Source organism: Triturus cristatus, chromosome 7 (genome assembly GCF_964204655.1).
Source record: "Triturus cristatus chromosome 7, aTriCri1.1, whole genome shotgun sequence".
Lineage (NCBI taxonomy): Eukaryota > Metazoa > Chordata > Amphibia > Caudata > Salamandridae > Triturus > Triturus cristatus.
Window position 1 is genome coordinate 157446633 of NC_140590.1, and position 144179 is coordinate 157590811.

Genomic DNA, 144179 nt, shown 5'->3' on the forward strand with positions numbered 1-144179 from the left:
GCAACACCCTCTGCATGATGCACATGATCCACAGATAGATCCACTCCAGGGAAAGACAGACCATGCCCCAGGACCACGACACCAGCCGTGTCAACTACTGCCCCGCCCTCTATGGAGCAAGTACATCCTAACACCCGGCAAACCAGTCCACATCCAGGCTGCATGTGCATACCTCAGCTTCAACATCCTGCGCCCCAGCCACATCACCGTCCACCAGAGATTGATTGATTGATTGATTGATAAGGGATTTGTATTGCGCTACTTTGCCCAAGGGCGTCAAGGCGCAGATGATGGAAACAATCAGCCAAGTAGCAGGAAAGAGACATTAGGGATAGGCCTCAGAGAAGAGCAGAGTTTTAAGTGCTCAACGAAACAAAATAAGAGATTCCTGATTCCTAAGGGCAGGGGGAAGCTCATTCCAAAGTCTGGGGGCAAGGGCGAAAAAGGCCCTGCCTCCCCACCTTGCTTTCGCAACGCGGGGGACGGTTAACAACTTCAGACTAGTGGATCGCAGGGCCCTGCCTGGGGTGTAGTAGGACAAGAGAGACCTAATGCCCTCGGCCCCTGCGTCATGAAGAGCCCAATGAATAAGGATCAGAGTTTTGAATTTTATCCTGGCATACACCGGTAGCCAGTGAAGATGTTTCCTGATCGTGGTTCCAGAGGAGCGCCTAGGGGCATTAGCAACGAACCTTGCTGCCGCGTTCTGAACCACTTGCAACCGATGGACCAATTTGTTGTTCATCCCGAGGTAGAGGGCATTACAATAGTCCAGACGCGAAGATGAAAGGGAAACCGAGACTAGTTTCCGGGCGTCGGGCGTGAGGTAATGGGTGAGCTTTCTCAACACCCTAAGAACCCCACAGCAGGTGGAAACAGTCCTATTAATCTGCTTGTCAAAGGTAAGAGAGGTGTTGAATAGGACTCCCAGGTTACGGGCAATCGGGGATGGCTGGGGACAGACTCCCAGAGTCGATGGCCACCAGTCGGCTGACCACACCTCGTTGTTGCTCCCGAACACCAGATCTCCGTCTTTTCCCCATTTAATTTTAGGAAGCTAGATGTCATCCAGCCTGCCACGGCCTCCATACAGTTCCTAAAATTTAGGGCTGTAGATCCAATAGATTGTGATTGTGACAGGGAGACCATAATTTGGGTGTCATCGGCGTACGAGAGTACTTCCAGACCAAAAGATCTAACAAGCCTAGCAAGTGGGGCCACATAAACGTTGAAAAGAGTCGGGCTCAGAGAGGAGCCCTGCGGGACCCCACAATGCAAAGGCTTGGCAGTGGAGAGGAAGTCACCCAATTTGACCCTTTTCTCCCTGTTATTGAGGAAGGAGGTAAGCAGACTGAGGGCCAACCCCTCCACCCCCATCTCACTGAGACGGGAGGCCAAGATGGTGGGGGACAGGGTGTCAAAAGCCGCGGTGAGGTCGAGCAGGATCAGCAGCGTAGTCTGACCCCTGTCGACCTTGGCGCGGATGTTGTTAACCACCACCGTAAGGGCTGACTCAGTGCTGTGCTCCTTTCTAAAACCATGCTGGGATGGATCAAGCAGGCGGGTTTTATCAAGAAAGGAGCTAAGATGGAAATTCAGATGAGCCTCCAACATCTTGGCCGGGGCAGGAAGGAGGGAGATGGGGCTAAAGTTTTTTAAGGCCTCAGGGTCCAGGGTGGTTTTCTTCAGAAGGGGCTTCACAATGGCTGTTTTCCAGGAGGATGGGAAAATCCCACTGGATATGGCCCTATTCATAACTGCCAACATGGGGGGCATTAAGGTAGCCTTACAATTTTTTAAGATTTTAAGCGGGCAGGGGTCAAGAGGCGAACCTGATTTAAGGGAGTCCAAAAGTCTCTCTAAGTCCAAGGCCGTAAGGAGAGGAAAACTGGAATAGGTGTCCGCAGGGAGAACAGTATTCCCCAAGTCCGAGGAGAAAGGCCGTGTAAGATTATCTGCCTGGAGGGCTGTGTGAATATTTAGAATTTTAGTGTGAAAAAAGGAGGAGATCTGATCACAGAGTTCTTGTGAAGGAACTATAGGGCCTGGGTGATGAATAACAGATAAGGTGTCCACAATTTTAAACAAGTCTCCAGGGGAGGTAAGAGAGGAGGTGAGGTTGGAGAAATAGGATTGCTTTTCATCCAGCACCGCCGCTTTATAGATCTTAAGAAGCTTTCTATGTTTATTCCGGCCTTCGGCATCGGGCTGGGATCTCCAAAGCCTTTCTTGCCTCCTGCATGCCTGCCTCTGAGTTCTAAGGGAGTCAGAATACCAAGGGGCCGTAGGGCGTTTCCTGGCGCAGTATACTGATTTAAGGGGGGCCAGAGAGTCCACTGCCTTTGTGATAGTGTTCGCGAGTTCCCGTGCTGATGAGTCGATATCCTGTAAGGGAAGAGACTCTAAATTAGCAATGAGGGGGCCCAGGGATTGATCAGTCAGGCTCCGGAAATTTCTCTTCTGCACCCAGCAGTTTGTGTCTTTTCTGAGAGCGAGAGAGGTACAGTAAGAGAATTCCATGGAGACTGCATGGTGATCAGTCCAGGAGAGAGGAAGAAGTAGACCCACCTCCAACCTAGAGTCATTCGTAAACACCCCATCTAATGTGTGACCGGCAATGTGAGTGGGAAAAGATACCTTTTGAAGTAGATTGAATGAGGCCAATGGATCCACAAGAGATAACGTATCACTGGAATTACTGTTTTCCAGATGGAAATTAAAATCCCCGAGAATAGTAAGGGAGGGCCTGTTAAGAAAAGGCTCTATAACTTCCAAAAGATCAGGACAAAACGAAGATCTGGGGCCTGGGGGTCTATAGATAAGAATCCCTGAAAAATGTTCTAAGGGAGAGGAACTGAGGGAGAAAAACATAGCCTAGATAGCTGCATAACATAGATAGCTGCAATGTATCACTGTGTGCTGCAGGATGACCTTCAGACTCCTCACCCACACTCAGGAGGCAGGCCACAAACCCAGACCCCACACCAACCTTGGCCGTCTGTCATCTGAGACCCCGTTGTGCCAACTCCGTGCATCCAACCTTGCCCTGGCCACCATTCTTCACATCCACCGTACTCCAGCATGCAGGACATAGTTCTCCCACCTGGCAAGACATACCTGCTACTCCCTGCCCGGCACCATCCACATGAGCCATGACCTGTACGCCTTCAGGATACTCTTCCCAATTGGTCTGTACGCACAGTAATGCATGCCCCCCATCAGCAGTTTGAGGCCATCACGGGTGAGTATTGTGCTCAATGTCTGTATAGTATGATACATTGTGACCCATGTGTGTCCTGTCCCAGACTCAGATTCCAGGGTATGGATGGCTGGAGTTAGTTCAACACTCATGCATAGTTTGACATTTCCCCACACGTAGGTTGTGTACTCATGCAAAATGAATGCAACATGTAATTGGAGAAAGAGAGATTTAATCTCGGTGGGGGGCCTGTTTAGTGTGGACAAATAGGTGCTATACAGTGTGCATGGAATCCAAAGTTCACAGGGGGAGATGGCATCCTTGTCAGTTGGAGTCATCAGAGTCCAGACCACAGTGTTGGTCATCATTGGTCAGACTGTGACCAGCAAGTCCATGTGGCAGAGAATGTCATTGGATGAGGTGCTGCTGTTGCGCCAGAGGGCCAGGTGCCAGGCCAGGTGACCTGGGAGATGTGGATGGTCCGCTGCCTCTCACGGTCTTTTCCGTGGACGACCCACCTTCCTGGCTGGACCCTCAGATGCAGGCCTTGACGATGCTTGGGATGCTCCGTCGGACGAATTTTCCTCCTCCTCCCTCCCTGTGGCTGGTGCTGGTCTTTGCCTGGTGGCACAGGGAGGGTTGCCCATGTTGTCGGCGATCCGACGGAGTGAACGGCTTATGTCCGTTTGCGCCTCCAGGAGCTCAGCCAGTCTTGCCTCCATCCGTCCTTGGTGTTGTTGTTGACTGGCGTGTTGCTCGGCCTGCTGGTTCTTAATCTCGTTGAGGGTCCCCACTACCTGGCTGATGCCCCTGGTGTCACGCCGGTATGTCTCCAAGATGTGGCGTATGTGTGACATACCGGTTCCCTCAGCTGGCTGGTCAGGTTCGCGCCTCCGCCTGCCTCCACTCCCACCACCCCTGCCAACATGAGCCTGGCCTGCCGTTGTGGGCACATCTGGTCTACCGGACCCCTGAGGGATGGCATTTGCAGGGTTGTCTGCCTCCTCCTGGGTGGCCGGAGAACCTTGTCCCTCCAGGTCAGACTGGCTCAGTTGTTCTGTGCGGGCAGGGCTCCTGGGTGTCTCCTGGGATGTGGCAAGAATGGGGGTGGTGGTTGGCACAGATGTACCTGACGCAGGTGCTGCAGGGGCTGGGGCACCAGAGGGTCCAGGTTGGTTGGGGTCATCCACAGAGTGCTCAGAGTCGTCGCTGCCGGTGGGATCATCTTCCTGCCGAGCCTGGGCCTGTGATTGTTCCCCCCCAGTGTTGGGGGGAGATCCATGACGTTGCCCTGTGTGTGAGAGAGAGACAATGTTAATGCTGTTTCATGCGACATCCATGTTTCATACAGGTTCTGGTTGCCACAGTTACTCCAGGTAGTTGTATGTGCCTAGCATTCACATCAATGTTTACTTGTGGATGGGTATGTTGCAGGGGACTGATTGAAAGGTTATCCAGGGTCTTTGACATGTCGCATTTGGCCTTGGATGCTTTTTTGGCTGTGGCTTGATCTTGTTGTGTCACATGTCCATTGTGTGAGCGTGTGACTCCCTTGGCTGCCCCGGGGGTGTGTGCTTGTGTGAGGGGTGAGTGATCATCACTCAGGCTGACGCTGTTCAACATCCACATGGCCCCCTCACACAAGTGGCCCGCCACCACAACCTCTAAGACATCTCCTACGCCGACGACACCCAGCTCATCCTCTCCCTCACCAAGGACCCTCACACCACCAAGACAAACATCCACGAGGGTCTGAGGGCCATAGACGACTGGATGCGGAGTGGCCATCAGAAACTGAACTCGGACAAGACGGAGGTCCTCATCCTGGGACCCACACCCGCACCCTGGGACGACTCCTGGTGGCCAATCGCTCTGGGGACATCACCGACACCCACCAAACATGCACGCAACCTAGGATTGATCCTCGCATCCTCCCTCTCCATGTCCAAGCAGGTCAACGGCGTCTCCTCCTCCTGCTACGATACCCTACACATGCTCCGCCGGATCTACTGGTGGATCCCGACTTAAACAAGTAGAACAGTGACACAGGCCCTCGTCAGCAGCTGACTGGACTACGCCACTGCACTCTACGCAGGACTCCCATCCACACACCAACGGCGGCTATTACGCTTCTGCAACGCCTCGGCACAAGTGATCGTCAACGCCCCCGCCACAGCCACATCACCCCCCTCCTGAGAGACCTGCACTGGGTCCACATCGACAAGAGGATCACCTGTAGGCTCCTCAGCCACGCACACAAGGCACTCCACACCGCTGGACAAGCCTACCTGCACATCAGACTCAGCTTCTACACCCCCACCCGCAAGCTCCGCTCCGGCATCCTTGCCCTCGCAGCTGTCCCCCACATCCAACTTACGCCCACCTGCAGCAGATCCTTCTCCTACCTCGCCGCCAAGAGCTGGAACACCCTCCCAACCCACCTACGACTGACCCAAGACCTACTTGCCTTCTGATGACTCCTCAAGACCTGTCTCTTTGAGCAGTATTGGAACCCCCCCCCCCTCAGCGCCTTGAGACCCTCACAGGTAAGTAGCGCGCCTTACAAGTACCCTGATCGATTGTTGATTGATTGACGGTGCCTGCTGGTGGGTGTAGTGTGATTTGGCAGTTGGCCTCCCAGGTGATGTATCTGTCCCCCCATGGAGCATGCTGCCATGTCAGTGAGTGTGAGTTCCTGTCCTAGATATCTGAGCTGGTTGTGTTTGTGTTAGATTTTGCAGTTGTCACAGGAGGGCCCTGTGCTGCCTACAGCAGGGCCAAGTGTCAGCTACCTTGTCAGTACTTTGCCAGTCCCTGTGCATTGCGCATGGTGCATGTGTATGTACCTGGGCCATATAGGCTGAGGGCAATGGTGTCTGGTTCTGAGTTGTACAATATGTTTAGTGATCCCCACCCTCGCAGTATCCCGGACATCCTGTCTTGGGTTTGTGGTTGTGTAGGCTGGGACATGGCATGGCCTTGCTTTGTAAATGGGGCATACTCATGTTAGTGGCCTGAGTGTTGTTTAGAGTGTGGTTGTGTCAGGTGAGGGCTTGGGGGTAGGTGAGTGCATTTGTTGTAGTTGGGGTGTGGATGCCATTCCCCCCATGTTACGTGAGTTGTTTGTGTACTCACCAGGTTCTCGAACTCCTTCGACTCCGTGTACTCCCACCAGCGGAAGCAGGGCCATCACCTTCTCCTCCCAGGGCTGGTAATGTACCGGTCTGCGGGGCAGCCCACCTCCTGTGATGTTACTCTGGGCGTAGTCCTCGTTCATTTTGCGCTTGACTGCCCTGCGCAGATCGTACCACCTGGCTTGACATTCATTCCTGGTCCTTATGATGGGCGCAACAGAATTCACCCGATCGACGATCCTCTGCCACAGGCTAGTTTTTTGGGATATGCTGGTCTGTCTGACCAATGTTCCAAACAGCTGTGGCTCGACTCTGATGATTTCGTTGACAAGGATGTCCAGCTCCTCTGTTGTGAACTTTGGATTCTTGTCTGTGGGCATGGTGTGGGTGTGGATGGCTGTGGGTGTGTGGGTGTGAATGTGTAGGTGTGTGTGTATGTGTAGAGGGGGTCTGTGTGAAGGAGGTTGTGTGAAGGTGTGTGAGTTAAGGTGTATGGGTGCAGTTGTTTGTGTGTGATGTCTGTCAGCAGTGGGTCTGTTGCAAAGGCTCATGGTTTGTGTTTGTGGGCCCTTTTTATTGGTCCATTTGTGGGTGTGGCTGTGTTTGAACTTTTGGTGGGTGTGTTATAAGAGGTGGTTGTGATTTTGGGCCTCTGTTTGACTGTTTGGATGTGCCAGGTCAGTCTTTTAGTTGTTTTTTGTCCTGAAGACGTGTTTTGTGGTGTTGTGCGAGTCGAATTGACGGTCCTTGTGCTGTTTTACAGTGTCCTGGTTCAGTACGAGTCTTTTTCGCATAGGTAAGGTCCGTCCATGGCTATGTTGTTGTACAGTGTTCACATGTACAATGGTGTTGTACGACTCGTACATACGCGATGCTGGGGTATGGTTTTGGGGTACGGTGCATCCAAGTACGGGGCTGGGGTGGGGGGTACGGGGTGTACATACGCGGGTGCTGTGGTGGGGGGTACTGCGCTTACATACGCGTGTGCTGGGGTACGGCGCGTACATGGGGGTTGCTGGAGTATGGTGTTGGGGTACGGTGTGTCCAAGTACGGGGCTGGGGTGGGGGGTACGGCGCTTACATACGCGTGTGCTGGGGTGTGGGGATACGGTGCAGACATACGCGGGTGCTGGGGTACGGCGCGTACATGCGCGGGTGCTGGGGTGGGGGTACGGCGCGTACATGCGCGGGTGCTGGGGTGGGGGGGTACGGCGCGTACATACGCGGGTGCTGTGGTGGGGGGTATGGCGCTTACATACGCGGGTGCTGGGGTACGGCACGTACAGGCGCGGGTGCTGAGGTGGGGGGGTCCGGCGCGTACATACGCGGGTGCTGGGGTACGGCGCGTACATGCGCGGGTGCTGGGGTGGGGGGGGTATGGCGCGTACATACGCGGGTGCTGTGGTGGGGGGTATGGCGCTTACATACGCGGGTGCTGGGGTACGGCACATACAGGCGCGGGTGCTGAGGTGGGGGGGTCCGGCGCGTACATACACAGGTGCTGGGGTACGGCGCGTACATGCGCGGGTGGGGTGGGGGGTCCGTACAACTCGTACCCCAGGCCCAAGTGTACCCGGGGTAGTGGTCGTACAAAGTTCGCTCCGTACGGGACGTTTTCCATACGCTTGGGTATTCGGGACGCCGGTACGGATCGGACTTGTGCGCTCGGACTTCAGTTTTACGACTCGTACGTAAATCTGTCCGGGGACGTCTCGTAGACTCTTCCCGAAGCAATTCGTATGTAATTTAACGGTACGAATCGTACTTCGACGTTTGTACGGGACTTGTACGACTCATACGTAAAAGAATACGGATACGAGTCGTACGGGAAATTTTTTTACCGGATCGGAATCGGCACCTTTATAATTAAAAATATAAATTATTTTTTAATATTATTAAGTTAATATATTAAGTTATTTTACATTTCATTTATTATTCATTAATTTTAAATTTTTTTAAATATTTTTAGGTATGCTTTACTTAATTATATTTATTATTTAATAAATTTTATATTACTTTTAAAATATTTAAAAAATTCGATACTTTAGCAAACTATGGGTCATATCAGCAAGGGCCTGCGATAATTATCGCTCAGCACTTGTAGTGCGAGGATAATTATCGCAGGCTAACGCTGGATTCCATCGCGGAGATAGCGTGCTATCAGCAACGCTTATCTCCCATGCGATCGGAATCCATGCGTTAGCTGGAAAACAGTGTGATTATCGCTGGAAATCCAGCGATAATCGCACTGCGACCAGCGATACCTTGCTGATAGGGCTGGGTGGTCTTAGCCATGTAATCCACCTCCCACTGGATTACATAGCTAAATCAGATTACAAGCAGGCGTAAGGAAAGTAGAGCTACTTTTCTTATCGCTCTGCTTGTTTGCATGTAGCTTGATAATTGGAGAAATGTCGCTTAGCGACATCTCTCCAGTTATTTTCGGCACGGAACGCCCTCTTTGATTCATTAGAGATGCAAAGCTGGGCGTTGTTGGAAGGGGCACTAAATCAGCAAAAAACGAGATAGCGTGTCTTTGCTGATAAGGCAATGAAATTATTGCCGCTTTTCGGCCGAAATTTTTTATCGCCGCCTTGTAAATGTGCCCCTATATTATTAACAATGATATTTAGGATTCAATATTTTTGTACTTACCTGTTTGTAGATAGGAAGTCGATATTCTGTCACTCCTGTTGCTTATCTCTTATCACCCTCTTGTGGCTAAAGTACTGCTCTAATCCGCCTTTGGGAACTTTTATTTATGTTTAAAACCACACAGCACATGTGCTGTGCTTGTGAAATCTATTGTATTTAATATATATCTTAAAAGGGCCTTACATCCCACCCTTACTTTTAATTCGTTTGAGTGTTCGCCATTTACTTTTCCTCCATTTCTATTGGCTGCAGCATATTGTTTCCTGTTGCTTCTCTCTTATCCACCTCCTGTGGCCCAAGAACTGTTCTAATCTGGCTTTGGGAAACTCTTTTTTATGTTTATACCACACAGCGCATTTGCTGTGCTTCTTCTCCCTGCACAGCACAGCACAGCACTTGCGCTGTGCTTATTTTTATATTTAGCTCTCCAGCTTAGGTGCCACCGCAGTGCCGGTCAGTGTGCCTTAAAGACGCGTTGACTGGACATCGCGACACAGCCGACATTAAAGCTTGCTCCGCCGAACACTTTTGGGGGATTTTTTTTATGTTTAAACCACACACTGAATGCACTGTGCTTAATTTCCCTGCACCGCACTTGCGCCGTGCTTATTTTAATGTTTACTCTGCACAGCACTTGCACTGTGCTTATTTCAATATTTACTCTGCAGAGCTCTTATTTTTATGTTTACTCTGCACAGCGCGTGCACTGTGCTTATATTAATGTTTACTCTGCACAGTGCTTGCGCTGTACTTATTTTTATGTTTACTCTAAGCAGCACTTGCGTTGTGCTTATTTTTATATTTGCTCTGAGGAGCCACCACAGTGCCGTTGGGAGTGGCTTTAAAGATGCGCTGCCTGGACACTCTGACACTGCCGGCATTAAAGCTCTCGCCGCCGGCCTGACGCTTTCTTGGATAAAGAAGCGCCGCTTGCGAAATGTAGGGCTCCTCAAATTATTTATGATGTTCTCAAAACGGATTATGGGGTATGTTCCTAAAAATAGACCTGTCACTTGATGATCTATTAACCAGACCCGGTTGCTGCAGAAGTTGATGTTTGTTGGTGGTCTTGGGCTGGCCATTAATACCCCGGGTAAGAGGAATGCTCCTGTCCGAGGATGAGTAGTAAGTGCTGCAAAATGGATGAGAATGGGTTTCGGAGCCTACCGCCCGAGAGGAGGACCGGCCTAAAGGCTTGTCACTGAGCCCCTTGAGCCGCTCTCGTTAACCGGTTACTGGGCTGTGGTGTCCTCTGCTTGGCAGCCAGCCACACCCTTCTGGAGAGTCCTCTTTGTGGTGCCACTCGTTGACTGTTGTGTCCTTTGCTTAAGCTCTACCTTTCCCCACTAACACCTAGGGGCTGATTAGCATGGCAGGCGGACATAGTTCTGGGAAATGGGACCGCCCGCTATGCATGCGGCGGTCCCGCATGTGCAATTTGGATGCGCCCGCCACACAAGCGGGCACATCCCGCATTTCTAACATTGCGGCGGGCGGTGCTGCCAGCAGCACCCGCAGCAAGGTTAGAAATGCAAGTTGTGCATTTGAATGCACAACGTGACAGGCACCGCGCGGTGCCTGCCACATTGTTCATGCAAATGCAGGGGGGAACCATAGGTACCCCCCATGTCCACCCCCAACACCCTGGGGGCCCGCTATGGGCCGCCAACAGCAAGGACCGCTTGCCTTTCCATGGCGGCAATGCCGCCATGGAAAGGCGATTCACCGCCTGCTACATAATATGGACAGCGGTGTCTTCCGACGAGTCGACCGGCGGAAAACCGGTGGACGGTCTTTCCGTTTGCTGGGGTCCCCACGGTCATAGTAATATGGCGGGGGAAACGGGTGGCGGGCGGTGGATTATGGCGGGCGGATCGCCACCGCCATGTGGGCGGTGGCGATCCGCCCGCCATTGTAATCGACCCCCAAGTGTTGGCCCCTTGACCGTACCTTTACCTCACACCTCACAGTCAGCCCTCGACTATTATTTTCTGGTTACTTTCAAAACCGTTCCCTTATGCTAGGGGCCCTAGAGTTCCCTAGACAGTCTTGGATTTCATTGTCTGTCCCGAAACTCCCAATTATAATAAATACGTCTCAGTTTCAGTTGCATTTTAATTAGTGACTTTCAGAGGACACGCTCTGGGCATTGGTGCAGCCAGCTGCAGATGGTAATTAAGAGTACATGTGTGCGTGTGTATGTGTGTTTAAATCTGACTTTGGGTGTGTGTATAAGTGTAAATAGGTACACATATGTACATACTTAGAAAGTCAGTTTTACACATTTTAAACAAACATGCGTGCTCGTGCAAGGCCTCAAACAAACATTGCTTTGCAGTGAAAGGCAGATGGACAAGTAAATGTGCATGTCACAGTGCCTTGTCTGTTCCATATTGTTTCTTGGCACATTCAACAACTTCGGTGGTGGGGCCAGGACAAATAGAGCTGGGGCCTGGACTTCAGATGGTCCCCATCCAGTGACTCCACTGCTCTATTTTGGTGGAGGGTCCCGAGAGCGTGCATTAGTTAAATGTGCATGCTCACAGTTCTCTCCGTTTCATGAGTAGCTAGCTACTTTAATTGTTTTAAGGCATTCCCTACCTCACTTTGTTAATGTAGTAAGCAGGTATTAGAGAACTGTGATCGACGTTTATCAGGCAAGAACCAGTCTTACCGTACTTAATCTATACCCAATCACAGCAGGGTGGAGGGGGGGTTATCCAGTGCTTAATTTGAGCCAGTGGTTTCTGGTGCTCAGCACCAGCACTTAATCATCAATGCCAGCACTTTTCACGAGCATTAGTAAAGGACAAATTCACATTCCTTTATGGTAGGCACAGGAGATTAAGTGATTTGCCCAGAATCACAGAATGTTGAGCTGATGCGGAGACTCAAACCTGGTTCCCCAACTCTGGCCCTGGCCATTGCCCCACATACTTTCCCCACTTTCATGGCTAGTAGTTGGTTCTGTTTTAGGTGGCACTAACAGGAGAAATGGACTGATGCCAGCTGTTTCCTGACGAGAGCCCCAGCACGTTTTATTTTAATTTTTACAAATTAACCTCTGGGGTTATCTAATTAAACACTGCTTTGCAGTATTTTCATCAACCATCTTTTAACATAGGGTGGGAAAATGTTAATGCTGCACCAAGTTTATTAAAGGGGTCGTGGTTACTCACTTTAGTTCAGCTCAAATAATTCTCATTACGATTCCATGGTGTGTGTCTTTGCCTCCCCCTTGCAGGCTTCATAATGTACTTTCTGGTGTTTGAATCTTGGTTTTAATAATAGCAAAGCAGGACTACATGTCCAGAATACAAACAAAAACACACCGAATGAGTGCATGATGAGACACCCACACAATATTGTTTCATTGGGTCTCTAAAACATTCTGAAATGTAAAAATGTGCACTGCGTCTAAAATAGTGAATTTTTACTGACTTATGTTTAGTGTGCCTTACAAGGCTCTCATTATATGTTGGTCGGAATATGGTGAGGTATGTACCATGTGTGGTAAATACTGCACATTCTGACTTTTTAAAAAGAAAATGGAGCATAACATGCAGAATCAGTTCTAAACACACTGAATTCCACGTGTTTGTCCTCTTTTTTTTTATTTCAAATTCTCTTTATTAACGTGTTTGTCCTCTTTGTGTGACCCTTTTCCCAGATAAATTTCAGCAGATTTGACCTGACCTAATTTTTTGTGGGAAAACTGTGAGGGTTTGCCAATTATTACACAACTCCTGAATCTGATCGCTGTGCAAACACAATAACACAGGGAGAAGAAATTTGCCCCGAATTCATAATGATGGCCCATGTCTTTGTAAACGCTGTGCAATATGTCGGTGTTTTCTGCTACTGGAGACCTTCTGTGTCGTACATGAGTGTGAATCAACTTATGTCGCACCAGAAGGGAGCAGTCTTTTCTCCCTGTTTGTCAAGCCTCCTGACGTCGCGGCCAATCAGATATCGTGGGCGGCTGTTACGTCAGGGGGCGGGGAGAGTATCGGGAGAAGAGCGCGGTGAGCTCCCCGCCTGCTCCTCGTGGGCCTTTGCATTTATATGTCTAATAAAGATATTAGTAGTCAGTACATCTGCCTCGACTCCCTCTGTCCCTGCCACTACAAATGGCGACGAGGGTTAAAACTTGATTACCGGCCCACAAGTGAGTTCCGACGCCCCGTGCGCTCCTGATTCGTGCGGATGCGTCCCCTCCTGAGTTCCTGCGGAGACTCCCTGATTGACGCCGTCTCCTTCCTGCTGGTGCCTGCCGTGTGCTGCCTGTCCGGCCGGCGAGTTCCGCACCTGATGTCTGCTGCCTGCGGTCCGCGCTGGAGTGCTTCATCCCTGCCTGACCACGTGCGTCTCTCCCGGTGAGCTGCCGGTGGGGCGCTGCGGTCCCCTGTGTGTCGCTGTTGCTCCGGTCGACACGTGGAGCCCGGGAGGTGTGCTGCGAGGCCCGGGATAACCCCGCGACGCTGGTGTGTCCCGGTGGGTGAAGAGCCTGTGCCTGCTGCCTGCATCGGTGTGGCCCTTTTCCTCCGTGCTGAGGCGTTCGCTTGCGCAGGCCGTAGCAAGTACAGCGTTGCAGCTGATTCCGGCCTCGGTGGCCCCGCTCCAGCTTGTGGTGCCTGCTCCTCCGGTGATGGCGCAGCCTGTCAATATCTGTGTGCCTCCTCTCTTCCTCGAGTCCCCTGGTAAGCCGTGCATGAAGTGGAAGGGGTGGTTGCGCGCATTTGAGAACTATATAGTTTCCATTGACGGCAAGGGGTATGCCGCCGAGCGCAAGAAGGCGCTCTTATTCGGACTGCTGGGGGCCTTCGACAAGAGGTTTTCGACAGCCTACCGGTATATGTGAACCCCCCGGGGGTCCTCACTCCTCTGGATGAGTACCAGGAGGCGGTTAAGCGGCTTGAACTGCAATATTCTGAGGAAGGTAACATCATGGTGGGGCGCCACAAGTTTGCGTTGCGGAAACAGGATGAAGGAGAGACTATCGACGAGTACATTGCATGTTTGCGTGTCCTGGCCCAAGACTGTGAATTTGCTGAGCTGACTGATACCTACATCAGGGACCAGGTGGTGTTCTACTGCCATTCTAAGAAGGTGCAGGAACGGTTGCTGGCTTGTAGGAACCCTTCCCTGAAGGATGTGGTGGCCATTGCGAAGGCCATAGAACGTTCATTGGTGTCCACTAGGGAGCTTTCAAGCACGAGCCAGGCTTCGAATGTGCTCTACGTCCAGGACAGTCATAAAAAGGCGCCTAAGACTCCAGACAAAGCGGCGAGCGATAGAGGGGGAGGCAAGAGACCGCTCGCTTGCTTTAGGTGTGGGGCACGGGATCACTTGGCGGACAGCAGGGCTTGCCCGGCTCTAACCAAACGTTGCACTAAATGCAAGAAAGTAGGCCATTTTGCAGCGGTATGTAAAACAAGGAAAGCCGGAGGGAGTGTGAGAGTGAGCTCGGTGAGCGATAGCGATTTGGATACGAATGCGGACATTGTGCTGTCCATTGATGCGGAGGATGGCAGAGTGAAGGGGCCCATCGGCTCCGTCCTGATTGGTGCCATGGAGTTGCCGTTTACGGCTGATTCTGGTTCCCCCATTACCTTGATTTCTGACACGACATTTGATGTGAAGTGGCAGGGTGTGCGATTGTGTGAGACGGATGTGAATCCGAAAGCCTTTGGGGAACAAGACATAGTGATGAAAAGGTACTTCTGTGATACTCTCACCTTTAGGGGGCGGACTGTGAGAACGAAGATCTATGTGGCGGAGAAAGGGAGGAGCCTTGTGGGGTGGAAGGACCTGGCGAAGTTGGGTGTGATGCTAGTCCCCGGGGCTGACGATCCCATAGTTCTGCGTGACGACTGGGTCAACTATGTCTAGCTAGATGATGTGCATGGTGGGTTGGCTGAGGTCACTGGCAAATTTGATGCCGTTTTTAAAAATGAGGTAGGGTGTGTAAGAGGATTTGTGCACGCCATACAGTTGAAAGAGGGTGCGGTGCCGATGAAGCATAAGGTCAGAGCAGTTCCCCTCACCGCCAGGGGGGAGCTGAAGGCTGTCCTAGATAAGTTGAAGCAAGAAGGAGTGATAGAAGAAGCAGGCGCATCAGAATGGGTGTACGCGATCGTGGTGTCCAAAAAGAAGAGGACAGGAGACATTCGGCTGTGTGTGGACCTGCGATCCTTAAACAAAAATATCCTGGTGAACTGCCATCCGCTACCCAACATTCAAGAGATTTTGTCATCCACATCAGGGTCGAGGTTCTTCACTCTGATAGATTTGAAGTCAGCGTACCACCAGGTGTGCCTCACGGAGGATTCCAAGAAACTGACCACCTTCATCACCCCGTTCGGAGCGTACAGGTACGTCCGTCTCCCATTCGGCCTTGCATAGGCGTCAGGCGTCTTCCAGAAGCTGATGGATCTGCTCTTCTGCGATATGGAGGGTGTAGAAGCATTCCAGGACGACATCCTAGTCCACACGGAAGATGAGAAGGGGCACCTGGAGCTGCTGTGCAAGGTATTGGAGGTCTTGCGGGAGAAAGGGATGACGGTCTCTAAAGACAAGTGCAAGTTCATGGAGAGCAAGGTCGAATACTTGGGGCACGTTCTGACCCCGGATGGTATTGCGCCCAAGGATGATCTGGTGAAGGCCATACGAGATGCTCCATGTCCCGGAGATAAGGACGCCTTACGATCGTTCCTGGGGCTCAGCGAGTATTACTCGAAGTTCATGCAGGGATACGCGACCACGGTGGAACCTCTGAGGAAATTTCTGCGGAAGAACGAGAAGTACGTGTGGGCACCGGAACAGCGCGCAGCCTTCGAATCCGTCAAGCAGGCCATTGTCGCGGCTCCAGTGTTGCAACCGTACAACAAGGACCTACGGAATGTGATCACGGTCGACGCCAGCGCTAAGGGTATCGGCGATGTGTTTTGCCAATACCAAGGGAAGAAGGAGAACACCATTGCGTTTATATCCCGGTCTTTGAGCGACGCCGAGAAACATTACAGCACCATCGAGCGTGAGACGCTCGCGTGCGTCTGGGCGGTGGAAAAGCTGAAGAACTATCTGTGGGGCAAGGTGTTCGAACTTGTCACGGATCACAAACCCCTGATATATATGATGGATGGTGAGGGCCGCGGCAATGGGAAAGCCAGCTCGAGGCTCCTGCGCTTACTGTCCAAGTTGCAAGAGTATCACTTTGTCATCAGACACATCAAAGGTGGCCTCAACAGCAGGGCGGATTGCCTATCGCGCATGCCAGTGAACGGAGAGGAGGACTGTTCCCTGGACGACACGGAGTGTGTGGTGGCGATGGTGGACGCAACGGCCATTTGCGTTGGATCAATCTCTGAGGAAGAGTGGCTGGCAACCCAGGAAAAAGACGTGACCATTCGCAGAGTGATGGACCACATGACGACTCATTGGCCTCCGGTCCGGAACTTGCACGGAGCACTCAGATGTTTCCAGCAGATAAGCGCTGAACTTACTCTTGAAAACGGCTTCTTGAAGAGGCATGAGCTGTTTGTGCCTCAAGAAGGCCTGAGGGACAAGCTAATCAGGATTGCCCACAGGGGTCACCCAGGTAGCACTGCTACCAAAAATCTTCTTAAACAATACTACTGGCGGCCAGGGATGTGCAGCGACGTCTGCAGCTTCATAGATCAATGCGAGCAGTGCTTGAGAGCCGACAAGCATTGGAAGATGGCCAAAGGGGAGCTGCAACTGGTGGACATCCCGGTCGGCCCATGGAGCAAGATTGCCATCGATTTCGCGGGTCCGTTCACCCTGCTACCGGACGACTGCAGACACCTCATTGTTCTCACTGATTACTTCTCCAAGTGGATTCACTACAAGTTTGTTCGGGAGGTTACCACGGAGCGGGTGATCAAGGTGCTTAAGAAGGTCTTTGCGATGGAGGGGCAGCCGAAGGTTATGGTTTCAGACAATGGCACTCAGCTGGTGTCCAGGCAGATGACAGAGTTCCTGGCCAAGTTGGGGATCAAGCAAGAGAAGACTCCATTGGACAGTCCGAAGAGTAATGGGCAGGTGGAGCGGATGAATAGATTCCTCAAAGAGGGCGTTCAACAGGCAGTTGCGTCCCACATGGATGTGAAGGCGTTTCTAGCAGATAAAGTTCACATCTTTCATAATACGCCTCATGAAGTCACAGGTCACACACCGTTCTATTTGATGAGAGGGAGAAGGTGCATGAGCGAGCTTACCCCCACATTCAACAAATGGTATGACGTGAGGGATGAAACTGGGGCTATACAGGATGAGATGTTGAGAGTCAAGGAGCGAATTGTGGCTAAGCAGGAGAGCAACAAAAGGTATGCTGATGTGGTGAACAGAGCCAAAGCTAAAGAAATAGAGCAGGGAGATTGGGGACTGGTGAAGAAGCCACACAAAGTGATGAAGGGAGAATCTGTATTTCAAACCCCTGTACGTGTACAAGAAGCGACAAGAGGGGCAGTATGTTTGGAAGGAGGTGGATGGCGTAGTAAGGACGACATAGTCAAGCTCAAACCTGGGCAAGAGGAAATCATTATGAGGGGCGCTCAGGTGCGTGAGACCGAGGGCGATGACAGTGTGCTGGAATGGCAGGATAATGAGGTCGCTTGCGGAAGTGCGTGCGATGATGGGAATGGAGATAATTCCCTCGTCCAAGGGTGGACCGGACGTGGTTGTGCAGATAAGAGTGGGAGTATGCGATGGGGCACGGGTGGTGCCGAGGGGCGGAATGGAACTAACCCCAAACAGTTGAGGGGTGACAGTCAAAATGTGTGGAGCTCGGGCCAAGGTGATACTGGCACTGGTTGGGTGGAACACCCTCAATATGTTACCCCAAGTAGGCCAGCAAGGCATATTAGAGCACCTAAGAGATTCGACGATTTTGTCATGAGATGAAACTTTGTTAATTCTTTATATTGTTAAGGGGGGAGATGTCGTACATGAGTGTGAATCAACTTATGTCGCACCAGAAGGGAGCAGTCTTTTCTCCCTGTTTGTCAAGCATCCTGACGTCGCGGCCAATCAGATATCGTGGGCGGCGGTGACGTCAGGGGGCGGGGAGAGTATCGGGAGAAGAGTGCGGAGAGCTTAACGGGCGGTTGTCTCCCCGCCTGCTCCTCGTGGGCCTTTGCATTTATATGTCTAATAAAGATATTAGTAGTCAGTACATCTGCCTCGACTCCCTCTGTCCCTGCCACTACATTCTGTGTCCAGGGTTAGAGCCAACGTTTAGTTTCTACTTCTGTTTCTGTGGTCTATCCGGGTTTGTTTTGATGCCTGCCGCCTCCGTCCTCCTGAAGACCGCCACCCTAACAGTGACCCCTTTGCTGGCCGCTGCCTCCCGCTGTGTCCTTGGCTGATTGCTCTCTCTCTCTCTCCTCCCGTGTCCCTTACCTCTCTATTGGGGCCCTTTGTTTGGACTCCCTCTTACATCTGAGCTCTGAGAAATCCCTGAAGGATGGGCCTCCCCCACATTCTCTACACTGTTGTCTTTTTGTGGGAAGAGCTCCACATTGCCGGCCCCCCTCTATATTGCACAACTGCTCACCAAGCTACAACTTGCAAGAAAAAACTGCTTTTAATTATTCACATATGCGAAACCTAATGCATTTACCAATGCTTGTTTCCTTCTTACCGTGAAACCTAGAGGAACTGGCCTCATTCAACAATGAAACAAACTTTCAAGCTTAAACCAGAGTACAAGAAGGTTTTTGGTTAGAACATGAAATGTGCTCCTCGTTTCGAGTTTTGTTTGCTTTACAGAGAGAAATTAAAAGGTAAATATGTGTTTCTATTTGGAAGCGTTGAAAGGATAAATTAATACATTTTGAATCATGATAGACATTTTGCCATGATTTAGAAAAGACCGTTTTGATGTATGTGTGTTTCCAAGAGCCTTTGCATGGTCTGCATTCTGCATTCTGCTTTGACTAAGAAATGCTGTTTTATGGCTGTGCTTGGAGAGGCTTGTGTGTCCTTGCAGGGACATATCTGCATTTTATGTTTTTTGTGTTTGAAAAGCTTTATTGAATAACATGAAATAGATACTAAGGCCAGCCAGTACAAAATAGGAATATTAAGCAGTGAGATACAAAGTCCAGCCAACAATAAAAGACAAAGAGGAAAGCTATTTATATTTATAACGGCAATAAGGGCAAGGAAATAAGGGGAGTGTAGGGAGGGAGGAGGGAATAGTCTTACAACTGAGGAACATGTTATATTGCATAATTTTAATGTGCCAATAAGAAATCAGAGAAAAAAGAACAGAGAACATAGAATAATTACGGGGGGGGGGGGTTTAACATTTTCAGCACATATACGAGAATTGTTTACAGACTTAACTAAATATGATGTAAGTGGCAACCAGAAGAGATCTCTGTTGACAAATGGCTTACAGGAGGAGGCAAAAGCATATCTAGTCGATGGTAGTGTCATATATTATTCCACCAGTGTTGAATGGAAAGTTTTAGTGAGTTTTTCCAATTAAGCGCAATTTGTTGGAAGGTAAGAGCCAGCACAAGTTCAAATAAACCATGCTTATGAGTAGGGAGGTCCAGAGGGTCTAATAAACTCCCAGAAAAAAGAGTGACATTGGAAAAGGGAAGGTGTATATTAAATATAAGAGAAATATAGTGCCAAATTTTTCTCCAAAAAGAAATAACATTAGGGCAGAGGAAGAAAAGGTGCATAAGATCAGCTGAGGAGAATCGACATGTCCAACAGTTTGTGTTAGTAGAGTGGGAAAAAGTAGCAAAAGATATAGGAGTAAAATATAGTCTATGATATAGAAAGATTGAGTGACAGAGGCAGATCTAGAGATTTTGAGAGATTGGCTCCACAATTTGTCCCAGAAGGTGATGCTCCATTCACAACCCAGATCAGATTCCTAGGCAAGTTCTACTTTACTTTTAGGTCAAGCAGGATCCGGAGACAAGGCGTGCCTATATATTAGAGAAGCTTTAGGAAGGGTAACAAGAATCTTAAGAAGAGAATTCTCCTCAGAAGATAGAGGTATTCAGGGAAGAGAATAGAATATATCAAGAATGATTGCCATGAAAATTGAGAATCTATGCCAAAAAGAACGAGAACAGTTAAAAGAGGATTTGAACTGAAGGAATGAACAGGGGGTCGTACTGTCAAATAGGTCATTGACCCAAGCTATTCCTTTCAGTCTCCAGGATTTCCATAAAAGGGTCCTGTTATTAATGATAATAAGGAGATTGTGCCATAATGGTGAACTTAAAAAGGATTCCAGCGAGTTAATTATTGGTTGGGTCAGTGGTTTCAGTAAGGAACACGTATGTTCACGTATGAAGAGAAGTTTGAGGATTTTTGGCAGAAAAGGCCAGCACCTCCTTTATTGAAAAGGGTAGAAGCAAAGAACGTTCAATAGTAAGCCACAGAGGCGTAAAGGGGGATAGATCTGAGAGGAGCCATTTAGAGGCTTGCTGGAGACAAAAGGATGTATGATAGTTTCGAAAATCAGGAAAATTAACACCTCCATTGGATTTAGTCCTCCGAAGAAGTGATAAAGATATTTTAGATTTTTTGGTCTTCCAAACAAATGTGGAGAGAAGAGAATCTATCTTCTTAAAATAATAAGACGGAATAAGAATAGGAAGCATAGAAAAAATATAAAGCAAGATAGGAGTAATCATCATTTTAATGGAATCAAATCGACCCCACCACGAGACAAATAGGGGATTCCAGGAGGAGAGTAGTTTGTCAATGCGGTACAGACCTTCTGTCATATTTAGTTTGACCGAGGAATTGATGGAGTTGGAAAACCATACTCCTAGATACTTCATTTTCTATTCCATGAGAAGCCACGTAGAAGAAAAAGAATGTTGAGTGCGGAATTTCATAACAGGAAGAATTTCTGTTTTATCAGAGTTAATCTTATAGCCAGAGACCAGGAAGAATGAAGACATTTCTTGTAATAGAGAAGGAATAGATACTTCTGGGTTGGAGACAAAAAGTAAGATGTCATCTGCATAAGCAGAAAGTTTCAAATGATGATCACCATAGGGAAATCTGAAAATAGAATCATTATTATGGATAGAAGATAAAAAGGGTTCAAGAGCTAGAATGAAAAGAAGAGGGGAAAGAGGGCAACCTTGGCAGACTCGTTGTAAATGAAAGTAGGAGAAAGTACAAGTATTAACTAGCACAGAAGCTCTAGGGACAGAATATAACATGGAGATAAGAGAAATTATTTTGGGACCGAAGCCATGCCAAGTAAGAGTTTCAAATAAAAAGGACCAATCTACCCTATCGAACGCTTTTTCAGCATTAACGGAAATTGCTGCTACCTATCTGCAGTTTAAACATGTGGGTGGATAGAAGCAAGTGCAAATACAATTGAACCTACACTTGTGAGGTTCTGGGATGGACATATATTGAACATGATGGGCTTCTTTTGTGAATGAATGAATTAAGCACTCAGAGAAACTAACAGTTTTTAGGAGTTTCTTGTTACTCAGACATGTCATTAAAATCTGTGGTTAAAATGGGTTAAAATGACTGAACTTTATTAAGTTATTGTGCACACTGACTAGTTATATATGGTTGAGCCTTGCTATAAGTAAGTTTCCCTTACTGAGCTCAAATGCCTGACTCATATACATCAATGAACCAACCAAATTTCCCTTCCTGTCACTGTACTACAAAGCTCTTATCTATAGTTTACTTATGTCTTACCCTATGTCTTCATGCGTGGAGCCGTTTTACAAAAACGTTGGTGCAAAAAAAAAAACAGCTATTTTATTGGATCCTATTTACTGTGTGAAAAGGAATGAAGGAAATAGTTTTTGGGTCAAAGGAAAATGGCACAAACTCATTCTATCTTTTGCTATATTTACAAAAAAACAAGTGGGGAAAATATATTATTAGCACTATTTAGATGTGACAGACAGGCTATGTTAGAGGCGTATTTTATTTTATAAGTAAAATTAGTTTGGTTGCTGGGTAGAAGGTGTGCACACAAACTAAGTAATAACAATAAACAAAGCAGTACAGTACATTTTATTATACTATAAAAACAGAATTTTGGTGCTCCAGGGTGAAGAAAGGCCACAACATTTTCTTCAAAGAGGGCAAAGTCCATACAAAATAAATTAATTTCCGAGCACACCACCAAAAAGAGTTGTTGTTTTGTATGAAGAGTCTTCTGTATACTTTATTTACAAAACACAACTATTCTATCCTTGATGTGAAACGTCTTCAAAACACCTGTTTTGTCGTTGGATAATTAGTTTCAAACCGGCCTGTTTTTATTTTGATATTGTCCTGATTTTAACTCTAGACTTCTTTGAGAATATCATCTTATTTTTTCCTAAAACAGTTCTAGCAGATTGTCTGTCGTCTCATCCTTGTAATTAAAAAACTGCAAATAATTCAGTATCAAAATGATGTTTATTTTTTGTTTTACATTTTGTAAAATTAGTTACACATTAAACAATTCACAGAAAAAAAATCTATATACATGAAATGTCATAAGCAAAGAACTGTTTTTTCCGTTTTATATTCAGTATGCAATTGAACAGAAAAGGTTATATGGTCCAATAATTCCTGATTCCTTGTACCGTACCGAGACAAAAACAGGCCTCGGTACTGAATGTGCTCAAACCTCTTAGGAATGAAAGGAAAGCACTTTACCACCTCTGAACTCACAAATCAAATGTTTAGTTGACAGAAATATAACAAACATTAATATAAAATATTTATATAGCTTTATCAAATGAATAAGAAGAAGCAGGCGAGTTGGGCTGGCTGAATCCAAACCTGTATCCTTAAGCTTACTCACACATCTCTGTTGTAGGTGAATTAATTTTACCAGCACAATAACATATAAAAAGATTGAAAATAATGCTGGAACTATTTACAATACAATGTGGGTTGTATAATACCAGTAAGAGCGGTCTTTTTTAGAGTAAAACATGAAAAGTTTTGATGAAGTGAAGGGAGGGGTCCCAGAGGGTGATGTGGGCAGAAATGAACTCTGGGCCTGTGGGTTTTCTGAGAAAGTGATTCCTGACCAGGCCCTGGAATAGATGTGTTATAAGACAGGCCTTGTAGTGGAAGTCCCAACAATAAGAGTAGACCTCAGGTCCACTATGGTTTCCCAGCGCCTAGGCTAAAGCAGGAGCAGCCATGGAGAAGTTTGTTTCTGAGTGGACATGTTTATGTCACAAAGTTCTATATCATTCTATACCTATGGCCACATTATGATCGTGCTGTTTAGAAGAATTGCATTGCGCCAGGGTTATGTTTTGTTCTTTGATAGATTTAGAAATGTGGCCAGACCCTAGGGCATATTTATAGAGATTAGAAAGCATTAAGTAAAATACATACATACATTAACCAGAAAATAGGTGTTAACAACAAAACAATGGCAAGGTACAGCAGCCTATGCATGCTATGAAATAATTCATAGAAGTGGCCAAATATTTAGGGATATTTGTAGTGATTTGACAATAATAGACAAAAGAATTAGACACATTAGCCTGTTCGTCAATGTTGAACTCAAGACAAGAGGAAGGGATTGAAACATAGTAGCTTTTCCAAGCAAATTACATGACGGATAATAATTGGTGGTCACAGTTTTGATGCACTCCTCATCTGACACCCCAAGGTGCATGTAACTACGATTAACCCTCCCCCTAATGGTCCCTTGTGGGCCTGAGCTTCATGTACAGACTGAATTCACTTCAGTTCTAGGCTTCATTGGAACACGTGTCCTGTGGGTGGTCTAAGATATGTTTGCAACCTGGTCTCCAAACCTGGAAAGGGGATAAGGTTGCCAAATACAGTGCGCATTTATGCTTTTATTCAGCATGTACAATATTAAGGAAATATATTATGGTTAGTAATTATTTTAAAAGAATTCTCATTCCCTCTCTCTTCCAGTCACCAGGCTGAATGAAGCCAGAGTAAACTGGGAGATAAACTTCTTCTCATCTGTGGTTTTTGTGGAATATTGCAGGCCTAGCCGTCCTGTGGCGGACAATGGCCTTAACTAGAATATGGGCGACTCTGATAGCCAGGACCTTGTCTAGAGTGTGGTTCATGCTAAAGGCCGACACTCTTGAATGTCATATCTCAAGCGTCAATGGTTAGGACTCTTGTATAGAAAATGGATGACTCAGATGTCCAGAAACCTTGTATATCATATTGAAAGATTCTTTGAGTAGGCCTTTTTTACATAGAAAGACGGGCACTGATGCCACGAGCCTTGTATACCATATTGTGGACTACAGTGTACCTTGTATACCATATTGTGGACTACAGTGATAAGGGCCCATATATACAGGATGACTGCCTTGTATAGAATATGGCAGACTCTGATGGTCGGAAGACTTGCATACAGCCTTGCCATCTCTAACGGCAAGTGGTCCTGTCCTTTTGCGCAGATTAGGGTAGACTTGCATTGAATATAAATATGGCTGACAACAATGGCAGGCTCCATGTATACAAGACTTCCAACTTCAATTATAAAAAACAGACGAGGCTCAGATAGCTAACAGGCTTGTGCAGAGTATTGCTGACATCTTTGGCAATGGTCATGGACACATGAAGGTCAGCATCAGTAGCATCAATCAATCAATCAATCAGTAGATTTGAAGAGCGCTACTTGTCACCCGTGAGGGTATCCAGGTGCTGGCATGGCATTCAGTCCACAGTCATCTTGTCACTTTGAAGTTGCAGATTCCTAGGCAGCAGTGAAGAAACAAAGACCGATGTAGGCACTTTAATCCAAGAAGCACAACTTGAGTCTCTGAGGAACATCTGTCCTTCTTAAGGCAGGAGGCTGATGGTTCTTTTAAACTCCAGAAGCGATATCAGGCTTCGATGCCAGAGACATTGACCACCGTGCATTTCGCTGACTTTTCATTCTTTTTCCTAGAAAGAAAAGAGAAGCATACGTGTGAATCACTCTATTTTTTAAATCTAGTTTTACCTATGGGTCAGCATAATTTTGTGCCATGCGGAATTACCCAAAACCTCAGTGAGGTTACTCAGAATTACTCGAGTAATTCTGCATTTAGTACTATTTTCTTATGGAAATAAATGTCCCATTATGTCCAAAATGGACGCGAGGATTCATTTTGTACTAATAAATAGTGCTAAATGCAACAGAATGTTCACGCTCTCTTAAAGTGCACTTGGTGTAGGTTTTTCTCCCAACCTACTTCCAGCATTTAGCACTTTTTTCTTAGCGCAAAATGCACACTTATTTCCAAAATGGACGTAAGGATGTATTTTGTGTTAAATAAAGCACCAATTGCAACAGAACACAAATAGTGTGAGAAGTTGGCCTGGATTATGCTGTCCACTAGTTATAGTGGGCACCTTGCACCAGTCCAAACAACCCCTTATTGATGATAGGTTAAAGACAACCTTGATTGAAAGCTATCCTAGTCATAGCTATGGAGAGCAAATTACCAAGAAGGAGTTATCCTGCTGTTCCTCAATATATAAACAAGAGGAAGAGGAAGAGTCAAAGGAAAGGCTGGATCCAACTATATGCACTGTGTGTTTAGAGTTGGTAATCCATTTGTTGGATAATAATGCCCTCACACACCCTTGCAGGTGTCATGCTTCATCATATGGGCTGCTCCTCGTCGGGCCAGCGGTGCAATGCCTAACGGGCTCCCTTTGTAAGGGGCACTTTATCGGAGATCTTCAATCCAACTGCCGTATGGTGAAGTGCGGCTGTGGGGGCCTGGGTGGTGTAGATGTGAAAAAAGTGATATAAAACAGGGTTGAGAGTGCCAGCTGGGAATTAATTTTATTCTGGGGGCCTCCTTCCCTGGTTAAAAACGTGAAGGTGTAACACTCAACAGAGTATAATGTCTCATGTAAGAGTGGCTTATGTTAGTATTTGATAGTCGATGCTATGGAGAGCAGCCTTCAGGCTAAGTCTTGAAGGAATGTAAAGCAGCTTGTTTTACCAGTCTATAATCTCTTGAATGGCTAAATCAAAGGCAACCACACCAGGTATATATATAAAATATATGTATGTATTTCTAAACACACCCTACTAGTCTCTTTATGAGGCTAGAGGTCAAAACACATAAGTTACACTTCAAATATTACAGTAAAATAGCACAAAAACACGTTAGGCCCTAGGGGCGAGCCAAACCATGTACTAAAAATAGTGGTATAAGAACCACATCTTAACTAGACACAAGGCCTAGAGCCTGTAGAATCGCTAGGACCCCAAGGAACCACCCAAGGTAGTGACACTGGGGACCCACGGGGGCTGTGTGCAGTGTGAGAACACAGCCGCGAGCTCCCGTTAGCTTCTATGGGGAAAGTCGCGGTTAGATTTTTAAAGATTAGGGATACTTAGAGATGAACTAGGACCAAACTAGCCAGTGACCAGGGTCACGAGAGATGAATGCCCACCGATGATCGGGTGATTTCAGGTGAAGAAGGTGAAGCTTTACTCTTCAGCCACGAGGACCAGGAGGCGTTGAGGATGACCAGGAGCTGAATTCGAGCTGTCCCATGAAGGTTGTCGAGTGCTGCAGTGTTGGTGCCCGGATTGGACATAACAAGCCTTGGCAACAGCAACCCACGCAGAAAGGAGAAAGATGCTTCGGTGCAGACCAGCAAGGTCTGGGGGACTCACGACACGGTGGGGAGTCAGGGCACATCTGGAGCAACCAGGGAAGCCCAAGGAAAATCAGAGTTGCCTTCACAGGGACCCACCAGTTGACGGACCAGGGATCGCGAAGGATCCTCGAGCGAAAATGCAAGAAGCGGGCTCATGGAACACTCGTGGAGTGTAGGCCCACAATCTTCGGTGCAGAAGGTACTCGGGGCTTGGGCTATACGTAACCAAAAGCACGACTTCAAAAGACGTCGAGAAGTCAATGCACTTGCAAATGTGCATGGTGACCAGGAGTTCCAGTTCCACGTTACTCACAAGGGCTGCGGGTCTCAGCTTTGCTGAGGACTCGGGTCGGCCTCTGAGAAGTCTGGAAATCCTCTTCCTGGGCTACAGATACTTCGGAGTCCGTCTGGAGCTTTGGAGATGCAGACCGGCAATTGCTTCGTTGGTGCCTGCCAAGCAGGGAAGTCACTCCTTGACCCCAAGGGAGATTTCTTCAGCCCTCTAATCTTGAGTAGAGCTTCGAAGTTCCAGGATTCAGTTGCAGAGTTTCATCCAGGGATATCTAAAGTCCTGTTGCCAGGGGTTCCTTACTTATACCTAAGAAAGGGGTTGGACTAACTCAGGGGGCCCACCTATGGGAGGGTTTGGAAAGAGGGGTGGCTACACCCATTTCCTTTGTCCAGTTTCGCACCAGAGCAGGGGCTGGTAGCCCCTGAGCCGGTTTTAGCTGGACTATGCACAGAGACATCAAATGTGCCCCCAGTGCAGGACTTCAAAGAACTCTGAGAGTGCTCTCACCCAGCCCCAATACACATTAGCCTGTCTGGGAGGTGGTTACACCTCCCTGTGATAGGAAACCTATTGTCCAGGCCTCCCCTGCCGGAGTTTCAGTCAACAGCAGGAGGCCAGACCCGTGTCTGTGGCTGCAGCATCCATTTTGTGATGTCAGGGCTCTTTTAAGTTGGTACCGGTATGACGATGCTGTCATTTCTCTCCCTCTAGAAGGGTGGATCATACTCCCACACCAGTTACTGATGTGGGGGTACGATTCCAAGGTGTTTGACACCAAACACGACATGTTTCCGTGCAGCCAGTCCAAAGTTAGCATTTACCCTTTGGTCATAATGCACTTAAGAGTATATAGTCAGGCTGCACTACTGACAACTCCGGAGGATGGATTCCGAAGGCTGCAGAGGGGCTCAGGTCATGCCTGGGCCCCCTCTTACATATAACCAAGCACCCTGCCTTCAGGATTGATAAGTGCTGCCATAGGGGTGACTGATAGGTTTCTATGTGCAGTGATAGCTGAGATATAGTGAACTTATATCTCAGTGAGGGGTGCATGCACCACCTTACCCAGGCTGCAGTAGCAGACCTGTGGTGTCATTTTGGAGGGCTTCCCAGGGGTGGCATAATACATGCTTCAGCCCCTGGTAGGCCTCTGGGGTACCTATGCCCTGGGTACATAGTATACCATATACTAGGGACTCACAAGGGTACCCCAGAATCCAATCTGGAGTGTACCTAAAGTACATGGAATCAATTTATAAGAGAAAGCAGATAGGCTGGGGACCTGAATAGCAGGTTCCCAGCCAAACTAAGTCAAAAACCACCAAAACACCAGAAAAAAACTGGGGACAACCATGTAGTCAGATTCAACCATCCTACGGTGAGGGCGAGCAGTCGCTTGCTATATGTGTCCTCATGGCCACAATTGCATTATTTTTGGTACCTCTGCGTCAAAGAGTGATGTAGAATTACTGAAACTATTCTGATTTCTCTGGTGGAATTCAAATTCCACCCAGGCCTAGGTTACCCTTTCTGAAGGCTGACACCAGATGGGGATTAAGATATAAATCCTTCTAATAAGACCTCCAGACGTTTGGGCATCCACACTAGATGATTTGGCAATTAAATACCTTATTCCAGAGCCACCAGGAGAGCATGAGGCAGTGAATACATGGGTTAGACGCGAGTATTTAAGTGAATATGTAGTATCACATTCTGGAAAGGGACATTTACAAAGCAGAAAACAAAATCATGGGCAGCTGACATGCTTCCAGTCCTAACTTTTATGGCAAAGGCCAGGGGGAAGGGCAAAATATTACACGATGATGAGAATTTGCAGAAAGAGGCTCTGGTTATATCACACTTTATTACAGAGATTTATGAAACATTGTTTTTACTTTGGTATGGCCTCCCAGTGGGATGGGAATGTATTTCCACCCATAAAATGTATGTTAAGGGCGGTTTAGCTGGTCTGCATTATTCATGAAAGTGAGTGCTCCCTGTCCATTTGGCAGTCTAACAGTGTCATGAAGATTGTGCAGGATAAGTGAGGGATGGAACAGGACAGCCTTGGAAGTGGTAGCTGCCTTAGGCCACTTCATGAAGAACCAGAGGTGATGTTGTGAGACTCCACCTCAGAATTGTGAACTGCCTCTAGAAGGATAAGATGCCCACTGTTATTTATTTATTTATTTAATGTGATTTTATATAGCGCAAACATTACCCGAAGGTGTCAGAGCACTCTACAAAAGAACCAGTTACGTGACATAAGGACTTTGGATTACATGAGTTACATAAGAGATACAAACAGAAAAAAATTGCAAATGTACAAGTTGTAAAGTCACTCAAGGAGAAGATATAAACAGAAAAAGTTTTGCAAATGTACAAGTTGTAAAGTCACTCAAGGAAGAGATACAAAAGGATAAACTCTAAAATCACATAGCAATGGTAGTAAGTACAAAGGTCTAATACATATACTAGTAGTTAGAGTTCTATATATACAAATAGTAAATTCACTCAGGATTACATTTAACAGCGATTAGGCTTGGACAATTATATATTACATATATATATATTTATGAGTTACAGAAGCATGGCTCAGGCATAGGGAAAAAGCAGGCAAGGGTAGAGAAATTCAGGGGAGAGAGGAAAGGAATAGGGGAGGTAGAAAAAGAGTGAGGGGGGAAGAGTTAGGGGAGGGGGTGATTAGTGATAGGAGTGATGTTACTACAATGGTCCAATTTGCTGAAGTGAGGACATCCATACTCTGTGTATGATTGGTAGGGAATTATAGCAAATACACATGCATAACATTTCTAAGGTCTGAATGGGCAAGGGAGGTTTCTGTGCAAGCTGTAATATGAGAAGAGTTGGTCCGAAGACCCATTCTGAGTCTATGAAGGTTGTTTCCAGGTGGTCTAAAAGAGTATGAGGTACAATGAGCTGGGTGCTGGCCAAAGACGAAACAGTTTGCCAGTTCCCCAGGCAGATCAGCACACTACTGCTGAATTCCCAGCCAACGGATGCCATCTTGAACATGAACAAACTAGTGGTCACATTAAGGTGCCTCTGGAAAGTTCCTTCCTTGTCCTTTTCCCAGTGGATTTTTGGACCAGGATTTGTTTTGTAGAGAACAGCTGTATGTAGATTCCTAGTAATTCTTAGAAAGAGCAAGTGAGTGTTTGCTGTGCTTTGAAAGGATTAGCTTCAGGGAGGGTAAATGGCCCAAAGGGGGGAACTAGGGGCCATAGGGAATGATCTCTGGGGGTAGTGGCTGCCCAGTTAACTGGTGTCTCATAGGAGGTTGGAGAGGGTGGTAACAGTTTGTCACCTGGTGGAAAGTAGTTAAAGTGACCCCGCCTGACGGAGGACTATTCTTCATGTTAACAGCGCCTTTTATGCAGCATAGGGTGTGAGAAGTTAAATAGTATTACATTTAGGCTAACACTCCCTCTGCCCTTTGGGGCTGAGGTTGTAGCAGCCTTCTAGAATTTAATGAGCTGGTTATGGCTTCTAGGAAACTTCACTCCTCCTGCTGTTGTAATAATTGTAATTATAACTGGTGGTGTCATTCATCCTTTGACAGTGTAATAATGATGTGAACATTAAAAAAGGTTGTGGTCTTCTAATCATGTGTATTTGGCCTGCTTATGTACAGTATGATAATTGTCATTCATTTTCTCTGTCCCATCATAGACCAATTTGTTAGTCTCCCTGGATGTTATTTTTCAACGTACAGCACTCCCCTGCCCTTCAGGGTCTGGATGCATTTTAGTAAATGTATAAATAAATATACATAGTACTTAATGTCATAGGGTATCAGCCTTCACGCTACTGGAATAGCTTATGTTAATGCTATTATATGAACTCTTTGGGTCTTCATTGTTCAACCTCAGAAGGCCGAAAGGATGAGGTGACTCGCGATAGCACAGAGATGAGCATGTCTCATGAGCATCACTAGAGCTAATGACAGCAGCACGCCACTTGATAAGAAGTTCATTGGTGTAACAATAACACAGTGTAACAATAACTAAGTGGGAATCACAGTAATATTTAGTATTACTCCTAGAGGACTAGCTTTAAGCAACTATGTACAGCTTTACATTCTCAATTTGCAACTGGTTGCCCTACCTGTCTTCGAGGATATGTCCTTTTCCTCCATGAGGGTGCTTCCCCAAAAAGTTCACTGCAAGGCACATCAGGACACCGCAGTTATTGGTGTAGTAGCAGGAGACGTCGACCACCAGCAGCACCACGAGGAAGATGACCATCACGATGCCCACAATGCCACCTGCGCCAACACCCTTGGACTGGACACTCCGCTGGAGCTCTGTAAAGACAGATAATAGAGGTAAGGAGGTTCGGCTCACTTTTAAAATCCCTGGCAAATGCAAGGGGTTCTACCTGCTGGTGTATGGAGAACTCGTGCTGATAAGGGGATAAAATCAATGAATTTAGGGGATAGAATTATTGAACCCTAAATCCTTCTGGTCTATATGTAATGCTATGCACCACATGTGGAAGTCCCTTCCTTCTCACTGTCAGTGTGGTTCAGGAAACCTGTTGACAGAAAGTTATTTTCCTTCTGTGTCACATGCAAGGTTGGAGGAATAAACCTGCTAGACCATAATGCTCTTCTGCTTCTATGGTATGAAGTGAGGGACAAACTCAATGTGATAAATGAAATATTGAACCAGCAAGGAGGGATTTCTCTCACTAGGTAACAGCATGTGAGGAGGGGTAAAGTCAATGTCAAAGTCAAAGTGAGCCTTACGTCTATATGTTACTCTATGTGATACAGGACAATGTCAGCCAAGAAGGAGGGTCTGTGTCTTATCTCACTATATTACACCATGTTAGGACGGGTGAAGTAAATTGACCATTCCTTCTTTATGTCGCTATATATGTTATCTGACAAGTAAACTCATTTTGAGCCTGTAGGTAACTGAAAATCCCACAGCTCTGGAGGAAACGCTAAATATGAAGCAAAACCCACCGGCTCAATTTCCTCAACAAAAATATTCATATTGTGGAAGAAATTTAGCCAGTGGATTGTACTCTACATTCAGAGTTTCCTCCACAAGTTGTAGGATATTGGTTCGCCCCAAACTTTAAATGTGGCCTGAGTCAGGATGCATGAAAGGTGTCCTTCTTCCGGATTGTCATGTGATATCGGTATCTTCCTCATGCTGATGTTCTATATGGACGGTGTTTAGTCAAAATAGTGAGTCCGAAATATTGCATGGACAAAATATTGTGTGAAACGTATCAAGGACAAAAATATTGTGAAGGGAGATTTCTATGGGTGAACAAAATTTTACTCCACATATATGTACCTAGACGATTTAGATATCTTAAAGGTACACAGATGTGGAGTTAAGAACAGTAAATCTATATGTACCTATTTCCACTTACCTTCTCGATATTTTGGTGCTCGATATTTTGGACATGATATTTTGTCCACACAATATTTTTGTCATCGATATTCTATCAGACAACCATATGGACTAGCTTCCCCTCACTCATGGATTCGCAGGTGGATTGCTGCAGACATATCCTCGGTTATGCCAGGAATAAGGGGCAGGGCAGTCAATAAACAGTGGTGTCCTAAATCTATATCACAGTATGTGGAGAGAGATAAAAGGGGTTATATAAAGCTTGGCGGATGTGGTAAATGCTCCAAGATATGGCATGTTTCTTGTCCGCCTTATTTAGACTGTATACCCGTGTATATTCATTTTTGACAGATGTCCCACATCCAACAAACTTTAAATAACCCCTAGAGTCAATCAACAATCACAAACTTCTGTATTCCTAATAATACACCATGGTTTGGGGCAGACCCCTTAGACTATGAGATACTTCCATCAGCAGATTACACAGGGAGGTGATGGGCGATCAATAAACCAGGAGAACTCTTTGGGCCTGATTCACAGAACTAACTTACGACAAAATCCTAAACTTACTACTTTTGGTATTCACAGAAGGCATTTAGTAGTCTTAAATTAGTATTTTGTCTTAAATTAGGATTTTGTCTTAAATTAGGATTTTGTCCTAAATTAGGATTGCGTCTTAAATTAGGATTTAGAACTAAATTAGGATTTTGTCTTAAGTTAGGGTTTTGTCTTAAATTAGGATTTTGTCTTAAATTAGGATTTTGTCCTAAGTGTGGATTTTGTCTTAAATTAGGATTTTGTATTAAATTAGGATTTTGTCTTAAGTGAAACTTAAGTTTAACTTAAGTTTGTCTTAAATTTAACTTAAAACAAAATCCTACCTTAAGACAAAATCCTAACTTAGGACAAAATCCTAATTTAGGACAAAATCCTAATTTAGGACAAAATTCTAATTTAAGACAAAATCCTAATTTAGGACTAAATCCTAACTTAAGACAAAATCCTAACTTAAAACAAATAAAAGCCTTCTGTGAATACCAAAAGTAGTAAGTCTAGTATACCTTGTCATGCAGGCTATCTTGGTGGATAATGAAACACAACTCTCTGTATTCAGCCATGCTGTGGGACAGATTCCAAAGACAATGAGACTCAACTATATCCAAGCTACCTCACGTTATTGGGGACAACTTCAATGGATCATTTCTACTCATGTTAAAACATGGGGATGTGCAGAATGAATTGCCTCGTGGCCCCTTCAATAAAAGTGTTACCTCACGTGGTGAAGACCAGACTTCAAGAACCAGAAGTTACCTCTATCTCATGCTGAACAAGGCATGAAGGAAATTGACTAGATAGATATAAAGCTGCAATGCTGACATTTAATGCTAGATTAAAGCTATTCACAGAGTGGACTATGGGGTTGCAGCCAACCCCCTCTTCGTATGGCATCAAAGACTGCAGATGTAGTTATTTTTCCACCTGTGCTTGCACAGTCCTTCTTACCCAGAACCTCAAGAGTGATGGTGGCCACGTCCTGGCGTAAATTGTTATGCGCTGTGCAGGTGTAGTTTCCTTCATCAGCTTTCTCCACATTCTGGACCTGCAGTTCACTTGCATCTGTATTAAAGGCATACTTCCCATCGACAGCACTCACAGGTTTGCCAGCCCTGAAACAAACAGGAAAGCCTTCATTTTCTCTCCAAAATGTTCTAGGAATTTTACTTATGATCTGGATCTCTTATTACAGGTTTCATGTCACAGAATGCACATGATACTGATGTCTTCCTGATTTGTTTGTTCACAGGCCCTTCTTCTCTAATGGTCACATGAGATATGTTTCTACTTCGTGCCAAATTTCTATATGAGGCATCAAAGCCCAGAAGACTTATCCCCTGATTTATAGAATGCCAGTTTGAATAATCTTTCTAAAAAAGAAGTTATCATGTCTGTCTGCCCGTCTTGTAGCTCCCCATCTGTGTATTATGGCGTTAATTGGGAGACACTCACTGGCAAAGCCTCCACTAGGCATGTCATTGGGTCTCTCATGGAGTGGTGGCAAAGCCAGCGCTGGTTTCCTATTAACAGAATCCACGAATCAAATATCTCTAAATCCTTTCCTGTTAGTCCCAATATGAATGGCACATTGTGATTTAAAATGCACCCTTCCCACAAACGGTATTTAAAAGAGTTTAAACATGAACTGAACAAGTACCAATCATGAAACGTAGAACTAACACATTTATGAGTGGCAGAGGGATTCATTGAATGAGGGTTGAAGGGTGGAAAGGTGCTGGTGAATTAACTTGCTTGAATTTGGGTCCATGGCAGTCTTGCAATGCCCCCGAAAGGGTTAACCCAGCTAGAAAGCAGCATAGCGCTCTACAGAGCGTAGTGAACAATGCCGAACCTAAGCACTTTGGGGGAGTGAATGGTTCAGAAGCTGATGTGAATTCATGCCTTAGTAAATGAAACTTTGCTCACCTGCTCCATGTGATTTGGGGCTTAGGGTGTCCAGCAACCAGGCAGACCAGGGATGCGGTGCTGTTGGTTCCACCCATGGCTGTTGTTGAGTTGGTTTTGAAGTGGGCACTTGCGGGAACTGAGGACATATACAAAATAACCAAAGACATCATTTTTACATAGACTGTTAAAAACACAACTTCTTATATACATGTGTTGGTGGGATTCTGTGAGTTTAACAGAAGATGTAAGAAAGTATACCCACCCATTTAATTGCGAACCATAATCGTTCTCAGCCATGTTCTTTTCTGCAGATTCCAGTCTTTTAATTTCCCAGCCTTGTGTAATTTCATAGACCAAGGTCTAAAAGTTTCCTGGTGCTATGAAATTCTGCATACATTTATGGTTTTCTCTGTCCCATACAATGTTCCATGCTATTCTAAAGACCCTAGAAAGACTGCTCCTCTACCTTGTACAGTAGAAGCTGGGTCCCCTGGTTTCCGGTTCCATGTAGTGCTGCGGACCTCTGTCTTTCTAGTTTCCTCACCCTGTGTAATTGTTATGATCCGAGTCTAGCAGTTTAAGTTTCCTTGTCCCATATAATTCAGCGTTCATTGGTTTACCAGTTTCTCTGTCATAGGTAATACTAAAGACCCCAAACTATCAGGGTTTAAGTCCTATGTAATTCTGCAGTCACTACACTAATTATTTCTCTGTCACTTCAAATTCTGCAGAAACTGCATTACAATTTCTCTGATCCTTCTAATTCTTCAGACACTGGTTCCTATGTTTGTCGGTTCCTTTTAATGTTACAGAAACAGTAGTTTCTAGGTCTAGCCCTGCCCCAAACAGTCCTTTGGACACTGGTTCATACAGTTTGTCAGTCCCTTATAGTTCTTCAGACATTTGAGTATCAGTTTCTGTGTCTTTTATAATTCTGCAAACACTGGAGCATCAGTCTCTCTATCCATTATAATTCTAATGATATCGTTCATCTGTTTGTCAGTCCCTGATCATTTTTTAGCTACTGTAGTATTGGTTTCTTTCTCTCTTATAATGTTTCAGACAGTGGTTAATCTGTTTTTTAGTCCCTTATAATTCTTCAGGCACTGGAGCATAGGTCTCTCTAACTATAATATTTCTAAAGACACAGCTCATCTGTTTGTCAGTCCCTAATGATTCTTTAGTCACTCAAGTATCACTTTCTCTGCCTCTTATAATTCTTCAGACACTGTTTTTTTTGTTTGTCAGTTCCTTATAATTCTTCAGACACTGAACAATCAGTTTCTCTGTCTCTTATAGTTCTTCAATGACTGGAGTATTGGTCTCTCTTATATTTCTAAAGACGTTATTCATATTTTTGTCGGTCTCCTATATTTCTTCAGACACTGGAGTATCAGTTTTTCACTCCAGTATAATGTTTCAGATGCTGATTAAACTGTTTGTTGGCTTTTATAATTCTTCAGGCACTGGATTATCAGTTTCTCTGTCTCTTATAATTCTTCAGACACTGGAGTATCAGTTTCTCTTTCTCTTATAATTCTTCAATCACTAGAGTATCAGTTTCTCTGTCTCTTATAATTCTTCAATCACTGGAGTATCAGTTTCTCTGTCTCTTATAAATCTTCAATCACTGGAGTATCAGTTTCTGTGTCTCTTACAATTCATCAGACACTGGAGAATTGGTCTCTCTTATAATTCTAAAGGCACTATTCACCTTTTTGTCGATCTCTCATATTTCTTCAGACTATGGAGTATCAGTTTCTCTCTCCTTTATAATGTTTCAGACACTGGTAATCTGTTTATTTGTCCCGTATAATTCTTCAGGCACTGGAGTTTCAGTTTCTCTGTCTCTTATAATGTTTCAGACACTAGAGTATCAGTTTCCCTGATTCTAATAATGTTTCAGACACTTGCACTGGGCCGGAAGAGACGAACGTATACACGGCGGAACCGCCGAAATCAGGGGCACGACGCTCCCTTTGCGCATTACGAAGGGCCTACTTCTAGCCTATCAATTCTATATACTGAGTTAGAAGTTTACAATTACCTACTCTGTATGAAACTATATGTCCCTGATCAATGTCCCTCACCGGCTGACCTGAAAAGGGGACGTGACATATACGAGGACACTTGCCCAATACTGGAGGCTGGATATATCGTCTCTTGGGTTTGTTTTGATTGAATGTGGATGTTCTGAAACCGAATTAAATAGTTTTCAGCAACCGTGCCTACCAGCCTTCTCACACCAACTAAGAAGGTTCAAGAATTAGACCTCTACGTGTTGATTTATAAACAGTAACACAAGATACAAAATGATTTCTGTCATTGGTCTATGTGTACGCTGTATACTTGAATACTACGTATAGTGTGAAACTCTGTCAATGAGAAATAAATAGGAGTTATTCTTTTTCATATTTGATTTTCTCAAATTATCTTTTTCCTCTGAGTTGTTATACTGAATTTTGGATCAGGAGCTATATTTTACCATAGATGAATGGAAATATGTAATTTAATGAGTGCCGAGGTACAACTATTGTGTAATGTTTCAGACACTAGAGTATCAGTTTCTCTGATTCTTATATTGTTTCAGACACTGGAGTATCGGTTTCTCTATCTCTTATAATGTTCCAGACACTAGAGTATCAGTTTCTCTATCTCTTATAATGTTCCAGACACTGGAGTACCAGTTTCTCTGGCTCTCATAATTCTTCAGACACTGGAGTATCAGTTTCTCTAGCTTGTATAATGTACCAGACACTGGCGTATCAGTTTCTCTGTCTCTTATAATGTTCCAGACACTGGAGTATCAGTTTCTCTATCTCTCATAATGTTCCAGACACTGAAGTATCAGTTTCTCTGACTCTTATAATGTTTCAGACACTGGAGTATCAGTTTATCTATCTCTTATAATGTTCCAGACACTGGAGTATCAGTTTATCTATCTCTTATAATGTTCCAGACACTGGAGTATCAGTTCCAGACACTGTAGTATCAGTTTCTCTATCTCTTATAATGTTCCAGACACTGGAGTACCCATTTCTCTGTTTCTCATAATTCTTCAGACACTGGAGTATCAGTTTCTCTGTCTCTTATAACGTTCCAGATGGTGAAGTATAAGTTTCTCTGACTCGTATTATGTTTCAGACACTGGAGTATCAGTTTCTCTATTACTTATAATTTTCCAGACACTGGAGTATCAGTTTCTCTGTCTCTTATAATGTTTCAGACACTGGAGTATCAGTTTCTCCATCTCTTATAATGTTTCAGACACTGGAGTATCAGTTTCTCTATCTCTTATAATGTTTCAGACACTGGAGTATCAATTTCTCTATCTCTTATAATGTTACAGACACTGGAGTATCAATTTCTCTATCTCTCATAATGTTACAGACACTGGAGTATCAATTTCTCTATCTCTTATAATGTTACAGACACTGGAGTATCCATTTCTCTATCTCTTATAATGTTAGAGACACTGGAGTATCGGTTTCTCGATCTCTCATAATGTTCCAGACACTGGACTATCAGTTTCTCTATCTCTTATAATGTTTCAGACACTGGAGTATCAGTGTCAAAGCCCACTTGCCGGGAACCCATGGAACCCTGCCAAATCGCGCCCGAGTGCGTGGTACAGGGAAGAACTACTGATCCCATGAGCCTTGTCGACCCCTGACGGCGATGACGTCAGGACGCTCGTGCGCGGCGAGCTCAAAGAGGTTCCGGGGCACAGAGAGAGTGCCGCTTACTCTTCTACGAGAGCTGCGCTGGACGTCGCGAAGGCTGGTAAGGGTGCCTTGAGCACCACGCTAAGTTCGCTGCTGTGTTAGCTAAGCTTGATTCTGGTGGCCATTGAGGACGGAGACTCGGAACGGGAGTCTCACTGTGGCGGATCCGTTGGATTCGTATCTGGTCCCTTCCCGAGTGAAACAACCGAAGGACAGTGCAAGGCTGCTCTCGGAATTGTTTATCTGACTCTAGGTTTTAGGTGCTTTCTTCCCGCGTTGGAGAACTCGGGGAACGAAGTTCATGCGGGGAAGAAGGCACTATTGTGACATTTGTCTTAACGCTTTGAGTACCGTTTATGGGAGAATTCTATCCCATGTTCCTGGAGGTGCTCACTTGTTCGGATATTCTCTGAGTGAACTCTCGGATGTTGTGAGAGGGTTGAAGCTGCCGTTTCTGACAAGGCAGAGGGCCCTGTGATGGACCTATTACGTGTGGCATGAAGTAATGCTGATGTGTATTCCAAGTCACCAATACCACTTATTTTGATTATGGAGTGATCTAAACCTACAGGATTATATGTTGTGTTTTCCTTTTCTTACGATTATACTGCAGGGGTTCAGAGAGTGAGCAAGAGGCTTTTCCGCTCCCCTGTCTGCCTCAAGGTCCTAATCTCCAGGGTAAGGTCTTACGAGAACAACAAGAGGTGGGGGCGGGAGCAACTCCATACCAGGGCACTAGCTCATGTTACGTTCTCTTTGCTTTAGATATTGGAGAGTACATCCTTCAAGGGTCGTGGGTTCCCTAAAACAACGCTGAGAGTCTTTTCTTTCTTTACAGGTACCTGTCTCCTCCGTAGGGTGGGGAGGGGGGTGGAATCGGGAAAGGTGGGAAGGAAGCCAGGCAGGGAGTTACTGATCGCTGTCTCCTTCTGTCTTCACAGGTCTCCCTCCCTGCAGTCCCCATCCTTTCATTCCCCCGCTGGACCACTCCATGGAGTCTGTAATGTTAATTCAGACCGTGGTGGTGTCGAGAGAGGGACCCCATTAGAGCAACGTACGATCCTGAGGATTCCGGCCACAACAGAGTAAGCGGCCCACGGTTTATATCCTCCCGGTCGTACGTTGTCCCTCGGGCAGCCATGGCTTCTTTAGAAGGAGTTTTGGCGGCATTACAGATGGTCCAAACCGAACTAGCCGCTTCTAGGGCTGAAACGGCGGCCTTACAGGCTACGGTTGAAAGGATGCAGAGGAATCCCTTCAACGAAGGGAGCTCCGCCTCAGCACATTCCGCTCCCTTGGTAGTGGAGATCCCCACCCCTGTTCCCTTGGCCACCCCAGAGAGATATCACGGGGAAAGCAGTAAGGTCCAGGTATTCCTCACCCAGATTATGTTACACTTTTCCTGCAAACCAAAGGCGTTTACCACGAACCATGCCCGAGTAGCCTTCTTCATTTCCTATCTAGCTGGAGATGCAGCTCAATGGGCAGTGCCGTTAGTGAAGAGAGATGATCCCTTGCTCTATGATTGGGACGCATTTATCAAAGACTTTGAAAAAACCTTCAACCGTCGAGCAGCAACGCTTACGGCTGATAAGGATCTTATGGAGCTAAAACAGGGGAATCGAGACCTGATCACATATCTTAATGACTTTCGGCGCCTGGTGACAGAGACTGAATGGCCAGAAGCGAAACAGCTAGCCGTCTTTCATAAGGGGTTGAAGGAAGATATGAAGGACGTGTTGGCTCAGATTGATCCTCAACCGGAGACCTGTGAGGATCTGATAAATCTCGTTCTGCGGTTGGATCACCGACTCAGCGAACGAAAAGGAGAAAACCGCAGAAAGGACAGGGGACCCTGGCGGGCGGAACCAGTCCGGCATCCAGAGAGCACCCCGATAGCCCGAGCCGAACCCATGGAAGTGGGAACGGTGCGTTCCGCTCTCACGAGTGAAGAGAGAGATTATCGGAGGAAGAAAGGCCTCTGCATTTACTGCGGAAAGAAGGGGCACTTTATAAGGGAATGCGTATTGAGAAACAAAACCCCAAGAGTAGAACCGCGGCGACAAATCGCAGCCACAGCAGAGAGTCCTTCGGGAAACGAAGAAGCTTGAAGGACGGAGAAGGGGTCTCTTCAAGCCATATCCACATTCCTTCATTGAGCGGTGCCCCGCCGACTACCAAACAACACTTTCTTATTGAGCTCTCTCTGTTAGTGGAGGGGGAGCGTTGTGCTATCACGGCCATGTTGGACTCCGGAGCGACGGGGTGTTTTGTAGACCACAACCTTGCCGCTCGGATCGGTTTGTCTCTCTGTGAAAAAGAAATCCCTGAAGTAGTGTATGCGGTGGATGGGAAACAACTGGAGGCCGGGCCTATTCGTTTCCACACCAAGGCGGTAGAAGTGAGCCATGGGTTGGATCATTTGGAAAGACTCGTGTTCAACGTCATACACGCACCACAATATGGGATAATACTGGGACTGCCATGGTTACGGTTACACAACCCCCAAGTGAATTGGATGGATGAAGTTGTACACTACACTTCCGATTATTGCCAAAAGAATTGTATTCCTCCCCCCCTGAGCCCAGCGCGTTTGTTGGCCGTGGTACATCATGTGGCCACCGCGGCAGAACAGGTAGTGAGCTTGCCAGAAGAATATCAGGATTACGCCGCAGTATTCAACGAAGAAGAAGCTGAGAAACTACCACCGCACCGGCAATATGACTGCCAGATTGACCTAATTCCCGGGGCAGTGGTACCCACAGGAAGAGTATACGCCCTCACGGAACCAGAAAACACCTACCTAAAGGAATATTTGGACAAATATTTGGCGTTGGGATTCATTCGTAACTCTAAATCCCCTGCGGCTTCGCCACTGTTTTTTATCCCCAAGGCCAACGGCGAGTTGAGAGCTTGTATTGACTTTAGGGCTTTGAATGCCATAACGGTTAAAAACCGATATCCACTACCATTAATTCCCGTGATGTTGGAACAGGTACAGAAAGCGGTCATCTACACACGTCTGGATCTTAGAGGGGCGTACCATTTGGTACGCATAAGACAGGGGGACGAATGGAAGACTGCCTTTAAGACGCGTTACGGCTTATATGAATATCTGGTTATGCCATTTGGATTGTGTAACGCGCCTGCTGCCTTCCAGTTTTTCCTGAATGACGTTCTCCGTGAATACCTGGATCGTATAGTAGTGGTGTATATCGATGACCTGCTCATCTATTCCCCCACGGTGGAGAGCCATATCCATCATGTCCGAACCATTCTACAAACCTTACAAACACACCATCTTTACTGTAAGATAAGTAAATGTGAATTCGGAGTTTCCACCGTGGAGTTCCTGGGAGTGATCTTAACACCCCGTGGCCAGGAGATGTCGGAAAGGAAGATCACGGCAGTAAGAAACTGGCCAGTCCCTATGAACATCAGAGACATCCAATGTTTCCTCGGTTTTGCCAATTTTTACCGACGATTTATCAACAACTTCTCAGGTTTGGCAGCCCCTTTGACTAAATTACTGCGCAAGAAAGTCCCCTTTCATTGGACGGAAGAAACGCAAAAGGGGTTTGAGGCTTTGAAAGAGGCTTTTGTAACGGCCCCGATATTGGTACACGCTGACCCTGCCAGACCTTACCTGGTGGAGGCAGATGCGTCGGATTATGCCGTAGGAGCGGTTCTATCGCAACGACACCCTGAGACGGGGCAGTTACATCCAGTGGCCTTTCGTTCCCGCAAATTAAATCCAGCGGAACAGAACTACAATATAGCAGAAAAAGAGCTACTCGCGATTAAAGACGCCTTCGAGGAGTGGCGCCATTATCTCAAAGGGGCCCGCCATGTCGTCACTGTATACACTGATCACCGCAATCTCCAGTTTATGAAGGCAGCCCGGCACCTATCACCACGACAGTTGCGTTGGACATTGTTCTTCGCAGAGTATGACTTTATTGTCACCTATCGCCCAGGTAAAGACAATAAAAAGGCCGACGCCTTGACCCGCCAGTCCACCTCCCTGAATTCCACCGCTCCGAGCGAACAAAACATGATCAACCCAAGCAAGATTCTGGGTACCACGATCACTGAACCATTTCTGAGGAGTGTAACCCAGGGCATCAACACGGACCAATGGAAAAGGTGGCTGTCCCAACATCCAGAGTGGAAGGTGAAAGATGGAGTGCCGTTGCGCAAGAAACAGCTATTGGTCCCAGTCCCGGCTCTCCAACGCCGTGTGTTCCGTTGGTGTCATACGCTGCCCAGCGCCGGTCACAATGGGATAGAGAAAACCACAGAGAGAGTACTCCGACAATTCTGGTGGCCTTCCGTCCGAAAGGATCTTAGACAATGGGTCCAGGAGTGTTCAGTATGCGAACAAATGAAGTCATCTCATGCTCGACCCGCTGGGTTGTTGCAAGTTATGCCAACCCCTGACCATCCTTGGCAAAACATATCCTTGGATTTCGTTGTGGGAATGCCTATCGACCAAGGGCATACAGTGATTTTGGTTGTGGTGGACTCCCTAACAAAAATGGCTCATTTTATTGCATGTAAGAAGGTACCAACCGCAGGCCAACTAGCTCAGATATTACTCGTAAATGTTGTAGGGTTGCATGGGTTACCCCAACGGGTGGTTTCGGACAGAGGGTCCCAATTCACCGCCAAGTTTTGGAAGGAGTGGTGTACTTCCTTAAAAATCTCCTCCGATCTATCCACCAGTTTTCATCCGCAAACGGATGGGCAGACGGAGAGGGTGAATCAGAGTCTGAAACAGTACCTGAGGTGTTACGTGGATAACACTACAGAAAACTGGGTTGACACCTTGTGGCTGGCGGAAATAGCATATAATAGTGCAACACATAGCTCCACCCGACACTCACCTTTTTACTGTTCGTACGGGTTTCATCCCAGGTTTATTCCTTTTTTGCACCCCAAGGGAACAGAACACATACCAGAGGTCACGCAGAGAATTAGACAGATCCAAAAACTCCTGTCCCAGGCTCAACAAACGTTAAGGAAGGCCAAAGAGAGGTATAAGAACTATGCTGATAAAACCAGAAGACAGGGACCGGTATATAAGATAGGAGATTATGTGTGGCTATCAACCAGAAACATCAGGTTAAAAAAATATAGCATGTTCAACCCCAAATACATTGGCCCGTATAGAGTAGTTAAACTCATCAACCCTGTTAGATTAGACCTCCCCTCTTCTCTTCGCATCCATCCTACCTTTCATGTCTCTTTGCTAAAGCCTGCAAGGAAAGGGAAAGTTGCTCCCCCGGTACAGGTGCAGGAAGATGCAGAATATGAGATCAGGGGGATCCTGGATTCAAAGATTCACCGCACAAAGCTGTGGTATCTGATTGCCTGGAAAGGGTATGGAGAGGAGGAGAACTCCCGGGAACCTGCTGAAGGGGTCCATGCCCCTAGATTTGTCAGACTTTTTCACCAGCGTTTCCCAAACAAGCCATGTCCTTGTCAGGGTTCTTCGGGAAGGGGATGTACTGTCAAAGCCCACTTGCCGGGAACCCATGGAACCCTGCCAAATCGCGCCCGAGTGCGTGGTACAGGGAAGAACTACTGATCCCATGAGCCTTGTCGACCCCTGACGGCGATGACGTCAGGACGCTCGTGCGCGGCGAGCTCAAAGAGGTTCCGGGGCACAGAGAGAGTGCCGCTTACTCTTCTACGAGAGCTGCGCTGGACGTCGCGAAGGCTGGTAAGGGTGCCTTGAGCACCACGCTGAGTTCGCTGCTGTGTTAGCTAAGCTTGATTCTGGTGGCCATTGAGGACGGAGACTCGGAACGGGAGTCTCACTGTGGCGGATCCGTTGGATTCGTATCTGGTCCCTTCCCGAGTGAAACAACCGAAGGACAGTGCAAGGCTGCTCTCGGAATTGTTTATCTGACTCTAGGTTTTAGGTGCTTTCTTCCCGCGTTGGAGAACTCGGGGAACGAAGTTCATGCGGGGAAGAAGGCACTATTGTGACATTTGTCTTAACGCTTTGAGTACCGTTTATGGGAGAATTCTATCCCATGTTCCTGGAGGTGCTCACTTGTTCGGATATTCTCTGAGTGAACTCTTGGATGTTGTGAGAGGGTTGAAGCTGCCGTTTCCGACAAGGCAGAGGGCCCTGTGATGGACCTATTACGTGTGGCATGAAGTAATGCTGATGTGTATTCCAAGTCACCAATACCACTTATTTTGATTATGGAGTGATCTAAACCTACAGGATTATATGTTGTGTTTTCCTTTTCTTACGATTATACTGCAGGGGTTCAGAGAGTGAGCAAGAGGCTTTTCCGCTCCCCTGTCTGCCTCAAGGTCCTAATCTCCAGGGTAAGGTCTTACGAGAACAACAAGAGGTGGGGGCGGGAGCAACTCCATACCAGGGCACTAGCTCATGTTACGTTCTCTTTGCTTTAGATATTGGAGAGTACATCCTTCAAGGGTCGTGGGTTCCCTAAAACAACGCTGAGAGTCTTTTCTTTCTTTACAGGTACCTGTCTCCTCCGTAGGGTGGGGAGGGGGGTGGAATCGGGAAAGGTAGGAAGGAAGCCAGGCAGGGAGTTACTGATCGCTGTCTCCTTCTGTCTTCACAGGACTCCCTCCCTGCAGTCCCCATCCTTTCCTTCCCCCGCTGGACCACTCCATGGAGTCTGTAATGTTAATTCAGACCGTGGTGGTGTCGAGAGAGGGACCCCATTAGAGCAACGTACGATCCTGAGGATTCCGGCCACAACAATCAGTTTCTCCATCTCTTATAATGTTTCAGACACTGGAGTATCAGTTTCTCTATCTCTTATAATGTTTCAGACACTGGAGTATCAATTTCTCTATCTCTTATAATGTTACAGACACTGGAGTATCAGTTTCTCTATCTCTCATAATGTTCCAGACACTGGAGTATCAATTTCTCTATCTCTTATAATGTTACAGACACTGGAGTATCAGTTTCTCTATCTCTTATAATGTTTCAGACAATGGAGTATCAGTTTCTCTAGCCCTTATAATGTTCCAGACACTGGAGTATCAGTTTCTCTATCTCTTATAAAGTCCAGACACTGGAGTATCAGTTTCTCTCTCCCTTATAATGTTTCAGACAATGAAGTATCAGTTTCTCTATCCCTTATAATGTTCCAGACACTGGAGTATCAGTTTCTCTATCTCTGATAATGTTCCAGACACTGGAGTATCAGTTTCTCTATCTCTTATAATGTTCCAGACACTGTAGTATCAGTTTCTCTCTCCCTTATAATGTTTCAGACACTGGTAATCCGTTTGTTTGTCCCTTATAATTCTTAAGGGAATGGAGTTTCAGTTTATCTGTCTCTTATAATGTTCCAGACACTGTAGTATCAGTTTCTCAGTCTCTTATTATTCTCCAGATACCGATTCTTCAGTGTCTTTGTCCTTTATAGTTCTTCAGGTACTAGTTCATTAGTTTGTCAGGATCTTGCATGCCTTTAGTTTGCTAGGGCTTATTTCTCCTTCCTTTTTAGGTCTCGCTGGCGTTGCACCGCGAAGCGCTGCCGCCAACGAGACTATTGTTGCCGTGTTTACTCCCAAGGGAGACAGACCTGGGAACTAGCCGATTCTGGTCTGGGCACGAGCCGATTCTGGTCTGTAAACGCGCTACACAGTGGAACAGCTTGTGCGCGTTAATTCCAGTTGAGTGCTCGTCTCCGGAAGATGTGCTGCGCCGATTCTGGTCTGGGCACGAGCCAATTCTGGTCTGTGAACGCGCTTCACAGTGGAACAGCTTCTGCGCGTTAATTCCAGTTGAGTGCTCGTCTCCGGAAGACGTGCTGCGCATTAATTATAGTTGAGTGCTCCAGCAGCTTGGGGCGCCTGTCGACATGCTGTGCTAATGATTACTGTGGGGTCTCATGCTGTGATAATTCTCACTTTCTGTGTTGTGATCGGGAGCAGGCGTATTACTGGCGCCACCGCCACGCCTTCATTAGTCATAAAAGCTGCATGGCAAGCGATAATTAGGGCGGCATGTTTTAGGACATTTTTAGCAATTACTTTGTTTACTTAGTGCTATTAGTGATATATTTTGTGCATCCAATGCTCTATTTAAACGTGCACCACTGAACATTTTCAAAGAAGGCGAATCAGCGACATTCATTGGAGACACGACCTATTTGAAGACGCTTGTTTTTCTGGGGTAAGTTCTGTGAACTGTTTAGTTTGTTTACTTTATTATAGTATAACTGGCAGGGTTGGCTAAATTATGCGAGAAAAGGAAAAATATGCAGGAGATGATGGTATGAGGCAAGTGTGGCAAATGTATAATTATGCGTACACCATATAAAAGCAAGTTGCAAAATGTCCGGTGTTGGGCGGATGGGTTCACTGTGCTGTTGCGTCGCCTGTAGGTGTGGTTATGAGTGCATGTGACTAGCTGGCGACATGTCCTTGTACTGTTACTTGCCTTTGCACTTGTTTTTTTTTGCATATATATATAGCACGAACTCGACCCGAAGTTTATTGGAGCGCTTTACACGAGCATCGTATTTACATTACACATTCAGGCACGGGGAAATTAAGTGATTTGCCCAGAATCACAGGATGTTGATGCGACCTCGGGGCTCAAACTCTGGTTTCCAGCACCAAAGTCGGCAGTTTAGCCGACAGACCACATCCTCGCCCTTGCCCTGCTGATTTTCAGGGACAGCTGCTCTGTCTTCACAAGGGTCGGGCGAACTATGACTCCGCTGCCTGACCTGGAACAGATCTGTTAGGTGTTTGTATTTGTTTTTTAGTTTTTTTTTTATTTAGCGCAAACTCAATCCGTAGGTATTGGAGCACTTTACATGTATACCACATCCATTATAGAAGGACACATTCATGTTTGGTAGGTACGTGGATATTAAGTTATTCATAACCGGCGGAGCCAAGGCTGGTCTCTCTACCTCTGTGACTCTGGTTGCTGCTCGCGCCTCGTGTATAGCTGGTTTTCCTAGTTATCTGGCGAATACAAAAGCGGGCTTTGCTGTGTTTCTGTTTGAAGGCTACACATAAGGGACTCAACTGATCGAATTGTAAGCAGCTGTCCAACACAATACTGGCAGAAGGGCTCAGTGAGACGTACACTTGTAAGGGGCAGAGGTTACACTCCCGGCAAGTCTGCCTCAGCCTTCATTCTTCCGAGGTGGATCAATTGAATACCATTGATTGGGTAGTAGTTATATCTGTTAACCGAGCGTAGAAATGGAGCAAATTTAATACGAAGGGCTATTTGAAAAGTATAATTTTTTTCCAATGTGCCAGATGAATTTGTCTTTATGTTCTTGGGACTTATAAGAATCTTGTAGTGTGTACATCAGGCGGGTCATGTGTCTTTGGAAAACTAGCACCTTTTTGTGATATTGTAGTTGCATGATAGTTTCACATTATAATAGTGGGGGCTCGGATGTCAAACCTCCTTTCTGGGTGTTGGTCCTTGCCAGCAGTCATCACCTACTGCCAAAGACCTGTTTTTTAAAATGTACATCACCTGTCCACCTCCTTCCCCTTCCGGTACCCCCCTCACTAGTGCCCTCTCTCCCTTTCGTTTTCACCCTTCCAGTCTCTCTTCCCCCGTTCTCTCTCGGTCCGCCATTTCTCTCCATGCCCCCATTTCTCTCTCCCAGTGCCCCCTTTCTCTCTCTCCCTGTACCCCCCTTACTCTCCATCCCATTTTCCCGTGACCCATAGCTTTGGCTGCAGGTGAGTTGGCACAACTCCTGTGAGAGAAGTGTCTCTAGATTAGGTGGCACTTGCCCCTGCTGGGACCATGGTCAGGCGTTTGTCTGTTACACAGAAAACCACGTCTCCGTTAAACTGCAGTTTGAGAGTATTTTTGGTTATTGTGTTTATTTACTGTACCAAATGAATCATGGTGGAACCGGGAATCTTATGCCAGAGCACCCCAGGAATCCAAAAAGTAAAACTGAATAAACACATTTTGGAGCACAATCATGTGATGTTGCAGAAATCGCTTCATCTCTTAGTGGTGTTTAATGTAGGTTCATTTACAAACCCCAGCCATCATATAAGGTCTCTGGAATGCCTTAGACCTGGCAGTCTCTTGATGCCCATGAGCAACAGTAAAGAGTATGTTCACCGCTGAAGAGAGTCACCACTTCACCATTCATCCCTTTGTGCCTGCAAACAGAGCTGAATACTTCACCTTTCACCACTTTGCATCTGTAAACAGAGCTGACCACTTCATCAGCTGAACAACATTTGCACAAGCGTCGCTGACACCCCGTACTACCGATTTTTTTATTGCATATGATGCCCCAATCACTTCAAGTACATTTGTTGTGATTGGTAGTCCCTGTCCCCTGCTATATATTCCATCGTAAATTTTTAGATCCTGTTTTTTGTATTTTTATTCATCCATTCACACTCCTTTACGTTAAAATAGCCATAGCTTTACTATACAGTTGCTAGAATAGCTTATAATATGGTATAGTGTGTAATTTTTAAATAATCACTCCACTGCAAACAAAAACATTGATACAAAACACTGCCATTTACAATGCCAGTAGCTCCAACTACAACAAATGCGAGACCTATTGCATTGCAAATGCTTGTTCGTGCAGACATTCACCCACGTGTCATATAAGTGTAACCCATAATTCTTGTGAATATTATGCATGTTGTATATGGAATACATTAACTCAATTTCACTCCCCCTAAATACTGAGTAAAAACATTCAAGAATTGCAGGGGCCGGACATACCATTTACTGAGAGGGTGAAGGTTTTCTGCTCCACCTCATTCCTGGTCTCTATGCTGGCTCTGCAGCTGTACAGCCCGGCGTCAGAGGTCTGCACCTTCGTAATCCGCAAGTTCCCATTCTTGACGGAGACGCGAGCTGCGAGAGATGGGTGCAGAAGGGACAGCGACACTCGTTACCAGAGGATGATAACTATGAGTTAGCCACTGTAACAGCCTAAACACTCACTGTCTACAGGTACCCTGTGAAGAGGTCACAGGCAGAAAATTCAATATAAACAGATCATGGGTTAAAGAGTCAACTGAAATGGGGCACATGGTGCAAATACAGTATGAACAGGCCATAACGAAGCAGTATAATCGAGCCACTCCAGGGAGATGCATTATAATAAACCAGGATGTTGAGATACAGTAAAGCAAGAGCATCTACTGCTGATATTCAATAAACAGGATACAGCCTATGGGTGCATTGCAAACTGGACACAGGTTAACCAAACTAGGTCCACGGGCTGGAGTTGCATTGAACAACAAGAGCTGAAGATACATTTTAAACAGGCCATAGAGTATAAAAAGGCCCAAGCATGACTATATCACATTTAAAAAACAAAAGCTGAAGGTGTAAAGTCTGTCACAGGCCGGTGATAGTGTATAACAGACCACAGGTTGAAGTTTACAGTATTTGCAGACCACAGACGGCAAATAGTTTATCAACAGATCATAGGATCATAGGAGCCAGACAGGGACGTGCACATTTCAGAAATCAGCCAAGGGTCAGAGATTCAATACAAATAGAGTTTAGGCTGAAAATGTGATTCCGCAACCTACTAGATACATCCTCATGCGAATAGCGAAGCTACTGTTAGTTCAGGAAAGACGTAAAGACCCATATCTCAAGCACACCAATGATTGACTGGGACACGCTCCCCTTTCACAGGGGCCAAACCCCCCCATGACCAGAAAGGACATGCTGCTCCAAGACCCAAAATGTCTACGAATTCTGGTTGCAACCCAATGATACTTAGCCGACGGAAGTGCAATTTGGAAGGGACTCCCTCAACACTTCCAAATTGTGATTCAATATCAATTTCAAAACCTATGTTAGGAGTCGGTAAAACTTTTCTGAGTCCTAGAATGGGTTTGGAACATACAAAATAACCTTTTAGATGTCGCAAAAACCTCCTGAGTTTGCGAATCGATTGTTTCAGACTGCTTGAAAAGGATTGGATCTGGCCCTTTGTCCTTAGCTTTGCACAAACACACAGAACAATTGATTTCTATCTACTTCCACCATTTTGTTTTAAATTTATGGAACTGAATATATCAAAAGAGAAATCGTTTTCAGATTGCAGTATCATCCAAAGAAAGGCAGCACTGGCCAGAGGCGTCTCCAGCAGCTCATAGCACAGCACACACTTGCAAGGGCGGGAGTGCGAGCGTGTGCACGGCCACCTCGGTGCACTGGCAAGAGGCGTCTCAAGCAGCTCATAGCACAACACACACTTGCAAGGGCGGGAGTGCGAGCGTGTGCACGGCCACCTCGGTGCACTGGCAAGAGGCGCCTCAAGCAGCTCATAGCACAGCACACACTTGCAAGGGCGGGAGTGCGAGCGTGTGCACGGCCACCTCGGTGCACTGGCAAAAGGCGTCTCCAGCAGCTCATAGCACAGCACACACTTGCAAGGGCGGGAGTGCGAGCGTGTGCACGGCCACCTCGGTGCACTGGCAAGAGGCGTCTCCAGCAGCTCATAGCACAGCACACACTTGCAAGGGCGGGAGTGCGAGCGTGTGCACGGCCACCTCGGTGCACTGGCAAGAGGAGTCTCAAGCAGCTCATAGCACAGCACACACTTGCAAGGGCGGGAGTGCGAGCGTGTGCACGGCCACCAGGGACATTTTAAGGAATTTGGGGGCCCTGGGCCAAACATATTTTGGGGGCCCCTGTTCAGAACAGCTTTGAATTTATGATCCAATTTGAGCCCCTGTTTCCCACGCAGTTTCCGCTTCCTCAGCTGCGTTAGCGATCCAGTTTGCATCATAGGCATTAGCCTATATATTCCTGATGCAAATGGACGCATCCAGCTGACAGTGGTAGGATTCAGTGTTTCCTGCCCTGCTACCAGGTTTTTAATACTTTTAAAATTGTATATGTGTGGCTGAATTACTCTGCGCCTTTTAACAATTTCTCCTACCTACACGCACTTGCACTTTACTTGATTCTGCATGCCTAGATCTCCTTAGCTGCTCCGATTCGCATCTCGCTTTTTCTCCAGTCCTGGTCCGCCGCGGCTGATACGCCGATTGTGCAAAGGGCTGGGGCTACTATCTGGCTCCTCGCTTCCGCCCACTCAGTTTCCACTTCCTCAGCTGCGTTAGCGATCCAATTTGCATTATGGGCATTAGCCTATATATTCCAGATGCAAACGGACGTGCGCAGCAGACGTGCGCAAAGGGCGTGCCGCTGGCGTGCCAAAGGCAAACCCGTCTGTGCCTTGAGCCGTCCGGCGCCGGCCATGCTGCCCAGTTCCCCACCGGTGAGTTTCTTCCACTATATTACAATAGGGTAAAACTGCTTAGCCTTAGGCGGCTACCATTATGTCAGTGCTCAGTGGCTGATCCGAGCTTGACGGTAGACTTTCAATGCAATAAGTGCAACTGGTCTCTCCTCCAGCCCAGGAAACTCACACCTAAGATCCTCCCACGCAACAATAAGTGTAAAAACAATAAGAAAATAGAGGACTTAAAGGCCACCCTTTTAAATTGTCGCACTATGCAAACGCATTAACCACACATTTATGGCCTACTTTCTGACGAACAGCCTGATCTTTTATTTCTCACTGAGACCTGGCTGTCTGAAGCCTCCACTCTACTATCACCTCGGCCATCCCTACAGGTTGTAAAATCCTTAGGAGGGACCAACCGAGCATAGCTGTTTTTCTGATTTACAGACCTCCCAGTGCATTTGGAAATGTTATTACTACGCTTAATACAGCCACCACCCCCCTGGCCTTAAAATACAACAACTGTCTAATTCTGGGAGATTTCAATATACATATGGACAATGGAAAAGACCCTCAAACAATTTCCTGTTGGAGACGCTGCAGGCCTGCAACATGTTTCCATCTATATATTTGGCCACCCCTGAGAAGGGCCATACCCTAGATCAAATCTTTCACAACTTTGACATATCAGTAAGCCTACCTCTTCCCATTAACTGATCTGGCCACCTCCTATTAAAATTTGTCATTCCCAACTCTGCCACAGCCCCTTGGGCTAACGCAGGGCAGAGGGTCCCTAATTACAGGAGGTTCCATAAAATATCCATCCCGATGTTAGGAGACGCCCTTGGTCATTCCTCACCGGAGCTGTCTGGCTGCCCGACTCGGACGCCCCCTCAATAGATTCATCGCTCTGAACCAACATTGATGCAGCGGTACTGGTTGTTTCCCGCTCCTCAAAGAGGTCGGCCCCACAAGCTCCATGGTTTCACGATTCCCTCAGATCTAGCAAAAGAAATTGTAGAAAAATGGGATGGAAATGGCGTAAATCCTATCTACCTGAGGACAGGAAGGTGTATAAAGACCCCTCAAAACCTCATTACATTCTCATGAAGGCAGCCAAAAAAAGCTTCTTTCAAACCAAGATAGAAAATGCCCAAAATAAGAGTAAGGAAATCTTTAGCATAGTTAAATCCTTTACCGCCCGAAAGCCGGCACAAAGGAAGGGCCATGCACGTAATAATGGTCTAAGCAGATAGCGCAATTTTTCTCTGTGATCCAACATGCCTTCACTAACATCTCAGAGGAAGAACTGACCTTCTACCTTAGTTCTAATAGCAAATTTCACCTCTTGGATCCTCCATCTCACTAGCTTTCCCTGAGTTTCAGCTTGAAGAGTCACTGACCCTTCTCCAAAGCATTAAGTCTGGTTCTCATACCGACCCATGTCCAGCGAATATCCAGAACCATTTGGCTCCCACCTTAAACCCCAGAGTAAACCAGCTCTTTAATGCTTCCCTCTCCTCAGGTAACATGCCGAAATTATGGAAGAATGCTAAGATTCTTACACTGATAAAAATGCTAACGCCAAACCGGTGGACCCTGCCAACTACAAGCCAATCTCTCTTCTTCCGGCTCTCTCCAAAGTATTAGAGAAGCATGTAAACAAGGCCATCCAAAAACACATTGAAGATGGGAAGCTCCTTCATGAGTCCCAATCCGGTTTAGGGCTAATTACAGTACGGAGTCCGCTCGTATGGAAGAGACTGAATTTCTCAAGAGTAAGCTGGACCATGGAGGCAAGGCTGTTCTGATGCTGCTCGATCTGTCGGCGGCCTTCGATACGGCCCCACATGAGAGGCTCCTGGAGAGACTTGCCAACATCGGCCTGGGGGACACCGCCTTAACATGGATGTCATCCTTCTTGGCAAATAGATCTCAGGACATCTGGCTCCCCCCTTTCTCATCCCCGGTTCCGGCCATGAATGTAGGTGTCCCTCAGGGCTCCATTCTCAGTCCTACCCTTTTTAAAATATATCTATCCCCCCTTGCATTTCTGGTAGAGGAAGAGGGCGCCAAAATTGTTTCCTATGCAGATGACACTCAGCTGATTTTTATGTGTGAGAAAAGAACCAGCTTTGACAGGGCAATGATTAGGTCTTGCCTAAGAAAGGTTTTTAACTGGCTAAGATCAATCAGCTGAGGTACAATCCTGACAAAACTGAAGTTGTTTTCTTTGATAATCCAGAAACGCCTAACTGGAGCTTTTGGTGGCCAAAAGATCTGCCGCCCCTGCCCGCGGAAAAGATGAAAGTCAAAAACTTAGGAATTGTCATAGACAAGACACTCTTCATGAGCTTTCAAATCCAAAATCTAACTGGCGTTTGCTTTGGCATACTCTGGCTGCTAAAAAAAGTCCTGCCACTGTTACCGCTTGAGAGCAGAAAGATCATGGTACAGGCTCTGGTGACATCAAAGCTTGACTGTACCTCGGTGTTCCCAAATCCCCGGTGTTCCCAAATCCCTTATCCAGCACCTACAAGTGGTACAAAACGTGGTGGGCAGAGCCATCCTGAGACCTAAACCCAGATCTAGTATGACCCCTATTCTTAAGTCTCTATACTGGCTCAGGATAAAATATTGGATCGATTTTAAAGCGATGACCATCTTCTTTAAAGCTTTTCAGGGCTTAGGAGCCGGCTACCTAAATAAGCGCGTTAATCGCTACACAACATCTAGACCCCTAAGATCTTCCAATTCAGCCTGGCCATCGTGCCTAAAATATGCTGTGCCCGCACTGGAGGCAGATCCCTTGGCTTTCTAGGCACAAATTTGTGGAATAGCCTCCCTGAGTCTCTGAGACTAACCACAGACGTATTCACTTTCAGGAAGAACTTAAAAACCAGTCTTTTTAATAACTGATGGGTCTTTTACGCACGTTTTCCTCGCGCTGTCACGTGCCAGGAAACTCTAGTCTGAGTAGCTGCGTGCTTTATTAAATACACTATTTAATTTTATTAGGCCCCTGACAGTGCAAAGGAACACTTGTCCAAATTCTAAGGGCCTTATTTATGAGGCCTTGCTTCACTTTTATGCCGCTGGTGCGTCACTTTTTGTGACGCACTGGAAGCGTAAAAAATGTGCCATATTGCGCCCTATTATCAAAGTGACGCATTTAGGCAGATGCGTCACTTTGTAAACCCATACCTACCCAAACCCATTATACCTGCGCCAGGTATAATGTATGCGGGGTGGGTGTTGCCCCGCAAAAAGCCTCGTAGAAGTGGCGCATTGAAATCTATGAGAACTCAGTGCGCCACTTCTAGGAAGCCATTGCTTCAATATCTTACACCTGCCTCACAGCAGGCATAAGACTGATGCTGGCCCTTTCACATGGGGCATGTGAAAGGACACACTGCTGGAATTGCATCGATTTTCAGACACACTCCAGCAATGCATCACTTTTGCACCTACAGATACATCAGAAAAACTGATGTATCTGTAACTCCTTGCGAGATGATGCGTCATACAGTCAATATGACGCATCCATCATGTCGCAAGGAGGGCGCACTAAGAAGTGATGCATCCCTGTTTTCACACAGCGATGCATCACTTCTCATAAATAAGGCCCTAAATGTGTTTACATCTAATATTCAGGGATAGTTATTTTGTTTTCAATATTGTAACACAGCAGCAGCTCACCAATATTACTGTAAATAATCTCTGTGACGCCCTCCCATTTCTTATGTGTTAGGCCTCGTTTTGATCAAAAAGAAACTTTTTTTATGTATATTGCATGAAACATAAACACAACATATCTCAGCAAAATGGTTGTACTAGACTCTCACACATCAGGTACTTAAAAAATAAATTAAAGGAAAACAGTATTTAAAACAATCTGTTTAAGAAATGTTCAAGGTCATTAGGGCAAAACTCTGGTGAATGGAGCTGACTCTGTCAGGGGGCCCCCTCAAAGGCTGGGGCCCTGGGCCAGAGCCCACTTTGCCCATGCATTAAAACGTCTCTGACGGCCACCTCGGTGCACTGGCAAGAGGCGTCTCAAGCAGCTCATAGCACAGCACACACTTGCAAGGGCAGGAGTGCGAGCGTGTGCACGGCCACCTCGGTGCACTGGCAAGAGGTGTCTCCAGCAGCTCATAGCACAGCACACACTTGCAAGGGCGGGAGTGCGAGCGTGTGCACGGCCACCTCGGTGCACTGGCAAGAGGCGTCTCCAGCAGCTCATAGCACAGCACACACTTGCAAGGGCGGGAGTGCGAGCGTGTGCACGGCCACCTCGGTGCACCGGCCGCGAGGATAACCATTAGGTCTTAAATTAAAGCAGAATCCAACAACACGGGGCATTCAAAAACAAAATGAAAGGGGTCAGACTGCAGGCAGATGGAATTCCACCGAATGGTGGTCACACAGTGGCCTGGAAAACTCAGGAGCAGGAAAGATAAAAGCTGGTGCAAGAGGACTTTGTGAGTAGAAAATACATGTTGTCCATCTACCTTACCCGAGGAACCAGTAACTCCATCACAGAGAATCAGCCAGCAATAACGATAGCAGATGCAGAGCAAGAGAATACAGCCAGCGCCTTGAGACCCCAGCGGGAAGATTAGACGCACTTTATAAGAACCTTGATTGATTGATTTATTGATTGAGTATTACTTACAGGTGCAAAAGGCAGTAATGAAGAAGTGAGGGCGTTTCAGAAGGGTGCAGTAAACAGGATAAACCTTTAGATGAAGAAGTATAAAGCAATGAAGAGATCGGTATGATGTGTGGGCGGAGAGAATTGCCCTCGCACCACCTGCATGTCACCCTACAAGGCGCACAATCGCATTGAAGCCTTCCACGTCAAAATGCAACACTGCAATGCACACTATCAATGTCACCCTGCAATGCACGCTTTCAATGTCACCCTGCAATGCACGCCTTCCATGCCAATGTCACCCTGCAATGCACGCCTTCCATGCCATGCAATGCACGCCTTCCATGCCATGCAATGCACGCCTTCCATGCCATGCAATGCACGCCTGCACGCCTTCCATGCCAATGTCACCCTGCAATGCACACTATCAATGTCACCCTGCAATGCACGCCTTCCATGCCAATGTCACCCTGCAATGCACACTATCAATGTCACCCTGCAATGCACGCCTTCCATGCCAATGTCACCCTGCAATGCACGCTTTCAATGTCACCCTGCAATGCACGCCTTCCATGCCAATGTCACCCTGCAATGCACGCCTTCCATGCCAATGTCACCCTGCAATGCCAATGTCACCCTGCAATGCACGCCTTCCATGCCAATGTCACCCTGCAATGCACGCCTTCCATGCCAATGTCGGAATGTCACCCTGCAATGCACGCCTTCCATGCCAATGTCACCCTGCAATGCACGCCTTCCATGCCAATGTCACCCTGCAATGCACGCCTTCCAAGCCAATGTCACCCTGCAATGCACTCCTTCCATGCTATTGCGATTTCACTTCTCAATTCACACCTTCAATGACTCTCATCTCCCTACAATGCACCCAGTCCATGTCACTCTGTAGAGTCCCTTCCATGCCACCAGGTGACACACCCCACCATTGCATTCTGTAATGCAACAATTCCATGATCTTAGCTTGCAACGCACCACTTCCTCATGGGTCTCAACCGCACTCCTTCAACGTCACACACCCGTGCACCACTGTCTCCAATGTAAAGTACGCATCTCTGCCGCCACATTCATCGCCAATCACGGATTAATGTAACCTTTCTATTGCCAATGGCCTAACATAGGGGCCGAATCACAGAACTAACTTAACACAAAATCCTAAACTTACTACTTTTGGTATTCACAGAAGTTAGGATTTTGTCTTAAGTTTGTCTTAAGACAAACTTAAGACAGACTTGAGACAGACTTAAGACAGACTTAAGACAAACTTAAGACAGGCTTAAGACAGACTTAAGACAGACTTAAGACAGACTTAAGACAAAATCCTAACTTAAGTCTGTCTTAAGTCTGTCTTGAGTCTGTCTTAAGTTTGTCTTAAGTCTGTCTTAAGTCTGTCTTAAGTTTGTCTTAACCTCTTCAATGCCCGTGACGAGCTGGTCTCGTCATGGGCCGCGGTTGCGCTGTGCCCATGACGAGACCAGCTCGTCATAAACCCCGCCCGCTAATACAACGGCCGGCACAGGGCGGGGAAAGGGGCGGGCACTGAAGGGGTTAAGACAAACTTAAGACAAAATCCTAACTTCTGTGAATACCAAAAGTAGTAAGTTTAGGATTTTGTCTTAAGTTAGTTCTGTGAATCGGGCCCATAGTGCTTTTTTACTTTGCACAGTATTTCAGGTAGAAATGCTTGTTGATAAACACGAATGATCATCATAGCGCTGGGCGTGGACCACTCACCGTCTCTGAGCTGTGCGACGTCCTCGCCGTTGCGGATCCAGGTGATGGTGGGCATGGGGATCCCAGTCGCACTGCAGCGGATCTCAGCCTCAGAGCCCTGCTCGATCTCTCGGTAGGTGTTCTCATTCGAAGTGAAGGTGGGCCGCTCTGTGGGGGTCACCAGAGGAGACAGTTCAGGTGAGGGGTGCATAGTCAGAGGTAGGCATATAGCTATGGTATGGTAGGCGACAGGTCAAGCAGAACATGGAGCCAAGGGCGACGTACAGAGGTAGGAGGCTCTTTTAGTGATTGTCTTCCATCTGATAGGTAGTAACATCAACACACTCATTTTAATGTCCTCGGAGGCATGCAGCTGTCAATCGCCACCCACCCTTTGACACTATTTCCTCTCTCCTTTCTTTCATATTATTTTCTCTTTCTTTTTTCTCTTATTTATCTCTCTCTTTCTCCCATTCTACTAAAAGGCCTTTTCCTGACTCACTTGTTTATATAAACGTTTGCTGAAGCTTCTCGCAAGGCCAGAGATTTGTAGGGCTATTTAATAAAATAATCATAAAGATCACAGCCGAGAGATGCGTAAGGGCGTGAGGTATTACAGAATAATATGAAACTAAACAGAAGACAAAATCCAAAGCTTAAAAATCACCAGAGGGAATTTATTAAGATCACACCTCTGAAGATCACACTTGTATGGATCCCAGGGTAATTTGGAAATTTACGAACAGGTGGGCACCTTTGTACGAGTCACATGGCAGGTGCAACTGACATTTAAATAACTCTGTATCACTGCCCTCTGCCTTACTGGGATTTATTGAGTTTTCCCTATAGACGAGTCTGGCCCTGTCAACCGTGTCTAGGAGATGTCTTGTCATGGTTAAATTTCAAGGGGTGTTCTTACGGATCACGCGGATGTGGATACTCTGCTCGGCGCTCTCACTCTCACTGTCGGATTCAGCACGGCACCGGACCTCACCGCTCTGATCCGCTCGCGACACAGTGATGTTGATCCCAACCGAACTCTCATCAATAGGCTTCAGGCGATAATCCTCTTCATCCTCCTCAACTTGTTCTCCATCTGGCTTGAACCATTGGAAGGTGGCCTCGCCAGTTCCAGCAGCTGCAGAGGAAAAAAGGTTACTTAAGCAAAGGAAGGCCATTAAAAACAAAGAAGGAGGAGATGGGGCAAAGAAAGGTCACAAAAAAACAAAGAAGAGAGAGGGGATAAGATAAAGACCATTGAACACAAAGAAGAGAGACGGGGTAGGACAAAGAAAGATCATTAAAGACTAAGATGATGGGGTGAAGAAACATCTCTAAAGACAAAGACAAGAGCAGGTATAGGACAAAGAAAGGCCATTGGAGACAAAGATAACAGAGGCAATAAGGATGGAAAGAAGAACAGTGCCAAACACAGGAAGACAGAAGGGATTGGAAAGAGGATGGAAAGCTACCAAGACAAACAAGGCAGAGGTGAGAAGAGTAAATGTAAAAGAGCAAATGCAAAGAACACATATGGAATACCTACAAAGATCATTATTTCAAAGAAGAGAGACAAACCAGAAAGGGGACCAATAAAAGTAAAAACAAAGAGAGGGGATAAGAATAAAGGAGTAAAAGAACATAATTAGCAAAGCAAACGAGAGAGGGCTGGGGTGGAATTAGAAGATTGCCAACCTAAATTGTGGATAGAAGGCAAAAAAAGAAAGTGGAGCAGAGGAGACAGGAAAAGATCACCATGACATTTACAAATAAAGGCAGAACATAGCATAGTAAAACATTGCCAACATATAAAGTAGAGAGAAGGAAGAATTTTTTTGTATGTTAAATTTTAAAATTAAATTAAAATTAAACACAAAAGAGAAAGAGAGAAGAGAAAATTAAGCAGAAGAGTAGAAAGGATGAAGAACCAACACAAGGGATGGTGGGTGATTGATCGCAGAGAGAGAAAATGGGCAAACGGCGGTTCATCGTGTGAAAGGAGTCAGAAAGAGTGGGATAGAAACATGAGGAATACGAACAAGAGGGAAAGCGAGAAAGCGTGAAGCAAGGATGGCAGCTCTCCCAAAGCCTCAGGTGAAGCGCGTGTTCCCCCTGCGTTGGTGGGAAGCTAAGGGGGGCAACAGAAGGCGACAAAAGGAGGGGTTTTAAAAAAGGCTAAGTCTCTTTTGTCCCTGCCATGAAGTTTATCCCTTACTCTAGCCTCTGAGTGCAGCAACGTCTGGGGTGCACTTTCAGTGTGTTACATGATTATTATACAGCCCCTGCCCACAGATTACTTGGTCCTCTATTTGTGTAGATAGGCCTACTCCTCAACCCTTCAACCTTTGTTGCATGTGTGACCTTGGTGCTTGATCCAACTATTTAAATTGATTTTACTTTTCATGTTGATGAGAGCTACTTGTCTGGAGGTGGTCAGTGCCTCCACTTTGCCCACAAAAGGGAATAGTGTTTTCCCCTTATAGTCACCACCCGCATCCATTCTAGGATTCCGAAGGTGGAAAGCTGTATCTAAGATGGGGGCGTATTACCATGGACTCCAGGACGCTGAGGAATAGAAAGGAGAGAAGGGGGAATTGAAATGGTTGGAGGAGAAGGTGGAAAAGTCGGTGAAGGACCCAGGGACACTTACTTTTACAGAGAAAGAATGCAGACTCGCCCAGGTGAATGTCTCCATTGGCCGGGATGATGCTGATGGCGAATTTCTTGCCATGGACACCTGTAGATAGAAACGAAATCAGAAGATTAGGACTTGGTGGTAATAACAAGCCCAGTTGGCCGCCCCGGACAAGAGTCCAACACCAAAGAGTAAAAATAAAAAAAACACACCGCTTGTCAGCACAGTCCACACGAGACCAGAGTCTAAGCAACACTCACTCAACCCACAGAGACTGACTATGGGGGTGCAATTCCACTGCTGCCCGGGGGCGTATATTCCGTCACATCGACAAAACACACAAGACCAGGGCCACTGCAATATGTCACTATTGCAAGAGTTTGCCACAGTGGAGGTACGTGGGTAAAACTACCGTCTGGGGCATTTTTATCATTTCAGTCTTTATGGGGTTAACTCCTCACCAAGGCATAGCCTACCCTGCTCCTGATCCCACAAACCCTCACTTTAGCAGAAACAAAAATGTCTTCTCTGGCCACGCCCCTTACCCATAAATCTCTTCTTCAGCCGAGGATCCTCCTACTCTAACACCAAGTGAAAATACCGAACCCTGACCTAGCACTGTCGTGGAGTGTGGTGAGAGTGACGGTGATGGAGACGAGGAAGACTAGGGCTTGGAGTAATGAAGATTACCAGTACCCACTTGTCCCATTCTCATCTATAAATAATTATATAATTGGGGTACATTATATTTATATTCCATTGAAAGTTTTCTTTTCAATAAAAATGTCAAAAAATATTTCCTTTCGTACTATTAACCACTAAAATGTTTTTGAGAAAAAAATTAATTTAATAGCTTATTGCCTGCCAAAGGAAGAATGTGTCATTTATTGTGAAAAAAACGTACCTCCATATTTTAATTTGCTCTATTTTTATTCAAAACATATTTTCGCATGTTTTTACGCTCATCATTGTTTTGTATTAACAACAAAAAATTCACAAAATTTACAAGTTTTGTACATTTTTACGCAATCTGATGAATGCTGCAGAACTGAAGTCCAATCTGTCGCACATCTCTACTAAATATTGAAAACAGTGGCTGAGGAAAGTTACAGTTTCTACAGCACTCGTATTGAGTACTGAGTAATGTGTACACAGGAAAATGGATATGGAAGCTTTAGGAGCTGTCCATACGTGGAAATAGATCTTGATTTTCCAAAGCTATATTAATCATATTGGATACATTCATACCATAGAACATTTGAACTATTTAAAATACCGAATTACAACTTTATTATATTAACGCAGACCACTATGAACATCCCTCATCATCAGAGATCTGATAATGACCTATAGGTATCTCAACCCATAGCTCATGCAGTGTGTGACCTTTGGCACATTAATCACCCATGAGTTTCTTCTTCGAGGCTAAAGCTTTGGTCATTTTTGGAGTTGTTATGCTTCCTGATTTCTCGTCAGTCTCTCCTGTGACGTTTCATTCCTTTCTCGATATTTGTTGTGTTATGGCCCCTGCTTGTATTTATTATATAATGGGATGTAGGAGAATTGTCTGTCCTCTTCTCTATGTTTTCATTTCTGTACTTCATTTTGTTTGCTCGGCCTATATAAAATATTTCATCCAGTCCTGGTTAGCAGTCTGGAAAAGTATTTTCGTATGCCAGCCTGTGTTTATGGGAACATTTTTAATATCAATCAATCAAGGATTTCTAAAGCGCAACAAATCACCCGTGAGGGTCTCAAGGCGCTGGGGTTGCTAGCTGTTTTGTAGTGATCTGTTCATTCGAACAGCCAGGTATTGATACCCTTCCGGAATTGCTGAAGCGATGGGGTGGTCCTGAGGTGCAGGAGAAGGTTGTTCCAAGCTTTGGCCGCCAGGTGGGAGAAGGAGCGACCTCCGCTGTTTCCTCTGTAGATCTGGGGGGTGTTTGTAAGGAAGAGGGAGGCGGATCGTAGGTGTCTGGTCGTTTGGTGGCAGGTCATGAGTTTGTTGATGTACGCTGGTCTTTCATTGCACAGGGCTTTGTATGCCCCAGTCAACATCTTGAACTGGCATCTCTTCTGAATCTGGAGCCAATGTAGCTTCTTGAGGTGTGGTGGGATGTGGGTCTGTCTGGGGAGGTCGAGGATGAGTCTGGCCCCTGAGTTTTGTATTTAATAAGGACAGTTCTTTGTTTTTGCTGAGGAAGGGTGTGGGTGTGCAACAGTAATATACCATCAGCTTGGAGTTCCTCTCTCCTTTCCTATCACTCAATTTTCAGGACCATCTTATCTAAGAATACAACACCCTTACAAAAGGCCAAGCAGTTCAACAAAGTAATGGAGAGGACTTCTTCTGGGAGGACCCTCGGATACTATCTTGAAATCACAGGATGTGTCACGTGATACTTGGAAGGTTAGAAAGTAAATCTCTTGGTTCCAAAAACATAAAGAGGGACCCTTAATTACTTTTGCTTAGGAGCTTAAAATTCCCACCCGTCCATATTTAGCATTGCCCCAGAAAATGCCAAGCTGTGTACCACTACCTCAAACAGTTTTGGGGATTGCACCCCTTGGCAAAACAAGGAGTTTGTTGTCTGAGGCTATCCACTTGGGGCTCAAAGCTGATGCCTTTCCCTGACACCCTCCCAGGAACAGATGTTGTGGTTGCTGACGGCCTTTGAGACTCCTTTAATTGATAAGGCCCCTGGAGATGAGAAGGGACAGAACAGTGAGGCCCACAAAGAGCCAGTGAGTGATGTCTCTGATGGCCATCTTATGGCACACTTGGTGCCTAGAAGCTCAGTATTCAGAGTACGCAAGGAGGTGGAGGTTGGCACCTGACTCTTGCGCTCAAGCTGTCATTAGACTGCAAAGTTTGAGTGCAGCTCAGAGCCATGAGAGTCAGTGCCAGAACAGGATTGGGACATTTATTTATTTAGAAAGTTTTAGAAAGCGCGAACATGACCCTTGCGGGTATCAGAGAGCTGTACACACGGTGAAAACATGAATAAACTCCATACAATAGAAGTCAGTATAGTAACACCACAAGGAGTACACAAAGAAGATCAGGGAACTGGTAGTGGGCCACACTAGATCCATTTCTCCTGTTGTGTAAAATATTTCCTGTAACATTTAGTAAAACAAGCAAAGTGAACTTGACACAACATAATACAATAATTGACAAACCTGAAGGGTGAGGGCCCTCGGGTGAAACAACAATTAACAACCAGACCTAAAATAAATGGAGAACAATAAGTTGGGAGAAATGTCAGGTCTGTCAGCAAGGGGACATGTAAAAGAGAACACGATGATGCAGTTAATGAACACTCAGGAAAATCGATTTGGCCTGTTTCTTGAAATGGGCAGTGGAAGGATTGGCTCTCAACTCCGAAGGAAGAGCGTTCCAAATTCTAGTTGCCAGTCTAGAGAAAGCATGTTTGTACGTACTTTTCTTCTTGAATTTGGGTGGTTTCAAGAGAAGTGTGGACGTACTTCTTAGTTCCGATTACAGCCAGAAAGAACGAGCTTGTTCGCAAGCTAGGCAGGAGTGTTGTAATGCAAGGCTTTATGCGCAAGGCAAGCATTTTAAAACGAATCCTCGCTTCAATAGACAGCCAATTAAGCTGCAGAAGATCAGGTGTAATGTGATCGTGTTTTTTGGAGCCTGTGATGAGCCTGGCCGATGCGTTGAGAGTGGCTCTAAGAGGGGCCAGGCTCATTTTAGGAAGCCCCGCAAGGGTCACCAGAACATATTCAAGACGTGAGATCACCAGGGATTGTACTGCAGGTTGTAAGTCTTTGGTCGGAAGGAAAGGTTTGATTTTCTTGTGGGTGTTAAGATGAAAGTTGGCACCCCTAATAGTGGCACTGATGTGAGCTTGCATGTTAAGTAGTGTGTCTAAGGTAATGCCTAACGATTTAGCGAAATCAACCATGTGAGGGGTGAGGTTAAGGGCTGTGAGTTGCTTTAGCCAGTCCAGGGTAGGTGCAGAGTGATGGTGGGGGGCAATAAGCAGGAATTCAGTGTTGAGGGTATTCAATAAAAGATGGTTCTGGGCTATCCATTGTTGGGTTTGTGAAAGAGCTTCATTTAGAATTTTAATGTCATCTAGAGAGGAAATCTTCAAGTAAAGTTGTGTGTCATCCGCATACATAAAGAATGTTAGACTGGTTCAGAATGACAGTGAGAGGTTCCATAAAGAGGGTGAAGAGCGTGGGCGAGAGTGCGGATCCTTTCGGAACTCCAATCCTGACCTGGGTACTGGAACAAGGGACTGGTTGAGTTTAATCCTTTGAGTGCTGTTGTGTAAGAAAGAGGTAAACCACTTTAGGACCGGTCCCGCTACACCCATCCTCCGTTGTAGAAGATTAATCAAGGTTCCGTGTTTGATGGTGTTGAAAGCAGAAGACAGGTCCAGAGGGATTAGAAGACGAGGGACATTCTGAGCCTGGGATTTCAGGGCGTCATCCACAATGTGCGTTAGAGCAGTTTCCATACTATGCCCTGCTCTGAAACCGGATTGATAGAGGTCCAGCAGTTTAAATTTCTCTATATGGTTGCAGAGCTGCTTGTTGACACATTTCTCGAGAAGTTTGGCTAATGTCATGATGTTAGTGATAGGTCTGAAGTCGTTGGGATCAGATAAATCTGAGTTGGGCTTCTTGGGTATGGGAGTGACTCGTCCAATTTTGAGGCAATCAGGGATGTTCCCCTGCAGTAGAGATTCATGAATAATCTGCGACCAAAGAGGTAGAATGGCCAAGTTGAGATCTTTAAAAAAAATTGCAGGAAGTGGATCATTGAAGTGATTGGCCGGTTTTACACATCTTAGGTGAACTGTGTTTCACACTGTAAAGCCTCACATAGTGCCACAGGGAATACTTTGATAGCCCTGGCCTCTGCTGATGCCCAGTGGGGCAGTCATTCTTTTTCACTTCGTGTCTTTAGCGAGAGGTAAGAAGATGCAATTTGGTCACTTAATGATTGTCCATGGTGCCAGGTGCCCTCAGTGCCAATCCTGCCTACCCGCTCGAACCCACCGGAGCAGGTGCAGAGTTTGGAGGTAACAGAAATCCTTCATTCACAGAGGGGAAACCACCAGCACAATGTCCTCCATCTTATGGACAGTGTGGGGTAAGACTTAATCAGTCGGTGGATTTTACTCCCCACATAGCATTTGATCTAGAACTTAGAGGGTTTTCACTTACCACCAACCTCTCATTCAGCCCCACTGTGTGATCCTGGGCCACTCATCACTTTAAGCTCCCTTACATTGAGGTGCATCCCCTCCCAATGCCTAAGCATGCAGAGGCAGCGGATTGACAGGGAGAAGACAGCCTCAGACACCCCCCCCCCCCTCAACCCACCCTAAAAAAAATAGCAAAATGTCAATGTTTCGAGCTAAACAAAAACACTGAGGCAAACAATGGCCGAGTGGCCCTTCCTGGCGGTGAAGCCCTGCTCGTCAGCACTATTGTTTTGAGGAGATAGGGCATGGCGGCGTCTTAAAATAGATGTTGCTATTGATAGCACGGGGCAGATGCGACTCTTGCCTTGGCTCGCGAGAGGATGAGTCCCGAGCTTTGGGGAGATTGTTATTAAACATTTAATAGAAGCAGCTTCCGGTGCGGACTCCAATGCCTTCCTGTATTGTTCTGGGCCCCCAAAAGGAAGAAGGTCCTGGCTTTAGGCCCAAGACCGAAAAACTTGGCTTCTACCCGCAGCTGAATGAGGCCATAGGGAGATGGGAAATGCCCCGGCGGGCTGACAGGACTGAGATACCATCAGGCTGCCTCGTGCCAGGCTCTCCGAGCAGCACACGGCATGGACTGCCTGGCACGTGATGGAGTCAGCCACTATGGACTGCCTGGCATGCGATGGAGTCAGCCAGGCTCTCTGTGCGGCAGGTGGCATGGACTGCCTGGCACGTGATGGAGTCAGTCACTGTGGACTGCCTGCCATGTGATGGAGTCAGCCAGGCTCTGTGTGCGGCAGGTCGCATGGACTGCCTGGCACGAGATGGAGTCAGTCACTATGGACTGCCTGGCATGTCATGGAGTCAGTCAAGCTCTCTGTGCGGCACGTGGCATGGACTCCCTGGCACGTGACGGAGTCAGCCAGTCCTTCAAGGCTTGAGTCTTCCTTGAGCCAAATGTCTGACTCTGGCACGTGACCCCTGGGGACTGGCAAGCTAAAACAGTGCCAGGCTAATCACCTGGATACAGTCCCTTTCCTCCTGAATGTTTTTTTGGAGAGGCTGCCTCAGATTGGCCTGCCTGGCACGTGATGGAGTCAGTCACTCGCGGCTGGAGGTGGACAAAGCTTGAGTCTTGCTTGTGCCAAACGTTTGACTCTGGCTTGTGCCCCACGTGGATGGGCAAGCCAAACCCGAGCCGGGCCAAGCGCCCAGGCCAGCCACCCCCCTCCCTTATGTGATTTTTTTTATTTATTTTAGAAACGATTACTTTCAATGAATTACTTCAAACACAGTCATATACTCTTATATTTTAAACTGAAACACATATTGTGAAAATAACTTTTTTAATATTAGAGAATTTTAAAGAGTCTTTATTATACTATCGCACGGCATTTGTTGCAGGAATTACATGTCAAATTGTTTGAGGTCTGAACTAGTGCGTGTGTCTTGGGGCCAATGCCGAACCAGAGACAGGGACAGCACAGAAGCGGTGTGGGGGCGGGGGGGGGGGGGGGAAGAGAGAGAGAGAGACGATGCACAAAGCACGGAGGGGGCTGTCAAAAAGAGCGATAGAAAAACAGAACAGATAGGAAGCAGTGGGAGAGCATAGCATGGAGAGAGAGAGAGGGGGACAGCGCAGAGGGGAGAAGAAAGACAGGGTTGAAAAGGACATTACGCGGTGGGAGAGGATGTATGACGTTACAACGCACACTTTTACAACGCATGAACTTACAACGCATTTTTTACAACGCATAATCCATTACAACGCACTACACTTACAACGCATGACACTGCAACGCATTTTTAAAAAATACCTTTACAACGCATACCATTACAACGCATAATATTACATTGCATTTAAGGTAAGTATTAGATAGTATAGGGGTAACAATTACTATTCTAACTCCAGGGGGTGCAACAGTAGGGTAAGTGTTGGATAGTATAGGGGTAAGAATTACTATTCTAACTCCAGGGGGTGCAACAGTAGGGTAAGTGTTGGATAGTATAGGGGTAAAAATTACTATTCTAACTCCAGGGGGTGCAACAGTAGGGTAAGTGTTGGATAGTATAGGGGTAAAAATTACTATTCTAACTCCAGGGGGTGCAACAGTAGGGTAAGTGTTGGATAGTATAGGGGTAAAAATTACTATTCTAACTCCAGGGGGTGCAACAGTAGGGTAAGTGTTGGATAGTATAGGGGTAAAAATTACTATTCTAACTCTAGGGGGTGCAACAGTAGGGTAAGTGTTGGATAGTATAGGGGTAAAAATTACTATTCTAACTCCAGGGGGTGCAACAGTAGGGTAAGTGTTGGAAAGTGTAGTGTAATATTATGCGTTGTAATGGTAGGCGTTGTAATGGAATGCGTTGTAAAGGTAGTTTTTAAAAATGCGTTGTAGTGTCATGCGTTGTAAGTGTAGTGCGTTGTAATGGATTATGCGTTGTAAACAATGCGTTGTAAGTGTAGTGCGTTGTAACAGTTGCGTTGTAAAGGTTGTTCCCCGGTGGGAGAGCACACGGAAGAGAGATGGCATAGAAGAAAGAGAGAACGCATACAGGGGAGAAGAGCGCGCACACAACTGAGAGAGAAAGACCCAGAGTAGAGGAAATGGAGAGAGCACACAGCCAAGAAAAAGAACAGAAGAGAGAAGAGGGGAGAGCACACAACTGAGAGAGAAGGAAGACACAGAGGAGAGGAGGAGGAGAGAGCACACAACTGAGTGAGAAGGAAGACACAGAGGAGAGGAAGAGCAGAGAGCAAACACCTGAGAGAGAAAGAAGACAGAGGAGAGGAAGAGGAGAGAGCACACAACTGAGAGAGAAAGAAGACACAGAGGAAGAGGAGGGAACACACAACTGAGAGATAAATAAGACACCGAGGAGAGGAGGAGGAGAGAGCACACAACTGAGAGAAAGACGACACAGAGGAGAGGAAGAGGGGGAGCACACAGCGGAGAGATAAATAAGACACAGAGGAGAGGAAAAGGAGAGTGCACACAACTTAGAGAGAAAGAAGACACAGAGGGGAGGAAGAGGAGAGAGCACACAAGTGAGAGAGAAAGAAGACAAAGGAGAGAGCACACAACAGAGAGAAAGAAGACACAGGGGAGAGGAAGAGGACATAGGACACCACTGAGAGGGAAATAAGACAAGAGGAGAGAGCACGCAACTGAGAAAGCAAATACAGAGAAGAGGAAGAAAAGAGTGAACGCACACAACTGTGAGAGAAAGAAGAGCGGAGGAGAGGAAGAGGAGAGAGCTCACAACTGAGAGAGAAAGAAGACAGAGAAGAGGAAGAGGAGAGAGCACACAATTGAGCGAGAAAGACGACAGAGGAGAGGAAGATGAGAGAGCACACAACTGAGAGAGAAAGAAGACACAGAGGAGAGGGAGAGGAGAGAGCACAGAACTGAGAGAGAAAGAAAACACAGAGAAGAGGATGAGGAGAGAGCACACAACTGAGAGAGAACGAAAACGAAGGAGGGAGCACACACAGAGAAGGACGACACAGGGGAGAGGAAGAGGAATAGGACACCGCTGAGAGGGAAATAAGACAGAGGAGAGAGCACGCAACTGAGAAAGCAAAAACAGAGAAGAGGAAGAGGAGGGAGCACAGCACTGAGAGAGAAATAAAACAGAGGAGAGAGCACACAACTGAGAGAGAAAGAAAACGAAGGAGGGAGCACACAGAGAGAAAGACGACACAGGGGAGAGGAAGAGGAATAGGACACCGCTGAGAGGGAAATAAGACAGAGGAGAGAGCACACAACTGAGAGAGAAAGAAGATACATGGGGATAGGAAGAGGAGAGAGCACACAGCAGAGAGAAAGAAACACAGGCGAGGACGAGGAGAGAGCACACAACTGAGAGAGAAATAAGACAGGGGAGAGGAAGGTGAGAGTGCACCCACCTGAGAGAGAAAGAAGACACAGAGGAGAGGAAGACAAGAGAGCACAGAACTGAGAGAGAAAGAAAACACAGAGCAGAGGAAGAGGAGAGAGCACACAACTGAGAGAGAAAGAAGACACAGAGGAGAGGAAGAGGAGAGAGCACAGAACTGAGAGAGAAAGAAAACACAGAGGAGAGGAAGAGGACAGAGCACACAACTGAGAGATAAAGAAGACAAAGGAGAGAGCACACAACAGAGAGAAAGAAGACACAGGGGAGAGGAAGAGGACAGAGCACACAACTGAGAGAGAAAGAAGACACAGAGGCGAGGACGAGGAGAGAGCACACAACTGAGAGAGAAATAAGACAGGGGAGAGGAAGGTGAGAGTGCACCCAACTGAGAGAGAAAGAAGACACAGAGGAGAGGAAGACAAGAGAGCACAGAACTGAGAGAGAAAGAAAACACAGAGCAGAGGAAGAGGAGAGAGCACACAACTGAGAGAGAAAGAAGACACAGAGGAGAGGAAGAGGAGAGAGCACAGAACTGAGAGAGAAATAAGACACAGAGGAGAGGAAAAGGAGAGAGCACACAACTGAGAGAGAAAGAAGACACAGAGGAGAGGAAGAGGAGAGAGCACAGAACTGAGAGAGAAAGGAAACACAGAGGGGAGGAAGAGGAGAGAGCACACAACTGAGAGATAAAGAAGACAAAGGAGAGAGCACACAACAGAGAGAAAGAAGACACAGGGGAGAGGAAGAGGACAGAGCACACAACTGAGAGGGAAATAAGACAGTGGAGAGAGCATGCAACTGCGAAAGCAAAAACAGAGAAGAGGAGAGAGCACACAACTTAGAGAGAAAGAAGACACAGGATAGGAAGAGAAGAGAGCACACAACAGAGAGAAAGTAAACACAGGAGAGGAAGAGGAGAGAGCACACAACTGAGAGAGAAAAAAGAAAGAGGAGAGGAAGAGTAGAGAGCACACAACTAAGAAAGAAGACACAGAGGAGAGGAAGAAGAGAGATCATGCAGGGACGAGAACAAGCACATACCCAATTGAGAGCACACATGGCTGAGAGAGATAAAGAGCTTTAAGTTGAGATAACAATAAAAACAGGCCCCAGAGAGAGACTTTGGACATGGAGTGCAGAGAGGGGGAGCACGAGAGAGAGGGAGAGAAAGAGAGACAGAAGTTAGAGGATGGTGGGGGAGAAGAAGAAAGAGAACACAGGGCAGAGAAAGAAAGATGAACAAGACATACGAGAGAGAGAAAGGAGGGAGGGAGGGAGAGAAAAGGAACGCACATTTCAGAGTGAATGACAGACTGCCGAGGAGAGAGTGTTTTACATGTGCATGATCAGTCTCAGCTGCACACTTTGTTGCTAAAGCTTCAGAAACAATAGTCTAATCTTTGCAAGTGATGTGAGATGTGTCTTATAGTTATGATGACCAGTAACCTTTCTCTCGTGAAATGTCTTGGTAAGATAGCACAGTGGGCTAATGCAGCCACTGCCGAAATTGGGAAACGACAGAAGACATTCAAATCTTAGCTCAGTCCAGGCTTTCATTACTCTGAGATCCCTGAAATGAGCCTCACTGCCTATTAGTAATACTTGTGCCTACAACACTTTTAGACTTAGGTGATATGAGGTTAGATGTACGAAAATTTGTAATAGCCCTTACCAGAAAAAAAAATTTATGAATGTAATTTGGTAATCGCTATTACTAATGTATTAAATTGAAATCGGGCCCTCATTTCAAATTAGCGATTTCTAGTGGGTCGCAAAGAGTCCCACCGCATGAATATTAAAGAGGTGGGTTGCAATTTGTGACCCACTGCGATTCGCTGTCGTCACAGAGCGGTGTCCTGCTGGGATCAGCTGCCCATCATATCTGTGACTGCCTTTAAATAAAGTAAAAAAAAATTCAAACGCAGCCCGCTTTACTTAAAGGAATGCATTTCAAAGAAAAACGAAAGGTTTCATTTTTCATTTTTTTAAGAGTAGGCAGTGATCCATGCGACGACTACCTGTGGGACCGCTGCCTGCTGTTAAAAAAGATTCTTTCCAACATTCCCTAAAGGTGAATGGGTTACCACCAATTTTTAATTGGTGATAAAGTAAAAATGTTTTGCGATCACATTTCGATCGCAAAACATTCGTGCGATTCAGATTCCTATTAGGAAGGAACGCCCTGAACACGCCTCTTCCAAATAGCAATTCTGTTTTTTCCTACGATTCGGCAACAAGTTACCAAATCGCAATTTGGTGTATGTACATCACAAACTGCATTTTTGCTGTCACCAACGGCTTGATTCTGGAAATCGCAGCAAACATTATTTGTACACTTTGCCCAAAGAGCTGCACAGGGGAAGCAGTTACTGTTGGTGTTTCTTTACCAGGAAAGAGTTTTAAGCGTGTATGGGGCCTATACAACACTGCCCTGTGTATGACAGGATTCAGAGATGTGAGTGCCTAGCCCCGGCCCTACCGTCCCTAGCTCTCCAATGCGCCTCTTCTCTCAGACTAGGTGGCCCTGCGTCCCATACCAAGGAAGCCTTCGCTGGGCGGCCTATGGTGTGGGCTCAGCGCCCGCATCCTAAAGCACGCACCTCCAGCGCAGACTGACCCACGCGATACACAGAGGCCTAGAAGGAACTCAGCGGGGGTGCAGCACGTGCAGTTGCACCGGAGCGCAGAGGTCTGAGGGGCCCACTGAACACTGGTTATTGCAGTATTTCACAGTTTAAACTGCGCCCAGGTGGCACTAGGGTCCATGACACGCTGTCTAAGCCCAATGAACTTAGATCTACTCCATGCTAGCAGAGCTGGGGTAATGTCAGTCGCATGCCAGGCAGAGTCTAGGGTTTCAGGACCCCTTAAGTGACTGAGATAAAAAAGTAACATTTCCTAGCCTGGTCCAGGGTTTAGTTAGAAAGTTAGATGAAAGTGCGGAAACGGCCTGTTTCCGGATACAAGAGCAGACACGCCGGCCAGAGCCAGAGGGCGCTCATTCTACTGCTTGCAGGAAACGAAGGGCTTCCAAGCGCTGTAAAACATTCAATATTACCGACAGAGAGCCGTGGCCATGCCAGGGACCTGCTCACTGGAAAACAAAGCCAGGGGTCAGGAAATCACACTGGCTCTTGTCTCCTGTATTTTTCGTTCTTTCACGTTTTTGTTTCTTACTTTTTCTCTTTGTTTCTTTCTCTTCCCTGTTTGCGTTTTTTTCTCATGGGATTTCTTTCTTACCCCTATCTCTCTTCCTTAACTTGCTGCCAGCTTTCACTTTGCGCTTTCTATTTGCTCTGACAGCCTCTCTCTCTTCCACTCACGCTTTCTTTCCTCTGCTCCATTGTCTGCTTGCACAAGATCCCTTGGAGAACGCCTGGAAATGTACACAAACGGCACAGTAGACACTATGCAGGAGCACGCACGGTATCAACTCACAAAAGTATATTTTTCACCATTTTTATTTTAGATCTGTACTCTACATCCTCATGAAACTCAGAGGTGTACTAATTGCATTCCATTCCCAGCATAAAATGTAATTTATTGAAGGAGTACCTTATCAGGATGGTAAAGGAGCTCCAGGGCACCTGGAAACATCCACAAATCAGTGCTTAATTTGACCCGGTGGTTGCAGGTGGTTGGGGCCCGCTGGCACTCATTTTTGAAACCAATACGTATACTTCCTCATCGGACTTTGACTCAGAGCAGGAAGGAGAAAAGCACAACAGGGGAAAAGAAGCAAGAAAAAAAGAAGGACGGGGAAAAACGTGACAAAGGAACCTGCAAGAAAGAGGCAGGGAGTGTCTGGTGGTGGATTACATAGGCATGAGCTGGAATCAAGACTACGCAGCCTTGGTATCCTCTCTCGGGCATACAATAATGCAAGCCGTGGGCTTCCAAGCCAGTCTTTGCACCCCGGCACATACTCTCTTACAAATTAAGCACAGCACAAACGTCCATGTTTGTGGAAGTTATCAGGCGCTTTCATGGTAACACAGCTCGTGGGCTGGCCACAGGAGTAAATTTGATCTACAGGCGTGAAGTAACTGAGGCACAATGCATATCAGGACGTTATTTCTACTCACAGTTCGATCAGGAACTACAAACTGGCTATTAAATCTTCACAAGCTGCCTTTTACAACCTTAAAATAACCACGGCAAAATCTAAATCCAAAGAAATCTACTGCATAGTTAACTCCCTGATCAAACCCCTGCCCCCAGTCACAGATAACAACAACTCACCAACCAAATGCAATGATCTGGCGGAATTCTTCTTCCAAAAAATTAATAAAATCTATCTTTCCTTCCCCAATCCCCCCTCTGACTCCCCTGGCCAGAACTTGCACCTGACTTCTAATTCTTCCAAGTGCCTAGAGTCTTTTCCCTTGATAACTTTGGAAACCGCACAGACACTGGCACAAAAAATAAAATCCGGCTCCCCATGCGACCCTGCCCCCCCAGGCTCACTGAATCTTGCCAGCACGGCTATCCTCCCCACGCTCCTGGAGCTCACGAACTCCTCCATAATCAGTGGGATAGTCCCTCCAACATGGAAACATGCTATGGTGCGGGCCCTGCTGAAAAAGCCTTCTTTAGACCCAGCTAATCCTAGCAATTATCGTCCGATCTCGTTACTCCCCTGGGCATCGAAAATTCTGGAGAAACATGTCAATACCACTCTGACAATGTTTTTTGAAGAAAACCATCTCCTCGACTCCTCCCAAACAGGTTTCCGTACAAAACATGGGACTGAGACGGCGTTACTGGCTGTGACTGAGGAGGTAAGACGGCTCTTGGATCGAGGAGGATCAGTGGCAGTGATCCTCCTCGATCTAAGTGCCGCATTTGACACGGTGCATCACAAGATCTTGCTAACTCGTCTTGCCAACTTAGGAGTGACCGGAGATGCCCTGACATGGTTCAATTCTTTTTTGTCCAACAGAACCTTTCAGGTCTTCGATGGCACATCACGCTCATCCATTCGTCCCTTGGGATGTGGAGTCCCCCAGGGCTCCTCCTTAAGCCCTACGCTCTTCAACGCTTACATGAGGCCACTGGCTGAGGTTGTCCGTCCGCACGGTGTAAAGATCATTTCCTATGCGGACGACACCCAGCTGGTGGTCTCCCTGGCAGAGAAGAGCGGCCTCCAGGCACCACCAGACCTAGCGGCTTGTCTGGAGGACGTAAAGAAGTGGATGATGAGCTCCTGCCTAAAGCTGAATGACGACAAAACTGAGCTGATGATCCTGGGCACAGCCTCCCCCGTCTCCATAGAGCCGAGCTGGCCATCAAGCATGGGAGTGGCTCCACCCTCCAGAGATAACATCAAAAGCTTAGGGGTCTGGCTCGACAAGTCTCTGAGCTTTAACACACAGGCCACTAAGATCTCAGCCACCTGTTTTGGCCTCCTCAGGGTGATCAAGAAAGTCCTTCCCCTCCTCTGCTTCGAGGCCAAACAGATAATTATACAGGGCCTTATTCAATCCCGCTTGGATTTCAATAACGCCCTATACCTGGGAGCCCCGGATTACACCCTGCAGAAGCTCCAACGCACCCAAAACTGTGCTGCCAGGGCACTGTTGGGCATCCCCCGGAGGACCTCAGTGAGAACCAGCTTGAGGACCTTGCACTGGCTACCTATCAGGGACAGAGTAAGATTCAAATCGCTCTGCATTGCCCACCAGACTTTCTGGGAAACGGGCCCAGACATCAATCGACCCCTGATTTCTCCCTATAGGCCGAATAAATCCCTCCGCTCTTCTACAGCATTCCTGGCCGAGACCCCCAGAACTCGCAGAGTTAGAGCAGGAGGCCGCTCCTTCTCGTATAACGTTTCCAAACTCTGGAACTCACTCCCTTTGCAGCTAAGAAACAACCCCAACCTGACCACTTTTCGTAAACAGCTAAAAACCCTGCTGTTTAATGCCTAGCTAGTAACCTCAAGAGGGCCCCATCTGTTCCAGCGCCTGGACGCCTCAGGGCAACTGTAGCGCTTTATAAGTCAAATTTTCATTTCATTTCATTTTATGTTTGCACAGATGCCCAAAAAGATTTGTGCTGGTATGTCATAATCTGTATCAAGTCTCACCACCAGAGTCCAACTTCACCCAACAAGTCAGAAAGTGTCAAGGCCTTCACTCAAAAGGCTGCACATCAAAGGTTTTACTTAACTGGATATGGCGTTGTGTGGACTTCTCCTAGAGTGGTAAGGGTATGCGTGTGTGGCAATCTCTGCTCAGCCACTCCTGGTCTTAACTGCACTAAAATACTTTTATTTATTTTAAATTGGTTTAGTTTTATTAATATTACTCAATGGGATTAGAGAACAAAATTCTGCAAGGCACCCCTCAACTATCGAATCAAGAAAACATGGCCCTTGGTAGAAACCACAGCAGGGTTTTAATACCGGAAGTGTCCAGGGAATCAAATCTTAAGATCGGTCTAAAGGGACAGATAGTTTTCATATCGCTGATGCAATGCTAAACATAAAAAAACTGGGGACTCAAATGTCAAAAACAACAATTTGACAAAAAGAGAACCAAGCACTTTGTGTGGAACCACACACCTTCTGCCCAATCAAAGCATGCAGACCTGGCTACCAATGTGTGGGCAGAGCCCAAACCCCTCACCTGGTGGTGCTCCTCAAAGCCCTTCTTTAGGTTGATCACATAATATCTGGCAACAGCTTCACTGTCAAGCCCGCCCCAAAAGCTACCTAAACAAGCATTGGCATAGCCAATAGGTCTCGCCTTTGAGACCTTATAAGTGTTTAGCAATGCAACAGTTGCATAACTAAATACTTTTAAGGTCCCGAAAGCGAGACCAATTGGCTATGCCAAGCGGCCCTGCAGCCGCGAAAGTGATCGCGATCAAACATCAAAGCGGCCGCAGTGAAAGTAATCGCGGTAAAGCGCGGCGCGCGCGCTCGCGCACATGCACTGTAGCTCTAGGCTGGCCTGGTAGCACTTTTTGGAGCCCTCTCAATAAGTCTCGCCAGACCAGCGCATGCGCTGGGTCAGGCGAGACCTACAAATATAATGATGGAGTCACCGGAGCAAAACCAAGGGGTCTACGTCATAAACACTGAATACCATCCGTAGAACCCATCACTGGGGCTCACTTGAACGTACAAATACGCAAAGATGTAGGTAGAGATCAGCATCCCTCCCTATCCCATGACACTGCTCCTCACGCCCTCAAGCCTTACTCCTACATCCCACCCCCCCTGCCCCTCCAGTACCGGGCGGTGTTCTGCCTACGCTGTACTCTTCACCGACCTTCCTGGGACGCGATCTAGCACCCCAGTCTGAGAAAGACTTTCTAGGCCACTGAAGAAGTGATGTCAGACAATGATCCCCATTGAAACTTCATTCGTGACCCCAGGACTGCCACGCATTGAGATCTGTCGGTCAACAAATGCAGAACGTGAGGGACATTCATGTGTGGACGTCCTTGTGTGGTTTCAGGGCAGATCCCACATTGTATGTGCCCTTAAGATGACGATTGAGAAGCCATAGAGCACATTGCTGTTTCACAGGCGTGGGACCCGGGCTGGTATCAATCTCCTTGAATACGTGTCAAGTTTACTGGGAGTTGCTTTTGAATCATTGAAAGGGCTGGATATAAAGAGGGCACCGACATGCTGATTCCCGGACAGTTTTTGTAATTAGAGAATCCATGCGAAAGACTGATGAAATGAAGGAGTCCTTCTTTGGGCTCATAAATAGGAACAGTGATAATGACATTATTCAAGGGGCGCTTTTATGCCTGGGGAGGATTTTAACTCCTTGAGGGCTTAGGCAAGTTATGTTGTTGCCCTTTCCCCCCAGGATCAAAGAATATGAATAGCCAGCAGCAAGAACACAGTAGGGTACAGACACCCCACAGAGGCAGAACTCACCAGATCTTGTATGTGTAAAGAGCAGAGGTGCCTGTAAAAGGCCATGGAAATACACACAGTGCCAGAAAGGTGCCTGTAACTGAGGATAGGTGTACAAACAGTGACAGAGAGGGGCCTGTAAATGGCCATGGAAATACACACAGTGACAGAGAGGGCCTGTAACTGTAGATAGGTGTACAAGCAGTGACAGACAGGTGCCTGTAAAAGGCCATGGACATAGTGACACAGAGGGGCCTGTAACTGAGGATAGGTGTACAAGCAGTGACAGAGAGGTGCCTGTAAATGGCCATGGAAATACACACAGTGCCAGAAAGGTGCCTGTAACTGAGGATAGGTGTACAAGCAGTGACAGAGAGGGGCCTGTAAAAGGCCATGGAAATACACACAGTGCCAGAAAGGTGCCTGTAACTGAGGATAGGTGTACAAGCAGTGACAGAGAGGTGCCTGTAAATGTCCATGGAAATACACACAGTGACAGAGAGGGGCCTGTAACTGAAGATATGTGTACAAGCAGTGACAGAGAGGGGCCTGTAAAAGGCCATGGACATAGTGACACAGAGGGGCCTGTAACTGAAGATTGGTGCACAAGCAGTGACAGACAGTTTCCTGTAACTGAAGATAGGCATACAGACAGTGGCAGAAAGGTGCCTGTAACTGAAGATAGGTGTACAAGCAGTGACAGAGAGGTGCCTGTAACTGAAGATAGGTGTACAAGCAGTGACAGAAAGGTGCCTGTAACTGAAGATAGGTGTACAAGCAGTGAAAGAGAGGTGCCTGTAACTGAAGATAGGTGTACAAGCAGTGACAGAAAGGTGCCTGTAACTGAAGATAGGTGTACAAGCAGTGACAGAAAGGTGCCTGTAACTGAAGATAGGTGTACAAGCAGTGACAGAGAGGTGCCTGTAACTGAAGATTGGTGTACAAGCAGTGACAAGTGTTTGTACCAGGCTTCCCTTCAGAGGGGAGGGGCCGGGCGTGGTAGTTCAGGCTGGACTGTTCCTATCGGAGAAGGATCAAAGCTGATTCACATGTGGCCAGTAGTTGTCTAGCGTGGCAAAGTGGGCAAAAAACAAAGGACTTGGATTGGGCCCAAGCATTGCCAGTATCTGAGACTACTTCCTTGGAGGTTTAAGACTGATTTACATACGGCTGTTTTATGTCTAGGGTGGCTTGGTGGGCAAAAGAAGGATGGACTGGAATGCAGCCCACAGTACTTACCCATTAATTCAAACATTCCACCCACCTATTTTTTTCATTCCTCATTCTAACAAATGTTATGCATAGACAAGGGACACAATGACAGGAAAAGTGCCTGTAGCCGGTCATAGGAATGGATACAGTGACAGTGGAGGGGCCTGTAAATGACACTAGACATACATCCAGTGGCAGGAGAGGAGCCTCAGCCTATATCCAGCCTTAGGCGCAGTGACAGAGGAGGGGCCTGTAAATGACAGGGGACATACACCCACTGGCAGGACAGGAGCCTCAGCCTATATCCAGCCTTAGGCACAGCGACAGACGAGGGGCCTGTAAATGAAAGGGGACACACACCCACTGGCAGGAAAGGAGCCTCAGCCTATATCCAGCCTTAGGCGCAGCGACAGAGGAGGGGCCTGTAAATGACACTAGACATACATCCAGTGACAGGGCAGGAGCCCTCGTCCAACCTTAAGCGCAGCGAAAGAGAAGGGGCCTGTAAATGACACTAGACATACATCCAGTGACAGGACAGGAGCCCGCGTCCAACCTTGGGCGCAGCGACAGAGGAGGGGCCTGTAAATGACACTAGACATACATCCAGTGACAGGACAGGAGCCCGCGTCCAACCTTGGGCGCAGCGACAGAGGAGGGCCTGTAAATGACACTAGACCTACGCCCAGTGGCAGGAGAGGAGCCTCAGCCTATATCCAGCCTTAGGCGCAGCGACAGACGAGGGGCCTGTAAATGACAGGGGACATACACCCACTGGCAGGAAAGGAGCCTCAGCCTATATCCAGCCTTAGGCGCAGCGACAGAGGAGGGGCCTGTAAATGACACTAGACATACATCCAGTGCTCGCAGGAGCCCTCGTCCAACCTTAAGCGCAGCGACAGAGGAGGGGCCTGTAAATGACACTAGACCTACGCCCAGTGGCAGGACAGGAGCCTCAGCCTATATCCAGCCTTAGGCGCAGCGACAGACGAGGGGCCTGTAAATGACAGGGGACATACACCCACTGGCAGGAAAGGAGCCTCAGCCTATATCCAGCCTTAGGCACAGCGACAGACGAGGGGCCTGTAAATGACACTAGACATACATCCAGTGACAGGACAGGAGTCCTCGTCCAACCATAGGCGCAGCGACGGAGAAGGGGCCTGTAAATGACAGGGGACATACACCTACTGCCAGGAGAGGAGCCTGTATCGAACCTTAGGCGCAGCGACAGAGGAAAGATGCGTCTGTGATTGAACGCCGACATACACCTTGTTAGAGAGAAGTGCTTGATACTGGCCACATACATGGATACAACAAAGATTCAACTGGGCATAGACATAAAAGCAGTGAGAGCACCGGTGCGTGTGACTGGCCGTGAGTGACAGGAGAGGTGTTACTAGCTCACCGCAGGCACACAGTCAGTGACAGGAGCTGTCCGGGCGCGGCGCAGAGCCTACAGTGTGTAAAGTCAGTTCGCTTAACAGGGAAGTTTTCAGAGTTGTGCATCATTTGACAGACAGCACCACTAAGAACCGAACGCGGCAAATCTTGCTCCGCGTTTCTGAGCTGTATTGTCTGACAATAAAGCACTAACTCAAAGACATACTGGGTTAAATGAACTCACTTTACCACTGCAAGCACGAACAGACAGGCGATTGGCTCTGCCTGAGTCAGCCACGCCTATGAGGAAGGGTTTGAAGATGACCCCAGGCGCCAAGACAGTTACAAGAAGCAGTAGCTGAAAGTAGGCATAGAGAGAGTTACAAGAAGGTAGTAGCTGCTAGTAGGCATCGAGACAGTCGCAAGAAGGAAGTACCTGATCGCAGGCATAGCTGATCGTAGGCATAGAGATAGTTACAAGAAGGTTGTAGTTGATAGCAGGCATAGAGACAGTTGCAAGACGGTAGTAGTTGATCGCAGGCATAGCTGATCGTAGGCATAGAGACAGTTGCAAGAAGGTAGTACCTGTCTGCAGGCATAGAGACAGTCGTAAGACGGTAGTAGCTGCTCGTGGGCATAGCTGTTCGTAGGCATAGAGATAGTTACAAGAAGGTTGTAGCTAATCGTAGGCAAAGAGACAGTTCAAGAACGTAGTAGATAATCGTGGGCATAGACAGTTGCAAGAAGGAGTAGCTGCTCGTGGGCATAGATACAGGGATAGAAGAAAAGACTGTGGCTGACCCTAGCATATAGTCAGTGACCGGAGACGTGCTTGTAGCTGACCACGGGCACACAGTGAGTGAGTGGCAGAAGATGTCATAACCCCGGCCTGTCCAAGGAAGCTTCAGAACAGCTTGAGTCATTTTATGATTTACGGGGCATCAAATAAAAATACAAAAGTGGAGATAGCCAGCCATTCGCTGAAAGGACCCGACCCTCCTGGAACTGCGGTGGACACCCGCACTAAATCATGATCCTAAAAGGACAGCACTGCAGCTCCGTCCCCTCGGTGCAGCTGTAGTGTGGAAGACCTTAGCCTGCAGGGATGTAGTCAGCACTGGGGTCACTGGTCAGCACCTGTCCGCTTTGGATTCGCCTTTCTGTGCAGTGTGGTAGTCAGCACTGGGGGAGGGTCACTTGTCTTCAGGACAGCGATCAGCACTGGATGCAGACAACCATGGAGGTAACCGCTGCTCACCACTGCAATAGTCAACCTGCAGGTGCCCTTTGTCCACACTGCACCTGTCAGCTTTGGATTTGCCAGGTGCAGTGTGGTAGTTAGCACTGGAGGGGTCCCCTGTCTACAGGAAAATGATCAGCACTAGATGCAGACAGCCATGGAGGTGACCGCTGCTCACCAGTGCAAAAGTCCACCTGCAGGGGTGCTTTGTTCACACTGCACCTGTCAGCTTGATTTGCCTTTGTGTGCAGATTGGTAGTCAGCACTGGAGGGCTCTCTTGTCTTCAGGACACTGATCAGCACTGGATGTAGCCAGACATGGAACTGGTCGCTGTTCACCAGTGCAACAGTCAACCTGCAGGTGTGCTTTGTCCACACTGCACCTGTCAGTTTTGATTTGCCAGGTGCAGTGTGGTAGTCAGCACTGGAGGGGTCTCTTGCCTTCAGGACAGTGATCTGCACTGGATGCAGACAGGCATCGAAGTGGTCGCTGTTCACCAGTGCAACAGTCAACCTGCAGGTGTGCTTTGTCCACACTGCACCTATCAGCTTTGCTTTGCCTTTGTGTGCAGTGTGGTAGTCAGCACTGGAGGGGTCTCTTGTCTTCAGGCCACTGATCAGCACTGGATGTAGCCATCCATGGAAGTGGTCGCTGTTTACCAGTGCAACAGTCAACTTGCAGGTGTGCTTTGTCCACACTGCACCTGTCAGTTTTGATTGCCAGGTGCAGTGTGGTAGTCAGCACTGGAGGGGTCTCTTGCCTTCAGGACAGTGATCTGCACTGGATGCAGACAGGCATGGAAGGGGTCGCTGTTCACCAGTGCAACAGTCAACCTGCAGGTGTGCTTTGTCCAAACTGCACCTGTCAGCTTTGCTTTGCCTTTGTGTGCAGTGTGGTAGTCAGCACTGGAGGTGTCTCTTGCCTTCAGGACACTGATCAGCACTGGATGTAGCCAGACATGGAAGTGGTCGCTGTTCACCAGTGCAACAGTCAACCTGCAGGTGTGCTTTGTCCACACTGCACCTGTCAGTTTTGATTTGCCAGGTGCAGTGTGGTAGTCAGCACTGGAGGGGTCTCTTGCCTTCAGGACAGTGATCTGCACTGGATGCAGACAGGCATCGAAGTGGTCGCTGTTCACCAGTGCAACAGTCAACCTGTAGGTGTGCTTTGTCCAAACTGCCCCTGTCAGCTTTGCTTTGCCTTTGTGTGCAGTGTGGTAGTCAGCACTGGAGGGGTCTCTTGCCTTCAGGACACTGATCAGCACTGGATGTAGCCAGACATGGAAGTGGTCGCAGTTCACCAGTGCAACAGTCAACCTGCAGGTGTGATTTGTCCACACTGCACCTGTCAACTTTGCTTCGCCTTTGTGTGCAGTGTGGTAGTCAGCACGGAGGATGCCCCTCGTCTGCAGTGTAGTGGACAGGGCTGCAGTAGTCCCCTAGCCTGCAATGGTGTGCAGTGCAGTGCACCCCGTCTCCAGGCAAGTGTCTAGCACTGCATTCCTCCTCAGGAGGTACCTCAGTCGGTTGGGCGTCTCTTATCCCCAGCGTAGCGAGTGGAACTAGAGAGGTGCCTTCTTCCAAAGCAGTGGCCAGCGCACGGGTGCCCCCCTCTTTGCAGTGCAGGGGGCTGCATTCTCTGCCCTATCAGCAGGGCAGAGGTGACCAACAGAGGTGCCGCCTGTATTTTCTACAGTTCATTTATCTGGGGGGGGGGGGGGGTCTCCGCTTTTCCTGGTGCGTTGGTCAGCACTGGAGTTGACCTCTCTGTGCAGTGCAGCATACGCACTGGAAATGCTCTCGTCTCGCCACTGCAGGGGCCCGGACAGAAGGTGCACATCGGGTTTCACTGTAAAGGTCAACGGTGATGGTGTTCCTTGTCCGCAGTGCAGTGACCCTGGTCTACAGCGCATTGATGAGCACTGGAGGTGACCCATAATCCATAGTTCTGCTGTCAGCACTGGCTTACCACTGCAATGTGGACAAGAGATTAGCACTGAAGCCCTCCCCGCTCTCTAATGTTGGAGCCCTCCTATCGCCAGTGCAGAGGTGAGCAGTAGAGACGAGGGTGCCCCTGTCTCCACTGCTGAGGTCACCAAGGCTTGTGTCCATCCTATCTTCACTGTAGTGGTCAGTACTGGATTCACCCACCGCACCTCCAGTGCAGAGGTCAGCACTGTGGATGCCCCCATCCCTTGTCTCCAGTGTAGTGGTGTTCCCTGGGGGTGCCCACTCCTCTTATCGAGTGCAGTGGTCAGTACTGTAGGCGTCCCTCCCATAGTGTCCAGTGCAGTGGTCAGCACTGGAGGTGCCTCTCTTCTTGTCCCTAGTGCAGTGGTCGGCACTGGCGGTGCCCACTCCCCCCTTATTCAGTGCAGTGGCCAGCACCGAGGTGACCCCTCCCCTTGTATTCAGTACAGTGGTCAGCGCTGGAGGTGCCCCTTACCTGAGGAAGACATGATGATGAAGGCCAGGAGTGCCATTTCTGCAGGTGCCATCGCCGTCTCCTCCGGGGCAAGGGTCGGTGTGAGGGTCTCAGGGGAAGACAGAGGACGGCCGCCGCTCTCTAGCGAGGGCGAGGGTCTCGGTCTTTCAAGGGTGTCCGGAGATGTGGGGTGCGTGCCGGCTGGGAGGTCTCTGTCCGGAGATGTAGTGTGTCTGATCGCCAAGGTGGTTCCTGTGGAGATATGTGAAGGGTTCTTTCCGGGGCAATGCTCTCTCTCTCTCTGGAGATGCGAGTGTCTCTGTCGGTGGTCTCTGTGCGGTAAGGTGGTCCCCGGTGAGGGATGAGGTTCTCTCCGGTGAGATGCTCACTCTCCTGAGATGCGAGGACCACGGTCAGGTCAGGTGGTCTTTGCCCTAGTCTTGGGGTGCTCTGAGCTGTGGACCTTGCAGCCTCCACGCACGCAACTTTATACCCTGACCCCGAGCTCTGCCCACAGCCCCTTCCTGCCCCTCTTATCGGACCCAGATCTCGGCACGTGCACCACTTCAGCAGCAGCATCCCCCTGGCGCCATCCAGCCCCCCGCACCTCCTCCAGGGCCAGGCGAGGAGGAGGGGGAAGGGCCTCTTCTGGCGCGCGTCCACGACCTTTTATCTATGGACAGGAACAAACTATCTGCATCTAAATATATTTCCATCCAAATGGTGTGTATTTTTAGATCCATCTCTGTGTCTGTCTGTCCTCTGTCCCTCCGTAGGTCTATCTATCTATCTATCTATCTATCTATCTATCTATCTATCTATCTATCTATCTATCTATCTATCTATCTATCTATCTATCTATCTATCTATCTATCTATCTATCTATCTATCTATCTATCTATCTATCTATCTATCTATCTATCTATCCACCTAAATTTCTCTATCTATCTATCTATCTATCTATCTATCTATCTATCTATCTATCTATCTATCTATCTATCTATCTATCTATCTATCTATCTATCTATCTATCTATCTATCTATCTATCTATCTATCCCTATCTATCTATCTATCTATCTATCTATCTATCTATCTATCTATCTATCTATCTATCTATCTATCTATCTATCTATCTATCTGTCTATCTATCTATCTATCTATCTATCTATCTATCTATCTATCTATCTATCTATCTATCTATCTATCTATCTATCTATCTATCTATCTATCTATCTATATATATCTCTATCTATCTATCTATCTATCTATCTATCTATCTATCTATCTATCTATCTATCTATCTATCTATCTATCTATCTATCTATCTATCTCTATCTATCTATCTATCTATCTATCTATCTATCTATCTATCTATCTATCTATCTATCTATCTATCTATCTATCTATCTATCTATCTATCTATATATCTCTATCTATCTATCTATCTATCTATCTATCTATCTATCTATCTATCTATCTATCTATCTATCTATCTATCTATCTATCTATCTATCTATCTATCTATCTATCTATCTATCTATCTATCTATCTATCTATCTATCTATCTATCTATCCATCCATCCATCCATCCATCCATCCATCCATCCATCCATCCATCTATCTATCTATCTATCTATCTATCTATCTATCTATCTATCCATATCTATTGATCCGTCTATATCTATCTATCCGCCAAAACCTATCTCTCTATCCGCCTAAACCTATCCATCTATATCTGTCTATCTGCCTAAATCAATCTATCTATCTGTCTCTATCTATCGATCCTTCTATATCTATCCATCCACCTAAACCTATCTATCTATCTATCTATCTATCTATCTATCTATCTATCTATCTATCTATCTATCTATCTATCTATCTATCTATCTATCTATCTATCTATCTATCTATCTATCTATCTATCTATCTATCTATCTATCTATCTATCTATCTATCTGTCTTTCTATCCATCCACCCAAATATCTCTATCTCACAATCCATTTATGTCTGTCTGTCTATCCAGCCAATCTCTCTATCTAGAAATCCATGTCTGTCTGGCTGTCCATCCACCCAAATCTCTCTATATCGCAATCCATGTCTGTCTGTTTGTCCAGTAACTGTAATTGAAACCCAAGGTGTTGGGTAAAGGACCTAGTCAATGGTTAGGGATAGGGCATCCAATCAGTGATATCCGGAATGCCATCAGGAAAGAAAAAATTCTTTCTTGAGTCCCCTCACTCACCAGGGTTTCCCCACGGTGACATGCTTCATCATAGGGGCCATCCCAGCTCTCTACGAACTGGGGCGTGCTGCGACTTGCAAGATTTACGTAGGAGCACATATGTTGAAGACTATGTGTAGTGCAGAAAGTGTGGTGGAGTGGGCTAAAGTGGGTTTAAAAATACCTTGCTAGCGGGCCAAAAAACTTTATTGTTGCTCCTAGAGTGGTATGTCTAAAAAGGGGTGATACATACAATGCTTAGGGGTAGGCCCGAAACATGTTGATCTATACATAGAATCTCTAACCCATCATAGTTAGTTTTTTTCCATGTATCACCCCTTTTTAGACATACCAATCTAGGAGCAACAATAACGCTTTTTGGCCCACTAGCAAGGTATTGTTAAACCCACCTTAGCCCACTCCACCACACTTTCTACACTACACATAGTTTTCCACATAAGTGCTCCTACGTAAATCTCGCAAGTCACAGCACGCCCCAGTTCGTAGAGAGTTGGGATGGCCCCTAGGATGAAGCATGTCACCGTGGGGAAACCCTGGTGAGTGAGGGGACTCAGGAAAGAAATTTTTCTTTCCTGGTGGCATTCCGGATCTCACTGATTGGATGCCCTATCCCTAACCATTGACTAGGTCCTTTACCCGACACCTCAGGTTTCAGTTACAGTATAATAAAGGAGGACGGACCTAGCCCATAAAGAACCTCTACCTCTCCCATTAATTTTGTCTGTTTGTGCATCCACCCAAATCTCTCTATCTAGCAATCCATGTCTGTCTTTCTGTCCATCCACCCAAATCTCTCTATCTCGCAAACCATGCCTGTCTGTCTATCCATCCACCCAAATCTCTCAATCTAGCAATCCACGTCTGTCTGTCTGGCCATCCATCCAATCTCTCTATCTAGCAATCCATGCCTGTCTGTCTGTCTATCCACGCAAATCTCTCTATCTCGCAATCCATGTCTGTCTGTTTGCCCATCCATCCAAATCTCTCTATCTAGCATTCCTTGTCTGTCTATCCACCCAAATCTCTCTATCTAGCAATCCATGCCTGTCTGTCTGTCCATCCACCCACATTTCCCTGTGTAGCAATCTATGTCTGTCTGTCCATCCACCTAATTCTCTCTATCTAGCAATCCATGTCTGTCTGTCTGTCTATCCATCCACCCAAATCTCTCTACCTCGCAATCCATGTCTGTTTGTCTGTCCATACATCCAAATCTCTTTATCTAGCCATCCATGTCTGTCTGTCTATCCATCCACCCAAATCTTTTATCTCGCAATCCGTGTCTCTCTGTCTGTCCATCCATCCAAATCTCTTTATCTAGCCTTCCATGTCTGTCTATCTATCCATCCACCCAAATCTCTCTATTTAGCAATCCATGTCTGCCTGTCTGTCCATCCACCCAAATCTCTCTCTCTAGCAATCCATGTCTGTCTGTCTGTCTATCCATCCACCCAAATCTCTCTAACTAGCCATCCATGTCTGTCTGTCTATCCAGTTACCAAAATCTCTCTATCTAGCAACCCATGTCTGTCTGTCTGTCCATCCATCCAAATCTCTCTATCTAGCAACCCATGTCTGTCTGTCTGTCTATCCATCCACCCAAATCTGTCTATCTAGCAACCCATGTCTGTCTGTCTATCCATCCACCCAAATCCGTCTATCTAGCAACCCATGTCTGTCTGTCCATCCATCCAAATCTCTCTATCTAGCTACCATTGCCTATCTATCTGTTTGTCCATCCACCGAAATCTCTCTAACAAACCATGCCTGTCTGTCTATCCATCCACCCAAATCTCTCAATCTAGCAATCCACGTCTGTCTGTCTGGCCATCCATCCAATCTCTCTATCTAGCAATCCATGCCTGTCTGTCTGTCTATCCACGCAAATCTCTCTATCTCGCAATCCATGTCTGTCTGTTTGCCCATCCATCCAAATCTCTCTATCTAGCATTCCTTGTCTGTCTATCCACCCAAATCTCTCTATCTAGCAATCCATGCCTGCCTGTCCATCCACCCAAATCTCTCTATATAGCAATCCATGTCTGTCTGTCCATCCAAATCACTCTATCTAGACATCCATGTCTGTCTGTCTATCCATCCACCCAAATCTCTTTATCTAGCCATCCATGTCTGTCTGTCTATCTATCCACCCAAATCTCTCTATCTAGCAATCCATGTCTGTCTGTCCATCCATCCAAATACCCCCATCTAGCTACCCATGTCTGTTTGTCTGTCAATCCACCCAAATCTCTCTATCTAGCAATCCATGCCTGTCTGTCTGTCCATCCACCCACATTTCCCTGTGTAGCAATCTATGTCTGTCTGTCCATCCACCTAATTCTCTCTATCTAGCAATCCATGTCTGTCTGTCTGTCTATCCATCCACCCAAATCTCTCTACCTCGCAATCCATGTCTGTTTGTCTGTCCATACATCCAAATCTCTTTATCTAGCCATCCATGTCTGTCTGTCTATCCATCCACCCAAATCTTTTATCTCGCAATCCGTGTCTCTCTGTCTGTCCATCCATCCAAATCTCTTTATCTAGCCTTCCATGTCTGTCTATCTATCCATCCACCCAAATCTCTCTATTTAGCAATCCATGTCTGCCTGTCTGTCCATCCACCCAAATCTCTCTCTCTAGCAATCCATGTCTGTCTGTCTGTCTATCCATCCACCCAAATCTCTCTAACTAGCCATCCATGTCTGTCTGTCTATCCAGTTACCAAAATCTCTCTATCTAGCAACCCATGTCTGTCTGTCTGTCCATCCATCCAAATCTCTCTATCTAGCAACCCATGTCTGTCTGTCTGTCTATCCATCCACCCAAATCTGTCTATCTAGCAACCCATGTCTGTCTGTCTATCCATCCACCCAAATCCGTCTATCTAGCAACCCATGTCTGTCTGTCCATCCATCCAAATCTCTCTATCTAGCTACCATTGCCTATCTATCTGTTTGTCCATCCACCGAAATCTCTCTAACAAACCATGCCTGTCTGTCTATCCATCCACCCAAATCTCTCAATCTAGCAATCCACGTCTGTCTGTCTGGCCATCCATCCAATCTCTCTATCTAGCAATCCATGCCTGTCTGTCTGTCTATCCACGCAAATCTCTCTATCTCGCAATCCATGTCTGTCTGTTTGCCCATCCATCCAAATCTCTCTATCTAGCATTCCTTGTCTGTCTATCCACCCAAATCTCTCTATCTAGCAATCCATGCCTGCCTGTCCATCCACCCAAATCTCTCTATATAGCAATCCATGTCTGTCTGTCCATCCAAATCACTCTATCTAGACATCCATGTCTGTCTGTCTATCCATCCACCCAAATCTCTTTATCTAGCCATCCATGTCTGTCTGTCTATCCATCCACCCAAATCTCTCTATCTAGCAATCCATGTCTGTCTGTCCATCCATCCAAATACCCCCATCTAGCTACCCATGTCTGTTTGTCTGTCAATCCACCCAAATCTCTCTATCTAGCAATCCATGCCTGTCTGTCTGTCCATCCACCCACATTTCCCTGTGTAGCAATCTATGTCTGTCTGTCCATCCACCTAATTCTCTCTATCTAGCAATCCATGTCTGTCTGTCTGTCTATCCATCCACCCAAATCTCTCTACCTCGCAATCCATGTCTGTTTGTCTGTCCATACATCCAAATCTCTTTATCTAGCCATCCATGTCTGTCTGTCTATCCATCCACCCAAATCTTTTATCTCGCAATCCGTGTCTCTCTGTCTGTCCATCCATCCAAATCTCTTTATCTAGCCTTCCATGTCTGTCTATCTATCCATCCACCCAAATCTCTCTATTTAGCAATCCATGTCTGCCTGTCTGTCCATCCACCCAAATCTCTCTCTCTAGCAATCCATGTCTGTCTGTCTGTCTGTCTATCCATCCACCCAAATCTTTTATCTCTCAATCCGTGTCTCTCTGTCTGTCCATCCATCCAAATCTCTTTATCTAGCCTTCCATGTCTGTCTGTCTATCCATCCACCCAAATCTCTCTAACTAGCCATCCATGTCTGTCTGTCTATCCAGTTACCAAAATCTCTCTATCTAGCAAACCATGTCTGTCTGTCTGTCCATCCATCCAAATCTCTCTATCTAGCAACCCATGTCTGTCTGTCTGTCTATCCATCCACCCAAATCTGTCTATCTAGCAACCCATGTCTGTCTGTCTATCCATCCACCCAAATCCGTCTATCTAGCAACCCATGTCTGTCTGTCCATCCATCCAAATCTCTCTATCTAGCTACCATTGCCTATCTATCTGTTTGTCCATCCACCGAAAACTCTCTAACAATCCATGTCTGTCTGTCTATCCATCCACCCAAATCTCTCTATCTAGCAATCTATGTCCGTGTGTCTGCCCGTCTGGTCACCCACCCAAATCTCCCTGGAAGAGATTCAAGTGCTATGTCCATTTAATAATAAGTTTATGAGTAGAGGAAATGACATTATGACCTCTGGAGGAAGCAGACCGTCAATCACCTTTCAGTTCTTGGCCTCTCCTTGCAATCCTGCTTTTACCGATTGCCTGGAAAAGCCCAAAATGATGCTCAGGGGAACAATCGGTATATGCATCATGTTACAATAAAAAGCGTCAATGGTGAAGGAGCGATGCAGGAGGGTTGGAGTTTCATTCATGCTCATCAAGTTGTAAACTGAGCCGAAGAGCTGGGTTTTCGATTATTAGTTGAATCGTAGGACCTTCTCTTTGAGCCTTAAAGAGAGATAGATTGATTGATTTGATTTATTGCTACGCATAACTAATTAAAATATTTGCATATAAAAAGCAATTGATTTCATCATAGATGGCTATTAAAAATAAAGGATATGGTTCAAGATGTGAAAAGGTAGAATTTCAGTAAAACATTAAAAGTTAGTCAAGTAGTAAAATGAACTTCTGAGGCCTTACGTTTTTGATCCACTTTTGTTAAAAATTTGGTAAAACGTCAATTTAGATGGTATCGAGGGAATTAAAGCAAGTAATGACAGCCTGTCTGCAGGAGCAAACGCCTTAAGTCTTAAGAGGGCTCTCCTGTCCGTTAGGCGCATGGGACAGATCCACAATAGATGGACCATGTCATCCACATCTGACCCACCTAAGCAGCAGCCGCTTGGAACTCCTGACCGTAGTCAGGGTGAAGTGTGAGAAAGGGCAGGTAAGTGGCCAAAATGAAATCCCATGAATTTCCTCTTTCGGTGCAGAGCCCAGCCTGCTGTCAGGATTTTATAGTCATTCAAAACTCGCACTGTGTGAACTTTTTGCTCAGACAGCCTTCTCTTTAATTGCCGAGAGTTTCCTCATTAAGGGATTGATTACCTTTTTAGGTCTCGCCTGGTGTTGCAGCGCAAAGCGTTGCTCGTTGGGCGAGAGATTTTGTAGGAAAGTAGATTTGAGAAGGGTACTTGAAGCTCCGACCCTCATTTTCATTGGCTGGCGTCACCGTTTATGCTAAACGGTGGCCTGCCATTGGAAATGAGGGTTTTTTGGTGACGCCCTTTTGCCTTTTCGTCCGGCCGATCCGGACTGGTTCGTCTGCTTTGCGGCTGTCGCAAAGCACTTTCTTATCTTTACGGGGCTATGTGTTTCTAATTAGTGTGGAGGAGTGCACTGCCCCCGACCTCTCAAAGGAAAAAAATCTTGGTTTCGTCAAGATTTTTTTACTTTGAGAGGTCGGGGGCAGTGCGCCTCCACGCTAATTAGAAACACATGACCCTATAAAGATAAGACATCGATGCTTGTTTACTCTGGTAACTACATGGCCTCAGATTGTCCATGTTCACTATTTGAACCAGATTTTCATTGCTGACAATAGCGAGTGGATAATATGTGAAATGAGCTAATGGTGAGTGCAAATCGTTCATAAATACTGCTTCGCTTGTTAGTCCCCTTCAATATCAATGGTCCCCACTTTTGGCAGTAAAATAAAACACTGTGAATCGACAAAATGAAATTTACATGATCATACGAATCATGTGTAAATGAACATATTAGCGCTGTATCAGACCAGCCTCACATAAATACTAGTAAATGTATGTTTGTAATGCTTAGTGAAATAAAGTTAGTTTTTAAGCACTCAGGAACTGGATGTGCATTAACCACTTCTGGTAAGGTCATCTGAGGAACCTCCTGGTAAGAGCATTATTTTTCAGACATTGCACTGTCACACTCTGCACCGGACTTTGGTTAGCGAAAGACAATTATGCACAAATATGCTACCTTATTACATAAAACTCTCAAAACTACTTGGGGTGCTAGACAGCAGTACAAGACACAAATCAGGGTTTATCGATTTAAATATCAAACGGGCTAATTATGCACACGTGGACAGTCTGACACCTCCTCAAACCGACAATACGATTTTATAACTGCGAAACATGCTCTTGTTAAACTTCCGCCATCGAGATGGCTGGAGGCAGCCAACCTTTATCTCGTATTTAAAACACAAGCAATAGCTGAAATTCATTTTTTATTTATTTTCCAATCATATAAAGGGAAGAAGGGGAGGGGGCGCGTTTCCTTTATTGAATCCTTTTAGCAGCTTGCGCGGCTGCTGAGAGGCGCTCTTGATGTTTTCCAGGGAGCTGCGGGGACGGTCCGGAGGGAACACGCTTAATCAAATAAACTATAGTGCCAATATCGGCAACACTCACCACCCCTCATGCAGCATCATACCAAATAAATAAACAGACCAGACACCTTTTTGTGGAGAAACTTGCTGCAGGTTTATTAGCATACCAACTATTCCAACATGGTGGGTTATCTTACAGGCGATCCAAAGGCAAGCCGCCCCTCGCGGCCTACCACCTGATGGGCCAACTTGCATCGTGGCCTTAGCCAATCAGTGCTTAGCGGTTATGGTGAGGGGATAGCCCCTCCCACCTTCCGGTGAACCATCGGTCCAGCCCGTTACTCATGCCCCCCCCTACGAGGGGCCACCGCAAAGACTTCCTGGGGATAGTCTGCCTCAGCACCCTTTGTGCTCCTGAAGAGGGTACCCCTGAGTACCTTTCCGCCTCTGGATTGCCCTGTAACTCCGCCTGCAACACAAAACAACAGATTAGAAATTTCTTCCCCCCAACCGTGATTACGCTGGGTAAGCGATAGGGAGGGAACGGCATCAGGGGTGAGAAGAAAGAGACCTCTAGGTGGGCGGGGGAGGAACTTATACCTTTCCCCTTCCCCCACCTGGGCCGGAAATGACGAGCGGGACCCCAAAAGGGGTCTCGCGACACTGGGATGTCCTATGTGCCATCTTGTGGCACTAAAGGGGCCACCCTATTAGGGGGTCTCCTTCGTGGACGTAGGGCAGCCCACATAGTGCTAATATCGGCAACGCTCACCAGCCCTCATGCAGCATCATACCGAATAAATAAACAGACCAGACACATTTTTGTGAAGAAAATTGCTGCAGGTTTATTAGCATACCAACTATGCCAACATGGTGGGTTATCTTACAGGCAATCCAAAGGCAAACCGCCCCTCGCGGCCTACAACCTGATGGGCCACCTTGCATCGTGGCCTTAGCCAGTCGGTGCTTAGCGGTTATGGTAAGGGGATAGCCCCTCCCACCTTCCGGTGAACCGCCGGGCCACCCCGTTACTTACGCCCCCCCCTACGAGGGGCGGAGCGTTCAAGCAACCCCCGGTTTTACAGGTTTTCAACCACCCGTAGGACAGACGGGGCGCCGTCGCACCTCAGGGTCCACCGCGAAGACTTCCTGGGGATATGCGGCCTCAGCACGCTTTGTGCTCCTGAAGAGGGTACCCCTGAGTACCTTTCTGACTCTGGATTGCCCTGTAACTCCGCCACAACCCTGGGTGTGGCGACCGTCGCAGCCAGGGCCCCCCACCAAGGCCGGCATTTCCTACCTCCATCCTGCAATTTCCAGGGCCTCCCCCATATCCAGCAAGAACAAGTCCATGCCTATTTTGGAGAGATGTACCCCCTCATCTTAGAAGCACCCTGTGGATTTGGCGTGCAGAAACCCATTTATAATGAAGCCAAATCCCCTCTGCTCGGTGAATTTACGCATAGCACAGTTGACCCTCCTGCGCGCAGCGTCCATTGACTTCCCTGACCGAGCTCCTTGTCACAGGAGCCGGGGGGCGATCTCAGACCACCAAAGTTCACATGTCCCCAACTGGTTGCTTAATTTGCACATTGTGGTTTTCATGTTTTGAAGCAATGTACTCTTCCCCAGGGCAGTCAGGTCGTTCCCCCCAGATGTATAACTAGAACGTTGGGAGGAAGGGTGCCCCCCCCCCGTCTCTGCTGCAGTTTACCCGACAACCCAGTCCATCGCAGGCCTGGGTGTCCCAGCCAAATTATCTCGGTGTTGGAAAAGCCACGCCTCCAATTCCTGCTTTCAGCCCACTGTGCCAGTTTCAAGATGCCAGAATGGCCAATCACCCAGACCTTTGTTCCTGGCAAATAAAGAAATGTGCTGTTGCAAAACGTTTATTGACACCACAGCACACAAAAATTGTAAACAGTAAAATACACTTCACAACACACTCCAGTCACCGAGACTCCGGTGACTAAGACAAAATTAAAGTTTGTGATGGCCGTATGTATCTCTTGAAACATTGGGACTCCCACCGCCACACTTGTTAGATACCTTCTGCTGTCAAGCCTTTCTTAAATGCTATTGTTGCTGCCGCTATGCGAAAAGAGTGGCTGCAGTAGCGCTTGCTCGGATCCATGTTGCCTGACAGCGCCAGGCATGCATGCATTATGTGCTTCACCTGGAACTTCATAAGGGGCGTGCCGCCTGCATGCAAGAGGGGATAACCTTCTGCTGCCGGGTGCAGGGCTAGATAGGCAGCGAACAGGCCCACTGGGCAATACCTGCCATCACCCAGACTGAGTAGCCAGAATACCCTTCCCTCCCCAGACTAGTCCGTCTTAGATCTTCTTAAAATTATCTTGAGGGAAACCCCAAGAGCACCGCATCCTGTATCTTCAAAGCCACGCCAGACCTGTCGTACTTCGATCTAGCCACTAGCCACTAGCTCACTAATTCTGAGGGCCCCAAAGAAAGGCAAGCTGAAGGTGGTAGCAAACAATGCCGCCTCAAAAGCTGAGTGGGTAGCCTTGTGCACCCAGTCCAGCATCTCCTGCAGGGTCTTGAAGTCTATGGGAGACCTATTGTCCGGTGCCCTCGGTTAACTCCTGGCCCAACCCTTTAATGCTGCTATGATTAAGAAGGAGTTGGTGGGGTTGTACTGGCCCCTTAGTCTAGTGTGGTGACTGATTGCCGCCAGGTGGCCTGATATCCAATAATGACTCTTCCCATTGTCCTTGGCCCACAATATGAAAGACTGTACCCTGCCATCTAGAGATAGCCCGCCTTCCTCCCAGGATCCCACCACTGAACAAAATTTGGCAACGCAGGACCTGTATATCTTAATGGTCCTGGGTGCTAGGGACAGCTCACTCAGCCACCTCAGAGTTGACAGCCCGCTTTGACCCAAGGTGCAAAGCACTGGACCCGGGACACTTGGTTACCCCGGACTTAATTGCCCTCCACCAAAATCCATGTTTAAAGGTAGCTGGTCCCTGATTGATTTAATTCCTAGTAGTCTATGTGTTATGCCATATTCCTTTTATGCCTTTTTCAAAGCAGTTAACCCGCTCACACACGAGACCCGCTGGTAGCAAGTCCAGTATAACCTGTACATGGAATTTAAATTCTCCTAACAACTGCACTGGGGGCAAGCTACACTCACTGCTACTGGTGTCTGACTAATCAGCCCTTGGAGGCCATAGCACTACTTCCCGGTCAGCAAGTACGCCCACTGTACAGTTGTAATTTAGTAACTCATAGCGCTGACACCGCAGGTGCCTAATACCGGGCTGTGTCTATGCGGCCCAGGAACCTAAGCAGTAGGCTTGGTGTGGATGGGTTGTTAACATTGCCTGGCAATAAGTGTAATACCTTTGACAAACCTCTCCTGACCAACATCTATATCATTCTTAAACATATTTACTGGTTTTGACCACATGGCACCCTTCTGGTTCGTGATACGGAACCTCCTGCCCAGCATAAGCTGTCAGTCTCGCATTGCCGTCACACCGCCTGGGTCCCTTGAATCACCCTCCATCCTCCTGTGTCACCTAACCTCGGTTCTAGAGTGCACTTACTTCGCACCGTTGACCAGACAATTCCACAGACCTCTTTTATTGCTAGACCCTGGTGAACATATTAATGGTGTCAAATCTGGTTTGAAACAATATAAGTGTTCGCAGTCTTGGTACTATTGGACCTCTTCGCGGCTTTTGACACCGTGCCCCACAACAGACTGGTGCAAAGATTGGTGGAGGGCGGTGTAGGCGGCACTGCCCTGAGTTGGATCTGGTCTTTTCTCAGTAACCGTCTCCAAACTCTTTGGTCCTCCCCTTTTTCAGCTGTTATTCCACCCATGAATGTCGGGGTCCCGTAGGGCTTTATTTTGAGCCCAACTTTGTTTAATCTATATATGGCCCCTATCGCTCTTCTTGCTGAACAACACGGGGCAAAGATTGTATCGTATGCAGACGATACTCAGCTGTTGTTCACTTGTGAGAAGGCTGTTGAGTTTGATGGCCATGTAATAAATACTTGTCTCTCAGAAGTATTTTCATGGTTGAAGGATAATCAAATGAAATGTAATCCTGACAAGTCCGAGATTAGTTTTTTGGGCCCTCGTCTCTGTGAGACCTGGCATAGTTGGTGGCCGCAGGATTTGTCCACCCCCGGGTGGTCCGTGACCGTGGTTAAGAATCTTGGAGTTGGATTAGATGCTACGCTTTCTATGAAATCCCAGATCCAATCTATAGCAGGGACCTGTTTCGGGATTTTAAGAATGGTGAAAAACTTTTTACCCTGCTTTCTGTCCCTCATAGAAGAACCATTGTCCAAGCTCTGGTCACCTCGCGATTGGATTATGCTAACTCTTTGTACTTGGGTCTTCCCAGCTACTCAATTGCGCGTTTGCAGGTGATTCAAATTACGGCGGCTAGGGCCATTTTTCTGGTTGCCCCCAGGACTCATACATCCCTTCTTCTGTCCTCCCTGCATTGGCTGCCTGTTCAAAAACAGAATTCATTTTAAAGCTCTGATTCTTGTGTTTAAAGCTTTTAATCAGATTGGAGCCCCTTATCTTAGACATAGATTCCCCCATTACATCCCTCAACGTACTCTGAGGTCTCCTACTCAACTCCTGATTCTTGTTCTGAAAGTTGCACTTGCTCGGGTCGGAGGTCGTTCTTTCCAGGTGGTTGCCTCCCGTCTATGGAACAACCTTCCTTTGACCCTCCGACAGGCTCAGGATCTACTTATTTTTAGGAAAATGCTCAAGACATGGCTTTTCCAACTTTAATTCGCTCTATTGGCCTCTGCCTCTCGGTGTCTGTTACCTTTTCGTGGTTATGTAGTTTTTATTTTTGTTTTAGCGCCGGGAGTAGCCGACCGCTCTACAAATACCTAACTAACATAACATAACGTATTGTGCCAAGTATTGGAGACAACTCACCCCTTCATAGAGTTACAACTACACAGGTGCCTACACAAGTCACCCAATAGACAAGTTGGCCCTCACTACCTTATGTTCTGGTGCCAGATTTGGAAAGAGCCTTGCCTTCACTTGCTGCCCTTTGGGAAATACACAATGCCCGTGCTCTGGCCGCAACGCGGTGATTCCCTCGTGTAGCATCGAACTCCTGGTCAAATAAGAGTGCCAACTCCAACTACTTAAACCTACACCTTGACCATGGGTAGAGTCTAGCTCTCCCCAAACTTCTGCTGGTGTAACCCACGGTCACGCCTCCTGTTCAGTTCAATTTAGTAATTCATGGCACTGACAACCACAAGGGCATAATACTGGGTTGTGTAAATGTGGCCCAGGGTGACCTTAAACAATCGGCTTGATGTGGATGTGTGCTAACATTACCTGGCTGAAGTGCAATCCTTTTGACAATCACTCCTGACCAGATGTGCCAATGCAGGTAGAAGAAAGAGTTATCCAGCCCGCCTTACTTCCTGTCCCAGTTATCTGAGTAAATTAGTGAAAGATGCACGTTTGAACTGGTAGCTGATACTGTTACTTACGCCTGCAAATGCTCTGCTCAGAGCAGCCCACTAGACAATGGCTTCCATTGAAAGGCATAGCCAACAGGCCTCCAAGCACCTAAGGCGGTACCTCTGAGTAGGGCTCTAATCTAACAGAAGCCCCTTGCATCAGATACCGCATCTGGCTGTAAGCCGCTCAGTGCTACTGATGACTTGGCGCTTCCTGACCCACAGCCGGCTCACCCTGATACAATCCGCTCGTGACTGGGACTCAACAGTGCGGCGAAAGCACGAGACATCCTAGCCTGACCTTGGCTCTTCACCAGGCTCCCACACAAGAGCCCTCCACAAACCTTGTGGCCAAAAACATTTGCCTTGTGGGGCGGTTGCGAATGGACTGCAAACAACTCCTAGGCATTCTCTACCAATGTTGTAAATGGAGTTTCTGGTTGTCTAGGGTATGCACCTAAGCCTGGCCGAACCCACCTCTCTAGTCAGGAGAAGGGAGTACACACTTAAGGTGACCCCTGCACACCCCCTAGGTGGCTAGGCAAAGACTTTAGCTTATCCCAGAGGCAGTGTAAATTGAATGTGCCAACCGCACTCCCACAGTGGCACACTACAAAAGAGACTCCATACCAGGTTATTTTAATTACACTTTGTATCGTCCATAGAAGAGAAACATAGTTCCATCTGCCCCTATTACCCTGTGCTACCAAACCTCATCATGACATCACTGGGATTACATAACTCACTAGGTCAATCGGGCCACCGTCCTACAGCTCAGTTAGCAGCCTTGTAGCTGCTGGTAGGAACTGTACTTAGCATTACACAGCACAGAGTAAATGTAAAATTGTACTTTCCCACCATTGGGCTGGTAACCTACGGCCAAAAAAGAGAGAACCTGGGCATGAGATCCCAGTTTCCTAGAGTTAAACAATAATTATCCTGCACCACTAACAAATGTTTCACATGCACCCATGCCCTATCCACCTGTTACAATGTTGATGTCGTCCAATTCAATAAAATAGGCAACATGTCAACCAGTTCTCTCCTTTGTGGTCAACCAAATCCCATATGCCGGGATTTCTCCACTAGTACCTATGATGCTGAACCTGGATTTGTACGGCGCACGTGAGGTTTGGCGAGCGTGCCAATGCTAGTCGCCATGTTTCCAACTTCTCAATAGCGTCCGACTTAGTGGGAGCACTACGAGGAATCGTGGGACAGAATAGAGGTCTAAAGCATTGGTGCCAATTAAGTGCACTGTCAGTAACCTTCCTCACAGTGGGCATGAAAGAACTGAGCTATGTCAATTAAAGGCAGTTCCAAACAGGTGCCCCCAATAATATGGTCCAGAGCTGCTGGTAGTACTACAGCATGTGCTGTTGATTACAAGTAAATGCACTCCTGCCCTCAAACCTTCAGGATGCCGTGTTTTTAACGCGTCAGAGCCCCCCACGCATGCTGAGGAAGGCTGTGCCTTGCCCTTGCCTGGTATTTAGCCGCTATGTCATTGCATCCCTATATTTACTTCAAAAGAGCACTACACCTACAACAAGCCCATCTATTGGCTTAGTCAATGCTTATTAGTTGCATAATATAAATAAGCCACAATTATAGCTTTGTTGCATAGCCAACCGAGAGCTAGCGGCCCCTATCCATAGCTGCCAAGGTTTCAAATTGCTATGTGTGATATTTTCATCATTCCAGTGCACTATAAGTGCCATTTAAAAGACTATCACCCTTATGCATCAAGCCAAAATCCAGTCGGTAAAATACCGATTCGGTAATAGCTCCCGGTATTGTGTTAAAAATACCCAATCCCAATGCATCAACCCAAAACCCGAGCAAATAACGAATCGCTAAATAAATAACCTCGAACATACCGAATCGCTAATACCAAAAATGCTAATTTACCGAATCGCTAAATACCGAATCCGCAATTACCGAAATCACTATTAGCTCCCGGAAATTGCCAATAGCAAATAACGAATCGCACCCCAATGCAAGAAAACTCGCTAATACCGAAAATCCCAAAAATCGCTATTTTGCCAGAGCTAAATAAGGGGAATCAAAACCTGGAGGTAAAGTCACAAAAAAAAAAAAAGAAAAAAATTCCTACATGTGCAAATGATTGAGGCAATCACTAAACCCTTAAATTTGGCCCAGGAGACCCTGTTGGCTCCCCCAAAATGGCTGCCCTCTACGTGCTTGCAAGGAGGATGCGGATCAATGCAGCAGGACAGCGCAGGAGAAGGGTACAGGAGAGAGTGTTCAGACTGCGCATAACCCTGCTCGGCCAGAATGAGGACGAGGTGTACCAGAAATATCGCCTCAATCGCGCTATGATCATGCGCCTGATTGCAGACCTGGAACCATTACTGCAGCACCAGACCCACCGGACAAATGCAATCCCTGCGCACGTTCAGGTACTATGCAGCCTGCACCTACTGGCCTCTGGGAGTTTCCAGGGGGTAATTGCGGTTGCCGGAGGTGTTTCGCAAAGCGCACTGTCACGCTTCTTCCAAAAATTCCTAGATGCCATGCTGACAATGCTCCACAGACACATCAGCTTCCCCACAACCCCACAGCAGTTGGACCGCACAAAACAGGCATTCTACCAGGTGGCACAATTTCCACATGTGATTGGATGCATCGACTGCACGCATATCCCCATATGCCCTCCGTCAGCAAATGAGTACCTTTTCAGGAACCGCAAGTCATACCACTCGATCAACGTGCAGGTTGTGTGCGATGCCAACAACATCATAACGGACCTAGTGGCACAATTCCCAGGGAGCACACACGACTCATACATCTTCCGCAACAGTGGAATGCACAGGCGACTACTCAATGGCGAATTTGGAGAGGGACTCCTGTTAGGTAAGTAGAACTACGCTTCCCCACACCAACACCACACATGTATGCACATCACCAATGCTAAGTCTATGCTTCCATCTTCTAGGTGACAGTGCTTACGCCCTGCGGGAATACATACTAACCCCATACCTAAATCCAGCAACCCCGCAGGAACATCGCTACAACGCTGCACACATCAGCACGAGGAATGTGATAGAGCGGACTTTTGGGATTCTCAAGAGCCGCTTCCGTATCCTCCACAAGACTGGCGGCGCAATGCTATACCAACCAGACACATGCTGTCGAATAATTGCTGTATGTGCAATGCTGCACAACATTGCCACCAGAAGGGGGATACCCATGGAGGTGGACAGGGATGACGACCCCCAGGCTGACCAACCACCCGCCCAACGACGACCGGCACACATCCCAAACACAGCAGAGGGCCATAGGAGGCGGACAGACATAACGCAAAATCATTTTTGACCCTGGGTAAAATGAGACATTACAAGTTGGTGTTGGGTGCAACTGTTTAATGCACAGTAGCACTGAGGATTGTGCAACAGAACTAGCATTGTGAATCATGCTCCGATTGCATAAATGTAAATAAAAGGTTCCTTAAAGTCAGGCCTGTGCAAACAGAATAATTGGATGGCCATGGTTGCTCCACCATGGACCTGCAGCATGTACAAATTTCTAGTGCTGCTTGCCACGTACACCAAGCCTCCGCTCAGGTGCATCCATACCCTCACCACGGCCTGTCCCCGTGGAGGCACGCGAACTTCGGCGCCTGGTGCTGGCCTCTGCCAGTGACACGCTGCTGACACTGGAGGCAGCCTCACTGGTGTCATCCCCTCCCAATGCTGCAGCACTGCATGTGCTGCTCTGAAGTTGTTCCACAGCAGTGGTGATGTGTCTCAGTGACTTGGCAACATCACCGCAGAAGTGCCCAAGGTCCACCTGCAGGGAGACTGTGCGGCGTGCCAACACAGCGGTGCAGTTGCTGTGCCGTTGTATGGCCTTGGTAGCGGCGGCAGAACGCAACATTAGCTGCCGGTTACTCCTCCTCTGGGACTCATGGCCCTCCCTGATGGCACGGGTGAGCTCACGTACCTCCTCCCTGAGCTGAGCATTGCCATCAGCAACCGCAGTGGTCTGGTCCCTGACCGCCGTGCCCATGTCCCTGACCGCGGAGCCCATGTCGGTGACTGCTGCAGTCATGGCGCGCATCTCCCTCGCTAGGCGCACGATGTTGCAGCTGATGCTAGCCACATGTCTTCCCTGCAGGTTCTGTGTGCGCAGCATCCTCTCCTCAATTGCAGAGGTTGTTGGGACATCCTGGTCAGCTGAGGAGACGGAACTGCGACGGGCCCTGTGACGCCGTGCGTGTCTTGAGCCTCCATGTGGTGCAGCAGGTGGTGTGGATGTGCGCTGCGTGGGTGCCAATTGAGGGGGGGGGTTGCCATCTCCTGCAAGGGCGCAACTTGGTGCCTGTGCCTCTGCGGTATTGTGGCTGCACTGGCTGCAGGCTGGCTTGCTGGTGCCGTTGCTTGTGGCGCAGGTGGTGGTGCCTTGGCTTGTGGCGCAGGTGCCTTGGCTTGTGGCACTGGTGCTGGTGCTGATGATTGTGGCGCTGGTGGAGGTGGTGCTGGTGGGGTGGCAGGTGTTGGCGGTGCGTGCGCATCCTGCACAGTCTCCTGGTCTGACTCCACGGGTGTCTCAGAGATGATCAGCTGGTCGCTGTCGTCAGAGTCCCCAGGTGATGCATCTGTGTGTGAAACAGTGCATGATTAGTGGGATGATTACACCTACATAGTGTTGTACCCATCAATGTCCCTCTGTGGTCCAACAAATGAACAGTCTACAGCCATGTACAACATATGTGTTGTGTGAGGATTTACGCCTGTGCCTGCACTCTGGGCTGACTAGACTACAACTCCCAAGATGCAGTAGTGTCATGTGTGGAACTGTCTGTGCCAGAGCTGCAGACACAGTGAGATTAGGCTGGGGGCATGGGTATGGATTTACGCTATGCTGGGTGTGGCACAGGCATGCATCTTACCTTGGGCACTTGTGGCTGCGCCGGACGTGTCCATCTGGATCACCCCCACGACGGCTTCCCGCTCTATCGTCCCTTCCACAAGGTCCTCCAGGGCTGTGTTGGATGGTGCAGTGCTTGTTCCGCCTCCAGTCCTTCTTGCCTCCCGGAGCCTCTCAGCAATCCTCTCTTTTGCGCGCTTCCGGAGGTCATACCACCGTTTTTTGAGATCGTCGATGCTGCGGTTAGTGACGCCAACCGCATTGATCCTCTCACGGATGCGCTGCCAGATGCGCCGCTTCTCGGACTCAGGCACCTTGAGGGACAGCTTGCCAAAGAGGCGGTCGTGTTTGCTGGCCACTCCCTCGATGAGGTACTCCAGCTCCCTGTCTGAAAACTTCTTCTTGCGCTTGCGTGCAGATTCAGCGCTGGATGGCACTTCCTGCGACATGATGGATGTGTGCTGTGACTGGCAGAATCTGTGTGGCCTCACTCTGCACAGCCTGTCCTTCTTTCCAGCTCCTGTCTGCTCCTCTGTCGAGGCTATGTGGGTGGGGCAGCAGTATTTCCTGGTTGGTGATGTCATCAGCCTGTTCCCGGTGCGACGCGGCAATTTGCGATTTCGCTATTACCGATTCGGTAATTGCTAATTCGGTATTACCGAAATCGCTATTAGCCAAATCGGTATTACCGAACTCGCTATTTGCTAGTGGGGCCGTTTGCGTGCCCCGCTATTAAGGAATCGGTAAATTTTGCGATTTTTAAGGAATCGCTAAATTTTACCGAATCTGTTGATGCATGCCAATTACCGATTCCTTAATGGCGATTCCTTATTTTTCGCTATTAAGGAATCGGTATTAGTTTGGTTGATGCATATGCCCCTATGAATTACACTTTCTAGCGAGCAAATCAAACAATGGGAGACATACCAATATCAGTAATTACGCCCATTTGACCAACAAGAAACTTTAAGAAAACCAAGGTTTAAGGCTGCTTTTGTAAGAAATTCCCGAGCTTAGAGCGTGCATATGTGTGACATAACATATATGCAATACTTTGGGAGGCAAAGTGCCTGGTATGGTATGAGACTGACGTAGCTCAGATGGAGCAGAGTATCACAAATATACACAGTCAGTCTGAACAGCCTGGCACCGTTAAGTACAAGAGATGGGCACATGCAAACTACAAGTCTTGTGCGATGTACACACCTTGCGCTGAGGGGGAAACCGGCTTTTGCCGGCTTCGCCTCATACTGAGCACGCCACTCACTGACCCATGGTGCCTTCAGCGAGCTGCTCCCCAAAGGCCCCCCAAGCAGGAGCTGCACCTAGAGAGAGCACTGCCCTCCCCTACCCGGGGACGGGAGGCCCTAATCTGCCCCTCTCGAGGGCAGGACACCAACCAGGCGAACAGCCCCAATATGGCTTCGTGTAGTTGTATACTGAAAATGCAATGATTCTGGACAGGTGGGACTGTGGCAGGTGCCGACCCAGAAAGCGGTGGCCATTTTGAAACCGAAATGGCAGAGCGCAATCAATGCGTTGGAGACACAACAGACTCGTGTTGGCATCCGCCCCACAATGAGCTTCTAAAATTGCCTGCTTTCCTCGTCCTCAGGAAATTGAGTATAAACGCCCGTATGCAAGTCAGTCTGCTCTGCTCGTGCCTTTGTGACCCATGGTGCTTGACAGCAATACCAGTGGAAACCCCGCTCTCCGTTTCAACCCAGGGGAATACATTTTGTGATAAATTATTATTTCTGCTGTCTCCTCAGATATTGCATATCCCAGGAGGGCCGCTAGGTCACCCGGAGGCCTTGTTACCCGTGCCGGGTTTATCTAATCAGAGCATTCCAGTGATTAATGCATAATTTTTTGTTCCCTTGGCCAAACTGTGCTCTGGAACACAGCATCAATTTACCGCACAGCCCAGGGCTGGCTAATCCATGCTCATGTGACCGGGACTCAGTGTGATGTCCCAGTGATATAGTTGTGATACAAAATAGGGTTCAAGGTCCGAGTTTCAACCCCCACTGGCACCGCCCATGCCACCACTGGTCTCAGACTGCTGCCGGTGATAGGGTTCCTGCTAGTGCCTCACTGCTAGACATCAATGACTGGGAAAGCATGTGTCATTAGTCCTCACGCTACGAATGATGCATTCTCATCACATTCGGTGCCTGTGTCTCAACCCAGCAAGCCAGGACACACCTGTTTATCTTTTGCTCCTGCCTCTAACACACTTGACCGAAACGAGAGCGGGCCCCAACATATAAGGGCAACCGTAAGGCAGGGAGTTACAGGCGATGCTCGGCAGGTGAGCCTGCTGCCCCTTAAGGCATCACTTCCAGCCCCTGCAGGTGCCGTTGCCGAGAGGGACCGTGCGTCGCCAATGCGGGAGGAGCGGGAAATCCATGCCTAACCAGGCCCCTGCTGATAAGGCGCCCGTGCACCGCGGACTGGTGGACGTGCCGGGGGGGTGGGGGGAGGGAGTTTGCAGTTGCCCTTGGGCCTAGGCCCAACCCGCTGCGCCGGGACAGGGACCCCCCCAAGAATTTGGGCCTGCTATGCCCGCCTCACGGTGAAGACCCGTTGTCCACCACGAGGCCCTGCCCTACTATGCGGCACATGCCGGGGCAAGCTATTCCTAACCACTGCTCCAACTTACTGTGGCACCGGCTGGGGCGCCACACTGCATGCGCTGCCCCCAGCTGCCGGATACACCGTCCCCGAAGGCACCAAGGCAATGGTGGTCGCCCCTTATTATCCCCGATGCAGCAGGGGCCTGGACGCCCGCCCCTGTTGCTGCGGCCTGCAGTATTCGTCAGAACCACGTGGCCCCAGGCCACGCTCGCCGCTTACTTATCCCAGTCGCAGCTGGAGCCTGGACACCCAGCCCTGCTGTTGAGGCCCACAGGACTTGGCCGACCCACAAGGGCCCGGGCCCTGCCAGCCCTGACCCCCCACCCCGGCCCTGGAGGGGGCAAAAGACCACAGTGCTCCCACCCAGGACCCACCATTAGGGGCGGGGTGCTGTGAATAATCTGGCACCCAACGCCGATCCCCAGAAACAGCAAATCCCCAGAACCAGCAGCCCTTAAGGGACGGAAGAAACCCCAAGGGACTGCCCATACCTTCTCCCCCCCCCTTCAATGGTGGCTCGTGGCGTGGCCGAGCCGCCCTCACTGGGGCGACACGATCGTGCTGGGGGGGTGGCGGGCAAAGGTGCATGACCCTTGCCAAGCAACCGGGCCTGCACCAATCCAGTTGCTACCACCTACCGGTTGTCCCCTGCTCGGCAGTGGGGAAAAGACCGCAATACTTGAAAGCGTTACAACAAACAAATGATGGACGGAATGCTGACAATGCAGACATTCTCCCCCAGTCAAGAGATCTGGGTTAAATCCATCGTTCTTTTGCCCACTACACCACCCCAGTTTAGACATGGCCATATGCAAATCAGTCTTGACCCTGTGCCTCATGGGAACAGTCCAGCCCGAACTGCCAAGCCATGTCTTCCCTGGACCGGAATCAAGCATCCTAGGACCGGTTTCTGGCTATCAGCCGTCATCAGCCAGGATAGCATGACTCCAGTGGCGTAGTGAGCACGGGTCCCACGTCTGGGAATACCCATCCCACTTAGGGCGAAAAGCGTTACAACAAACAAATGATGGACGGAATGCTGACAATGCAGACATTCTCCCCCAGTCAAGAGATCTGGGTTAAATCCATTGTTCTTTTGCCCACTACACCACCCCAGTTTAGACATGGCCATATGCAAATCAGTCTTGACCCTGTGCCTCATGGGAACAGTCCAGCCCGAACTGCCAAGCCATGTCTTCCCTGGACCGGAATCAAGCATCCTAGGACCGGTTTCTGGCTATCAGCCGTCATCAGCCAGGATAGCATGACTCCAGTGGCGTAGTGAGCACGGGTCCCACGTCTGGGAATACCCATCCCACTTAGGGCGAAAAGCGTTACAACAAACAAATGATGGACGGAATGCTGACAATGCAGACATTCTCCCCCAGTCAAGAGATCTGGGTTAAATCCATCGTTCTTTTGCCCACTACACCACCCCAGTTTAGACATGGCCATATGCAAATCAGTCTTGACCCTGTGCCTCATGGGAACAGTCCAGCCCGAACTTCCAAGCCATGTCTTCCCTGGACCGGAATCAAGCATCCTAGGACCGGTTTCTGGCTATCAGCCGTCATCAGCCAGGATAGCATGACTCCAGTGGCGTAGTGAGCACGGGTCCCACGTCTGGGAATACCCATCCCACTTAGGGCGAAAAGCGTTACAACAAACAAATGATGGACGGAATGCTGACAATGCAGACATTCTCCCCCAGTCAAGAGATCTGGGTTAAATCCATCGTTCTTTTGCCCACTACACCACCCCAGTTTAGACATGGCCATATGCAAATCAGTCTTGACCCTGTGCCTCATGGGAACAGTCCAGCCCGAACTGCCAAGCCATGTCTTCCCTGGACCGGAATCAAGCATCCTAGGACCGGTTTCTGGCTATCAGCCGTCATCAGCCAGGATAGCATGACTCCAGTGGCGTAGTGAGCACGGGTCCCACGTCTGGGAATACCCATCCCACTTAGGGCGAAATGTATGACATTGTTCTGCATTCTGTCCATCAATTGTTTTTGCATTTGTCACCCCGAGTGGAAAGGGTATGCCCAGACGTGGGTCCCTTGCTCTCCATGCCACTGGAAATCAAGCAAGCCTGGCTGAAGACGGCTGAAATGCCAGAAACCGGTCCTAGGATGCTTGTTTCCAGTCCAGGGAGGACCTGGCTTGGCAATTCGGGCTGGACTGTTCCCATGAGGCACAGGGTCAAGACTGATTTGCATATGGCTGGGTTCAAACTGGAACGGCATGGTGAGCAAAAAACCGATGGATTTAGGCCCAGATCTCTGTACTGGGGTGAATGTATGACATTGTTCTGCATTCTGTCCATCAATTGTTTTTGCAATACTTGAAAGCGGCAGCCCCCCCAGACGGACGAACAGAGGGCGCGGGTGCTGGAGAGACAGCTGCCGCCCCCAACACCGCCCCCCGCCCCCACACCAACGCGAGGCCTGGGAAGGGGCCGGAGGATACCCCGTTAACAACCCCAGGGAGCTGACCAGACCAGCCCCCCCCTAAGGCGGCTCGCCTGGCCAGGCCACCCTGCCCCGGGTGCAACCCCGTTGGGGAGACCGGGCGATGGAGAGGGGGGGAGGCGACTGGATAAATGCACTCACCATGCAACTAATGCTGGCAGCTCCCGTGGGGCACATCCAAACGGCATCAGTGGTGAGGAGATAGAGGCCGCTAGGTGGGCGTGGGACGAATTTATACCTTTCCCCTTCCCCCACCTGGGCCGGATATGACGAGCGAGATCTCAAAAGGGGTCTTGCGACGCTGGGCTGTCCCGTGTGCTATCTTGTGGCACTAAAGGGGCCACCCTCTAAGGGGGTCTCCTTCGTGGACGTAGGGCAGCCCACAAGCTTTGCTGTGGAGATTAACTGGATGGCTACAGCGGCAGAGAGCGGCAGAATGCAAAGTATCCGCAAGGCACCGGCTGCCTCAGAGGTGCTGCCTCCCGGTCGGGTCCATTCTACTTATCTTGCAAATTCGGTAAACTTCATGGAAATTTAATAAGTGCGGCCAGCAGAGCAAACAGCCGGGTGCCATGAGGCACATATGTCGTGATTTAGGAATGTTTTTGGAAGCCGTCGTGGCGGGTGCCGCTCAGGACCAACACCTTTGCAACTGTAGGGAGCGTTTGGTGTTTGTGCATCCTGGATGTAAATAATATCTGGAGGTAAAAATGTGCTTCTAAGCAGTTTCTGACAGTGGATGAACTGCGTTATGCGTGTGCGCACAACTTCAGACGTTGTTTGATTTTGCAAGATGCCAGTTGCCAACTTATTTACATAAAAGAGGATATGTTTTTGAGATAAAAGCGAGTTCACGAGCAGCAGTAATTAAGTGTATAGCACTATAAAACCCAACTAGGACTTCCAAGCGCTTCAACAAAAGGTCCGACGGAATGGTTAATGAATGAAATTAATATAGGTCTAGACGAGAAGTCAGGGATTCTTATCGGGGGGGATTTTAACGCGAAAATTCCAGGAAAGCATCGATTAGAGGACAAAAGCTATCCAGATTCAGCAGACCGTAGAGGTACTGAGCTCGTTAAGATATTAAACGAACACATCCTTAGTAATGTAATGGAAGCAAGCCAATCTTCAAGGATGACCTGTGCCCCCACGTATAGAGGGAGAGATTCATGTTCAACGATTGATTTTATTTTCACATCCCCCTACCTAATAGACCGTGTCACAGACTCAAATGTGGTAGAGACATTATATGGAGACCATAACCCCCTTACAGTTACTTTGTATTTGGGCCCTAGCCCAGTATATGCCAATTTTAATGGCGCAAGAGACATTACACCATCAGGTGATGGTCTCCGTCTAAAATGGAGGGGAATTGATTGCGGAGCCCTACTTGACCGTGTAAAAAATGATCATCTAGTATTAATAAATTCTTGTTTATCACCCGTCGGGGATTGCCACAGACTAGTTACCGATTTTGGTAAACTATGCGTGGCAATCAAAAATTATTTGTCAGTCCCATTACCCACTAAGGCAAAAGACCCAAGATGGTTTGACTCTGCCTGTTCTATGGCAAACAGGGAACTACGCAGGGCATTAACCACTAAGCCAAGGAATATAGCGGAGGTACAAACAGCTAGGAAATTTTACAAACAAAAAATAGCTGAAAGAAAGGCGGCACTTTTGATGGAACAGTGGGAGTCCCTGGTTGTTAGCGCCAATCTGAAGAGTAGTGGGCCATTTTGGTCCGCTGTCAGGAAAATGCGCGACATGGGTAAACATTTATCCCCAACCAGCTGCAATATAACCAGTAGCACTTGGGAAGCCCACTTTTCCAATATATATGCTGCTCCCCTTGAGGAAATAATTACCCCAGATCTGGGACAGCTGCGAGACTTGCGGATTGATCTTTCTGAGGTGGTAACAGCCGTTAGAGCGAGCCTTGGTAACAAGGCCCCCGGCCCAGATGGTCTTCCCATAGATATTATAAAGTATAGTTCAGATCTATGGGCGCCAATTTTACACAATGTTTTTAACAGTTTGTCAAGAGTACCCATCCCTAAGACGTGGTCTTTTAGCATCATAGTCCCAATTTATAAAAAGGGCGATAGGTCAGATCCAGCTAACTACTGCCCAATCTCGCTCCTGGACAACACTTTAAAAATACTCGGGCGAGTTATTTACAACAGGGTGGTAGAGTGGGCGGAAGATTCTGACCTACTGGATCCATGTCAGATGGGATTCAGGAGTGGGGTGGGCACCGTCGAGCAATGTTTGAATCTATAACTAATAATTGATAAGTATACCGTTGCTCGATCGTCCCCTATATATCTCGCTTTTATGGATCTTTCATCTGCGTTTGACCTGGTAAACAGATCAAAACTGTGGACCATGCTTCTCAGTTATGGACTGGATGAGCCTCTAGTGCATTTCCTGGCGTATCTTCACACTGATCTCAGGGCGTAAGTTAGGATTGGGTTGGGAGGTGAAGTTTCCGGAGCTATAAAAATTGGCAGGGGGGTTAGACAGGGGTGCGTTTTAGCACCCCTGTTGTTTATCATTTACATCAATGGCATAGCAAAGGCTTCAAAACAAGTAACTAGAGATGTGTCAATTGTCCAGGGGCATCCTTTGCCAGTTCTACTATACGCAGATGATGCGGTCCTTATGGGCCGCACCCCTAACGCCCTCCGTTTGCTTGTGGAAAATTTTGTACATCATATGGAGGGCCTAGATCTGCGTGTGAATTTAAAAAAATCTTTTGTTATGTCATGCGGACCTGGTAAACGGAAACTTAATACCATCCATATCGGGTCTGATAAATTAGATTCCGTAAATTCTTTTATATACCTTGGGGTGGCTTTCGCTGCGAACAGCTCATGGAGTGGGCATTCTGCCCACGCCACGAGCAAGTTCTCGAAGGCCATCAACTCAATATTGAGTCTTCCACGCCCTAAGAAATTAGGCGCCACCAGTGCTATTTTAAATTTTTTTAGATTGCAGTGCATTCCTGTTGCCACTTATGGGGCTGAAGTTTGGGCCCTTGCTAAAAACCCCGGTATCCAACGTGAAGAGACACGTTTCTGTAGGAAAGTACTGGGTGCCCCAATCTCGTCCTCTGAATTTATCTGTCACAAAGAGCTAAATCTCCCTTACATCTGTGATTTTATTAGAAGCAGACCAGCCTTATTCTGGTTGAGAATCTGGAGGAACAATGCAGCCTCCTTAACACAAGATATAATTAAAGATTGCCTTAAATGTGATCACGGTCTATCAATCCCATGGCTTGCTGGAGTTTTAAAATTACTAAGCGCCGTGAACAAAGGCGATCTCTTCTCAGATCCTTCCAGAATCGGATGTCAAGATAAGGTAGAGGTTAAACAAGCACTATATGCACTTTTTGAAACAGAAAGGATGGAAAGGGAAATATCCAAATCCACCGTTGTTAGATACATGGAGAATGACCTGTGCAGGCAACCCCTCCCACTTTATCTTACTCTTCCTATGTCCAGCTGGGAGAGGTCTCTGTTATTTCGATTAAGGGCAGGTTCCATAAAATTTCTGCTGGGTTTTCCCCTGGGTTATAATCATCCTACAGAATGTAACCCCTGCCCCTGTGATGGTACCAGCAAACAGAATGATCTGCATTTTTTATTCTTCTGCAAATTTTATTTAAAATACATTAACTGGTTTTTAACACCTTATTTTAGAAAACAAAGACCTCTCTCCCTGGAGGAGTCCCGTCTAATGTTACTCTCCCTGGATACGGAGGAATTGACCTTTCGTACTAGCACCTTCTTAAGATTAATAATACGTGTACGTAAAACGATGGAAAACCCCTGAAAGATTGCTGTTTTAGTTCCCTTTTTAATTCCTAAGCTACTGCATTTTGCATATTGTAATAATGAATTGTTTTTATGTCTGTACTTTTATGAATTCAAGTAATTCGAATAAAGGTCTTTTGATTGATTGATTGATCATCAGTCAATGATGCAGGGAAAGAAAGAGAAAGGCCGAGGGGAGTGAAAAAAAGTACAAGAAACAGTGAAAAGGACATAAATAGAGGATGAAAAACAACATGAAAGACAGAGAGAAAGAAAGACACAGGAAGTGTAGAGTGGTGCAACAAAGTGAAATCAAGGCTAGGCACCGTCGGTTTCTTGCAATCCCGGCATTCAGGATCTCCCTCAATGCGTTTTTTAGAACAGCTTTGGCCCCTGCACTTATTTTTATTTTACAAATTTTGCATGGCCCACAAGAAGAGAACAAGCATTTGCACTGCAATAGGTCTCGCATTTGCGAGAGTTCAAGCTATTAGCATTGTAAATGGCAATGTCTTTTATTTACGTTTTAAAAACCAAAACAAAGGTCTTGTCATTTACAATGCCAATAGCTCAAACCCACACAAATGCGAGACGTATTGCATTGCAAATGCTTGTTAAAGACTGCAGGAGAGACATTAAGATCATATAGTGATCCCACCCCCCAAGGTACTGATGGCACATTCTAGATATAGCATGGCTGGGGCACTTTGGTTTCTTGCAGTTCTAGCCACAGAGTATTGTTAGAGTATTGTCGACGGAGCTCTTCCATTTCTGCCAGGTTTTGAGATAATCCCCCTTCCTTGCAATTGAATGTGTTATCAGCCCATACTCCAGCCGAATTTGGGCAGGAGAAGCACTAGCGGGCAGACTGAAAAGGTGCTGTTTGTTTTTTTAGGTCTCGCCTGACCTAGCGTATGCGCTGCTCTGGCGAGATTTTTTGTAAGTGAGCTTCAAAAATCCTACCACGCGCTAAAGCTTGTGGTTACGTGCACAGTTACGCGCGGCGCCATCTGGCTTTCCTCTCTGTCATGGCTCATTAAGTGCATCGCTCGCGGGCACCCTTACTGCCTGCGATCGCGATCGCGATCACTTTCACGGCCGCGTCACTTTCACAGCCGCGCGGCCAATGCTTGTTTTCTTTTCCATTCTGTCTCCTCTTGTATTTTCTCATACATTCCCCCACCTACTTTTTTTCTTTTTGAAACTCCCTTTTCACTCCTTCTCTTCTAAATCCCTTTTATCCCTCATCTATTTCCTCCTTTGCCAAGAGACCCTCGCGTTCACTCCTATCGCATCTACGGACTTCTCCGACCCAATTATATTTTGACCAGCTGTTCCTCCCCTGCCACCCTAGCTCCTCCTTGTCCTCTTTGCTCCCCCCAGGCTTTCCTTCACTTGTTTTCAGACCAACACCACCCAATAGGGTGCTGCTCCACCTTCTTGTTGGAGCTGGTAGCTGTTCTCCTCAGACAGCCCAGAGAGTGATTAGTTGCAAGAGTGCCTGTCTCACCAGGAAAGGCGGTGAACACTGGAGCTCTGAGAGGGGGGCACCAGGGCCAGCATTCCAGACTGGCCGTGCTGGGCTCCCTTGGCAGCAGTAGCGCCCCTCCTTTCGGTGCTTGGCTGTAGGCAGCCCCTCTCTCTCAGGAAGCTAGAAGGGCGCCACGAACACTGGCTCTAAACTTTGCCGCCACGCCCTTCGGTTCCAAGATGCTGGTGATGGGCGCCAGCAAGGCCTTCCTCGGCTCCCTGGGTCTCATGCGCCTCATGGGACTGCCTTGGTCGTAGAGCCTCGCCGCCACCCTGGGGGGGTCTACAACATCAGCAGCGGCGGCTGGCGCTTCCTGCGCATCGTCTTCAAGACGGCAGCCCGGGACGTCTTGTGAGTGACCTGACACGCGACCCTGTGTGACACCAGAGGCGCAACTAGAGCCAAATTTCGGGGGGGCTAAGAAAAAATATCGGGGGGGGGGGGGCTGAATCTTTAAGCAGTAGGCAGAGTGGAGCTGTAGAAGGGGCTCTTAGAAGGGGTGAAACAGCAAGGCCTCATTAACGTGCAAATGGTCTTTTAAAGACCTGTGAAGTGCTCGGGTGCGGCAGTGTGGGGGCCCGGGAAGCTGTCTCATCCCGGGCTGCCACACACGACGGGGGGGCTGAAGCCCTTTGATTCCAATGGTTTTTGCGCGCCTGTGTAACACGACGCGTAATAAGCAGCGCGGCGTAGATGAATGCACGTGCCTCACTACTTTTGAGTTACCTAGCGCCGAGATGCGAACTGGTAGCTATACTGATGCCTGTGTGATAACAGGACTCCAGCTGTAATCCCAGCTTCTGTGTGCACACCACTTTATCTGCACTGCTCTATTTCCCTCATCAGAAAATTGTGAATGCTGAGAGACTGATTAGCAGCCATTAGTGCTTATTTAAAACACACACACACTTTCACCTCGGTACTACATAAATATGTAAAGGGGCATCTATCCACATGTACACTTCCACAGCACCGAAGCAGTTATCTAGGAAAAACCGTATGGGTCATGTTTTCACTATATAGCTCCTCAAGCAAACCACACTTTTTGCGCTCCATTTTCCATGTTATGCATTTGGAAATTAAGTCACGTGACAGCAAGGCCCTGCTACGTGAAAATGTGATGTAGAAGTATGGAAAAGCTAAACAATTGAACTGTAGAATGGTGCTGCATAAAGCTTATGTTAGAAGTGGTATGACCTTTTAATAGCACTTAGATCTTACTCAGAACCCGACTGAATACTTTTAATGGCATGCTTCATGAGCCACCACTTAACACAGAGCTTCTGTCAAGTTTTATCTAACAAGGCTATGAGCATCCATTCACTTTCTTGTGAGAGTCTTTCTGCTCACTGTGGAGCACACCAAACTGCCTCAACATGCATTCACTACACCCTGCTCTCACACTCCCGCCTCCCTGTCTTCTGATTGTCTGCACAACCTCCACTCATTGCTGGCGGTGCACCCACGCGCTGACTGACCTCTCTCTCCCTTCCAGATGAGCGTCTAACCACTGCATGCAGAGGGTGCCATCACCACATCTCCTCTCGCTGAATACTGGACTGTCTACTGATCCTCCTCTGGCTGTCAGAACAATCCAGTGCTTAATTTGAGCAGGTGGTTTCCTGTGCTCAGCAACTGGCACTTAATTGTCAATTCGGCATTTATGCCACTTGGCGGGGCTGTTTGTGTAATTCAGAGTTGAGCTCACAATAGCTGTTCACAACACGGCTCCGAGTTGTGCCTGACGAGTCTGCAATGGCTGCCAGTAGTGGGGTAGGGTAGGTTAGTGCATTTGCGTTCACTTCATACATCTGCACATCACAGGACTGGGTCAGTGCTTCATCCTTTCGAGGCCGATTAACAGAGTACAATTGAGGTAGCACCTTCTACTAATGTGTTACAAACATATACAACCCTGGCAGCAAGCGCCACATGGAATGCAAGCCAGGCATATTCTGAAAACAGGCCTACGGAACACAAAACGTGCTAAAAAAAAGCACCATCGTACTTCTATGGGTGACAGGGCAGCTCTGCTGGTTAATGCATCTGTTACAAAGCTTTGCTTGTAACCTGTTGGTCAATGGTTACGGTTCCAGTGGAATGGACTCTGCCCTTCACCCAGCTGAGGTTAATAATATGAGTACCATTAAGATGAGGAACGGTGTACAGCAGGGCCAGACAGGGACAAAAAACAGCCACGGGCAACAGTTAGCGAACCAGATAGCTGAAAAAAACATTTGCAAATCTAGCCAGTTTTGAGCTTATAAAGTCATACTGTGTATTGCAAGGGTTTTGAGACTGCATGTATGTGTGTTTACAGTTTGCTGCAGGCAATGTTTATGGTAATATCAGGGAAATCAACGGTAAACAAGCATTGGCATAGCCAGTAAGTCTCGCCTTTGGCCCTTATAAGTGTTTAGCCATCCAACAGTTGATGTTGTTCCACCAAGGACATTGTGCTGCATACCTAAAGACTTATAAGGTCCCAAAAGCGAGACCTATTAGCTATGCCAATGCTTGTGGAATGAATGTATTGAGACCTGCATAGCCCCGCTTCTGGAGTGCTTTGCTGCCATATGTTAAAGTTGGTAACAGTTTAACAACGACAACCTTGCCACAAGGATGTGGCCTAACCACTAGAGGGTCGACCTCGAAGCTCGGAAACCGGGTTCGAGTCTCGGCAGGGACGCCCAACATCCTGTGATTCTGGGCAAATGACTTAATCTCAGTAACGCAAGTGGTGCTCATGTTAAGCGCTCTGATGCCTTCAGGTCGCATTTGCGCTATATAAAACAAAAACAAAAAAACTTTAGTTCAGAGTTAATACTCGGGCCAACCATAGATCTTTTTAAGATTGGAAAGCATCAGTTAAGGCTTTAACTTTTCAAAGTAGCTCCTGCTTGTGAGGTAGAAAGTTACACTTTTATCATCAAATAGGACACCTAGATATTTACATTCACATGCATGTTCCAGCTGCTGATCGTGTACGTATCAATGTGATTTATCCCTTTTTAGGTCTCGCTGAGACATTTAGTAGGTGAGTTTTTAAAGTGCTACTGGCTGGCCTAGCGCTTGCGTTCACGTGAGCGTGCACGTGCGCAGCAATAGTCTTTCACGGGTCATTAGCACCACTCGGCCGCATGTCTTGTAGCTCCTGCCATGTCAGCCGCCATCTGTCTCCTCCTGTCACGGGTCATTAAGTGCATTGCGAACGCGATGCACTTTTACTTTCACGGCGCGCGCGCGCATACAACTCCTGGTTTCCTTTTGCCGTCACGCGCGCCTCGCGTGTAATTATCTGTTAAATTACACATATTAAGAGACTGATGGTACTTTTAACTCATGGAATTTGTACTTGTGCATGGAATTGCACTTATTTAGGAGAGCACACCAAAAGGCGCCGCTCTGCCTATATTTGAAAAATGCACACCACTAGTCTGTTTAACTATTCAATATGCTAATAATACACAGACGGAACTAGCAACTCCAGCTCTTCCTTAAAGCTTGGGCTGACCTAGAATTGTCTAACATTACACACTTGTTTAAGTGTGATAATTAGTACTGTTGGCAGTGGGCAGCAGTAGGCGGTAGCAGCTGCTGAGGAAGACTTTGGGCACTTTCATTTTTACACATTAAATACTGGAGGAAGCAGAAAACTGTTAACACGTAAAAGTACTAGTCTATGTGCACGAAGAAAAATACACTACAAATAACTCGAACAAAAGCAAATGACAGACAACCTTCCAGTGAAATGTCGGCAATCCAATTAGAGACAAGCAGCAAACTACCTTCAGTGCGTTCACCACTCAAACTTCAAAGCAAAACTTGCCAAATTAGGCTACACAAAATTGGACATAACTGTCAATTAAAGACATATGGTCTTTGAATACAGAAACACCAAACAAAAGCTATGCAAATTGAACAATTAAATGTCCAACAGGTGGGCTAAGCAGGTGGGCTTAAACTTAGGCTCAATTAAAAAGACAATACAAGGTGGGGGTAGGAAAGCTCTAGTCTCCTTGCCTTTCACATCTACCGTGCTAAATTTCTGCCCACAATCATGAATGTCCGAAAACAAAGTACCTCACATATGAGGTACAATTTTATAAGCGTAACACTTTCACAAACCACATGGAGACTTTAAACTTCTTTGCCCTATCACTGTTAGCTGCAGTGGCAATGCTCTTCGGATGTAATCAATAGCCACTGACTGCAGAAGGTAGCTTTTCAAGCCTGGTATCCAAGTCTCCCCTAGGACAAGTATTGGCATAGCCAATAGGTCTAGCCTTTGGGGCCTTATAAGTGTTTAACCATGCAACAATTAATGTTGTTGCACCAAGGATATTGTGCTACATAACTAAATACTTATAAGGTCCCAAAAGCGAGACCTATTGGCTATACCAATGCTTGTATATTTTTCATCACCATTATCATGTTTTTTTGTGATTGACAGTCGTGCACTTGCATATCTTGAGAGTTCGTCAATGAGGCACTGCAGGACAACCTGTGTTTGGATTATCAGTATGACATCATCCGCATATAACACATTTTAAATTGGTTGGCATTCTAGCTTGAGTGGCTAAGAGTAAACTGCGTCGAGTGCCTGTGGTAAATCCGTGAAAAACAGATTAAATAGGTACGAAGCCAAAACACACCCTTGTTTTAATCCCTGTTGGATAGGTACCTTTCTTGAAAGCCTCGAGGAGAGAGATAAATAGTTCCAGTGAGTTGAGCCTGGTACATGGGAGTTTCTCCTAACAAATATTTCCGATTGTATGGACGAGCCAATAGTTTTGTTGAGAATGACCTAAGGATTGTCGTAGGATACTGTGGGTGAAGAGTTTCCTTGAGGATGGTCTCTACTTTTACTGATGATTGGTATAATGTGGACTAATCCAATTAAGTGTTTGAGAGAAATGGGGTACCCCTAATTAATATTCCTAAATCAGGGCAAGTAACTGTATGTGAAAAAACATAGATTTAGGAAATAGATTTTCTCTTAATAAGACCTGGATGACAAAATTACATGAATCTTGAAAACAACAATGAATCCGAAAATATTTTGACAAATAGTTATATATATAACAAAATTTTGTTTAATCAATTTTTTATATATAAAAAAAAAAATTATTCTTTCATTGTGAATCATATATGTACAAATGTAAATGATTAACATTATTTCATTGTTATGACTAAGATGATGTTAAATTACATAGGCATGAAACACAAAAACATAATAACACAATAATTATTTTGAATCCACCAGTTGTGACAGTGGCACGGCCTTAAAATTTATCCAAATTCCTACACGCGTTTCGGCTGTGTGCCTTCATCAGGGGGCCATGAAAGTGGTTCATCAAAGCCTGTATATTGATACCGGGTAGAATTACAGATCGATGGTTCAGAGAAATCTGTAGCCAGGGATATGTTTAATAGTCCAACTTGTTAAGTAGCCTGCAGCTCTGGTAAGAAAAGAAGCTGTAGCTGAGGACTACTTCGGGAATGTCACGGTCCTAAAGAACCGAGGAGCCGATAAAGATACAGCTGCAGTGTCTTTGCAATCGGGGGGATATCTATTGGTAGCAAACGGACCCTCAGTATTTTGCACCCGGATACGAGACAACTGTCACAACGTTATGTACAATGATATTTGACAAGACGGGTCCGCCAAAGATTACGGTGCCTATACTTATAACTTATTCTATGTTTAGTCTGAACAGAATACCTACCGGTACATCATCAGGACGAACTCCAAGGAATACAGACACCGGAATCTTTGGCGGGCAGACCTTTGCAAATATCACGATAATAACGTGGCGAAGTGCGAGTGTATCAGAGTATAGGCACCGTAATCTTTGGCGGACCCGTCTTGTCAAATATCACTGTACATAACGTTTGTGACAGTTGTCTCGACAGTGTTGGTGTTTGAGGCCCTCCTCCACCTGCAGGTTTTACCTGCGCCTCATCCCTGGTTGTCAGTGGACTTCTGTCTCCTTTCTCTCACTCCGCTTTTTCTCTCAGTTTTCACTCGTCTTTCCCTCATTTCAATCTCCCCCTTTCACTCTCCTTCTGTGTCTTTCCTCCTCTTTTCTTGCACTTTTTCTGCCCTATTCCACTCCTTCTTCTTTTTTTCGGCCCTTTTCGGCCCGTTTTTTTCCCCGCCACTGCTGCCCCCGGGGCCCTTTCCCTCTGCGCGACCGGCCCATTCCAGTTCCTCTCCCGACTCCCGCCTCCCAGCTCTCCAGCCCTTCCCGCCCCCTACTTAATGGCGGCCACGCCGCTGGCGCACCGAAGGCACGCCAAAGGCAAGCCCGTCTACGCCCGTCCACAACACGACCGCGACCAGTGCCAGGAACCCTGCACCTCCGTACCGCCAACGCTACGACCCAGAGGCACTCCATGAACTCAAAACAGGCCGCAACAACAACTGCAAGCTAGCGTCACCGGCCGACACCCACATACCCTTCAGCTGTCACCACTACCGGCACACCTACAGCCCCTCCAAGACCACGGACCCAGCACAACCCACCCACAAGAACACAACCAAACCGAAGACCCTGCAATGCATCCTCCTCAACGTCCAATCCCTCCACGAACATGTCACCGAAATCGGGGACCTCCTCGACAGCACCACCCTGGACGTAGTGTTCTTCACTGGAACCTGGACGAGCACCACCTCGGGACCAGACATCGCCATCGCCATTCCCTAAGGATACAAGATCTCCAGAAAGGACCGCCCCACCCGCCCGGGAGGAGCAATCGCCATCGTCCACAAATCCACCCTCCGCCTGAGCACACTCCCCGACAAGTCCACAGACCTGATGGAACACCTTCACTTCAAGATACTGGCCAGCCCTACCACCATCCTCCGAGGAACCCTCATCTACCGACCCCCTGGACCCTGCGGACCTTTCGCCAACTCCATCACGGACATCATCTCCCCGCATGCCATCACATCCACCAACTACACCCTGCTCGGAGACCCTTAACTTACACCTCAACAACCAACTGGACCCCAACACCACATCCCTCCTGGACAACCTCCACAACATTGGACTCCGCCAGATCGCGACCGAACCCACGCACTCAGCAGGACACACCCTCGACCCCCCTCTTCACAACAGGAAACTCCATCACCTTCAGCCACACCACCGAACTCCCATGGACTGGCCATCGATGTGGGTACTTCACCTTCAGAACAGCCACCATACACAGACACCAACACCTGCTTCCACGAAGAAACTGGACCAGAATCACGACGACCAGCTCACCTCTTCACTCAGCAACTACACCCCAACCATCGCGGAAAACGATGACCCCAACACCGCAGCCCGAACCCTGCACAGATGGATCTCCGACAGTGCCAACACCATAGGCCCCCACAAGAAAAACAACAACACCCACGCCAAGAAAGCCAGATGGTTTACCACCAAATTTCGAGAGTCCAGACGCACTTGCCGCCGCCTCGAAAAGGCCTGGAGGAACACCAAATCCACAGAAGCCCACAACAACTTCAGAGCTGCCACCATCGCCCACCACCAAGTCATCAGAAAAACAAGGAAAAAAGCGAAGACAGAATCTCCACACAGTAAAGAACTCTTCAACATCATCAAGGAGTTCACCCAACCCACCAGCGAGTCTACTGACATCCCTCCCTCACAAGACCTCTGCGACAAACTCAGCACCTTTTTCCACCACACAATCAAGAGCATCTACGACAACTTCGACGAAGACAACCAACACACTGAACCCTCACCAACCACCCCGGAGACCCTGAAGCCAGCGATTGACAACTGGACAGCCCTCTCCACCGAAGACACACTGAAGACAATGAAGTCAATCCACTCCGGGGCCCCCACGAACCCCTGCCCCCACCACATCTTCAACAGAGCCGCTGACATCATCGCACTCATGCTCCGCCACACCATCAACCGCTCCCTGGCGACCGCCTCGTTCCCTGACGACTGGAAACAGGCCGAGGTCAACCCCCTCCTGAAGAAGCCCTCGGCAGACCCCACCGACCTCAAAAACTACAGACGCATCTCCCTGCTCCCGTTCCCAGCGAAAGTCATCGAGAAAGCCATCAACAGCCAACTCGCCACATTCATTGAAGAGCACAACATCCTCGACTCCTCCCAATCCAGCTTCAGAAAAAAACACAGTACGGAAACCGCCTTCCTCGCCACAACAGACGACATCCGCACCCTACTGGACAAAGGAGAAACAGTAGCCCTCATCCTCCTTGACCTCTCAGAGGCGTTCGACAAAGTCTCTCACCGCACGCTAATACGCAGACTCCACAACGCAGGGATCCAGGACAAGGCCCTCGACTGGATCCGCGCCTTCCTCTCCGGCAGAACGTAGCGGGTCAGACTCCTCTCTTTCCTCTCGGACCCCACACCAACCACCTGCAGAGTCCCCCAGGGATCCTCCCTCAGCCCTACGCTGTTCAACGTCTACATGGCTCCGCTCGCCCTATCATCAGAACCTACGGACTCAACATTGTGTCATGCGCAGACGACATCCAACTCATCCTCTCCCTATCCAACGAACCCAACCCGGCCAGACACAACTTTCGAGAAGGCATGGAAGCCGTCGCCAAATGGATGAAAATCAGCTGCCTACAACTAAACCCCAACACAACAGAAGTGTTCATCATGGGCCCAAACTCCGATACCTGGAATAACAGCTGGAAGCCCCCCGCCCTCGGAAGCCCGCCCACCCCCAGGGACCATGCACACAACCTGGGAATCATCCTGGACTCCAAGCTCAAAATGGACCGCCAGATCAACTCCGTCTCATCCTCCTGCTTCCACACCCTCCGCCTCCTACGTAAGACCTTCAAATGGATCCCTCTCGAACACAGAAAGATCGTCACTTACACCCTGGTCACCAGCAGACTCGACTACGGCAACGCACTCTACGCCGGAATAAAGAAAAACCTCACCCACAAGCTACAGAACATCCAGAACACCGCAGCAGGACTGGTCTTCAGCCTGCCTAGACACTGCCACATCTCCCAGCACCTGCGCACACTCAACTGGCTCCCCATCGAGGCTAGAGTCCTCTTCAAGATGCTCACCCAAGCACACAAGGCCCTCCACGACACCGGACCAGCATACCTGAACAGCCTACTCAAATTCCACTCACCCCAAAGGACTCCTACGCCGTGGTCTGCCGCACCAGAAAGACCAGATTGGGAGGCCGCTCCTTCTCCTTCCTCGCAGCCAGAGCCTGGAACGCCCTTCCGCTGCACCTCAGACAGACAACATCGCTCCCCATCTTCGCAGGAAACCTCAAAACCTGGCTCTTCGACAGACCCCCTCCTTGATGGACTGGAACCTTAAACACCCCCCGAGTGCCTTGAGACCTTTACGGGTGAGTAGTCTCGCTCAACAAACGCCTGATTGATTGATTGATACCCTGAGGCGTCCAGGCGCTTGGCGACAAATCACATGAACATACTAATGGGTTGACTGAAGGTTCTAGGACTAGGTTAGAGACTATAAGGTATATAGCCAGGTCTTTAGGCCTTTTCTGAAGGAGAGCAGGTCATGTGAGTTTTTTGGCTTTATTGGCAGCTTGTTCCACAATCTGGTTGTGATGCCTATAAAGCTTTTACCACCCCATCATTGGAGTCAGAAGTTCGGTACCTTCACTAGTTTCAGAGAAGCGGACCGAAGAGTTTGAGATTAAATATTCCATTGGAAATGATCCGTCAGATAAGCGGGGCCTAGATTATGTAGTGCCTTAAAGGCGATGCACAATGGCTTGAAATTGATTCAGTTTTCCATAGGTAGTCAGTGAAGAGTACTCAAGGCATGTTTGGCTGATGAATATTTGCTTATGCCGAAGAGCAACCAGGCTGCAGAGTTTTGAAGAAACTGCAGTTTCACCAGTAGTGCCTTGTTTACCCCAACCAGAAGCCCATTACAGTAATCCAGCTTAGACAGAACCAGTGCTGCCACCACTGTTTTCTGTTATTCTGGTGGTGTAAACGGAAAGATTTTCCTAAAAAGTTTCAGAGTGAGAAAGGTGAATGAAGTGAGCACCTTCACCTGGTGGGAGAAGGACAGAGTAGTGTCAAAAATGACACCTAGGTTTTCTGCCTTTGTGCCTGGAATGGGAAGAGGACCCAGCTCAGCTGGCCACTAGTCTGTGGATCAGAAAGATGTGTCTCTGCCAAAAAGTAAAACTTCAGTTTTATTTGAATTTAGCTTGAGGCAGTTCTCCGACATCCATCGGCTCACGTGTCTCATACACTCATTGATGTTGTGAGCTGTATCATGGTTTTTACTCGAGATGGAGACAATGATCTGGGTCTCATCTGCGTATGACACCACTTCAAAGCCGTAAGATGTAATCAATCTGGCCAAAGGTGTAACATATACATTAAATAGGATTGGACTCAGGGACACATGGGAGCCTAAACTAGTGAGACGTGATACCCTCCACTTCAACAAATTGTTCCCAGTTTGACATAAAGGACCTGAGGAGTGAGACGGCTGTGCCTTATATCCCTATTTCCTGAAGTCGATTTATCAGGAGGCTGTTGTCCAATTTAAGGGTAACAATGTTAAAACTGATTGTGACATTAGCTGGGTAACGTGTAAGACATGAAGTACTATATTTTTATTACATATCACAAAAACTAAAGTCTTCACCCAAGATTATGGGGTGTGGTACCCTGCCTGGCCTAGCTTAGCCTATCTAACCGAGAAAGGGGAAGTGATAGGGAGAACATGTAGCCAAGCGGCTGTTGCTGCAAACTCTGGAACCAGGTTCGAATTCCAGCCTCGGCTCAACATGTTGTTATTCTGGACAAACCACTTAATCGCCATATGCCTAAAAATATGTACCATCTGGTACTCTTGTAAAGCACTCTGATGCTCTCGGACCAAATGTCTACTATATAAAACTGCAAAACAAATTCTGAAGTTTGAGTAGCCCCTGATCCTCCTATCTGTGCATCTGATAATCTTACAAAGTAATATCCCAGGATTTCACCAACACATTTGCCGTTCTGGCACTGAAATGGGGATCTAGAGAGTGATATGTTTAGCAAAGGCACTATCCCTAGGATTCTGCCATGACTGGCATCGAATGGTGCCAGGGGGAGTATCTAAAAAAACCCGAGTTTGTCTTTGTTATTCCTGTCACTGCACATTGTCTAAAAGGCAAGAACACAGAAACAGGAAGTAAATAGAACTTGCATAGCCATGCCCACCTTTCCCTATCCACGTGGCAGAGAATAGGAGTCTACTAATGGCCTTATTAGGGGAAAAGAGACCCGCTACGTGATGGCAAAAGATGGCATAGTGTAAGATGTCACTTCAGCGACCCTTTGTATTTTGGTGTGGTGCTACCCGTGGGTTCTGAAGACATGTAAGAAAGCAAAAAGTATAGTCAATTTCAGTTTTTTGTGAAGAGTGTCAGACCCAGCAAATAAAGATTGCCGCACTGACCCTGCTGATGATGCAATGAGTGGGACATGTGTGTATTTGAAGTGGGGGAGCTTTCAAGAATTAAAGAGCCAGAAAGGCTTCCCCAATATGAGACAATGCTGTTTTGGAGGTGCCTGGCAACCTTATCTCCTATGCTTCACTTCCATTTCAAAGTTATGGTGGGCTAGGGTGCATGAAACCTTCCTAGGTAACAGACAGATGGAACAATTATAGAAGAGGCCTTGGTAGCCACGGCCAATATGCGTGCACTTGAATCAATGTATGCTAATTCCCAGATAATGAATTCCCTGGATGCTGATACAGCAATGCCCATCAGCTCAGACCCCCACTGACAAAGAAAATAATGTTAGCTACTCTAGGCTTATTTAAACCTATGCGACCCTATCCTGAGTGGTCAAGTGGGGTGGAGAAGATAGCAAATGGCCAAGAGAGAAATGGGAATCGGGATGGGATTAAAGCACACATACTAGAAAACAACACAAGTGGTGGGGATAACCCAAGGACAAGCGCATTGCAACGGAGTGCATGGGGGAAGCACATGGGTAAGCAGTGTGGAGAGGGGAAGAGAAGCATACCAGGGAGACAGAAGGGAACACATGCACTCTTGCAGAGTGGAAAAAGAAAAAACTAGAGACTGAAAAAGTGAGCAGAGTAAAGACACAGTAGTGTGACCCTGCTCCAGTGGAGGGACAACACACAAGAAAACAAGGGAAAGCCCACACACGTTAACAAATAAGAAGCAAGCAAATAAGAGTGATGATGAAGCAAATCAATGGTAAGCAATGTATAAGCTCTAAGCCCCTGGAATGGTAACAATATGTCTTACAACAGACAGTAGTAGGCAATACCTAAAAAGAAGTGGTATCCTGCGTTTGCTTTACATTTTTTAATCATTGTACCAAGGTGGAAATATTACGTTGTATGGCTGGAAGACCATGTAATATTAACACAATACCCAAAGATGGACCTCGAATTTGCACTAGTAAGCCTTGAAGAGTGGCAAAGAGCAGTCAGGCTTACTTAAAGGAACATGTGTTAAGCATTTTAGAGTTCCAGCATGGACGATAAGTAATTGACACGAATCAAAAGAAGTCTGACACCATTTTATAAAAATAGAGCTTATTTTTATATAAATTTAGACACCAAAACGAAGTGAATACTGTTCATATAACTGGAGTTATAGATTTTACAGTGAGAATGAAATAAATAATTTGCAGAGCTGTCATACATTACGATTGTGTCCAATGGAGAAAACACTATGGGTCACTTTTTGAGTGAGTTCAACGGAACCCACTTGGAGTTAAAGTGTTGAGGGTCCCCAGACCAAACTTCGACAGTCAGAAAAATGTTACCTTGCCCAGTGAGTCCGAGAGCAGAAGTGACTAGGCTGTCCTTGGTGCTGAAATGCGGGAGCTGCGGTTGCTGAAAAACAGTACTTGTGACACTGGGTCAACTGCCGGTTGAGTTCAGAGGAGCCCTTGAAGGTAAAGCTTGGAGGGGCCCCTGCACCAGGAATCACCAGGCAGAACAGCTCTATCTAGATATGGCTTCTTGGGTGCAGAGGGGCACCTGGCTATCCGTGGTGCTGAATGGGTGCTGCAGAGGCTGATTTTACCAAGTGTGCCTATTCAGGCAAAAATGAGATGCAAACACTTGACAACTGCGCCACAGAGGTGAAGGGCTGCAGTTGCAGGATGATTCCCTCTTATTGGAGCATTGAGTAAAGTAGTCAGTCAGACCACCAACAAACCTTAGCAACGGCAAATGCAGCAATTGAACAAATCTTCTTCCAGAAGTCCTGGGAATGCTGTAGAGGGTTGACAGTCGCTGAGGTTCAGGACTATGCTTCCGAGAAGGCAGCTGGCTGGTTACTTTCAGACTGTTCCTAGACAGAGCCCGGTGGACAGTCCTTGTTGGGTCTTGGAAGTGTGGTTTGTGCCTGCCAACTGCAGTGGACTAGTACCTCTAGCCGTAGGGAGTTGTGGCGATGTCGTTCAAATGCAGAGGGGTTCACCTTCCTTTTGGAACTGGTCTGTAGTCTGGGATGAGTCGTAGTCCAGTGGTTGCAAGAAGGCTACCACAGGTGCAGACCTTCTCGTCTTATCTTTGTTTAGCCCTGCCTTGTGCAGATACGTGTCTCTCCTTTCTGGTGTCAGGGGTGCCCCCTAAATCCTTTATTTAGAGCGGTATAGGAGAGTGAGGGGCAGTAGTCAATGGGCTACTGATCCTGCAGCTAATCTGCCCCTGAGGTGACCACATCCAGGGGTGTGTCACCTTACTACCCAGAACCCACTATTCCTGGGACTTTTCAAGATGGGATGACCCATCTTCAACTGAACAGTCCAGGCAGCCCATCCTACAGGTGTGTACACCTCCTGACTAGCTAATTTCCCACCTGCTCGCAACACAAGTGCCTGGGGCAGAGGCATCTTTGTCCTCAGCTGGGGGACAAGTCACTTGCATATCAGAGGTGGTGTAGCCTTCCTGGGAGGGTGGAGGTGTGACTTCCTTCCTGCCCAGGCCTTTTGTCTTTGTCCTCTGGGAATGAGCACTTCCCAGCAGAAGGTCAGACTGCTGTCTTGGTGGCAATCAGGACCAAAGTTAAATGAGAGGAACCCCTTTGGGAAACCAAAGGATAGGGGTACTCAAACAGGTACAAGAAGAGTTTATCCTTTAGTTCACACTACTAACCCAACACACTTTCAATCTAACCGTTACACTTATTTGGCTCTTATCCACATATATTTCTGAAAATTTGGCCCAAACAATAAAACTATAGTACACTAACAGTAGAAATTTGTACAAAGTTTATTAAAAATGACTTATACCAACCTAAAGGTGTGTATATCAACAGTAATTCATATATTAAAAACAATTCATATATTAAAACCACCAACTATCTTAGTACTCTAACAGTACTCTAATACAACAATATACTAGACAGATCCAATAAAGTTGTCAAAGCAGTAAGAGAGACATAATCAGACAGTATTATTTGTCATTCAAGTTAGCACATCTTTAAAAGAAGAAACAAATAAGCCAACTAGCACCCTCCGTTTCAATTTCTGTTGGTTTTCGGCTAAGCCAGTCAGCATTAACAGATTGTGCAGAGGGAAAGTGCGCACTTTCTTCTGCACAATCTGTTAATGCTGACTGGCTTATTGCTTGGTGGCAATCAGCTCAACAAGCCCCCCAAGGCACAAGGAGACTGGTGCATGTCGGTGGCAACCTCTAAGGATCACCCTTGACACGAGAATCATGTCAGAAATGAAAAAGCACAGTGTTTGATACCAAACACGACAGAATTCAGTAGTACCATAATAGAGCTGGCTAACTCGGGTTTGCCCGGTAGTCCGCCCATGCTAACCTATGGACTGCAGTTCACTTGCAGTATTCTTGAATGCAAGGTTACATTAGAGACATATATGCTTGCACATTTATGCTTGCACCGTTAATATGATGCCCCCTGCCTCCTGGGCTATAGGAAGCCTACTTTAGGAGCGACTTACTTATATTAAGGGCAGTGAGGGGCCTATCAACATATGGTGAGTGCAAAGTCGATCTCGAGCAGGGAAAATTACTTTTACTCTGGTCACTCAGGGTGGCACAAATAATGCTGCAGCCCTGGTGACCCCTTTAACCTTGCCCTGGGTACCACTAGTACCTACATATTAGAGACTTATGGGGGTGGGGGGGGTTAAAGTATCTTGCCATTTGAGTGTACCAATATGCATCACTTTTAGGGGAAGGAGCACGGGCGTTCAGATGCCACTTTCAAATCAATTACTAGAGCATCCACAGCAAAAGTGGGGGATGAGCATCCATAAAGGTCACTTTCATGCAATTATTTTGTCTTCAGGTGACGTGCAACAGCACACAGGTTGTATGAAAGGACCTCCGATCATCCAGGCATGGAAGGAGGCGGATTTCAATGTGCACACATGGCGGTATTATTATATGCACAGTGACCTGCGTTGTGTGTGTGTGTGTGGAGCAGGGGCAGGGAAATTGTCTCAGATTGTGTAAACTATGCCGGTCGGGCAGCGCCTTGAAGGTCGCGTGCAAAGAGGTGCCTCAGCGCTGCTTCTGGTGATATTTAAAGGAATAGCCTTTCAGGCCAGCGCCAAGCCACATTCCACACACAGACCCATCAGCAGCTCTCCGCGCACCACCCAAGCTGGGTCCAGCTTCCGGATCACTTCTACATGCAAAGAAACCTGCAAGATACGAGGAAAAGGGCTCTTGTGCAGCAGACAGTTGTTTACACTAAAAAGAATGACTCATTTATTCAAGTCACGATCAGAAAACTCCAAGGCAACAGCACATGCAAGGGCTGAAGTCCGACGCCGTTGGATGTATCTGTACCTACTGCCCACTTTTTCAGATCTCACCTACTAGACTACGAATGTGCAAGGGCACCGCTACCAACTCTGCGACAGATGCAGTGGCACCAGGGCACACTATACCCTGTTTATTGTGCTTTACCAGCCGTCCAGCAGTAAGGAGGTCCATTTTCCTTCTTGAACTCAGCCCATGGCCATCCTTGCAACGCCATTGTGCATGGTCTGTCTGACGAAACACGTATTCTCATTTTACAGTGGACTTAGAGCCTGCCTATTGCGTACCATTGGCTGGCTTCATTGTCATTTTTAGGTCTCGCCTAGGCAGCGCATGTGCTGTCTCTCCGAGACTTAAAGTAATCTATATGTTGAGTGAAACACCGCCTTTTGGCAGCTAATATGTCAAGTGGCTCGCCATTTGTTTAATGTTGCATTGGTCTTCTTATCTTGCTTATGGTTGGCTCGTAATGCGAAACTTCCGGTTTGCTTCCGTTTTGCAGGAAGCAGCACCGACCAAATACTGTTTAGTTACACTGGTGGGCTGTTATAATTCCATTTAGGGACTACTTCCTTGTTTTAAATAGTCTTTCTAAACCTAATCCTACTCTGTCACGGAGGTTGTCGAGTCAAAGCACACATCTGAATGGCAGGTTAACACATGTAGGCTTTGTACATGAAGAATAAACCCGATAAGGAGAGCACAGCGCTGGCGGCACCTTAGTGTTCGTGCTACCGTCCTTTCACTTGTTCTTTATGTAGTGTATATTGTGCGATTCAGCTTCAAACGAGCACACCCCGCACCCACTGCTGCCTCCAATACCACCACAGCCCCCCCCCCTTTGCAAGGATCCGGCCCCTTGCAGTCAAGGATTAGCTGTAGCGCGGAAGCAGCAGCGCTTGGGTGGGGGCAATGAACATGCCAGCGCTACAGTAGAATAGAAGCAGCAATGTATTCTGCCTGATCATAAACACACCACAAATCACATGCGCCCCACAGCAGAGACTTATCCGTGAAACTGATCCCAGAATCATGGTAGGAAGGGAAGCTGCATTTATGTATCAGATTCACTCATTGTTAAGCCTCGGTGATTACACAAAAACAATCACTCTGGATCATTTAAAGGCATCGGCGCTTCAACCATCATTTTCTAGAATTCTGATTTTTTTCTCCAATTTTCATTTTTTTCCTTGCCAAATCATTAGGGTGTTTGGTACTAGCCGACCTCGACCGTCGCTACTTCCATGGCATCACTCTCATGATCCCTGACCAGGGCAAACCGTGTCTATGATTCCTAAACATCATTGGGAATTGTCTCTCTATGGGTGAGAAAATAAATTTTTTTTAAAGTGGTGCTGTCATTAAATTATGAGTGAATGCCAAATGTATTTTTGGAATCACTGGAGTAAATAACAGCTGCTTCTTCATGTGTGCTTGTGCCTTACCTCTGGCGTGCAACTTCTTCTTAGATGGTTACATGTAGTTTATCAGAGAGAAAGTTTGTTTTTCATTGGAGGTTGTGGTCGATGTGTATTTATTCTCCGCAGGCATGATTCACAAAACATTTTAAGGACCTACGTCACACTCAGGGCTGAAAAAGGCGTTATATCATAGATTCAAGATGTGCTATCATTTACTCCTGCAGCTGAAACTTACGACCACAAAAAAGTCAGTTAATATGGATGAGTTTCCAGAATAACAAATTTAGGCTGGGGGTGGAGTAATGGGTATTCCCTGGGTAGGAGCAGAGGGTGGTCATTGGGAAGGCAGTGAACGCCGCCAAAGTTGTACCTTTTGTGTAAATATTCCATGCCAACCCATTTTGGGACTCAAACCCATTGAGTGCACCTACATTCGGTGGCCAAAAGTCTGGGCTAAGGCCCACAAACAATACCAGTGGTTTCTTAATGCCACGGTGGCCAGTAACAGCAGTTACCGCTATAATTGCGATTAGGAGATTGCTGGGACCCTGCAGGTCTGTTTTCACCAAGAGATTTCAGCTGGGTGAAAACCTGGCCCAAAATGAGGACTTACAAGGGGGATTGGGCCTGGAATGACCAAATCCCAGGTGATTCCTCATTTCTTGCTGTGTTTTCTTCTCTGACCTGACTGCTCTTTCTGTCATGCCACAGTGCCATGGAGGAGTTACCAACGAGTCTGCAACCGTCTCCAAGGCGCATGGCATATTTAAGCTGCCCTGTGCCTAATTATGCAGAGACCAGCAGCCACATTTGCATAATGAAGCTTGCAGTTCCACCCTGGGATCCTGGTGACATTACAGACAAATGAGCAGGGCTGCTACCGTTCATAAGGTACTGGCAGAGCCACCTTTGGTTTCCGCTGAGTGATGATGGGTCAGGGACCCAGAAGGGGGAGAGGAAATACCACTGCAGGTGATCGTGAATGCAAGCTTGACTTTTCATCACTGTGCAAAGCCTCCCACTAATGTGTGCCATACATCACGCTCCCCTCTGGCGGGGCTGCTCCAGCGCTAATAAGAAGGAGGGGCGTATAGGATACATTAATGTAACCACGTGATACCAACAAAATATGGAACAGGGGTTCATGATGCATTAAATTTTGTGTCTTTGCTAACCCATTTGCACCGCTTACGTCACTTGTGCCATTAGGATATTTTACACCATGGATCCCGATTCCGGGCTTACGCTTCTGAAAACAACACTGAATCTTAGCAAATACATTTTGCACCATGAGAAATTTTAGAAATAGGTTTTGTGATGTCTTTTTATATGCAGAACAATAACTAAGGGAAAGAGATGTTGCACTGGCTTTGGCTACCATGTTTAAAGAACCCGCTTGGAAAACTTTTTTGTTTTAAAGAAACACTCTCCAAGCGGAGTTTCTTTCTTGACAACAACAAAACGAATAGCCCTGGTGCTCAGGGAACTTTTTCATGCATCTCATGGCGGGCACGGGCAGGGAAAGTGAGTAGCAGTCGCCAAACTCTAAACATGGGGGACGACTGTCGCTGTGACTCAGCTGTCCGGTAGCAGATAGACCGCTGCATTAATGGTTACCACCGGCCAGCAGAGTCAACGGTTTCTCCGACTGTAAATCAGGGCCACTGGAATCATGCGGCAGGAGAGGGCCAACTTATGCGGCAGGGTTGAGTAAATTATGCGTCAACAAATGGCAAATTATGCGGCATAATGCGCCATATTTTGTAGTAGTATTCATTATTTTGTTATTTTTTAATATTGTTAACACTGTTTGGGCATTGGTTAAACCTCAGTAGGAGGAACGCTCTCTTCCAACGTTCCTTCTGCTCTGACAAAACCTAATTAGGTCTCCAAATTTGTGGCAAAAACGGTTCACTAAAGACCTTTTTGAATAAGCTGAAAATACAGTGCAAAATTATCCTTCCTCCATTTGTGTCGTAGGGCAACACCTTTATTCAAGAAAAGCTAATAAAATACTGTTTTCTCAATCCCATGATAGGGAAATAAGCAAAAAGATTTTTGATCAATTCTTATCTAAGTGAAAATGTTTCCCAGTTTGACGCTGAGTGTCGCAGTACGACACAATAGTAAACTTTCAAAAGCAGCAACGTGTATCAAAAATATTAACGCAATTCAATATCAACAATTAAAAGAAATCATAGACCAAAATGTTAAACTCATTAAAACAGAAACAAGTGATTGTAGTATTTTGGCTGAATAAATCAGTTTTCAACAGTTTCGAACACTGCACCTTCATAATTGCAAAATTCACTCCAAAAAAAGCGTTTTTGTTGATGATTTATCATGCAAAAACATTCTGTGGCCAGAAAGTTCTCCCACAAAAAGTAGACTTCTCTTCAGAATAATATTGTACATTTTGCTTATTATTTCACACATAATGTTTATCAAAACTTTGCGAGCTTCGTGAAGTTTGTGAAGTTTTAAAAACAGACCTGTGAAGTTGGCATGAGCCAACTTCACAAATGTTACTTATGTTCAAGATAGAATTCTACCAGTAGAGTTTTTGCAGTTTGTTAGTACAGCTTCAGAAAACTGCTGTGGAAGGAGTGTGTGCTTGAATGACTAGTAAGTCCTTGCTATTGGTTTTGTCTTATGTTGCAGATCAATGCTATCCTCTAGGTGTTCTCTCTCACCCCCAGAACTACCTAAGTCTTGGTGGTGTGGGCAGTGCCTGAGGACTGTTCTTGTCCTAAATTTGAGTTGATGTGAGGTGGTAATACTACACGGAGCAACTGCTCAAATTCTGTCCTGGTTCCATTCACATTCTCAGTCAGCCCTTGGCTCAAAACTGAACTCTGCGACGTTGGGTCATCACTGTACACATCCCTGTGGCATAGTTGATCCTAGTTCTTCTCTATTCATGATTTTAGCTATTAGTTTTAGGTCGAGTCATGGGGAGTGAGTATCTGCAGCCCACTGGGAGAGCACGCTTTAGAATTCAAATAAAATAACGCCAACATCCGCCATTTTAATACTAAGAGCGGATGGCGTTAGCATTGCAAATGCTTGTTGAAAGTGGCAGCAAGGCGTAGGAAATCAATAGAGGGGGGGACATTCAGGCCGAAACTGGGTCCATAGCATTTTAGATCTCGTGATACGCTATGGTTGTCTGACCCTTCTTTCTAGCCATGGTACATACCTATAAATATGAAGACACCTATGAGGCTATAGTTCTACCATGGTTTTGAAGGCCTTTTGATGCCTATATGGGTGCAACGCTGTTGGATATCCTATGCATGTATTCATGTGCAGATTAGTATTCACTCACCATTTGGCTCCGTAGATTTGAACCTGCTGCCTACTATTATCATTATTGTTGGATTCAGCTTTTGTATTTCGCTTTGGAAATGCGTTTTTGTAGTTCTTTGATTTTTGAGCCGTAGGCCTCATTGCACTGCCATCTGCCAAACAGCAAGCCTTTTACTTTGTAAATTTTACAACTGATTATGCTGGAAGCATTATTGTTGGATTCTTTGTTGGCATATAAGGTCCCAAAAGCGAGACCGTTTGCATTGCAAATGCTTGTTATTTACTTGTTTCGTATTTGTAAGATTGTCTGGGCTTTACGTTTTCTTTGTGCGTTTGCCCCTCCCTTGAGCATGGGAGCATTACTTGTATCCTTCCACTACTCACTTTTGAGGTGTTACTTTCTTCTTTTTGTTTAGGCACTCCATGAGAGTGCATGTGTTTTCCAGCTGTCTTACTCGTGTTCTTTCCCCCACCTCTGTGCTCGTGTGACTTTTTGTCTGCCAATGTGCTTCTCCTACCACTGCCTCTGTGATACACTCACGTGCATTTCTAACTCGGAGTTGCTTTCTTGCCCGCTTGCTCCACCCACCCCAGTTCCACATTCCACTCTCTTTCGTCAATTTGCTTACCCTCACAACATGTTCCTCCCTCTCCGTTTGCTTCCCTCCTCATGCCCTTTGTGTTACTTCTCCCCACTCACAATCCCGTTTTGCCTCCCCATCCTCCTGCTGCTTCCCCGCCCTTGACCTTTGGGATTCCAATAACCCCTGTATGTTGCTCCTCCCACCCATGTTGCTTTCCCCACCCACTTGCGCTATGTTTTCTTCTTGTTTACAGATTCAATGCGGATCGGTAAACAAAAAGGAAAAAAAGCATCAAAGTCTTTTGTTGAAGTGTGCATGCTTGATGCTCTTGCCTAAAAAAAGTACTTAAAAAAAAATGGTTTTCTTCTTTTTTAACCATGCTGCACAGCATCGGAGATGCTTGTACATCATGGCAAAAACTACCGGCAAAGCCAAAAGGTCTCAAAGGCGAGACTTATTGCCTTTGCCAGTGTTTGTTAAAAAAAAATGGGGGTGGGCGTAACTCACATAACTTTTCTTCGCGTAATTACAGCAAAATTCCATGAGATTATGTGGAATTACGCAAGGAGCGCAACCTTGCATTTAGCGCTACTTTCTTAGTGTACAATGTGCCTTCCCACCCAAAATAAACCAGAGGATGCATTTTGCACTAAGTAATTGCACTGAATGCAACGAAACACAAACAGCAGCAGCCAGGAGCAGCTCACTCTCTGTTCATGTGCTCCTGAGTTACACATTTTCCCTCAAATTACTCTAATTGAAGAGAGTGGGCATAGTAGTGTGATTTTCTGTAATTTCGCGTGTGATACAAAATGACTGCGATTGCTCCAGTGTAGTTGAAATGTTGCCTTGGTCTAGTTAAAAAATGCTATCCGCATAATGTTGACCCTTGTTTCTTTTCATGGGATGATCTGTAGATGACCCAGCAAAGTTTTAGTTCAATAGTTCTGAAGTACTGGGTATTTTAGACCCAGCGGTGCAGGGGCACACACCCTATGACTTCTGGGTTCACCCTGTTCCAGACCTACAGAAACACAGAGTCTTCTGGGTGAAGTCAAAGATTCATTTATTGGCTGCAGACCAATTACAGGTATCCTAGAAGTACAACAGCGTGTATTTCTCAGGAGACTGCTGAAAATCATAGGAATGGACTTCATCTTAAATACCCTTTTTCTTGCCTCAAGCATACATTCCTAGGTTTATGATATGGCCATTACAAGTATACATTACAAACGAAAAAGCAGAGTCATGATGACCATCCCACATTCCAGTTCGGCCAGCCCACAATGATTTACACAGTAAGGTTCAGATCCCACATCGGATGTCAATAGACCCCCCAATAAACATGAGCATCTCCTGTTTTGGGAAACAAGTCATAAAGCAGGAACAAGCAGGTGTGAAAGAGATTAGCCGGAGGATTGTGTAGAATGAAAGGGTTTTATGATGGGTCAAGCACTGATGCTAATCACAGGTGGACGGAGGAAGGGGAGCTCGTGAGACCGGTTTGACCTGGGGCAGCAGAGCCAGCTGCCCAGGTCACAGAGAAGTCAGAGGAGAAGCCCATGTACTGTGAGGCCCGTATTTACTCCATTATAGCCTATGTGAGGGCAATGACAAGATGGCCACTGCTTCCAAAATGGAACCCGCGTAGTGAAGCAGAATAACGTGTACACAGTGCATTCATAGCTAGAACGATATATAAAGCACTCGTACATGCCGCATTTACCATTTGCGGTTTGCTAATACCAAGATAGACAGGGGTAGGGCCCTGTTCCCTACGCGGTAACAAAGATTAAAGTACGACAGTTCCAAGAGACAGCAGTCTGTCTGGTTGAGGGATACCTAAAGAGTTCCTCCTTTCACTCATAGGGAGAAAACTGGCTGCTCTGGGTACCGGGGGCCTGGTGTTCGGCAGAGTGCATAGTCATGGGTAAAGAATCTTAACTGTTCCCCAGGGCAGGAAATCTACCAATTCGCTATTAAAGGCATAGAACCCCCAGGGGCACCCCGCTGTCCCCCTCCCCCCATAATAGGTACCCAAATGACACACACAAGACAGTTGGTGTTGGGTAACAATGCTGCAGGTTTATTACATAATTCCAGAATATGTAATGGGTGGGTTATCTTACGGGCGATCCAAGGGCAGGCAACCAACTGGGTCGCCCGCCCGCCTGATGAGCCGGGCAGCGCGGGAGAGATGCCCGCCATTGCTGCCCTCCAGGTGATTCTTTCTATGATCACGTGCCGTTGGTAATTCTACTCACGCCCCCCCTCTCGGGGCGGAGCGTCGCATAGCAAGCCCCCGGTTGTTCAGGCACACAACCGCCCGCAGGACTAGCGGGGCGCCGACACGGCTTCCGGGACCTCCCTTGAGGCTCCTCGGTTTTGGCTCAGGCACCCCCTATGGTGCCGCGCAGAGGTACCCTTTGTACCGGCCTGCTTCCAGATCGCCCTGTAACTCCGCCTGCAACGAAAAAGAAAACATTACAACGCTCAGAAAACCCCCCCCACCCAACGCCTACGCCGGGTAAGCGGTAGGGAGGGAAATGGCGAGGTGGGCGACAAAGAGGTCGCCAGGTGGGTGGGGGATGGCTAAATAGCCTCCCCCTCACACCAGGGCCAGGAAGTGACACGCATTGCGCGTCACTTCCAGCCAGCCCGAGGAGGGGGGCTCCGGTCTGCGTCCTCGCCCCCCCCCCCCCAGTGGGAGGGGGTGTGGAGGGGTGACCGGTGCCCCGGGGGCACTAAGGCGCCGACCGCCGATTGGCCCCCTGCGGGGGCCGCGGTCAGTGGCAATGTTGTCATTCCCAACAGGGCATTGTGGTTGTGAGGTTTTGTGATGGAAAGCAGAGCTGCTTGTTAGATGGATGTCAGAGAGAGGTTGTAACTCTTACAATACAGTTGGGGAGTTTTTGCTCCTCGCCACCAGAGGGCAAGAAAGAGGTTGCAAGTCCCAACACAGGGTCAGAGAGAAGTTGTAAATCCCACTTGAGAGTTAGAGAGAGGTTGTAACTCCCCACCAGAAGGGCAGAGAGGTAATGTAACTCCCCTCCAGAGGGTCAGCGAGAGGTTGTTACCCCCACTAGAAAGTGTGAGACAGCTTGTAACGCCCCAAAAGAGGGCCAGAGAGAGGATGTAACTTCCTGTCAGAGGGTCGGAGATAGAGGCTGTAACTCCCACCGGAGGTTCAGAGAGAGTTCATAACTCCATATTCAACGGTCAGCCCAGTAGGATTGCTCCCGATTCATCTTGAGCAATTGCCAATACCCTGTACCACCCAAAATTGGGGACATATTAACAAGGGCTTTATCTCCGCTTTTTTGGCTTTAAAAGCCAAAGAAGTGGAGATAAAAATATCGCCCTATCAACAACAGGGTGCTAACATGCAAAATCGCATGTTAGCACCCTTTTTCACTACACTTCCCTTTGCATCTCTAATGAGATGCAAAGTGGGCTTTCCAGAGCAAAATAATAGGAGAAATGTCGCTAAGCGACATTTCTCCTATTATCAAGCTTCACGCTAACCCTGGTAGAGACAAAAAAAAGCCGCGCTAACCACGGTTAACGCTGCTTTTTTTACGTCTGCTAATTTTCAGACTTAGCCATGTAATCCAATGGGAGGTGGATTGCATGGCTAAGTCCACCATGGGCTATCAACAAGGATATCCCTATCCTTGTAGTTTTATCGCTGCATTACCAGCAATAACCTCCCAAAATGCCGCTATCGCTGGATTTTTTTATCGCCTAGGCGGTTAGCGTTGTTAATAACGCGATAACCAGGCGATATTATCCAGCGATAACGGGCGTCAACAAAATGAACGCTAAGCGCCCTTAGCGTTAATTTTCCCTGTTCCTTGTTAATATGCCCCTTGATTTTTTATTAGATGTCTGGTATTAGAGCTGGAAAACACATTCTTGATGTGGCACCCAGTTTCCACATCTCACCAAGGCTGAGGCATGGCAAGGATGCTCTCGATTCTGAGTTGCCGGCCACCTAAAGGTGATCCAAAATCCTGCCCCATATCTTCTGCACCGAGGCAGTCTGCCTCAGCATGAAAAGCTGGCCACGGGCAATCAATGTGAACATACTCACCCATCGTTAGGGTCAAGGGGAGACCATAGTAGATTGGAAGAAGAGTGTGAACCGGAACCCTAACTCTTTGCCTCAAAACCTGATCACCGATTAGGGCCAGCGATTTTCAATGCCATGGCCAGCTCTGTTTCTGGGCCAGCTCGAGTGCACATAGGGACCTGCCTGCTCAGTCCATTGGGTGCCAGACATAGCAGGCACTGTCCACTAAGAGGTTCTGGGATGAGTCCTGCATTTTTCTCTGTCTATGAAGAGGGTCCTGGGATCAGTGGTAGAGCTTGCTGTGTTCTTGGGACAGTTCATTCTCTTGCCAAGGGACACGACTTCTCCATCTGTTGAACAGATCCTGGGAAGGGCTTTGGCCCGCTCTATTTATGGAGCTGATTCAGTTGACATGGGGACAGGAACACCCTGCTCTGAACATAAAGGTGCTCTGGGGTGTGGCGTACGGCGCCTCTTTGGAGCAGATCCTAGGGTGAAGAGCACAGCTTGCCCGAACCATGGACCAGACTCGGATGAGTCATGGCTGGGGCCAGTGCTTAATTTGAGCCAGTGGTTTCCGGTGCTCGGCACCCCCGTTTGTCAACACCTGCGCTTGTGACAGTCGGTCACAAGGCAGTGCTATCAGGTTAATTTAGAAAGGACCACAACAAAAGCTAATTATTAATTCAATATACATTAAACATGACTATTCCCTGCAGCCCAAGCCATTGCTACAGCTTTGGGGGCCTGGAATATTGTCACACTTGTAGGAGTGTGATGGCTAGTAGTTGGCAGCATGGCAGGGGCAGTGTGTGGTGCAAGCAGCAGTGGCCTCCTGAGGAGAGCCCTGGCGCCTTATGTTGACAAATTAAGCACTGCGGCCGGCTCTAGCCGTGCCCAGCGGGATTGGGGTACACTCTGCTCTGTGCACGAAGCATAAGGTTCAGAAGAAGGTCTTGACTTTTCTCTCCATAGACACATTCTCTTATATGCGTACCGTGAGGCGGGCAGTCGTGGTTTTGGCAGCCCTGTCGCGCCAGCTCCTTCCAGTCGAGGGGTCCTGGCACCCCTGTCGCACCAGCTCCTTCCATGATTGCTCTGTGGGGGCGGTGAGATGTCAAGCCCGCGAACAATAGCCCTCAAGGCCGGCGGTATTCTTAGCACCGCTTTCTCCCACACTTCCTGCTCAGGTGACAGGAGGACTGCGGAGGGCTTTCAGCGCCGCAATCAGGATGTCCATCTGTTTGTCCCTTACTGGAGCGGCCTCCCCCGTTTGATGTCCCCAAAATAGCCCCTCTGGGCCTCAGTGGAGAGGGGAAGAGGGGCTAGGCGGGGAGTGGCCGGGCGGCACACGTCGTCTTGTTTTCCAAAGTCTTCCTTGGAAGCGCCGAGGGCCCGGGAATGGTTCGACATCACCGCGGAGACAATGGGGTTGGGATTTTCAAGTGGTTGGCGCGAGGCAGAAGGAATGTAGGGTCCTTTGGGGAAGACGGCTCTAGGGGAAGGGTAAAGGCTGCCGGGGGCTGAGGTGACGTGGGACTCCTGGCAGTCTGCCTCGCTGATGTGCACGACAGGTCTTGGGCCCAGAAAGGTCGATCCTCAGAGCTGGCTCCAACAATGTGAAAGGCACTGGTAAATGCAACAGGGGTGAAATCCTTCTTTGCAAAACGGCTGTCACCAAGCTCACACATGAATACCAGAGAAGGCTGCAACAGATGTTCTAACCAATGTCCACTCTTCAAACGCGTGGTGGCAAAGGCTGAGCCTGGCAGACGTGTCCCAAAGGGTTCTGAGTTGAGGGGTAGCATCTCCCATGTACAGCTGAGGCGGAGGCGGTATCCTGGTGGTGCTTCACCCACCGTGCACGTGGGGACAGAGGGCAAGCTGTATGGTGGAGGAGAGGCTTGACTTTTGACAGGTCCTAACTGGCCATCCTGCCACTGTGGCTTCTCCTAGTGGCTGCTTTCAGGGCTGTATGGGCTGCCATGACCCAACCATGAAAGCCTCTGTGCCTCCATTCCAGTTGTGGGCCTAGCCCTGCTTTCTAGCTATCCTCTGCCTTGCAGCTTATGCTGGTCCGTCGAGAACTAGATTCTCATAATCACACGATTCTCACGTTCACAATTCTCATGGTCACATGATTCTCACAGTCAAGATATTATTACAATAGCATAATTCTTACAGCCCCATCCTTCACAGTAAAGAGATTTTAACAATAACACGTCATGGCATTCTAACGATCACACCAATGTTAAGGTCACGCGGTTCTCACTGGCTGTTCTATGGTCTCTCTCTCTCTCTCTCTCTCTCTCTCGCTACAGAACATTTTGACCTTTTGCATAAGAAGTCTGCAGAAATAGTCCTTAGTGAGCCCTCGCTGAGGTCATCCCTACCGTCGTCACTGTGTTTTTTACTATAGGCCGTGCACACCCCAGGTTGTGGAGCACTGCTAAGGCTACCACAATTAATTTCCTCAAGTTGACCTTGTGTTTGCTCATGATGTACTGACCCCCGAATGACCCAGTAAGATCATTAGGTGGACTCCTTTAGCGAGGCTTGTGCTGCAGTAATGCCAGGAGGGCTCTGCTATTGGGTCAGTCATTCTATTTTGGAGTTCCTTTCTTGCCCTCTCACCATTTCTATGAATCGCTCTTCACAGTCACTTGCTGTCTCTTACGGGGGTATTCACTGACGTATTCTGTTCAGTCTCTACATGCACACGCTGATCCTGTAAATGCCTCTCTCTTTCACATGCCGATTACACTCAGCTAACCCTCTCCTAGATCAGCATCAGTGCACCAGCAGTTACCTCTTGGCTATCAGCAATGACTGGGTCACAGTTTGTAAAGCTTAATTCCATCATGGAGATGGAAGTCATCTGCAGTAGAACGGTCGGCGCTGTACAGACCCTCGAACTATGGCCCCCTGTAAGCTGGCTTCCAAAGTGCATACACTTTGAGCACTCCTCTCCTCGAAGGTGCAGATAAATGCAGGATCTGCTTCCTGTGTCCTTCAGTTACCCGGTCGTCTTGGCTTGTATTCACTCACGACTTAACTGGAGCAATGCTCCCGGCCTGGTTCTTCCAGACAACCTGCAAGCCAACCTTCAGCAAATACAGAATTTTGTGGTGTGCATGGTCTCATGGCTGCAGAACATTGATCAAGTCCTAGGTACACTGGGTCTTTGCCCGGCTCAGTAACCAGCTGAAATCTCTGTGTGAAGTTCTATTCCTGGTACGTGCAGCCTACTGCCAACATTGCTCTTTTTTTCTTCAGTAATGCCTCCAATATATCTTCTTCCAGACGCTCATCATCTGCTTTGTGTTCCTTCTTTCACAAGTCAGCAATGGATCCTCAGAAACCTTGGATCATCAAACTTTTATACAAGCTCTCAAAGGCTTGCTCTTCTTTTTTCCACAAGCTATCACTTGGTGGCTGTATGTCAAAAGAGTGTATACAGAACTATATGCCTGCAACATTAACAATATTGGGGCGACCCAGTGTCCCTCAGAACCTGGGTATTAGCATTAAACAAAAAAAATTGGTTCTGTCGGGATATATGCAATTGCTTAGGTTACTGTTTGTAAATACAGAAACAATTTATTTTTTATAAAACATCAGGCAATGATACACAAAAAGGAATTAATTCACACAATGAGAAAACACACACACGAGAAATAAGAGTCAATTATATATTTTAAATGGGTATCGAATATAAGCCTCTGTCACAGTCATAAATTCAATTATATCAAAAAACAATGAGTGACCGTGGTGAATAAAGTGACATATAGTGAATACACTAAATACAAAACATATACATGGTAAATGATTGAGGGGGGCAGGGAAACTATGGAAGAGGTTTTGTCCTGTTTCTTTTTTCACATGTACTACAAGATCCAAAGGTAAGTTAAATCGTGATCACGAGTGCTGTGCGGACATATGTGGCATGTCGACGTTTCGACCCTGAAAATAGCGCAAAGTTGAAGTGCATCAGGGTGGGTCTTCTTCAGGACTACAGACGGATGAGTGGACAGCCAATGGCGCAGACCTCTCAATGAATGAAGTCAGAATGTGGTCATTAAATTGTGTGTCACGGCTAGACAAAGCAGGTCTCCACCATCCAGTTGGAGCCTAATAAATATCTTCAGTGATTGATCGGAACTGCTGCCGGAAGGAACTAACTCCTTTGCTCTAAGGTGGAGATCTGTTGAAGATATTTATGAGGCTCCAACCGGATGGTGGAGACCTGCTTTGTCTAGCCGTGACACGCAATTTACTTATTCACTATATGTCACTTTATTCGCCACGGTCACTCATTGTTTTTTGATATAATTGAATTTATAACTGTGACAGCCGCTAATATTCGATACCCATTTAAAATACACGATTGACTCTTATTTCTCGTGTGTGTGTTTTCTCATTGTGTGAATTAATTCCTTTTTGTGCATCATTGCCTGATGTTTTATAAAAAAGAAATTGTTTCTGTATTTACAAACAGTAACGTAAGCAATTGCATATATCCCGACAGAACCAATTGATTTTGTATATGCCTGCAACAGCATGTAGGAAGCTGGCTCTGTATATACTATACCAAAGTGAGGTATAGTGTGTACAGAGTCCAGTGGAACCCCAAACCCTCTATTTGTGGTAGTATGGACGAGCAGTAAGGCTGTATCAGAGGGAAGTGTTAAGCATTTGTTGTACACACTCAGTCAGCAAATGAATTCACCCACTCAAAGACAGAACTTCAGACCAATTGTTTTTGTATAAAAATATTCTTTTAGTTATTTTATTTTCAAGAATTAAGTAAGCCTGGCACAGGTAAGCTATAAATATTTTACCGTAGTAATGCAGTTTGTAAACAGTTTGAATTGTAATTGTATATTCACTTTGTTTCGACTTACAGTATGGTTGCAGAGAAATGCAATACTTTGTAAATACAGTACATTGACTTGAATAGGCTTTTTAGTACAATACCAGGTAAGTTACTTTTTAGATTAATTTTCTTACTCAGAGTAGTATACCTGGATACTACTCTGGGACATTTTACAGGTAAGTAAAATCGTTTTGGTTAAATAGTACAATTTTAAAGAATTTCTTTAGGTTTTCAAACTCCACATTTAGAAACCTTTCCAAGAAAATCAGTCAATGTTATCCTATGGAGGAAAATAGAATTATCGGTTTTATCGTAAGTATTTGGTAGTGGGAGTTGAGGTTCTAGGGGTAGACTCAGGGGTTCCCCAGGGTCAGGGATGCACTCTTGTTACACCCTCAGCAGCACTAGGGCAGCCGGGTGCAGAGTGCTGAGGCC

The 144179-nt window shown here is 47.2% G+C and overlaps 1 protein-coding gene across 1 annotated transcript; it reads right to left on the bottom strand.

Moving 5' to 3' along the window:
- Positions 1–22412: 22412 nt before the first annotated feature.
- Positions 22413–84463, bottom strand: LOC146809097 (neural cell adhesion molecule 1-like). Its single transcript, XM_085615893.1, has 9 exons — positions 84021–84463; positions 60781–60867; positions 59050–59268; positions 58152–58298; positions 49255–49389; positions 34804–34921; positions 33826–33989; positions 31058–31256; positions 22413–24918 (listed from the first exon to the last, which is right to left on the bottom strand). Exons 1-9 carry the CDS (start codon positions 84070–84072, stop codon positions 24858–24860), a joined length of 1182 nt encoding a protein of 393 aa, XP_085472019.1. The 5' UTR covers positions 84073–84463; the 3' UTR covers positions 22413–24857.
- Positions 84464–144179: the final 59716 nt, after the last annotated feature.

Bases quoted from the DNA above. Each gene is read 5' to 3' on its own strand.
- LOC146809097 (XM_085615893.1), bottom strand. From the start codon at position 84,072: ATGGCACCTGCAGAAATGGCACTCCTGGCCTTCATCATCATGTCTTCC. The intron at 58,299-59,049 runs GTAAGAACACCC...TGACCCCCACAG, and splicing joins TATCCACATCCGCGTGATCC to AGCGGCCCACCTTCACTTCG. The intron at 34,922-49,254 runs GTATGTCCGGCC...ATATGTCCTCAG, and splicing joins CTTCACCCTCTCAGTAAATG to TTCCCGCAAGTGCCCACTTC.